We start from the raw sequence: 144,179 nt of genomic DNA, 5'->3' as shown, positions 1-144,179 counted from the left end.
ATATATATATATACAAATAGTAAAACAATTACAATATATAAAGGCACAGAAATGTCATATTCAGGTAACAAAATGAGGAAAAAAATTTATAGTACAATAGATGGAAATAGAAGGATATGCATTTCCGGCGTTACATACTGTCTCTTTTACTGTCGGTAGTTCCGCGAAGGGATCTACACTGATAATAATGTTGTTCCTCCATTTCTGCACTTCTGTCTTCAACATTTAGACGCTCCTCAAAATATTCCCTCCAAATATCCATACCTTCGGATCTTTCCAGAACTGTATTGCCACTTTTATTTTTAAGGCCATTCATCCGTGGTATTTTCTGAAAAATCTGACTGATTTGTAAAAATCTCTTTTATTACCTGCCCTTTTATTCTCCTCTGCTCCTTTGATTAAACTACCCACATTTTCTCTCTTTTTCCTTCAGAAGATTTTTAGTTTCTCTATTAACATTTTCATATACTTCTTTCCTTTCGTTAGAATCCTCTTCTAGGTATTTTGCCTTCGCTTCTCGTCTTACTTTCACTTTTTGCTCACATTCTTCTGAAAACCATGGATTTTTCTTCATTTTTCTTTTTCCGCATACTTCTAGTGCCGCTTCTTTCAAATTTATATTTATTATTTTTGAGTGGTCTTCAATGTCAAGGTTGTCTGCCATTGTTAGAACATCAAATTTGTTTTGTCTATGTCAATGTTATGGTCTTTTAAGCTCTTTCACCCCCCCCCCCCTTTGGCTTTTCTATGGCTATTCTTTGGCGTATCTCTGGTACGACTAGATAATGGTCAAGACATCTTCGCCTGATAAAGGACTGAATTTCTTTCCATTATATGCTATAGTTACGTGCTGCATCAAAATAAGTAAAGCGTTGCGCAAAATTTTAAAGATTTTGCAGAGGTAAAAACGCATTGTGTAAACTTTGAGTGTGGTTAGCTTTAGCTCATACAATGCAGTCAATGAAACACAGGTGAGATACCAAAATTTTATTCAAAATTGAGAGCAGAAGAATATTTCATTTCGTTTCCGAGTTATTGAGTATTTGTCCGATGGATATAATAATTACCATATTTTATAAGCTATTCAACATGCCGAAAAGACATTTTTTGCAAATGATTGCACGAAATGAGGCACGTATGTTGTATGGCGAGTACTCCACACTTTTATATTCACTGGGATAGGGAAACAACTCGCCCGCGGCAGTGAGTTCGGCAGCTCAGGACCCATTCAGACGTCCACGACGTAGGAAAACCCAAGGGGCGCGCATGTACAAGTCCACAACAACCGGGGAACGGGGTAGCAGGACGTGTATATATGCTCATATCAGCGAAAGGGCTAACTGCAGTTGTGGAACTGAATCGGATGCACGCCTATCAAATCGCACGCAAAATCACTCGCATTTTAAAGTCACGTCACTCTTCCGTTTGTCAGCACATACACACATTTTTATCTTGGGAACATAAAATTACTGCCGGCTGGTGTGGCCGAGCGGTTCTAGGCGCTACAGTTTGGAACCGTGGCACCGCTACGGTCACAGGTTCGAATCCTGCCTCGGGCATATACGTGTGCGATGTCCTTAGGTTAGTTAGGTTTAAGTAGTTCTACGTTGTAGCGGACTGATGACCTCAGAAGTTAAGTCCTCTAGTGCTCAGAGCCATACTGTGGGTATATCAAAAGGTTAGATACTGCACTGAATCCGATGGCTCTACATGTCAAAGATCGTGCGTTCTGCACGGTTTCAATAGCATTTACTGTGTTAACTAGAGCATCTATCGCTTCTTATAGCTGCAGGTATTAAGTCTTCACCACTGCGGTGATAACTTCCGACGTTTTCTGATACGTCGTAAATGGTGCAATCGTTCTTGAAGCTGGAGAGACAATTGCCGTTTCTTCTGGTGAATTGCAATTCGCATATTGTACGGAGTGGTTGTAATTACACTTCCGCTATTTGAGCCAGTGTAGACCCAAAACTGTGTAGTGTATGAGTACCCAATTTAAAATTAATGATGTTAAGACTGTGCGCTTCGGAATTTGAATTGTTAGTAGTGTCAGTAGTGTTCTAGTGTCATGACTTGCCGTTAGACGCCGGTATTAGCGTGGCGACGTGGGTTAGAACATAAGCATCGGTGTGAATTACAGTTGCAGTCAACATGGGTCTCGACAAGGTGATAACGGCTTTACTCTTAAAACCGATTTATCTCTTCGAGAGTATCGACGAGTTAAGGGAATACGGAGAGATCCTCTTACCGCACCGGGGGTTGAAGACCATGATTCAGAAGGTCGAATTAACTAACTGTTTGGGAATGCTCCTGTGGGAAGTTACAGTTGCCATGGCTGAAAATGCTGGACGCTATGTGCGATTTTCAGGCAGTTCACGAGGTGTGTCACGACAGCTGAACATTCCATGGTACACAGTTCGATAAGTGCTGCGAACAACTGTGAAATGGTATCTCCGGTGCGATTCCAGCTGTAGTGGATGCAGGTAGTCGTCACAGTGAACAAGGTTTGTAAGCACCATACGCCATTAACAGATGTTACACTCAGGTGGAAATTAAAATGTGTTTCATTCAATGGTTTATTTCTCTTCGGCATATCCTTACAAATGCATTCCCGAAGTTTCATTGTTCATCGGTCACTCGTTTTTCATGAGGGCCCTTTCAAGTAGCGATAGTTTAACTATAGCCAACCTGTACGTGATGTTGTCTGAAGGCGAGGATCCAGGGTTCGGTTCGGGTGAGAGAGGTCGTAGTTCGTTACTGTCTCAGCTCCAAATGTAACCTGCCGTCATCTCCGCTTTTAAAATGCAACAGATGCCCGGGATTATTTAAGGGGACCACACCGAAGTTCAGGTCGAAAAAATCGATTTTCGGTTTTCATCGTATTTCGATAGATTAAGCTTTTATTTAAGTACTCTGAAAAGGGTTTTGCTAAAAAAAAATTTAGAGCTTTTAAAGAGCATTTTCCTACCACGTGTGTTTATGTGCCACGCCCACTTTTCTGCATATATTTTAGATATTTATATCCCCTACATTGCACTTTTTTTTTAAACTCCCGAGTGTGTTGGCTATCCTTGGAATTCAAAGGTCGGTATTCTTTTGTTTCTGATGTTTGTAAACAACACGCTTTCAAACACGCGGTTAGTTTTGTTCAAGTGTGATTGCGAGTAGTTGTTATACTTACGTCTGTAGTGCTTGTTTACGTGTGTTTTTTTTGTGTTTATAGAAGATGACAAAACGTAAAGGCATTTTCAAGAAACGACGATTTAGAGGAAACAAGTTTTCTGCAAAAAAACTTAATATTTTTTGTTGATAAATTTAAAAAAGTATTTCTTAAAAACTATAAAATGGATAAAGTAGATTTTATTACAGTTGACTATTAGCATCATGTAACATACAGTAAAAATATTAAGATCCTATTTTGTCTAAAACTGACATGGTGAGACCGTGGCTATGTACAATTAATGTAGGTGGCTGGTTGCTGTTTTCTTTGTAAGAATTAACCTACATTAATTAAGACCCTGCATCAAATAGTTTTTTTCAGAAATGGGTCAAATACTTGCCTAAATTAACATGGGTTAGATAGGCAGGATGTGGTCCCCTTAATGATAGTAACAAAATACGTATTGTCTTAATATAATTTATTTGTTTATATCAGTTCACAGTCCATCTCTTCAGTATTACTTCGAAGACATTTCTCCTTTTCGTTTCGTTTACACCGTTTAGTTACTGGCTCTACTATTCTCAAGTTTTGGCAAATTTACTTTTATTTAATATCGCGGTAGGGTGCCGTTTTTGTCGCTGCAGCAGTTAACTACCTGAGGGAGGGAATTCGTGTGCACCACCTGTCCGTGTAAGGTAGAGATTTGTGTGTGAGATTGTATTTCAGCTGTTAAGTACCATACTCTGTGAGACGAAAAGTGGGGACCATCCCAGCATTTGCCTATACCAGCGTGGGAAACCGCCTGAAAAATCACACGCAGGCTCTCTGACGCACCAGCGACTCTCCTAATCCGCCGTGCGGATTCGAGCGGGGTCTGGCCTGCCTGCCTCTGTCACAAGGCAGCGTGTTGCACACACGCTATACGAGCAGGTAACTTCCACCACATCACAGTTCAGAAAAATACATTTGAAACGTACGTGTACGAAAATTTGAGATATACAGTGTTGTATGTGGTTGATTTAACAGCTGTAATAGCAACGAACTCGAGCAGTTGAGACTACGTCATAATTCACAAGAAATCTGGAAGTGCACTCACCATTTTTGTCAGTATTTCTCTTAGTACTGTGGGGCTCTGAATACGGGTCTGCCGACTGTGGCTACTGCAACATGTAACTCAAGCGACATGCTCCTTTTCTCTGCCAGTTTCGTTTCTGCTCCAAAAATTTATTGTCATTTTAAGACTTCCGTATCTCAATCGGTAAAAATTCAGCCCTTATAGGATCACTTTGTTGTCCGCCTGTCTATATGTCTCTGTTAAGTCTCGTTTCTCTGAACGTGTGGAGGCATCAAGTTGAAATTTGTGTCAGGTTCAAAATGGTTCAAATGGCTCTGAGCACTATGGGACTCAACTGCTGAGGTCATTAGTCCCCTAGAACTTAGAACTAGTTAAACCTAACTAACCTAAGGACATCACAAACATCCATGCCCGAGGCAGGATTCGAACCTGCGACCGTAGCGGTCTTGCGGTTCCAGACTGCAGCGCCTTTAACCGCACGGCCACTTCGGCCGGCAGTCAGTGCAGTCAAACGATACTGCGATATACCTCACTTATTTTTATACTCACAAACTCACCCATCAAAACCTATAGATGAACTGTCTACAGAGTACATACATGTCGAACCTGGTGGTCAGCGTGTTCGGTCAGAGAGTTCGCTGTACTCTGGAATTTAAAACAAAAAAGAAAAAAGTGAAGTAGCCAACGATCAACTTGAAGAGGTGTCGTGTGGCGTCCGCCCAGACCAAATGATGCGAACAGTGAGGAAGAAAATGAATAAAAACTGGTAAAACGCCTGCCTGGAAACTAAAGGGTCGCGGGATCAAATCTTTTTCGTATAATGTATTTTTCTGCCTTTAACTGGGGTAGGTCAGGGACATGCAAGTCGCGAAATGGCCTTGCATCAAGCCATTGAACCACACGAAATTATTATTCTCTGTACACATCATTAAGTTATAAAGTTTGTACGGAACCCTCATAGCGCGTGTCCTACTCGTATTTGTCCGGGTTTTCTTAGTTAAGGGTCATCAGACAAACAGAAGCTAAACGAAGTCAAAGTTAGCGTAAGGAGGGCTATGCGTGAAGCTTTCAGTGAATTCGAAAGTAAAATTCTATGTACCGATTCGACAGAAAATCCTAGGAAGTTCTGGTCTTACGTTAAATCAGTAAGTGGATGGAAACAGCATATCCAGACACACTGGGATGACGGCACTGAAACAGAGGATGACACGCGTAAAGCTGAAATACTAAACACCTTTTTCCAAAGCTGTTTCACAGAGGAAGACCGCACTGCAGTTCCTTCTCTAAATCCTCGTACGAACGAAAAACTGGCTGACATCGAAATAAGTGTCCAAGGAATAGAAAAGCAACTGAAATCACTCAACAGAGGAAAGTCCACTTGACCTGACGGGATACCAATTCGATTCTACACAGAGTACGCGAAAGAACTTGCCCCCCTTCTAACAGCCGTGTACCGCAAGTCTCTAGAGGAACTGAAGGTTCCAAATGATTGGTAAAGAGCACAGGTAGTCCCAGTCTTCAAGAAGGGTCGTCGAGCAGATGCGCAAAACTATAGACCTATATCTCTGACATCGATCTGTTGTAGAATATTAGAACATGTTTTTTGCTCGCGTATCATGTCATTTCTGGAAACCCAGAATCTGCTCTGTAGGAATAAACATGGCTTCCGGAAATAGCGATCGTATGAGACCCAACTCGCTTTATTTGTTCATGAGACCCAGAAAATATTAGATACAGGCTCCCAGGTAGATGTCTTTTTCCTTGAGTTGCGGAAGGCGTTCGATACAGTTCCGCACTGTCTGCTGATAAAGTAAGAGCCTACGGAATATCAGACCATCTGTGTGGCTGGATTGAAGAGTTTTTAGCAAACAGACCACAGCATGTTGTTCTCAATGGAGAGACATCTACAGACGTTAAAGTAACCTCTGGCGTGCCACAGGGGAGTGTTATGGGACCATTGCTTTTCACAATATATATAAATGACCTAGTAGATAGTGTCAAGTTCCACGCGGCTTTTCGCGGATGATGCTGTAGTATACAGAGAAGTTGCAGCATTAGAAGATTGCAGCGAAATGCATGAAGATCTGCAGCGGATAGGCACTTGGTGCAGGGAGTGGCAACTGACACTTAACATAGACAAATGTAATGTATTGCGAATACATAGAAAGAAGGATCCTTTATTGTATGATTATATGATAGCGGAACAAACACTGGTAGCAGTTACTTCTGTACAATATCAGAGAGTATGCGTACGGAACGGTTTGAAGTGGAATGATCATATAAAATTAATTGTTGGTAACGCGGGTACCAGGTTGAGATTCATTGGGAGAGTCTTTAGAAAATGTAGTCCATCAACAAAGGAGGTGGCTTACAAAACACTCGTTCGACCTACGCTGGAGTATTGCTCATCAGTGTGGTATCCGTACCAGGTCGGGTTGACAGAGGAGATAGATAGGATACAAAGAAGAGCTGCGCGTTTCGTCACATGGTTATTTGGTAAGCGTGATAGCGTTACGGAAATGTTTAGCAAACTCAAGTGGCAAACTCTGCAAGAGAGGCGCACTGCATCGCGATGTAGCTTGCTGTCCAGGTTTCGAGAGGGTGCGTTTCTGGATGAGGTATCGAATATAGTGCTTGCCCCTACTTATACCTCCCGAGGAGATCACGAACCATACGCGACTGGAACAGGAAAGGGAGGTAATGACTGTGGCATGTAAAGTGCCCTCCGCCACACACTGTGGGTGGCTTGCGGAGTATAAATGTAGATGTAACTTTCTTTCTTGCCATACTCACGAACCGTATTGGTTTTTTGTCGGCCTGTGACTGGGCGGATACGTCTGGTTCGAACGTCTTCTGTTGCAAAACAGGCCGCAAACCCATCTACGTAGGCTACCACACAGCCATCCACTGAAATGTTAAACTTGCTTCTAGTTTCCGGAATTCCTCGTCACTTTATGACCGAGCGAGGCAGCACACTGAACTCGCTTTCGGGAGGACGACGGTTCAAACCCGCTACCAGCCATCCTGATTTAGGTTTTCCGTGATTTCCCTAAATCGCTTCAGGCAAATCCCGCGATGGTTCCTCTGAAAGGGCACGACCGACTTCCTCCCCCACCCTTCCCCAATCCGATGGGATGGATGACGTCGCTGTTTGGTCGGTCCGTCCGTCCGTCCGTCCGTCCGTCCGTCCGTCCGTCCGTCCGTCCCCCCCCCCCCCCCCCCATCAAATCATCTAACCTTGTCACTTTCGAGAGTCTTCACGTGCATGCTATTTTATCCTCTGAAAGCTGACAGAAATTTGTAAATCGATACATTTAAAAATATGGACGCTAATAGCAAAATATTCTACAGAGAGAGAGAGGAGTCGTGGGAGAGGAGGCGGAGGTCATGACCTCCATGCTATTCCCGCACTTGGATCTGCACCTGATTACATGTATCATTTGTAATACAAATGGCGACACCGCAGTTCGATTCTTTTGACCTATTTTATCCGTCATGGATAGATTTATACGTGGTTATGTGTTCACAGGGAATAGACAAAAACCCACTTTTAGCCTCGAATAACAGTGTTTTACTACATTGAATGATGTCTTTTGACACAGCAGGTCCATCTTCCTCTGCAGATTGAGCTGTGCACCGTTAGTAATATTGAGGCTTTAAGTGCAATGACCTCTGCAATGTTTTGTAGGGATGACATGAAGAATAATTAATTTCTTCATTATCACTTACAAATGACTTGACGATCAGAATTATCCGCTGGATGCGAATTTGATGACATCGTCTGCAATGGATATCGATGTATTACCCTGTTGTGACGTTAGAACATTCGTGGTGGACCGGGACGCCAACCTAGATTTCCCGCTTTACGCGAGCGCTAGTCTTTACCTTTTTTTTCATTTTCTTCGTCACTGTTCTTGTCATTTGGTCTGGACAGAGGTCACAAGTCGATCGTTGAATACTTATATAGATATTATTAATTATCTGATCTGTATTCTCATCCTCACGTACAGAAGCAATAATATTATTATATATTATTATTTATACCGTTCTTCCGCTCGCAATCCGTGCCTTCTCGGCCTTGCTTCGACGCCGTTTTCTTAATTTGTGATGAACTTATATTACTGGTAGTGCGGTAAGTAGAACGTATCTCTCTTCGTTTCTCGGCCTTGTCCAGATGACCATCACTGCACGCGCAAACAGTCGCGATTCAGTGGGGCTTCAAAGTTCCTCTTCGCGGAGAACTGTTTACCAGTTTACAATCTATTCGTGATTCATCCGGACACAGTCCGTTCGTGATTCACCCGGAGAATCGGTTTCCCTAGGTTTCTTTGCTGAAATCTGAGTACGCCACTCGCCGAAAGTTGAAATCTGAGCACGCCACTCGCCGAAAGCCCCGTACCATCTCTGCTGCTCCAGAGGACGATGAATATGGCGTAGAACAGTACAAATTAAGTTAATAGGGTATTATGGTTGATGTAAGAGTTTGCAGAATTAAAAATAAGAAAAGAAAAAATGTAGACGACTTCTGTCGTGAGTGCAAAGTTTTTCTCTAACAAAGCTTCAAAACAAAATTAAAGGTCTTCTGATCTGAGTATTTCATAGGTAATGTCTGTTTCCTTTCCAGACGCCATAAAAAATAGATGTGTAATAAGAAATAACTCAATAAAGGTTCTCTATTTAGGTCTGGTGTTTCGATCTTATGGCTACTAAGTTTCACATAACATTACTTTTAAAAAGTTGGCAAAGTGTTTCTTACAATCTTTTGTCTTCATCATGTTGTGGTGCTGAAGGCCAAGATATAGCTGAAACTGTTCTCTGCTTTTGAAACTGTTCTCTGCTTTTGTTTTCTTCGGTCAGAAGGTAATGTGCTTCAAAAAAATGGCTCTGAGCACTATGGGAGTTAACATCTGAGGTCATCAGTCCCCTAGAACTTAGAACTACTTAAACCTAACCAACCTAAGGACATCACACACATCCATGCCCGAGGCAGGACTCGAACCTGCGACCCTAGCAGTCGCGCGTTTCCGGACTGCGCGCCTAGAACCACTAGACCACCGCGGCCGGCGGTAATGTGCTGTTCCGCCTTTTAGCCAGTTTGAAGCATTCCTTTTAATGTATGGATAGAGCACGTTACTGGGATTCAAAAAAAATGTACAGTCATGATATTGTTGGGTGATGTCCGGTTTATCCTGGTTAACATTTGCATGATGTTTTGGCAGATTTCCTTCACTGTGGTGCACACATATCTATGTTTTTCGCTGTCTGTTACGCCACAAGACTCACACGTTGGCAAATCCGCTACATGGATGGCGTGAACTTTCGGTTTGGTTGCAACATTCCTGTTTATTGCATTGTACCGTGAAGCTTTCGCATTTGTTGGTGAGTTACTGGCACTGATATTTTGCCAAATTACTTTCGAGTCATAATGAGGGCATTTCTCTCTAATCGCATTTCTGCTTTTAACTTCCATTAGTTTTTCTTGTATTTCTTTTACTTTTGCTATTGTCGTTGCACCGACTCTGGTCTGAATATATCCAAGTCCTATTAAAATTGTTTAAAAAAATTGTTTAAAATTGTTTAAAAAGAATTGTTTAAAAAGAATTGTTTAAAATTGTTTAAAATTGTTTAAAATTGTTTAAAATTGTTTAAAATTGTTTAAAATTGTTTAAAATTATAAAAGCCATTAGGAACGTGCCGCACATCTATAGGCGGATGCAAAGCAGCTGGAATAATTTCTTCTAGCGAGTGGGACATTAAACTGTGTTTTATCTTCTTTCACAGTTTACATGTAGTGCACGCGAATAAAGCTCGTGACTTTATGCTAACGTCAGTAAATTTTAGTCACTCGTTTTCGGCGGTGAGGGTGAACTTTGAAAATGTTATAACAATTTACGAAATGTCCCAAAGTCGACAGAATACTTGGTGCTGTTTCACGTGATATGGGTAAGACATGTACCACGTAATTGATTTTAAAAATCATGTAAGCTAAGGCTGCCTTTTGGATTTCATCAAGTTTTCTCTGGCAGTGTTTTTGACACCAGCGCACACGCTTGCGAGGGTTTACCTGGAGTTTGCAGCTGCAGTGTGCTCTATATTGGAGCTGTCATTGGTGCCTAGATTTTGCATACGGGTGGCCGCATTTAACTGTTATATGTTACACGCCCTGTATGCATGCTGCTCGAATTAGTTTTGTTTAACTTCGCGCCTGATGCGAGTTCGTATTTGCTGATTACCGACAGTGCCTCGTCAATGTCACTTTCGCTTGTAATCACGAGACCTACCACAGCTGCGGGTGCTTTACAAGTGATATTCTGACTGTGTATGCATTATCGTGTGCCTTGCAAGTTCCCAAAACAAAATACCGGACTTCTTGCAGTAAAATTTCTGTGAAGATTGATTTATGGTTCTCTTATGCTAGGACTTTATAATTTTCCATCAGATTGGACACAAACCTCTGCAATGTCGCTGCCGCTTACACCACTGTCAAAACTAGATTAGATTAATACTAGTTCCATGGATCATGAATACGATATTTCGTAATGATGTGGAACGAGTCGAATTTTCCAATACATGACATAATTAGGTTAATTTAACAACATACTTAAGTTAATATAACAACTTTATTTTATTGTGTTTTTTGTTTTTCTTTATTCTTTATTTTTATTTTTATTTTTTTAATTTTTTTAATATTTTTTTTCTTAATTTATATCTAAAAATTCCTCTATGGAGTAGAAGGAGTTGTCATTCAGAAATTCTTTTAATTTCTTCTTAAATACTTGTTGGTTATCTGTCAGACTTTTGATACTATTTGGTAAGTGACCAAAGACTTTAGTGCCAGTATAATTCACCCCTTTCTGTGCCAAAGTTAGATTTAATCTTGAATAGTGAAGATCTTCCTTTCTCCTAGTATTGTAGTTATGCACACTGCTATTACTTTTGAATTGGGTTTGGTTGTTAATAACAAATTTCATAAGAGAGTATATATACTGAGAAGCTACTGTGAATATCCCTAGATCCTTAAATAAATGTCTGCAGGATGATCTTGGGTGGACTCCAGCTATTATTCTGATTACACGCTTTTGTGCAATAAATACTTTATTCCTCAGTGATGAATTACCCCAAAATATGATGCCATATGAAAGCAATGAGTGAAAATAGGCGTAGTAAGCTAATTTACTAAGATGTTTATCACCAAAATTTGCAATGACCCTTATTGCATAAGTAGCTGAACTCAAACGTTTCAGCAGGTCATCAACGTGTTTCTTCCAATTTAATCTCTCATCAATGGACACACCTAAAAATTTGCAATATTCTACCTTAGCTATATGCTTCTGATTAAGGTCTATATTTATTAATGGCGTCATACCATTCACTGTACGGAACTGTATGTACTGTGTCTTATCAAAATTCAGTGAGAGTCCGTTTACAAGGAACCATTTAGTAACTTTCTGAAAGACAGTATTGACAATTTCATCAGTTAATTCTTGTTTGTCAGGTGTGATTACTATACTTGTATCATCAGCAAAGAGAACTAACTTTGCCTCTTCATGAATATAGAATGGCAAGTCATTAATATATAATAAGAACAACAAAGGACCCAAGACTGACCCTTGTGGAACCCCATTCTTGATAGTTCCCCAGTTTGAGGAATGTGCTGATCTTTGCATGTTACGAGAACTACTTATTTCAACTTTCTGCACTCTTCCAGTTAGGTACGAATTAAACCATTTGTGCACTGTCCCACTCATGCCACAATACTTGAGCTTGTCTAGCAGAATTTCATGATTTACACAATCAAAAGCCTTTGAGAGATCACAAAAAATCCCAATGGGTGGTGTTCGGTTATTCAGATCATTCAAAATGTGACTGGTGAAAGCATATATGGCATTTTCTGTTGAAAAACCTTTCTGGAAACCAAACTGACATTTTGTTAGTACTTCATTTTTACAGATATGTGAAGCTACTCTTGAATACATTACTTTCTCAAAAATTTTGGATAAAGCTGTTAGAAGGGAGATTGGACGGTAATTGTTGACATCAGATCTATCCCCTTTTTATGCAAAGGTATAACAATAGCATATTTCAGTCTATCAGGGAAAATGCCCTGTTCCAGAGAGCTATTACACAGGTGGCTGAGAATCTTACTTATCTGTTGAGAACAAGCTTTTAGTATTTTGCTGTAAATGCCATCAATTCCATGTGAGTTTTTGCTTTTAAGCAAGTTTATTAAAATGAAAAAAAAAAAATACATAGGGATTAATGAAATATATATTCAAGAACTCACAGATGCACATAAACTACGAGTAGAAAGTTACATATAAATAATAACTGTTGCCTGGCAGTATATTTACATAAATGTGTTCGTCGATGCGCCTGTTTAAATCTGCCTATGTTCGGTATGTAACAAAATGTCTGGAGTTACGGAGCAATGACAAAATGCGTCCGTACGGAAACAAATTATCTCACCACTCTAAATAGTGCGAGAGGAGTCAGAGTTCAAGTACAATACTAAAACAATTTCAGTTTTTTCACCACAATTACATGCTGTTTATCGATAGAGTTTCATATCATGTCTTTGACAGCGCGAAAAAAATTATATTATCGCTTTCGCATGCAGGTGAGCCCTTAAAACGGGCAGAAGGTGAGGAAGGAGGCCCGACTTTACTAATTAAAAAAAAATAGCCAAGTGCAAGTAGCACCCGCCCTCTGAGGGTTCCGCACAAACTTAATTACTATATACATACTTCATCCATCCATGGAACCGAGAATCCCGATGATTTTTGCCTGTTATCGATATCTATACCGGCAAGATAGTGGTTCCGGTAATTCCAAGACCATATCAGAACCTCTACTGTACTTCCTGAGACTAGCCTGGGCATAGAAGAAGAAGCAAACAGGCGACTTCAGTATAAAGATTTAGAGAGAAAGAGGGAAGGAAGAAAATGTTCAAATGTGTGAAGTCTCATGGGACTTAACTGCTTAGGTCATCAGTCCCTAAGCTTACACACTACTTAACCTAAATGATCCTAAGGACAAACACACCCATGCCCGAGGGAGGACTCGAACCTCCGCCGGGTCCAGCCACACGGTCCATGACCGCAGCGCCTAAGACCGCTCGACTAATCCCGCGCGGCAGAGGGAAGGAAGGAAGGAAGGAAGATAGGCTTAACGTCCCGTCCACACCGAGGTTCTTAGAGACGGACCACAAACTCGGATTGTGTCAGGGACGGGGAAAGAAATACGCCGTGCGCTTTCAGAGGAACCATACCGGCATTGACCTGGAGCGATATAGGGAAATAATGGGAAATATAACAGTGGATGGCCGGACCCGGGTTGAGCCGTCGTCCTCCCGAAGGCGAGTCCAGTGTGCTAACTAACCATTGCGCCACCTCGCTAGGTAGAAAGAGAAAATCTAATAAAATGTAGTTTATTCTCTTACTGCAACTTGACTATAGCTCGTAACCTCCCCGTGAGAAATTTAGAAAGTCTATGGTTACAGAAATGGGTGCCAAATGTTTTCTTCCCACAAAAGTGAATAATAAAAATGAGCCTAGCGTAACCTCCTTGCAAAATTAAAGAATAATAATGGCCCAAATGTAACCTCCCCACAGGAAATTGATAAATGCAAATTGACCAAAAAACCCACACAATAATATTAATTAAATAATGAACCATGAACTGAATGTAACATGTCAACACAAATAATTAACCTGATAAATTTTATAAGGGCAGCTGCGCTGACCTTCGCCCTGTGAAATAATTAAATCTGATAAATTCTTACCTCAGTAACACTGCATCTATATCTGCTCTTATTTTTCGGCACAGCTCCGTGCAATGCTGGCCTATATTTAATTTTAATTCTTGGAGGAAATGCATAAGAAATATTATTTAACTTAAAATGAATCTTTTTCTTTAAAAAAGTTACTTTATAGAAAAATTATTATTGGGGCATTTTTTTGAATAGATTAATTACAATTAACATACGTTATTAGCTGAGCGCAATACTGCTTCATTACCTTCTACAATAATATACATATCGTCCACCACATTCCTGACCAGACTCGTGGGCAGAGCACACCGCGGACGCATGCCGACTCGCCACACACAACTGTATCCGACTTCTACTACAGACAGAGTGCAGCTCGCAACTGCTCCTGCCGACTCAGTACACGCAACTGAACTCTCGCGCGGTCAAGCGCAGACTAGCAACGATAAATTACTCTCTGGTCAGAGATTCTGTCATGCCTCGCCATCGCTGGTAATGAATACATACGTGTTTCAAAGTTTCCTACCGATTTCTCATACACAAACAGCAGTTGACCGGCGTTGCCTAGTGAAACGTTGTTCAAATAGTTCAAATGGCTATGAGCGCTATGGGACTTAACATCTTAGGTCATCAGTCCCCTAGAACTTAGAACTACTTAAACCTAACTAACCTAATGACATCACACACATCCATGCCCCAGGCAGGATTCGAACCTGCGACCGTAGCGTCGCGCGGTTCCAGACTGAAGGCTGAAACATCGTTGTGATGCCTCGTGTAAGAAGGAGAAATGCGTACCATCACGTTTCCGACTTTGATAAAGGTCGGATTGTGGCCTATCGCTATTGCGGTTTATCGTATCGCGACATTGCTGCTCGCGTTGGTCGAGATCCAATGACTGTTAGCAGTATATGGAATTTGGTGGGTTCAGGAGGAAAGTACGGAACGCCGTGCTGGATCCCAACGACCTCGTATCACAAGCAGCCGAGATGACAGGCATCTTATCCGCATGGCTGTAACAGATCGTGCAGCCACGTCTCGATCCCTGAGTCAACAGATGGGGACGTTTGCAAGACAACAGCCATCTGCACTAACAGTTCGACGGCGTTTGCAGCAGCATGGACTATCAGCTCGGATACCATGGCTGCGGTTACCCTTGACGCTGCATCACAGACAGGCGCGCCTGCGATGGTGTACTCTACGACGAACCTGGGTGAACGAATGGCAAAACATTTTTTAGAACGAATCCAGGTTCTGTTTACAGCATCATGATGGTCGCATCCGTGTTTGGCGTCATCACAGTGAACCCACATTGGAAGCGTGTATTCGTCATCGCCATACTGACGTATCTCCCGGCATAATGGTATGGGGTGCCATAGGTTACACGTCTCGGTCACCTCTTGTTCGCATTGACAGCACTTTGAACAGTGGACGCTACGATCCGTGGCTCTACACTTCATTCGATCCCTGTGAAATTCTACATTTCAGCAGGATAATGAACGAGCGCATGTTGCAGGTCGTGTACTGGCCTTTCTCGATACAGAAAATGTTCGACTGCTGCCCTGGCCAGCACATTCTCCAGATCTCTCACCAACTGAAAACGTCTGGTCAATGGTGGCCGAGCAACTGGCTCGTCACAATACGCCAGTCACTACTCTTGATGAACTGTGGTATCGTGTTGAAGCTGCATGGGCAGCTGTACCTGTACACGCCATCCAAGCTCTGTTTGACTCAATGCCCAGGTGTATCAAGGTCGTTATTATGGCCAGAGGTGGTTGTTCTAGGTACTGATTTCTCAGGATCTATGCACCCAAATTCCGTGAAAATGTAATCACATGTCAGTTCTAGTATAATATATTTGTCCAATGAATAGCCGTTTATCAGCTGCATTTCTTATTGGTGAAGTAATTGTAATTGCCAGTAGCATATATCCTAACTCACTAAAAATGTGTGTAAGTTTCATATGAGGTTCATATAGGTTGGATATATACTGTACAACACTGTTAAGAGAATCATGTCCATTTCACCTAATAATACACTTTGTTAAAGTCGAACGTCTCACGAGAATTACTAGTTGCTTAAAGATGTTGCTAGCTTCTTTTATGGTGTGTCGATGACTATTCTGTTAAACAGCAGATTCAATAGGAGAACATATTGCATTTTATTTTCGAGGTAAACGTGGTTTTTGCATTTACGGTATCTCAAAATAGTAAATGAAAATTAGCTGCGTCGTTGTTTGACACATGCGGATGTCTGCGTCCTAGTGTACTGGAAATAACTTAAAATTCTGTCCATAACTGCTTGAATTTCTCACATTTCACTTCTCTTGATAAGTGAAGACAGTTTTTAACGAATATGTGGGCGCCGCGCCCAGCTTTAGGTGAATTTAGAGAATGTTGCAGCAATTAACGAACATCTACCACCCTGAAACTGGCAATAACTGGGAGGAAACTTGTTTTACATACATATTAACATTAAATAAAATTTGTTTTTTTATGTTAACGAACAATAATTATATTCTGAAATAACGAACAGAAATTATCGCATCACAGACCTTTCCATCCATGTAATAAAATGTTAGCATTCAAGTTTGCGTCTTATTCTTCCAAGGACTCGAACAGAAGTAAATTTTACCAGTATCACAATCTTTACATAATTAGTGTTAACAATGAACGTCGTATTTTCTTTGATTTTGTTCCAAATTCATGATATGCCTGTACGCTGGGCTTGGCTAGGAATGAAAGTGATGGAAGGGGGAGCTTCACATGCCCAAGCGCTTATGAAAAAGAGCGTTTTCAGAGCTTGTCGGGCAAACCGTGAACCGTTTATGTTGCCGTAATTTCCAGGCAGCGACAGGCGCAGCAGAAAGAGTACATGTACAGGGGAGAAAGGCGTGGGGGGTGGGGGGGGGGGGAGGAGGGGTTTAAATCTGAAGATTGTGGGTTCAAGTCCCTGCGCAACAACCTTTTTTCAATTGTTACGGTAATTATACTGCAAATAAACCAAGATAATGCTCAATATATTGTATTTGATGAGATAAAACCACATGTGTAGGAGAACATTTCTTTTTTTAACTGACTCGTGGGGAGGAGAATCTAATTCACAATTATAAGACGAGATTTCTCACGATGAATAAGGATTGCCATCGTGCGATTCCCACATCAAAGGCATTCCTCTAGTACAATTTAATCATCAGCTAAATAATTTGATCAAAAAGCTTCAAAACTGCTCATACCTCGTCGAGAGAGAAATCGAAAATCCCGAGAAGAGTGTATCAGAACACTTTCCATTTTACATCACCAGCTATCCTCGCCAATATCGGGCGAAATGCGTTTGGCGCGATTAGCTGTGGAACTGTGCGCTGAAGACAGCACCTTTTAGGAATGGAAACCAAGTTATTTTCTATAAAACTTGAAAACAACCATGAAATTGTGAAAATGCGTCGTTTTTAACGTGTGAAAGACGTCGAGAAAATTACTGCTTTTCTTGTTTTCACGATGAGTGTTACCCCAGCGAATGCAAATTAGCAATTGTAAAATAACAGAAGTACCTAATTTTATGTAAGGGTACGAAGTCTCGTGTACGCCTTGGAATCCCTTCCTGGAAATTTATTTGCAACCCTAAATTTCGTTTCATGAAAATATTAATACACTACTGGCCATTAAAATTGCTACACCAAGAAGAAATGCAGATGATAAACGGGTATTCATTGGACAAATCTATTATACTAGAACTGACATGTGATTACATTTTCACGCAATTTGGGTGCATAGATCCTGAGAAATCAGTACCCAGAACAACCACCTCTGGCCGTAATAACGGTCTTTATACGCCTGGGCATTGAGTCAAACAGAGCTTGGATGGCGTGTACAGGTACAGCTGCCCATGCAGCTTCAACACGATACCACAGTTCATCAAGAGTAGTGACTGGCGTATTGTGACGAGCCAGTTGCTCGGCCACCATTGACCAGACGTTTCCAGTTGGTGAGAGATCTGGAGAATGTGCTGGCCAGGGCAGCAGTCGAACATTTTCTGTACCGAGAAAGGCCCGTACAGGACCTGCAACATGTGGTCGTGCATTATCCTGCTGAAATGTAGGGTTTCGCAGGGATCGAATGAAAGGTAGAGCCACGGGTTGTAACACATCTGAAATGTAACGTCCACTGTTCAAAGTGCTGTCAGTGCGAACAAGAAGTGACCGAGACGTGTAACCAATGTCACCCCATACCATCACGCTGGGTGATACGCCAGTATTACCAAACAACGCCGGTCAACTGCTGTTTGTGTAGGAGAAATCGATTTGAAACTTTCCTCATGTCAGCATGTTGTAGGTGTCGCCACCGGCGCCAACCTTGTGTGAATGCTCTGAAAAGCTAGTAATTTGCATATCACAGCATCTTCTTCCTGTCGGTTCAATTTCACGTCTGTAGCACGTCATCTTCGTGGTGTAGCAATTTTAATGGCCAGTAGTGTAAGTAGAATATGTTAAACATTATTAAATTTATAGTGAAAATATTACCGCAGAGGTGCTAAAACGCAAGACTAGCGTGTTACTGGTCGGTCTTCTTTCCATTGTGCCAACCGCTGACTGGAAATTACGCTAACATAAACGGGCCATGAGTCACCCGACCCGCGATAATAACGCTATTTCTTCTGAACACTTAGCCATCCAGAGCACCCATTTCTGTCACTCATTTCTGCTGAGTCCTGCATATAGGGCTGAACAAAATGGTGAGGATGAGCAGACGCTGCCCCTTTGTGATTTGAAACTAAAACATCATGCTATACCAAAAAGTGACACATCTACAGCTTGTGGTTCTGTGGTCAGCTTTGCTGTCTTCGTATCAGGTGGTCACAGGTTTGATTCTGATCTGGGTTGGAGATTTTATCCACTCAGGGACTGGGTGTTGTGCTCATCGTCATTTCATCATCATTATTGACGTGCAAGTCGCTGAAGTGGCATCAAATAGAGTTGCACTAGGCGACCGAACAACCCCAGATGGCGTCTCCAGTAGTGGGACTACCTTCATTCTGTTCCACTCTGCATTGTTGCCAAATTTATTCAAGATGGCGGCGATGACATCCAAGACGGCGGTTTGTAGACTTGGCAACAGTACATGACGTCATCCAAGATGGCGTATTTTGGCGGGAAAATACGCCAATTGTGCTACCTCCACTGACCTAACCCCCAGAAAAATGGCTGGAAATTTGAATTTTGGCGGGAAAATAGGCCAATTGGGCTATGCCCACTAACCGAACCCTCCAGAAAAAATTGGCTCGAAATTCAAATTCCAACATGATAATTGTGGCAAAACCGTACTTGTCTTTTTTATTATTTATTATCATTCATTATCATTTATTATCATTTATTATCATTTACTATCATTTATTATTATTTATTATTATTATTTATATATTGCACCTGTGTTCGCAGTCCAACTCGCTTAGTTCATATCTCCTCCAACAGAGGTCGTTATCCAAGATGGCTGCAATTTTTTTTTCCTCTACTCGCATGACTCCAGTCGCTCCTGCACATTCAGTCTTTGCTGAGCTGTCGTCGTCAGACCATCGCCATGTGTCCGATCATCGAGATGAACGTTCTTGATAGAGCAACTTTCAATAGCTGCATTACACAAACTTTCGAGTGAGGACTGTAGCCACATGAGCTATGGAAGAGTGTGATAATGGAGGAGTGTCGGCGGAATAAGTACAAGAATTCTGTTCAGCAGATTTCAGCAATGCATACGGATGGAGCCAGGATGCGTCTCGTAACCAGTACATACTCTTGCACATGCGCAAACTGCAGAGATATTCACCATCAAGCATTCACTCTCCCAAAACGCAAGAGACGTCCAGTTGATGCCAATTCGCTTCGATGTAAGCATATGGGTATACTCGATATACACCATTAAAGACCATCCTCCTACTCATGCTAAATGTCTTCTATCGACGAGTTATTGGTGTTTGACCACAATCAGTTTAACAGCTGCGTAGTTTGCAAGCATACAGTCGAGGACTGCCCCCATAGCATCCTACATTTGGAATGGAAGCGCTCATTAATGCTCGAACGTATGATGAAAAATACTGTTCTCCAAATAAATTTTTTGCGGCGAGATGCTATAAAAATTAATTACCCATCTCATGGAAACATCTGCTACTGCTGGAACTGCTTGCCTTTTCTAAAGCCTACATGTAAGCTCACAGTCCACAAGAGACGACTGCCTCCCATCCAGCAGAGCGAAGAACTGATCTAAATCATGAGTTTGCCACTAGAGGACACTGCAATATGTCATGTGGTCACATCATACAGCCAAAAGGAACACAGCATCATTATGACACAAGCAGGTTGTATATGAGGAGGACCCAGCAGCTCCTCGATCTCTGTTCCAGTCAGTCAAGATGAAGCATCAGTCACCACAGCAGAATAGGAGGAGGAAGCAGCAGAAAAGTAAGTCCCAATTATTATTATTATTATTATTTCTGTGCCAACAACATATGATGCTTATGAATATTCGTCTTTGTCCTATAGCTGCAACCGTGACGTCAGCATCAGCAGGTTCCAACCTGTCCTGGTCCTGTCCTGTAGCTGCACCTGTGACATCAGCATCAGTAGGTTCCAATCTGTCCTGGTCCACACACGTGAAGACCTCGCACTCGTCCACGCACGATCCTGTAGCGCAGCTGCTCAGCATGCTGGAGCAGGATAGCGAGGTGTTAATGTCGGTGCCGGAGGCTACGCTTGACACAGCTTCACATTACTGGGCTCCTTCGTACGCACCATCCATTGATCATCGCCCAAGAGACTTGCCGCCATCAGCGCAAGAACAGCAGGCTAACAGCACTGATGTGGATGTCGTCGATGGGAAGATACCTACCGCCAGTGCACCTCAACCTTTACTATTCGCCTCAAGCTATGTGTAAATAGTTACTGCTTCAAAACATCATCATCTAGGACTTGAAGTTTCACAATACGGTAGCCTGTCAACTGTTTTAGTGCTGGAAAATGTGCTCAAAAATATTAAAGTGAAATTTTCTGACTACGAGTGGCATGAACTACGTGGTGTAAAAACACAGATCAAGAAAAATATGACTGCCGAATATTATCCATCCTAATCCTGGCAGGACATGTACTGTGGCACTCTAACTGTGAGTATTCTATCAATGTATGATGATGCTACACTAAGAATTAAAAGTGCGGACGGTTATAGTATTTTCATGCAGCACCCGACTGTTGATAACTTGTTCAATGTAGACATGGCTGTAACTAGTGCGATAGAGAGACTAAATAGATGGTGTCCATATGTTCAAGCAGTATACAGTGATACCATTAACTGGCTTCACACATGTAGCATCCACATAGAAGATATAGAACATTGTTTTAGTACCTGTATAACACCAGTGCCCAAGTCTTGTGCTATTCCTCGAATAGGTGTTGAAAATGTTGAGGTCAAATTTACTGATGGAATACCAGACTATTGCAGTGCACCAATAACATTACGGTATATACGTGCTGAATTTGAAGCGTACAAAAAGCAGCTATTTTCCAAATATTGTACTTTTGCTGCACCGTTTAAAGAAGAATCAAGTCATTTTTTCTCATGCTGATCATATTTGTAAATATTTTAATAAATAAATATATTTTTAATATTAAATTTGTGTTTGTGTTTTTATTTGTCAAGACAAAATGTCACCTACGTTAATCTATATGACACCCTTCACTTTAAATATACCACTTGGAGTTCATTCTATCGTGTAGCCGTTTTAGCTCAGTTGATAAGGTGACTGCACTATAGTGGCTACACACACACACATTGTTTATCATATAAAAGCCTAATGCACGGCAGGACCTAGCACAGTATGTATCATGGCAGGTTTTGTTTATCATATAAAAGCCTAATGCACGGCAGGACCTAGCACAGTATGTATCATGGCAGGCTGGGTGAAACAACCTCGCCGCAGCAACTTCATTGTAGGTGACTGTGAAAGGTCTCTGTTGGATTCCTTTCATGTTAATTTCTTAAATCTGTTGTCATTTACGGCATAAATTCCTCTTCTAAATTTACTGTGGTGTTTCTGACTATCTGGGAGGAGACTGAGCAGTGGAACATGTTACTTTTACACATAATCAAGAACGATCTGTCACACTACTACACTTTAAAACACAGTTTATATGTAATTCATGTCACACAGTCTCATACGGAACCTACACCCACTTTCTTTTATATACTGTATATGATAAGATACTGTCATCCCCCTTCCCTTCTGTGTGAGAGGATGAATGAGCAAATGTATTTCTAGTTGCATGCTTCTTGATGGTAGCAGACAAGCCTGTCTGCTAGAGAACAGGAGGACCAACATCGGAACAGGTAGCTACGCAATCTAAAAGCAGAGATGTTTCTATTCTTAGTATGGTCCTGTCCATCCCTTGTCATGTTGGTATAGGAAGCTGCCTCTCTGGTCACTTTCGTTTGTATCTGTTAAGCACCCTCGGTAGGAGCCCAGGCAGTCGGTCCGCGGCGAGCGTCTGAAGTGGTAAGATCTCCGGCTAAGCGCGTCTCTGCTAAGTCCATAGGACAATGGATTTCTTAAGTTCAGCCTAACTGAAAATTTAATCACCTTTATTTCAAGTTTAGATCTAAAATATCTTATGTTATCTTAAATTGCAACGCAGTGTAATTCGAGTGAGAAGTTAAGAATATCTTCCAATAGTTGCTTTATCACTACTTTGTGAGTAAAGTGGAACTACGTGTTGATGATACGTAACTAACTAACATCACCAATTTTAAATGCGAATGTGCGTGCGATTATAACGTCTCCTCTTGACAACATTTTTCAATATAGCAACTTTTCTTTATGTTCAACCCCCGTGTGGTGTACTTTGTGAGACCAGTACCACGTGCTTATACAATTGTTTGATCCATCAGGTTAATAGTAAGACGACAGTAACCAGTTCGAGGTTTTTCTTTTGTAAATTGCGTTTCTATGTAATTTATTTTAATTGTCAAAATTACTGTGGAGTTACACTCTTCGCGTAAACCAAGTTGACCACGTGAAGCATGTGCTGTAATCATCAAAGTAGCCCTCAGCAATTCTTTTCGGGAAGATTTCACAGATAGTTAGTATGAATTTAGTATACAAGTGTGCGGTAATTGCATGACGGACAGTATTGCGCTACGAACGTAACTTCTTTGGGTGAAAATTGAATCGGTTGGTTGTGGTTGTGGTTGTGGTTGTGGTTAATTTCCTCTTGCATATGTTTCAACGTTCTTCGTGTGTTATTTTATGAATGCAGTGTTGTATGCAGTCTCCCAATCTTGGCTCCATATTTGATGTGTTCCGTAAGATTACAAACTCACATTTTCACAGTCCTAAATAAGGCACCAGTTTAGTTATGAGTCAAGTGTAACATGCTGAAATTTTAACGGAACAATGGTCAATGTTAAAGTAAATGTCCAAATGTAAACTTATTTATTTCTTTTCATTTAAATTCTCTTTATACATATATATCACCGGTTATCGTAAGATGACTATTAAAAGATTATAATTAATGTTAGTCTGGTTGGAAATTTGGTAAGCTAGACTGGATACCTGGTGAAACAGTTACTCAGTAATGCAAGGTTAACTTCCCCAGATAGCTCACGGCTTTTAACCCGCTTTTAGTGTCTTGAATATCAGCACCGCTTTCAGAACAAATTAATGCATCAACATTACAACTGGTCCTGTGATGATGACCAAGACCAGAAGACCAATAAGAATGGACCACTCCTTCCTGACAGCATACGAGCGATAATTGTAGGTCCTTCCAACTGTGGTAAGACAAATGTCGTCATGGCTCTGTTAACGCACATAGACGGAGTCCGCTTCGAGCACCTTTTCCTCTTCTCCAAAACACTCTTTCAGCCCAAGTACCAGTTACTGAAGAAACTACTAGATGGTGTAGATGGTGTAACGTGCAGAACATTCAGTGAAAGCGACGATATCCCCCCCACCTGAAGAGGTAAAGCCTAACACTGTCTTCATATTTGACGATGCCGCTGTTGAAAAGCAAGATCAAATCCGTAAATATTTCTGCTTTGGTCGTCATATGGGTGTTGATGTATTTTATCTGAGTCAGACGTATTCCAGGATACCAAAACAGTTGGTGAGGGATAGCGCCAACCTCATTATAGCATTCGAACAATACAATCTCAATTTAAAGCACATTTACCATGCTCATGTCATAGAATGAATTTGTAAAGATATGCGCTGATTGTTGGAACCACTCTCAATACTGGTTTCTCGTTATTGATAAAACTCGCAAACTGAATGACGGTAGATATAGCCGGAACTTCCAAGACATTCTCCATATATAAACGTGCAAAATAGATTAGTGCGTCAGTTGACACTACAGCATGGACAAATTCGCACGCATGGCGCACGCTCAGTCTGAGAGGTTAGGTGTGCAGAGACAGAATGCTCGCATGTACACCGATGTCAAATTTAACAATCTTGAGGCGAGACTCGTTAAGGTTGTAAGTGAATTAAAGGACACTCAGAAACTTCTTGCGATTAACCAAAACCGGATAGAGAACAGAATTAGCGCAATTGAGCGGCAGATAGAAGCCGAGGCTGTTGTTATTGAAGAAGGTAGTGTAGGAAACAAGAAAAAGAACAAAAGCATATATAAAACCACATGATATTCAAAGCTCTGATTAGTATCCTTCGAGATGTCGACAAAGCATAAAGTCATTCAGGCGCGTAAAGCAGTTCGACATAAATTACGTTTACTTAAGTTGGGACATGCCGATCGCGAACAAACACTAAAAGAAACTTTTAAACCTGTTACCGAATCTATCACCAAGATGGCTTCGCGTGATAATGATCCAATCGCAGAATTCACCAACCAGTATCCACCCGTTAAGATAGATAGAACATTTGGTGTCAGCAGGGAGAGACCGTACATGCTAGGCTCTCAAACTATAAGTTTATCCGATAGCACAATACGCATCGGGAATACAGAGTTTAAAAGAAAGAATGGCTTAGTGAACCTAATCTTCCTAAGGCCATCAAAAAAACTTAAAATACTCTGCCGATGATCGCAAAGCCTATCGTGAAATACTTCACTTGACTGATCTGTATAAAAATCCTGACGGAACACTGAGAAAACCGAAAACTCTAAATACACGGCCATTATAAACCTTTACTGAACGAACAACATAAAAGCATCGGTGAGGGTGTGGACTTCCAGCATAAAGGAGTGAACAATCAAGTCCCGCAGTATATATATTACGACTGTTGATGGCTTCGGCTGCTGCGGGCAATACAGCTTATTCGAATGAGGTTGTTTCGATAATCTCTGAGCTTCGAGATAGAGGTATCATCGAATAAATATGGAGACAGTAGTTCGAGAACTGCACAAGCCAGCACGCAAAACATACCCTCGCAGGCATTGTATGATTAAAGGGCTGGATGACTTGTGGCAAGCTGATCTTGTAAATATGAGTCAATATTCACGTGAGAATAATGGATTCGAATACATTTTAATGGTTAGTGATACATACTCTCAGAAAACTAAAGCTGGTAGAGATGTTGCTTCGGTGTTTGAGCGTTTGCTGCAGACAGGAACGAATCGATGCCCGGACAATCTTCAACCGATCACGGTGGCGAGTTTTACAATGAACATTTCAAGACTGCTGTGTAGCGGTACGGGATATATCACTACTCTACGTTTACCCACCTGAAAGCTGGCATCGTGGAGCGTTTGAACAGAACAGTCAAAGCTCAAATGTGGATGCGGTTTAATCTTCAGGGTTCGTACAAGTGGCTAGATATCCTCCCACAGATAATTGCACGGTATATTCGAAACAAACATAGTACAATAAAAACGAGACCGATCGATGTTCGCGATAATTCACTTATGGACACAGTATATTTTCGCATTCAAATGCTGAACCCTCGCAAACAGAGATTCAATGTAGGCGACTTAGTACGTATTTCAAAACAGAAGACAGTGTTCGAGAAATCGTACTTACCGAACTGGTCCTCTGAGATATTCACAGTATCCAAAGTGCAGAGAACGAAGCCTAGGCCATATATCTTAAAGGACGGCAAGGGTGAAGAAATTGCAGGATGCTTTTACACGGAGGAATTGCAGATGAGGTCTGAACCAGATGTATTTCTCATCGAACGCGTGATAAGACGTCACGGGAATAGAGCGCTAGTTAAATGGTTAGGATTTCCATCATCAGAAAACGGATTGACGACGACAAGTTAGTATATAACAGGGAGCCTAGACCTCTATCTCCCCAACAGCGTACTGTGCAAGATGGAAGGCACATCATAATAAGAAGTGGGGGTGGTGTTCTCGACAAATTGCCTGTTGAATTACGCATCCCTAGATAAAACTTCTGTGGGCCTGGAACAAAACTTTAGAAACGCCTGACACGTGGTGATAATGGTATTAACATACTAGACGAAGCCTTCCTTGATCTCTGCCTCGTGATGGCTGGGTGTTGTGTGATGTCCTTAGGTTAGTTAGATTTAAGTAGTTCTAAGTTCTAGGGGACTGATGACCTCAGATGTTAAGTCCCATAGTGCTCAGAGCCATTTGAACCAAGCCTTCCTTGAGCACGACCTCGCATACGCTGCAAATAAGGATCTCTCAGCACGCCGCGTAGCAGATAAAGCCAGAAAAATAAGGCGAAGAAAAGATCTCTGAATAGGCCAACGCGTTGCTGCATTCGTAGTTAATAAAACAATGCGTGGAAAAATTAAGTCGGGCTTGGGCGTGATGAATTTCAAACGAATTATGAAAGCAGCGCGAACAGCTTTGAGGGCGAAGAACAATAAGAACAAACCCGGTTGTTTGAAAAACTGTATTCTCACTTCGATGTGTGCAGCTAAACGTGTGTTGAACGGTGGGACAAGAAGAAGAACAAGGCTTCAATTAAACCACTACAAAAGACTTCAGGTGGAATTATCCCGTTCCTCGTTCCAGCCCTTACAGCCCTGTTCGCTGTAGGTTCGCTTACAGGCGAGGCCGCAACTGTCGCCAAAACGGTGAAAAACGCGCAGAATGCACAGGCCCAACTAGAGGAAGCCAAAAGACATAATCGAGGCAGCGGCCATCGGAAAAGGTCTCTACTTGAAACCATACAGGAAAGGACTAGGTCTTTTCATAAATAAAAAAAAAGTCCGTTAGTTAACCTACCTGACCGAGCGCTCACGGATAAAGATCTAATTAAAATTGTTGAAGAAAAACTTGACATTCCCGCATTCCGAGGGGTCTTTATGGGCGATACATTACCGAAGACCATGTGGCGGACTAATGAGCGCGGAATTGTAGATTTAGATGTTGCTGGTGGTCCAGGGACCCATTGGGTGGCGTATGTTAAGAAAAAAGAAAATACAGTGCAGTATTTCGTTTCATTCGGTGATTTACAGCCACCTGAAGAATTACAACGCTACTTCATCAGCAAAAGAAGCGTCTTCTACAATTTCCGGCGATATCAGGACTTTAACACATACCTGTGTGGGCACCTCTGCGTTATGTTCCTCATTAGTGACGGCGAACCCCCGGAATGCGCGCTATATTTAGACCAGGAAGTCCCGAATGTGCGCTTTCTCCTGTCCTCGTCAGAGCAGGTGTGTTATATAAAAGAGCTGTCTATGAACGGATGACCATCATTTGACGTTTAGATGCATTGTCGTACACTCTGACTTTAAAAGAGCGAGGATCAGTATTACGTGCAAATTACTTTCCACGGATTGATTTAAGTGCAGGGGTGTGGATTGCGCTAATTGTTCTAGAGACGTATAACAGCATTCCAAATATCACAAAGAGCAACAATAAACATCTTGAAACTGACGGCCGGAAGGCGATTCTACAAATACAACCTGGTGCCTACGATATTGATGATTTAAACGAAGTCTTAAAACAGTCAGGAAAAGGTATTGAACTACAGGCAAACATTAACACCCTTGAATCTGAAATACGGACAGAGAGTGCTACGACTGCATTTACACAGAAAGATTCAATAGGTCCACTGCTAGGTTTTGCAAAGGATCGTGTTTTGGTGAAGGACGCCAGTGAATTTTACGCATCGGATCAAGCAGTAGATATACTTCCAGTGAGCACAATCCACGATGAGTCTTATATTGCCACAAATTCATACTTGAACGATAAGTTGATTCACTCAATTTACGGATTCTTTCCTACAGTCGGTACAGGGTATAAAATAGTTCAAGCCCCCACAAACGCTATATTTCGCCCGGTGACAGTTCAGACACTGGACTACCTAGAACTGCGTATTGTGGACCAGAATAATCAACTTGTTAAATTTAGAGGAGAAGAGATCATTGTGCACTTGCATCCAAGGCGAGATGGGACTAAGGTATAAAGCTAGCACACCGAGCTCACAATCCGTCAGAGCATCGCGAAAGGGCAAGGTGATAAAACGCCGTAATTACGAATTCCTCATTTCATATAAGAAAAGGGGTTCGCAACGCTTTCAAATATCTAGTTTCAACTACTTTTCAAGAACACCCAACAGCTCACTTCTGTCACTTCTGCATCCGAAATACAGCGACATAGATCGATGTATGTAGGAAATGTCTTAGGATTTTTGGTAGGTTAGCGAATAAGGCAAGCAAATATCCGCTTACAAAATATTTATTAACTTTTGCATATACATTTACACACAGAAAACAACTCTTTCTTTATTTTTGTTAGGTGTAGCTTTAATAATGTCCAATTTAATTTTTAACTTATAACTTAAATCCACATCTGAGTCTCCTATTTCTTTCTCCAACCAGTAATACGACAAATACAGAGAAAGCATATTCTCGAATTCTATTCTGTATAGAACTTTAAGTTTACAATTTTTGCAAACGAATGGCCATTAAATGTAGTTATTCCATCAGTTTTAAACTCGGCAAATGGCTGTTCTGTTGCTAGGTGGACAACATCCAGCTCGCACAACTTAGATAGAATATAACCGTCCTTTTTAAGCCGATCCAAATGGGAATAGAGATGAATAAACATTTTTCGTGTATCCCTTAATATAAAAACGTTCTCAATTCCACTGATTTCGGCCAGTACTCCAACACGTGACCAGTTTCCAAGGCTGTTTACTGTAAATGCCAATATTTTGTATTCCCCTTCGTAGTCAGATTTTTCCATACAGAATGTTTAAATCCGTACGTAAAGCTTGCCTGCTCAACGGCAATAGCTTCTTCCTTTTCCAATTTCAGCTTATATTCTTGCTTTATAGCAGTTGTCTTCTCCATATACTCCAGTCTCCTTTCTTTACTTCGAGTTTTTCCATTTCCAGTTTTCGTTTCCGTACATTTAATACATTAACTGCACTTAAAGGAGTAATTTCTTTAATGGGGAATGGTTTAAGTCTGTTTGATACATTGGTCCATTTTCTTAAGACATGGAGTATAACATTATTTGTAGGAACCAATCCCCATTCGGCGATATCTGTATCGTGCGGTATTGTGGAGAACAGGGTTCTAAACCGAGAAAAATAAGTTTCTCCTGCTTTAACATAACACTTCTGCGTAGTACTTGTATTGTCTTTGTTTGAGTCAGAGTTAAGAATCTCCACGTAGTTCACAGGTAAATAATTAAAACTGTATGCAGAGAGAGCATAATTTATAAGCTTTTCTCGGTCTTGAGAGTCCGGCAGACTTACTTGCACACGAGTCAATTTTCGGGTGTTCTTATTACCCCAGTACACAAATTGTAGAACGTTGTTAAACACCACACAGAAACTGTTCTGTAAATTATTAGTTAGCTGACACCACATGGATGCAATTGGCACAGAGTAAAGTGGAGCACATTGTAAATACTGCCTGTTGGTATCTAATACACGTTAACAGCTTTTCACTGTGTCGAACACACGATCCATTCGGTAGTTGTATACTGTGGCCTCCAGCCTGGTAATGCCATGCTCCTTACCCAAAGAAGACCTAAAAGTTTCCTGTAGTCAAGTGTCTTGGCACTTTATAAAATCTATAAAATGGTTACCTATAACTGTTTACTCCTGCACTTGTGATTTGACATAAATTTGTTATACACCTTTACCCTACAATTGGAGCTCATCCACGTTAAACAGTCTATACCAGCTGTTTATCGTTGTCCACAATCACATTGCTGCGTCCCTGATTGTCTCCTTCCATGCAGAAGTCGTGGGTTGATATTAGATAGTCGCACATCTCCATTGTGTAAAAAATTCTGGCAAAGTCTTGCGTTATGTCTAAATCCAAAAGGTAATAATCGTCTACAAGTAGCTGCTGCAATATTCCGCGCAACTCCTCCATTAGAACATCCAATTTAACGTCCGCTAATTGCACTTTATATGGTATAGCCACAGGATTTTTATATTTCTTCGAAATCGTCTCCAGTGCTTCCTTGCCGATTTTGTCCAATATTTCTCTTGCTGTCACACTGTCGCCTCCATGTAGGAGATATGGGAGCTTCGCCTTGACACCACGTCTCGCCAGTGACTAACTTGGAGAATTTACTACGTAGGTAATAGTTAAATGAGCCACACATCTTTTTTTTAACATCACAGATCGTCCCTTCTCTAGATGCTCCTGACAGTCCTTTTGATCACAGATTTTAACTACCATAATGTTATCGCAAAAGGGTTCTGTAATAGGACTAAGCACATTTAAATTCTTCTTGCTAAGGAGCGTATCATTTTCTGTGTAATTTATGTAACAATTGTCAGAAACATGATTGTCCAGGTTCTCCATTAGTAACCATAAGCATTGGCGGCCGAAGACTTCCGGCATAAGAAGTCAGCCTCATTCTGCCAACGGCCTTGTCAAAGAGGGCGGAGGAGCGGATAGAGGTTCAGGGCACTCTTGTCCTAGGGGTGGGAAATTGCCCCTAAAGGCGGAAGAATCAGCAATGATCAACGACATGAGGATGCAGAAGGCAATGGAAACCACTGCATTAAAGACACGTAACGTGTATCCACAGGACATTTGGCCTGTAATTGAAGAAGTATCATGATCTCTCCATTGGCAAAAGATTCCGGAATAGTCCCCTGGAGGGGACTGCCAAGGGGGAGGTTACCATGAGAAAAAGATTGAATAATCAACGAAAGGATAACGTTCTACGAGTCGGGGCGTGGAATGTCAGAAGCTTGAACGTGGTAGGGAAACGAAAAAATCTGAAAAAGGAAATGCAAAGGCTCAATCTAGATATAGTAGGGGTCAGTGAAGTGAAGTGGAAGGAAGACAAGGATTTCTGGTCAGATGAGTATCGGGTAATAACAGCAGCAGAAAATTGTATAACAGGTGTAGGATTCGTTATGAATAGGAAGGTAGGGCAGAGGGTGTGTTACTGTGAACAGTTCAGTGACCGGGTTGTTCTAATCAGAATCGACAGCAGACCAACACAGACAACGACAGTTCAGGTATACATGCCGACATCGCAAGCTGAAGATGAACAGATAGAGAAAGTGTATGAGGATATTGAAAGGGTAATGCAGTATGTAAAGGGGGACGAAAATCTAATAGTCATGGGCGACTGGAATGCAGTTGTAGGGGAAGGAGTAGAAGAAAAGGTTACAGGAGAATATGGGCTTGGGACAGGGAATGAAAGAGGAGAAAGACTAATTGAGTTCTGTAACAAGTTTCAGCTAGTAATAGCTAATACCCTGTTCAAGAATCACAAGAGGAGGAGATATACTTGGAAAAGGCCGGGAGATACGGGAAGATTTCAATTAGATTACATCATGGTCAGACAGATTCCGAAATCAGATATTGGATTGTAAGGCGTACCCAGGAGCAGATATACTCAGATCACAATATAGTAGTGATGAAGAGTAGGCTGAAGTTCAAGACATTAGTCAGGAAGAATCAATACGCAAAGAAGTGGGATACGGAAGTACTACGGAATGACGAGATACGTTTGAAGTTCTCTAACGCTATAGATACAGAAATAAGGAATAGCGCAGTAGGCAGTACAGTTGAAGAGGAATGGACATCTCTAAAAAGGGCCATCACAGAAGTTGGGAAGGAAAACATAGGTACAAAGAAGGTAGCTGCGAAGAAACCATGGGTAACAGAAGAAATACTTCAATTGGTTGATGAAAGGAGGAAGTACAAACATGTTCCGGGAAAATCAGGAATACAGAAATACAAGTCGCTGAGGAATGAAATAAATAGGTAGTGCAGGGAAGCTAAGACGAAATGGCTGCAGGAAAAATGTGAAGACATCGAAAAAGATATGATTGTCGGAAGGACAGACTCAGCATACAGGAAAGTCAAAACAACCTTTGGTGACATTAAAAGTAACGGTGGTAACATTAAGAGTGCAACGGGAATTCCACTATTAAATGCAGAGGAGAGAGCAGATAGGTGGAAAGAATACATTGAAGGCCTCTATGAGGGTGAAGATTTGTCTGATGTGATAGAAGAAGTAACAGGAGTCGATTTAGAAGAGAATCTGAATTTAAAAGAGCTTTGGAGGACTTACGGTCAAATAAGGCAGAAGGGATAGATAACATTCCATCAGAATTTCTAAAATCATTGGGGGAAGTGGCAACAAAACGACTATTCACGTTGGTGTGTAGAATATATGAGTCTGGCGACATACCATCTGACTTTCGGAAAAGCATCATCCACACAATTCCGAAGACGGCAAGAGCTGACAAGTGCGAGAATTGTCGCACAATCAGCTTAACAGCTCCTGCATCGAAGCTGCTGACAAGAATAAATACAGAAGAATGGAAAAGAAAATTGAGAATGCGCTAGGTGACGATTAGTTTGGCTTCAGGAAAAGTAAAGGGACGAGAGAGGCAATTCTGACGTTACGTCTAGTAATGGAAGCAAGGCTAAAGAAAAATCAAGACACTTTCATAGGATTTGTCGACCCGGAAAAAGCGTTCGACAATATAAAATGGTGCAAGCTGTTCGAGATTCTGAAAAAAGTAGGGGTAAGCTATTGGTAGAGACGGGTCATATACAATATGTACAACAACCAAGAGGGAATAATAAGAGTGGACGATCAAGAACGAAGTGCTCGTATTAAGAAGGGTGTAAGACAAGGCTGTAGCCTTTCGCCCCTACTCTTCAATCTTTATATCGAGGAAGCAATGATGGAAATAAAAGAAAGGTTCAGGAGTGGAATTAAAATATAAGGTGAAAGGATATCAATGATACGATTCGCTGATGACATTGCTATCCTGAGTGAAAGTGAAGAATTAAATGATCTGCTGAACGGAAAGAACAGTCTAATGAGTACACAGTATGGTTTGAGAGTAAGTCGGAGAAAGACGAAGGTAATGAGAAGTAGTAGAAATGAGAACAGCGAGAAACTTATCAGGATTGATGGTCACGAAGTCAATGAAGTTAAGGAATTCTGCTACCTAGGCAGTAAAATAACCAATGACGGACGGAGCAAGGAGGACATCAAAAGCAGGCTCGCTATGGCAAAAAAGGCATTTCTGGCCAAGAGAAGTCTACTAATATCAAATACCGGCCTTAATTTGAGGAAGAAATTTCTGAGGATGTACGTCTGGAGTACAGCATTGTATGGTAGTGAAATATGGATTGTGGGAAAATCGGAACAGAAGAGAATCTAAGCATTTGAGATGTGGTGCTATAGACGAATGTTGAAAATTAGGTGGACTGATAAGGTAAGGAATGAGGAGGTTCTACGCAGAATCGGAGAGGAAAGGAATATGTGGAAAACACTGATAAGGAGAAGGGACAGGATGATAGGACATCTGCTAAGACATGAGGGAATGACTTCCATGGTACTAGAGGGAGCTGTAGAGGGCAAAAACTGTAGAGGAAGACAGAGATTGGAATACGTCAAGCAAATAATTGAGGACGTAGGTTGCAAGTGCTACTCTGAGATGAAGAGGTTAGCACAGGAAAGGAATTTGTGGTGGGACGCATCAAACCAGTCAGTAGACTGATGACAAAAAAAAAAGACCACAAACCAAAGCGTTCGTCAGTTGTTCTTGTCCTCTTCCCTAATAGTTGAGGCATGTTAAGCACTTTGGAGGAATCCATGTTGACACTTTCAACTGCCACAGAAGACTGATTAGATGCGGTTGTCATGCATCCTTTTATACTATACAAATCCGAGATGATTGCACTTCCGATCAAGTGATTTCCGATCATACACACTGCTTAGATTCTAGCTCAATTGCGCTATTTTGTATGCAAGGTGTCCGTGGGAGGGAAGGTGCCTGCACCCCGTGAGTACATGAACGCGTTTTTGGACGGTATAGTGTTGCGCAATGTCCATGCAGTAGAGTCTGCGGCTGTACGTGAATTCCGTTTCGGACGGACTGGTACAGCACAGTATTCGTACAGTAGAGTATAGCACTGTTCCCGGACATGGTTTCGGAGGGATGGTCCAGCGCAATAGCTGGTCGGACTAGTGTACCGTAGTATCCGAGCGTGCTAGCGGTATTATGCGGTGCGGGATGGGTGGTACTCGCGAGCGTAATAGCGGTATTGTACGATGGGGGATAGGGTGGTACTCATGGGGGGGGGGGGGGGCAGGTGCCTTCCCTCCCACGGACACCTTGCGTACAAAATAGGGAGGAGGACGAGACCAACTGACGAACGCTTTGGTTTATGGTTACTACTGGAGAATCATGTTTCTGACAATTGTAACAAATTACACAGAAAATGGTACGCTCCTTAGCAAGAAGAATTTAAATGTGCTTAGTCCTATTACAGAACCCTTTTGCGATAACATTATGGTACTTAAAATCTGATCAAAAGGACTGTCAGGAGCATCTAGAGAAGGGACGATCTGTGATGTTAAAAAAAAGGAGATGTGCGGCTCATTTAACTATTACCTACGTAGTAAATTCTCCAAGTTAGTCACTGGCGAGACGTGGTGTCAAGGCGAAGCTCCCATTTCTCCTACATGGAGGCGACAGTGTGACAGCAAGAGAAATATTGGACAAAATCGGCAAGGAAGCACTGGAGACGATTTCGAAGAAATATAAAAATCCTGTGGCTATACCATATAAAGTGCAATTAGCGGACGTTAAATTGGATGTTCTAATGGAGGAGTTGCGCGGAATATTGCAGCAGCTACTTGTAGACGATTATTACCTTTTGGATTTAGACATAACGCAAGACTTTGCCAGAATTTTTTACACAATGGAGATGTGCGACTACCTAATATCAACCCACGACTTCTGCATGGAAGGAGACCATCAGGGAAGCAGCAATGTGGTTGTGGACAACGATAAACAGCTGGTATAGACTGTTTAACGTGGATGAGCTCCAATTGTAGGGTAAAGGTATATGACAAATTTATATGTCAAATCACAAGCCAGGAGTAAAAGTTATAGGTAACCATTTTATAGATTTTATAAAGTGCCAAGACACTTGACTACGGGAAACTTTTAGGTCTTCTTTGGCTAAGGAGCATGGCATTACCAGGCTGGAGGCCACAGTATACAACTTCCGAATGGATCGTGTGTTCGACACAGTGAAAAGCTGTTAACGTGTATTAGATACCAACAGGCAGTATTTACAATGTGCTCCACTTTACTCTGTGCCAATTGCATCCATGTGGTGTCAGCTAACTAATAATTTACAGAACAGTTTCTGTGTGGTGTTTAACAACGTTCTACAATTTGTGTACTGGGGTAATAAGAACACCCGAAAATTGACTCATGTGCAAGTAAGTCTGCCGGACTCTCAAGACCGAGGAAAGCTCATAAATTATGCTCTCTCTGAATACAGTTTTAATTATCTACCAGTGAACTACGTGGAGATTCTTAACTCTGACTCAAACAAAGACAATATAAGTACTACGTAGAAGTGTTACGTTAATGCACGGGAAACTTATTTTTCTCGGTTTAGAACCCTGTTCTCCACAGTACCGTCCGATATAGATATCGCCGAATTGGGACTGGTTCCTACAAATAATGTTATACTCCAAGTCTTAAGAAAAAGTACCAATGTATCAAACAGTCTTACATCATTCCACATTAAAGAAATTACTTCTTTAAGTATTAGTTAATGTATTAAGTGTACGGAAACGAAAACTGGAAATGGAGGAACTCTAAGTAAAGAAAGGAGACTGGAGTATATGGAGAAGACAACTGCTATAAAGCAAGAATATAAGCTGAAATTGGAAAAGGAAGAAGCTATTGCCGATGTGCAGGCCAGGTTTACGTAAGGATTTAAACATTCTGTATGAAAAAATCTGACTACGAAGGGGGAATACAAAATATTGGCATTTACAGTAAACAGCCATGGAAACTGGTCACGTGTTGGATTACTGGCCGAAATCAGTGGAATCGAGAACGTTTGTTATATTAAGTGATACACATAAAATGGCTCCGGGCGGGGACTACTCAAGAGGATGTCGTTATGAGGAGAAAAAACTGGCGTTCTACGGATCGGAGCGTGGAATGTCAGGTCCCTTAATCGGGCAGGTAGGTTAGAAAATTTAAAAAGGGAAATGGATAGGTTAAAGTTAGATATAGTGGGAATTAGTGAAGTTCGGTGGCAGGAGGAACAAGACTTCTGGTCAGGTGACCACAGGGTTATAAACACAAAGTCAAATAGGGGTAATGCAGGAGTAGGTTTAATAATGAATAGGAAAATAAGAATGCGGGTAAGCTACTACAAACAGCATAGTGAACGCATTATTGTGGCCAAGATAGATACGAAGCCCACACCTACTACAGTATTACAAATTTATATGCCAACTAGCTCTGCAGATGAAGAATTTGAAGAAATGTATGATGAAATAAAATAAATTATTCAGATTGTGAAGGGAGACGAAAATTTAATAGTCATGGGTGACTGGAATTCGTCGGTAGGAAAAGGGAGAGAAGGAAACATAGTAGGTGAATATGGATTGGGGCTAAGAAATGAAAGAGGAAGCCGCCTGGTAGAATTTTGCACAGAGCACAACCTAATCATAGCTAACACTTGGTTTAAGAATCATGAAAGAAGGTTGTATACATGGAAGAACCCTGGAGATACTAAAAGGTATCAGATAGATTATATAATGGTAAGACAGAGATTTAGGAACCAGGTTTTAAATTGTAAGACATTTCCAGGGGCAGATGTGGACTCTGACCACAATCTATTGGTTATGACCTGTAGATTAAAACTGAAGAAACTGCAAAAAGGTGGGAATTTAAGGAGATGGGACCTGGATAAACTGAAAGAACCAGAGGTTGTACAGAGTTTCAGGGAGAGCATAAGGGAACAATTGACAGGAATGGGGGAAAGAACTACAGTAGAAGAAGAATGGGTAGCTTTGAGGGATGAAGTAGCGAAGGCAGCAGAGGATCAAGTAGGTAAAAAGACGAGGGCTAGTAGAAATCCTTGGGTAACAGAAGAAATATTGAATTTAATTGATGAAAGGAGAAAATATAAAAATGCAGTAAATGAAGCAGGCAAAAAGGAATACAAACGTCTGAAAAACGAGATCGACAGGAAGTGCAAAATGGCTAAGCAGGGATGGCTAGAGTACAAATGTAAGGATGTAGAGGCCTATCTCACTAGGGGTAAGATAGATACTGCCTACAGGAAAATTAAAGAGACCTTTGGAGAAAAGAGAATCATTTGTGTGAATATCAAGAGCTCAGACGGAAACCCAGTTCAAAGCGAAGAAGGGAAAGCAGAAAGGTGGAAGGAGTATATAGAGGGTCTATACAAGGGCGATGTACTTTAGGACAATTTTATGGAAATGGAAGAGGATGTAGATGAAGATGAAATGGGAGATATGATACTCCGTGAAGAGTTTGACAGAGCACTGAAAGACCTGAGTCGAAACAAGGCCCCCGGAGTAGACAACATTCCATTGGAACTACTGACGGCCTTGGGAGAGCCAGTCCTGACAAAACTCTACTATCTGGTGAGCAAGATGTATGAAACAGGCGAAATACCCACAGACTTCAAGAAGAATATAATAATTCCAATCCCAAAGAAAGCAGGTGTTTACAGATGTGAAAATTACCGAACTATCAGTTTAATAAGTCACAGCTGCAAAATACTAACGCGAATTCTTTACAGACGAATGGAAAAACTAGTAGAAGCCGACCTCGGGGAAGATCAGTTTGGATTCCGTAGAAATATTGGAACACGTGAGGCAATACTGACCTTACGACTTATCTTAGAAGAAAGATTAAGGAAAGGCAAACCTACGTTTCTAGCATTTGTAGACTTACAGAAAGCTTCTGAAAATGTTGACTGGAATACTCTCTTTCAAATTCTAAAGGTGGCAGGGGTTAAATACAGGGAGCGAAAGGCTATTTACAATTTGTACAGAAACCAGATGGCAGTTATAAGAGTCGAGGGGTATGAACGGGAAGCAGTGGTTGGGAAGGCAATGAGACAGGGTTGTAGCCTATCCCCGATGTTATTCAATCTGTATATTGAGCAAGCAGTAAAGGAAACAAAAGAAAAATTCGGAGTAGGTATTAAAATTCATGGAGAAGAAATCAAAACTTTGAGGTTCGCCGATGACTTCGTAATTCTGTCAGAGACAGCAACGGACTTTGAAGAGCAGCTAAATGGAATGGACAGTGTCTTGAAAGGAGGATATAAGATGAACATCAACAAAAGCAAAACAGGATAATGGAATGTAGTCTAATTAAGTCGGGTGATGCTGAGGGAATTAGATTAGGTAATGAGACATTTAAAGTAGTAAAGGAGTTTTGCTATTTGGGGAGCAAAATAACTGCTGATGGTCGAAGTAGAGAGGATATAAAATGTAGACTGGCAGTGGCAAGGAAAGCGTTTCTGAAGAAGAGAAATTTGTTAACATCGAGTATAGATTTAAGTGTCAGGAAGTCATTTCTGAAAGTATTTGTATGGAGTGTAGCCATGTATGGAAGTGAAAATTGGACGATAAATAGTTTAGACAAGAAGAGAATAGAAGCTTTCGAAATGTGGTGCTACAGAAGAATGCTGAAGATTAGATGGGTAGATCATATAACTAATGAGGAGGTACTGAATAGGATTGGGGAGAAGAGGAGTTTGTGGCACAACTTGACCAGAAGAAGGGATCGGTTGGTAGGACATGTTCTGAGGCAACAAGGGATCACCAATTTAGTATTGGAGGGCAGCGTGGAGGGTAAAAATCGTAGAGGGAGACCAAACAGATTCAGAAGGATGTAGGTTGCAGTAGGTACTGGGAGATGAAAAAGCTTGCACAGGATAGAGTAGCATGGAGAGCTGCATCAAACCAGTCTCAGGACTGAAGACCACAACAACACACAAAATGTGTTTATTAATCTCTATCCCATTTGGATCGGCTTAAAAAAGGACGGTTATATTCTATCTAAGTTGTGCGAGCTGGATGTTGTCCACCTAGCAACAGAACAGCCATTTGCCGAGCTTAAAACTGATGGAATAACTACATTTAATGGCCATTCGTTTGAAAAAATTGTAAGCTTAAAGTTCTCTGCAGAAGTCCCACAAGAATGTGGAGTAGAAGAGTTGCCGACATACAAACAGGAGGTCATGGAACGCTTTAACAGCCGTGTCATGGAGGAGATACGAGGAAAAATTAAAATCTCCGAATGCTCTCGCCTAAGAGAACTGCAGGAAGGAACATAGCTAATAGTTAAAGCCATAATACAAGTATTTTATAGGAAGAAAATTAGATATGTATTAGAATTCGAGAATATACCTTCTCTGTATTTGTCGAATTAGTGGTTGGAGAAAGAAATAGGAGACTCAGATGTGGATTTAAGTTATAAGTTAAAAATTAAATTGGACATTATTAAAGCTACACCTAACAAAAATAAGGACAGAGTTGTTTTCTGTATGTAAATGTATATGCAAAAGTTAATAAATATTTTGTAAGCGGATATTTAGCTATCGTATTCGCTAACCTACCAACAATCGTAAGACATTTCCTACATACCTCGACCTATGTGGCTGTATTTCGGATGCAGAAGTGAGCGGTTGGGTGTTCTTGAAAAGTAGTTGAAACTAGATATTTGAAAAGTAGCAAACACTTTTTCTCACCTATATGAATGAGAGGTGCGTGATCAATTAACTTAGCGAGGGGTCTAGTGTGGAACAAACGTGTTGTACAGTCATGGAAGTTTCCAGTCTCAAGGAAACAACTTTGGCGCCAAAAGTGTGGCAGGACGTTCTTTGTCCACCGCATGCTGGACCGAACGGCCGACCATTGTGTGATGTGGGCGAAGATTCCGCTCCCAGGCAAACAGTTTCGGCGCGAAACGTGTGGAGGTGATGAATACACGTGGTGAGCGGACAACGGACCCTTGTCACTTCAGCATGGGCAAGTTCGAACGAGCAAAACATGTATAGTGGCCCGAGCGTAGGGTGACCATACGTCCCGATTAATCGGGGTTGTCCCGTTTTTTTGAGGCTCAAAAATTTGTCCCGACTTTTTTTTTTAACAAGCAATTTGTCCAGGTTTTCGAGGATTATTTTCAGACATTTACAAAGTGGTTAAAATATTTTCTGAGTGTCGATTTTATAAACTATCAATTGAAACTGACATTCCGTACGTTGGTACCCCCTGATAATGTACAGCTTAAGCACTATAATTGTTGCGTACTCTTATTTTCTTTGCTTTGCTTGCCATTGTTGTCAGCACTCTCTATCAGTTTCGTTAAGTGCTAGCACGTCGTGGCGATGCCGAAACGAAAATCAAAGTTTTCGGAAGAGCGTCAGAGGTAATTTCCTTGCTTCACTGCTACAGACAATGACTGTTCAGCAAAATGTAACGTATGTAACTGTGCTGTATCCGTGTCTCATGGTGGTGCTGCAGATCTCAAGCATCATATGGAATCAGAGAAACACAGGAAGAACCTTTGATCGGCAGGTTCCTCGCAAAAAATGAGATATTTTGTAACTTCAAATACACAGGAACAGAAAAACGTAGCTGTAGCAGAAGGAACCCTATCATTCGATGTTGTTAAACACCACCAAAGCTATCGTTCGAATGACTGCAGTGTTCAAATAAACAAAAAAAATTTCCTGGTTCTAAGATTGCAGAAAATGTTTCGTGTGGAAGAACAAAGTGTGAAGCAATTAACAATGTTATAGCTCCGCATTCCCAGAAACAGGTAATAGCTGCTGTAAACAGTGCAAAATACTTTTCAATATATACTGATGCTAGCAACCATGGGCATCAGAACATTTTTCCTGTGATAGTTCAGTAATTTTCTTTAAGTGAGGGTGGACTGCAGACGAAATTGCTTGATCTTGATGAACTGCAGAACGAAAAATCCGAAACAATTTCCAACTATCTTTCTCGTGTTATACTGTCATTCAGTATTATCTCAAAGTGTGTTGCATTTGGTGCAGACAATACTAATTGTAATTTTGGGGGGTTAATGAAGAAAGAGGGTAATAATGTTTTCACACATCTGAAAGAAAAATTAAAAAACTCTAACATTGTTGGCATAGGTTGTCCAGCACATGTTGTTCATAAACACACTTGAAAGTGCTTGTGATGTTTTACCTGTTGACATTGACTGCATTGTCATGAAGTTGTACAACCATTTTCATATTTTTTCTATTCGTGTTGCAGATCTCACTGAATTATGTGAATTTGTTGGTGTCACAAAAATTTACTTTCCTCTTCCAAAACAAGGTGGCTTTCATTGTTGCCAGTCATAGAAAGGATCTTGAAAATGTATGAACCTTTGAAATCTTACTTTTTGTCACGGTCTAACTCAAAGTGCCTTGCAATCTTAAAGAGTTTTTTCAGTGATCCTGTGAATGAATGTTATTTACTTTTTGTACATTCACAAATGGGTGTTTTCCAACAATCCATTCTGAGCATTGAGAAACAGAATAATTCCATATGTGAAGTATTAGCAGTCTTAAATAAAGCTTTGACAAGTCTAAATTCAAGGAAACGAACATTTTGCACCACTAAGTGTAAAAAAACTGCTGAATGATTGTGATGACCAGTCTTAAGAAATTTGACATAGCAGTAGCAACGTTTTATGATGCTTCAGTAGACTATTTATCCTCATGGTTACAGGGAATAGCTGAGTTTTCTGTATTCTCATGGATGATGCTCACAGGACCACCAGAATGGTCAGTAGTTGAAAATAATTCAATATGGCTAAATGAAAAGGGCATTCTAGTAAATGACAGTCTCTTATTTGATGAAATAGTTCATATACAGTCATTTGTAAAACAACAAGTGGAAACAGACAGTGAACAATAGAATCAGTTGAGGGCACATGAAAAATGGTGTAGGTTTTTCAGATCTTGCCAGTGTAATGAACAGTTCAGAGAATCGCTTAATATAGCGCAGTACTTCTTTTCACTCCCTGCCCACAATGCAAATGTTGAAAGAGTTTTCAGCTTACTATCGTTACAGTGGCCAGATGAGAGGAATATTTTTACAGTGAGGAGCGTTAAGTGTATTCTACTGACCTGTTTAAACTTCAGTAAATACATTTGCACTGACTTCTATTCATACCTATTAAGCAAACCTGAGTTGCTGAATAAAATTTCATCTTCCAAGAAATATGGTTGAAGTGTGGAATCCACAAAACCATAAATTCCTTGTGTTCACTAAGAACTTTTTTGTAGTGATTGTTACTGTATGTCTGTCTACATTCTGTGTTATAAATGTTGTTGTTGTTGTTGTTGTTCTTGTGGTCTTCAGTCCTGAGACTGGTTTAATGCAGCTCTCCATGCTACTCTATCCTGTGCAAGCTTCATCTCTCAGTACTTACTGCAGCCTACATCCTTCTGAATCTGCTTAGTGTATTTATCTCTTGGTCTCCCTCTACGATTTTTACCCTCCACACTGCCCTCCAGTACTAAATTGGTGATCTCTTGATGCCTCAGAACATATCATACCAACCGATCCCTTCTTCTGGTCAAGTTGTGCCACAAACTCCTCTTCTCCCGAATTCTATTTGATACCTCCTCATTAGTTATATGATCTACCCATCTAATCTTCAGCATTCTTCTTAGCACCACATTTCGAAATCTTCTATTCTCTTCTTGTCCAAACTATTTATCGTCCATGTTTCACTTCCATACATGGCTACACTCCATACAAATACTTTCAGAAACGACTTCCTGACACTTAAATCTATACTCGATGTTAACAAATTCCTCTTCAGAAACGCTTTCCTTGCCATTGCCAGTCTACATTTTATATCCTCTCTACTTCGACCATCATCAGTTATCTTGCTCCACATATAGCAAAACTCCTTTACTAGTTTATGTGTCTCATTTCCTAATCTAATACCCTCAGCATCACCCAACTTAATTCGACTACATTCCATTATCCTCGTTTTGCTTTTGTTGATGTCCATCTTATACCCTCCTTTCAAGACACTGTCCATTCCGTTCAACTGCTCTTCCAAGTCCTTTGCTGTCTCTGACAGAGTTACAATATCATCGGCGTACCTCAAAGTTTTTATTTCTTCTCCTTGGATTTTAATACCTACTCCGAACTTTTCTTTTGTTTCCTTTACTGCTTGCTCAATATACAGATTGAATAGCATCAGGGAGAGGCTACAACCATGTCTCACTCCCTTCCCAAGCACTGCTTCCCTTTCATTAAGTCTACAAATGCTAGAAACGTAGGTTTGCCTTTCCTTAATCTTTCTTCTAAGATAAGTCGTAAGGTCAGTATTGCCTCACGTGTTCCAGTATTTCTACGGAATCCAAACTGATCTTCCCCGAGGTCGGCTTCTACCAGTTTTTCCATTCGTCTGTAAAAAATTCGCGTTAGTATTTTGCAGCCGTGAGTTATTAAACTGATGGTTCGGTAATTTTCACATCTGTCAACACCTGCTTTCTTTGGGATTGGAATTATTATATTCTTCTTGAAGTCTGAGGGAATTTCGCCTGTCTCACACATCTTGCTCACCAGATGGTAGAGTTTTGTCAGGACTGGCTCTCCCAAGGCTGTCAGTAGTTCTAATGGAATGTTGTCTACTCCTGGGGCCTTGTTTCGACATTTCTTAATAAGTAAATTTCTGAAAACTTGAAATGTACTTCTTTCCTGTCTTTCCATTCTGTGTTTGGTTTTGTACACACACACACACACACACACACACACACACACACACAAATATCAGTGAAGGCTATATTTGCAGAGGAAAAAGAAATGTTAGCATTAAAAGTGATATTTAACGAGAAATAAAAATTGTCCCACTTTTTGGCCAAGAAAAAGTACGAAAGTCCCTCTTTTGTCCGAAGAAAATATGGTCACCCTATCCGAGCGGCCGACCGACCGTCGTGAGGGAGCCTGTCCAGCAAAACAAATTTGGCGCCAAAAGTGTGGCAGTGCGTTCTATGTCGACCACGAGGTGGATCGCGAATGGACGGGCGGTTGTGTGACGTCAGCATCGGCGGGTTCCAACGTGTCCGGCGAAAACATGTTTACAGGGTCCAGCGGCTTGCGCGCGCCGGCGCCTGCGGGCCGGGGATCTGACACGGACGGGCGCTGGAGCAGGGTAGTGCGCGGCACCGGCCGACACACAAACAATTCGACCCCAGCCGGCCAGGGGCAGCTGTGCGGGCTAGCGGTGACCGGTGGCGCCTGGAGGCAGCCTACTCTACTGGCGACCGTGTGAATTCATGCACTTGGAGTGGAGGCCTCGTGGCGACTGCACTGAGTGTTGCTGCGATCTCGAAGAGGTGTACTGATTGTGTTGGAGAACAAGTGATGACCGTACTGCTCGAAATGAAGACTTAAGTCCTTTCTGCCCCCCCCCCCCCTGCAAAATCAATGGATCTGACTTAGGTTACTATAAGTGCATTTCATTATTTGACGCGATTCTGATAGGTTAGCAGTGAAACAAACATGAGTGACTGCGAAAGTTCGTATGATTTGGACTATTTCGTACGTGTGATCGATTATGGTGTTGGAATTTGAACTTGAGAGATTTTTGTTACGGATGTAACGAAAGTGGCTTTCTCGCCGCGAAAATCGGACATCTTGAATAAATAATAATAAATGATATCTTCAACTTTTGTGGTCCTGTCTTCCTCAGTTGCGTGTAATATTACGGTATATTGATAATTTTTACTTATGGACCGTCTGACAGCAACTAAATAAAACAATTTTAATGCCATACGCGTTTCGCCTTTATTTTCTGGAAGACATCATCAGTGGCCTGGAATATGTACAAATGTTAGCTATTTAATTTACATTTTTGTCACTGTGCCTATAGGTTATAAACAGTTCTGCTGGTTGCTATTTCCTATTAAATAGTAATGTTTTGAACTGTACTTACAGGCTGCGTGGACGATTTAATACATATTACGCTCCTGTTGCATTTTTGGTGTTGTTCTTCTGCTTATGAATGCCAATTTGCGGTTTTTTCAAATGGTTCATATGGCTCTGAGCACTATACGACTTAACTTCTGAGGTCATCAGTCGCCTAGAACTTAGAACTAATTAAACCTAACTAACCTAAGGACATCACACACATCCATGCCCGAGGCAGGATTCGAACCTGCGACCATAGAGGTCGCTCGGTTCCAGACTGTAGTGACTAGAACCGGCGGTTTTTCCCCACATTCCACAGCACTATGAACTGAACACTTGTTTCAATGCAATGTTTGGTTTCTATTGCCGACTCAAATGTTTTTGCCAAAGATCGAATGTTATTGCCAAACTTTCGAGTGTAATTATTGAAGTATTTGTGATCTGTTCGTGTATGCATTTGTGTGTGCGTTTGTGTATGTGTTTTGGTGTGATATAATATTTTTTGTTTTTTATTATTTTTTTTTGTGCTGTGTGTGTGTGTGTGTGTGTGATGGTGTGGGGAAGAGTTTTTTGTTTTATGTTATTTCCTTTATTAAGTGTAGTAGGGAGCCTGTGCTGATGTGTGTTTGTTCATTTATCACATGTTTGTTTTCTGCTATGGCTTTCTGGATGTGGGCGCTACAGTCTGGAGCCGAGCGACAAATAGGCACAAACAATTTCTGAGGTTGGAATCGAGTATGAACGATATTTGACTACTTGTTGAGGAAGCACACAGTGTCTTAAAGGGGTGGCAATACACAAGATTTGCTGAATAGAAATCCTGTTGAGATGGTACGAAATCTCGCTTTTCGAGGGAACAGAAAGGCAGGCTTCTTGTTTCCATCCATGCTGGAAAGATACTACGTAGTCCCAAACGGATACTTTGGACTAAGGCACCGTTGTGGCCGCGCGTCAGGGATTAACTCTTGGAAACCGCAGCTTCAGAACACGCCGAGCAGGGGCTCTGGCAACCTCATCAGGATGCCGCACAATTCGAGATTAGCTTCTCTGATGCCGCTCCCCAACGAACGTATGATGTTCAGGTGTAACAATTGTAAATTGGTGTAGCTATGTTGGGAAAGTACTAGAGCTCCAAAAGCTAATAGAAACCACTGATGCTCGAATTTTTATAGGCTCTAAAAACTGGCTAAAGCCGGAGATAAGTTCAGCTGAAATTTTTGCGAAGAACTTAACGGTATTCCGAAAGGATAGGTCACCACAGTTGGCGGTGGCGTGTTTATTCTTGTTAGAAATAGTTTATCTTGTCGCGAAATTGATATAGATAGTGCCTGTGAGTTAGTATGGGCAGAGGACACTCTTGGGAACCTGAGTAAAATAATAATTGGATCCTTTTACCGACCTTCCAACTCAGATGATACAGTTGCTGAAAGGCTCAAAGGTAACTTGAGTTTAGTTTCAAACATGTACCTGACTCAGAGTTATAGTAGGTGGTAATTTTAATTTATCCTCGATATGTTGAGGAAAATACATGTTTCAATCCGGAGGTACGCATAAAACACCGGCATTCTCTGAAAATTATTTCGTGCAGTTGGCTCATGAGCCCACTCTAAGAGTGAACGGTTGTGAAAACACTCTTTACCTCTTAGCAGCAAAAAATTCCTGAGCTAATAACGAACATCAAAAAGGATACAGGGATTAGTGAACAGTGTTGTCGTAGCGAGATTGAATATTGTAATTCCCAAATCCTTCATAAGTAAACGAAAAATACAACTACTCAGAAAAGCATATAAAAATTCACTTGCCTTCTTGAGAGAATTTCCACTCCTTCCAAATTAATTTATTGCAAGTCTAGACCAGATATAGCTTAAATTCAAAGAAATAGTGTCGACAGCAATTGAGAGATTTATACCAAATAAAGTAACAAACGACGGAGCTGATCCCTCTTGGTGCACAGAACTGGTCAGAACACTGTTGCAGAAGCAACGAAAAAAGTGTGCCAAATTTAAACGAACGCAAAATCTACAAGACTGGCAATCTTTTACAGAAGAAGAAAAGAGATTCTAGTCGTATGTAAAGTATGCTAACGGCAAGACACAATCAATGCCTTCTCTGCGCGGTAGCAATGGAAACACAATCTAAGACAGTGCTACCAATGCTGAGTTACTAAACACAGCTTTCCGAAGTTCCTTTGCAAAAGATGAAGTGAATATTCCAGAACTCTAATCAAGAACAGCTGCCAACATAACATAGAAGTAGATAACCTCGGAGTAGTGAAGCAAGTCCTCCGACCCAGACCGTATACCAATTAGGCTCATTTCAGAGTGTGCTGACGGAATATTTCCATACTTAACTATCAATACAACCGATCGCTCGACGAAAGGTGCGTACCCGAAGACTGGAAAGTTGAACAGGTCACACCAGTATTCGAGAAATGTAGTAGGAGTAATCCACTAAATTACAGGCCCATATCATTAACGTCGATTTGCAGCAGGGTTTTGGAGCATATATTGTGTTCGAACATTATGAATTACCTCTAAGAGAACTGTCTATTGACTGACAGTCAACACGGATTTAGAAAACATCGTTCTTGTGAAACGCAACCAGCTCTTTGCTAGTGCTAGTCTTCAGTGCTATTGACAAAGGATTTCAAATTGATTCCGTATTTCTAGAATTTCAGACGGCTTTTGAGACAGTGCAACACTAGCGAGTTGTAGTGAAATTGCGTGCTTATGGAATGTCGTTTCAGTTATGTGACTGGATTCGTGATTTTCTGTCAGTAGTAACTGGCGGAAACTCTTCTAGTAAAACAAGTTATTTCTGGCGTTCCGCAAGATAGTTTTATAGGCCCTCTGCTGTTCATTATCTATATAAACGATTTAGGAGACAATCTTACCAGCCGTCTTAGGTTGTTTGCAGACGATGCTGTTGTTCATCGTCTAGTAAAGTCATCAGAATGTAAAAACAAATTGCAAAACAATTTAGAGAAGATATCTATCTATATGGGGCAAAAATTGGCAACTGACCCTCAATAACGAAAAGTGTGAGGTCATCCACATGAGTTCTAAAAGGAATCCGTTAAACTTCGGTTACACGATAAATCAGTCATATCTAAAGGCCGTAAATTCAACTAAATACCTAGGAATGCAAACAACTTAAATTGGAAAGAACACAGAAAAGTTGAGAGAAAGGCTAAACAAAGACTGCGTATTATTGACAGGACACATAGGAAATATAACAGATTTACTAAAGAGACTACCTCCACTATGCTTGTCCGTCCTCTTTTAGAGGTACCGCTGCACCTTGTGGGATCCTTAGATAGGATTAACGGAGTACATGGAGAAAGTTCAAAGAAAGGCAGCGCGTTGCGTACTGTGGCGAAATAGTAAAGTGTCACTAAGACGATGCAGGATTTGGGATGGACATAATTAAAACAAGGGCGTGTGTAGTTGCGGTGGAATCTTCTCACGAAATTTCAATCACTAACTTTCTCCTCCGAATGCGAAAATATTTTGTTGATGCCGATTTACATAGGCAGAAACGATCGTCGTAATAAAATAAGGGAAATCAAGAGTTCGCACGGAAAGATATAGGTCTCCGTGTTTTCCTGTCACTGTTCGAGATTGGAATTATAGAGAATTATTGTGAAGGTGGTTCGATGAAGCCTCTGCCAGGTACTTAAGTGTGATTTGCAGAGTATCCACGTATATGTAGATGTAGACTCCGAAACTTCGCGTGAGAATTTCAACAACCACACAACAGTTAGTACTGTCTGATGTTTTTAAAAAATAAAATGTAACTGAGCTGATACAGGATCGAGAAGTGATCTTTACCAGTCATTTTACAATTTTTTGGTTGAGCTACCGAGTAGTTACCATGACCACATAGCCACATCACACTATTCCTGCCGAATTTCTGTCCCTGTAAACGGGAAGGCAGAACTCTACGATCTACTACCTCTGGCTTTAAGTTCCTCACTTCGTACAATCGGCCACTACTATGAACGTCAAACGTTACACAAACATGCAATCCTGATGTGTTGGTCGAACAGAGCTCCTACGGTAAAATCTCATAGGTTGTTCAGGGATATTTTCTGAGTATTTTGCAATAAAGGACAGACACCGAAACGTACAACAAAAACAGAAACTAAAAGTCGAGTCATACTTGACAGAACGTAACAACGTCAAAAGAGTGCATAACGCATTTAAAATGGCGGCATTCACACAGGTCGCCACGGCACGGGACATCTGTGTCAAGGGTTCTCGGGGAAAAAGTTTTGACTGACTTGGCGGGTTGACGGTGACTTCATCTGTATACGTCAGAAGTTAACCTATTCTCGCCACTATCTCTATATTAATGGGAATTTCTTGCTTTTGTGTATTTTTAGCCTTTAATTTGTTGTCTGTTTTGTTTTCGTTACACATTGCAAATGTTCCAGAACAATTTGAATGTACTTTCTATAAGTATTCTACAAAAAAGGCCGCCTGTCAAACCCAAAAATTGGTTTAGTTTTCTCTATACCTGGATGGAGAAAATACTAACACTATGCATAAATAAGAACATGCTGAAACAATTGTTATTAAATAACCTTTCCTTGACAGTGAAAATGTCAGCTCAGTCGAAGAAGAAACTTATTTCGTACTTAGAAAAAATATCACATTGGATAACAAAAACTTTCTACGTACTGCTTCTCTAGCAAATTACTGTGAGTGTTTTCGAAGAGCTTGCACGAAAGTTCTCGTATTGCCTCACTTCTCAGTAGCTTACCATATAACTTTGTCTATCTATTTTGAAATTTACTGTGGTCAATAACAAACTATCATTACTAGATCGTTAATTTTGACATTATAACGTTAATTATGACATTATAACCGACTGTTTTGTCACGAATGTTAGATTAAAATTAAGATTGTGTGAAATCTTATGGGACTTAACTACTAAGGTCATCAGTCCATAAGTTTACACGCTACTTAACCTAAATTATCCTAAGGACAAACACACATCCATGCCCGAGGGAGGACTCTCACCTCCGCCGGGACCAGCCGCACAGTCCATGACCGCAGCGACTTAGACCGCTTGTCACGAATGTTCTACAGCTTCAGTTTCACCATGTTATATTGGAGTAACCGTAGTGACGTTGTGTCGACGTTCCCTCCAACGTGCACACACCTCTATTTGAGGGTGAGGTCGCTTCCCTTCCGTTGCAACAGGTCTACTAAAGAGACTGCCTGCACTACGCTTGTCGTCCCTGTGCTACAGTACTGCTGTACGGTACGGGATCATTAACGGATGAGATTGACGGAGGACATCGAGGAAGTTCAAAGAAGGGCAGCTCGTTTTGTATTATCGCGAAATAGGGGAGAGAGTGTCGGGATATGATAAGCGAGTTGGGTGCCAATCATTAAAACAAAATGCGTTTTTCGTTAGGACGAGATCTTTTCACGAAATATCAATAAGCAAGCTTCTCCTCCGAATGCGAAACTATTTTTTGTCACCCACCTACCCGGGAAATGGTCATCGTAACAAAATAAGAGAAATCAGAGTTCGCACGGAACGATTTAAGTGTTCGTTTTTCCTACAAGCCGTTAGAGATTGGAAAGGTAGTGATATATTCTGAAGATGGTTCGAAGGACCCTCTGCCTGGCACTTAAGTGTGAATTGCAGAGTAGTCACGTAGACGTAGATGTTCCGATGACGCCCAGTGTGAATCGGCCTGAATACAACATACCTCAGAAGAAAATACATGTTTTTATCATAGTGCGTCCAGTCTGTTCCGTCAGTGTAAAGTACAGTACGTAATAAATTCCGAACTGTTTCCTTACAGGTATTCTTGAAAATGTCGACAACCGTGGTCACGGCCGAGTGTACAGGGACACACCATCGACTATCTTACAAGCTCAAGAATCCCGAAACAAACGTGCTACTCCTGTGGCTGCAGCAATCCAAGCTATAAGATTCACATGTCCCAGGAAGGAGAAATTCGTTGGATCATGTCTGATGACAGGTCTGGTCATGGAACAGGTCCACCCGGAGTAATCTAAGGTCATCCAAAGGAAATGCTGTTAACATACATTTAGCCACTGGAGATTATGGATCTCATACCAAAGTAGAAAATCTCTAAAAATGCTGTTAACCTACAGCTAGCCACTGGAGATCATGGATCTCTCATACCAAAGTAGAAAATATCTCTAACCTGTAGTGTGTGCCTCACTGCTTTTTTTTTTAAACTAATTTGTGCCTGATTTTATTCTGAGAAGCTCAGTAATATATGTGAATACCGTAAATGTAAATGTGAATCAAAAAGTACTTAAAGTGAAGTGAAGCGAAGCGCAGCTGGACAGCAAGAAACTCTTTAGCGCGCAATCCCCGCAACGATAGTAGTAGTGAATCTTTGACTATGGACTCTAGAAAAAAGACAATTGATTTATTTAAAAAGAAAAAAAAAGAGGACTGTTAATCTGTATCTTGTGGAAAGAGGACGTGTTGCTAGGCCGTCGCTCAGAAGATATTGTTACATTTAATGAAAATTGATATTTTAATGATAAAACCGAGTAAAGTATGTGTAAGAGTTGCCAAACATTTATATATACAAATTTTCTGGAAGTGAAAAATAGAAATATCTTGTCCAAAATTTTGTCGGTGGGGTTCGCGATTACCTTCCACACGCGCTCATTACACTGTAACTGCTGTACTACTGTGTCTATGTGAGCGCTATTTTAGATGCATATCTTATTTATTTTTTGCTCAAGTGATCATTTAAAGGACAGGAAGTAGGCAACCAACAGCTGACACCTCTCCTGACGTCCCCTTTTCAACGAACATACAGAGGCGCCCATCTAACGCTCCAACCCCTGTAGAAATCCGATGCCAATGCCAGTTCGGAAGTGGCTGATCCACACCAATGGAATCGGCTACGTAAGCGCGGCTGTTCTTTATGTCTGATTAACTTTTCTAAATTAGTATTTTAAACATAGCTGCACAACAGCAACGGTTCTACGTAATAAAATTATAAACAGCCGACCAGTTGCAATGGATAAAGAATTCTTTACCTAGGTTTCAACAAATTTAAATTTGTCTTCTTCAGAAGGTGGCCTAAGGACAATGAACATCATAGCTTACATTAGAAAGGTATGAAACTTAAGTCAAGAATAGATTTTAACACAAATTAGAGAGCTGTTGCATTACAGAAATATGAGAACGACGACTGGTACTTACAATTTTACATTAGTATGGACTGATGTATATTCGCCGTTTTTACAAAGGTCGGCATAAGTCCATTTGTCAAAATTAAAATATAGTCCTAGAAATAGGGTTTGTCATGTAAATATAAATTAGTACATGGATGTTGCAGAGCTCACAACCGACTGAGTGTAATCGGCCAGCGTAGTTACTCTGCGGCCAGGGCAGGTGGCGCTCATGGCGCGAACTATGTGCCGATTGGCGTACAAAAGCAACGTGTAAATTATCAGTATTGATAACGTCCTTAGATAAAGTAACAATAAAAAGAAGGAAAGCGTTTAACACTCCCGTTATAACAGTATGGGAGCCTTGGTACAATTAATGTAGTTATACGTCAAAAAGGCAGGTGGCGCTTACGTCGAGAGAGTTACGCACAGTGGCATATACAGCCAGAATATAAAAAATTACATTACTATATTAGTGAAGCCCACACATGGTATATATGTCAGAACTTTAAAATTGACAATAATGACTCTTAAGACAGAATTACGAACCCTGGTCCACAATCCAGTTAATACACATTCGCAGGGAACCAACGTTTTAGAGCCAGACAAAATCACATAAGGGCCGATGTAGTGGCAGCCATACCTCGTGAGAAAACCACATTACATAAAGGGTAGTGAGCTTAAAGATTTGAAAGTGCATCATATCTTCTTGAGAAAATAGACCACTGAGGTTATCAGCATTAATGTTATACCATAAACAGTACAGGTTTAAAGCCTTCGAAAAATTGTCTACAAGCAAGGTTCAACTGGTCGTTCAGTATATTACCGTCTTTGAGCTCAAGATGTTTAAAAATTTGTAACTCTTCCCACAGATCTAGTCTACGCCCTTTGACTTGTCTGTGTAGGATAACCGTGTCTTCTAACTGTTTAGGCGTATGGCCGGCTATCAAGAGGTGTTCAGCAAAAGTAGAGCTGTGTATATTCGCTCCTTTTTTTTTACCTAATAGGTGTTCTTTATATCTTGTTTTCACAGCTCTGCCTGTTTGGCCAATATAATATGAAGGGCAGTTATTACAGGTTAGTTTGTAAACACCTGAATTGGAAAACCAATCGCTGGCAATCTCTACTGAATGTACAAGATTTCTTTTTAAACTGTTATCTGTAGAGAAGGAGACGTTACAGTTATATTTTTTCTTTAGAAGACGTTTAATCCTATACGATATATTACCCAAGAAAGGAATGGAAATATTTTTTTTTTTTTCTAAATTAGTACTACGCTCTTCTATTCGCGTAAAAAATGTTCCGAGTCTTCCATTTCTTGTGGTCTCTGATTATCTCGTCCAAATTAAAGGTATCTAGTAGAGCCTCTCCTGCGAGGCGGCTTGTTGAATTCAGGGCATTCCAGTGTTAATGACTTGACAGTTACTTGCAACGGCATCGCTTCGTCCACGGCGCCATCGTCAAAGTGACAGCTGACGGCGGCCTTCATATACGTATGGTGGTCAGTCGCTTTCTCTGATATGACATAATCACTGTGACGTCACAACCGGCACACACCGAGCGAGGTGGCGCAGTGGTTAGCACACTGGACTCGCATTCGGGAGGACGACGGTTCAATCCCGTCTCCGGCCATCCTGATTTCGGTTTTCCGTGATTTCCCTAAATCGTGTCAGCCAAATGCCGGGATGGTTCCTTTGAAAGGGCACGGCCGATTTCCTTCCACATCCTTCCGTAACCCGAGCTTGCGCTCCGTCTCTAATGACCTCGTTGTCGACGGGACGTTAAACACTAATCACCACCACAACCGGCACACGACCACACAGGAAACTGAACGTGTCTCTGCAGTTCTCTTTGATGTGGTTCACCGCTGTGTATCGTCGGGCTATCTGGTTAATGCAGTCTCAATTAAAATATCTTTTGGCGACAACTAGCTGGAATCGCTAAGTTCGAGTTTATTAACGTGACCTCCGAGCACTCATTACTTCCGACATTGCAGCGAGAGATGCCCTCAAGTATTGCTTACGACTGTGTTAACAGCCACATAAAGATAAGGAAATTAATTACAGAAAGAGAACCTATTGGAAACATGCCTTATTTATCTGCAGATTGCGGCAACATTGTCGATATGTGGGATTGCGATTGCGTTGCAGAAATAGTTGGTGTCGTCGTTGAAAATGCGAATAGGAAGACATCAAGAGGACAGCGAAAAAGGTCTTCGTTGTTTGAAGCAAATGCAAGGACCAAATTGCAGGCCAAGAGAAGTCTGCTAGTATCAAACATTGGCCTTAATCAAGGGAAGAAATTTCTTAGAATGTACCTTTGTGGCACAACATTATATGGTAGTGGATCAGGGACTGTGGGACGACCGAAAAAGAAGAGAACCGAAACATTTGAGACGTGATGCTATAGAAGTCTACTGAAAATTACGTGGACCTATAAGAAGTGAAGAGGTTCTCCAAAGAATCACTGAAGAAAGAAACATATAGAAAACACTGACAAAAATATTGGCAAGATGACAGGAGATGTTAAGACATCAGGGAATAACGTCCATGGTGTAAGTCCTCAGGTTTTCCCAGCGAGGCGTTGTCAGCTTGGAAAATCGGGTTTTCGGCCGGTAATCCGCGGAGTGCTTGCCTGAGAGAGCACCTTATGAAGATTGCGAGTTACGCGATCGAAATATCGTGCAGGTACAATGCGGATTACCGACAAAAAAAAAAAACCTTTTTTCCAAGATGACAACTTCCATGGTACTTGAGGGAACAGTAGAGTAAAAAAACCCTAGAGGGGGGCAGAAACTGGAATGGATCCGAAGAGGCTGGCGGGCTGCATCAAACCGGTCAGAAGAGTGACGACCCCGATTAAAAAGAAATATTTCTGCCATTTTAAATACTAGCGTCCAAAATGATTTGATGTCACTAACACAAGTGGGCAAAAGTTTCGTCTGCCAGAGTATACGAATACCGTCTGCCGATATTTTCATTGTACTACTGGTTCCCAACCCGCCAAGTCCGGAAGAAAAAAAAATTGCATACCGTCATTCATAAAGTACTCACAGTGTTCTATTTCCAGTACATCCTAGCTGGCAGAGACTTCTGGGACTTAGTGGTATGGTCCACAAGAAAAGGTTTTGTCCCAACGATATTGGCAAACTGGATTTACAGATACCCTGCAACGCTCATTACTCTCCAGAACACACTGTTGCCTCAGTGCAAAGCAGAATGATAAGGTGGTGTAAAGTCTGCATATCAGGTGAAAACTGGAATGTTTGTGTTACATCTGAAGCAACTATTTTATACCGGATGATCAAAAAGTCAGTATGAATTTGAAAACTTAATAAACCACGGAATAATGTAGATAGAGAGGTAAAAATTGACACACATGCTTGGAATGACATGGGGTTTTATTAGAACCACCCCATATTGCTAGACGCGTGATAGATCTCTTGCGCGCGTCGTTTGGTGATGATCGTGTGCTCAGCCGCCACTTTCGTCATGCTTGGCCTCCCTGGTCCCCAGACCTCAGTCCGTGCGATTATTGGCTTTGGGCTTACCTGAAGTTTCAAGTGTATCGTGATCGACCGACATCTCTTGGGATGCTGAAAGACAACATTCGACGCCAATGCCTCACCATAACTCCGGACAGGCTTTATAGTGCTGTTCACAGCATTATTCCTCGACTACAGCTATTGTTGAGGAATGATGGTGGTCATATTGAGCATTTCCTGTAAAGAACATCATCGTTGCTTTGTCTTACTTAGTTATGTTAATTATTGCTATTCTAATCAGATGAAGCGCCATCTGTCGGACATTTTTTGAACTTTTGTATTTTTTTGATTCTAATAAAACCCCATGTCACCGAGCGAGGTGGCGCAGTGGTTAGACACTGGACTCGCATTCGGGAGGACGACGGTTCAATCCCGCGTCCGGCCATCCTGATTTAGGTTTTCCGTGATTTCCCTAAATCGCTCCAGGCAAATGCCGGGATGGTTCTTTTCAAAGGGCACGGCCGACTTCCTTCCCCATCCTTCCCTAATCCGATGAGACCGATGACCTCGCTGTCTGGTCTCCTTCCCCAAACCAACCAACCAACCAACCCCATGTCATTCCAAGCATGCGTGTCAATTTGTACCTCTCTATCTATATTATTCCGTGATTTATTCAGTTTTCAAATTTATACTGACTTTTTGATCACCCGGTACTTTCTGCACAAAATAGAAAGTACTTCAAAGGCAGGTTATTAGAAAAATGGGTGTCATGCAAGTAACAGGTAACTGGAAAATGAGAAGTAATGAGGAGATACAGCGGAGCATGCAGAAAGTTTCGGAACTAGTAACAGAGGGATGGCAACTGTTCTTTGGAAACCTCTACTAAGTGAAAGATAACTGGCTAAGGAGGCAAATATATAAAAAGAAGTCAAGAATTGCATTGATTATGGAAATAAGAAAAGAAGCAGAAACAAACAATATTAAAGAATGGGAAGGAAACGTTTTAAGAATAAAGTACTAAGTTGTTTAAGGCAGAATAATATGAAAGCGGGAACAACAAGGACGAAAGAAAGGGAAACACGAAATAGAGATAAGGTAATAAAGAACTGAAAAAGCAGGAATCAACGAAGAAAGAAGAGGGACTGAAGCAGTGGCTTGTCCTCGGTTAGTCAATACGAAGATTTAAATACAAATATTTGCCGCCGTATAATCAGCATGTGGCAGTATTGTCGAACTACTCCCGACAAAGGACGAAAAAGTTGTTTTCTTGTTACATGACAGAAAGGCCGCCGACATTTATGACGGCAGGAATACTGCCTGACAGCCCGTGGCCACACTACCGGGAACTGGGTTCGGCCTCTCTTTGTCGGCAGACGGCCGCTTGCCGCCTGCGAAAGCCAGCCAACTTGCAGCGAGTCGATGCGCACGCTCCGTCGTGGCCTTGAGGACCCCTTTCTCAGAAGCGTGCACGCACCTATATCCAACAGAAAAACCGGGCCTCGGAATGAACAGCGCTTCCCGGATCATTTATTTCTTCGAGGGCCGATTTTAACAGTGTGTGCAAACATATTCATACTAATACACTACTGGGCATTAAAATTGCTACACCACGAAGATGACCTGCTACAGACGTGAAATTTAACCGACAGGAAGAAGATGCTGTGATTTGCAAATGATTAGCTTCTCAGAGCATTCCCACAAGGTTGGCGCCGGTGGCGACACCTACAACGTACTGACATGAGGAAAGTTTCCAACCGATTTCTCATACACAAACAGCAGTTGAACGGCGTTGCCTGGTGAAACGTTGTTGTGATGCCTCGTGTAAGGAGGAGAAATGCGTACCATCACGTTTCCAACTTTGATAAAGGTCGGATGTTAGCCTATCGCGATTCAGGTTTATCGTATCGCGACATTGCTGCTCGCGTTGGTCGAGATCCAATGACTGTTAGCAGAATATGGAATCGGTGGGTTCAGGAGGGTGATACGGAACGCCGTGCTGGATCCCAACGGCCTCGTATCACTAGCAGCCGAGATGACAGGCATCTTATCTGCATGGCTGTAACGGATCGTGCAGCCACGTCTCGATCCCTGAGTCAACAGATGGGGACGTTTGCAAGACAACAACCATCTGCACGAACAGTTCGACCACCTTTGCAGCACCATGAACTATCAGCTCGGAGACCATGGCTGCGATTACCCTTGACGCTGCATCACAGACAGGAGCGTCTGCGATGGTGTACTCGACGACGAACCTGGGTGCACGAATGGCAAAACGTCATTTTCTCGGATGAATCCAGGTTCTGTTTACAGCATCATGATGGTCGCATCCGTGTTTGGCGACATCGCGGTGAACGCACATTGGAAGCGTGTATTCGTCATCGCCATACTGGCGTATCACCCGACTTAATGGTATGGGGTGCCACTGGTTACACGACTCGGTCACCTCTTGTTTGCATTGACGGCACTTTGAACAGTGGACGTTACATTTCAGATGTGTTACGACCCGTGGCTCTACCCTTCATTCGATTTCTGCGAAACCCAACATTTCAGCAGGATAATGCACGACCGCATGTTGCATGTCCTGTACGAGCCTTTCTGGATACAGAAAATGTTCGACTGCTGCCCTGGCCAGCACATTCTCCAGATCTCTCACCAACCGAAAATGTCTGGTCAATTGTGGCCGAGGAACTGGCTCGTCACAATACGCCAGTCACTACTCTTGATGAACTGTGGTATCGTGTTGAAGCTGCATGGGCAGCTGTACCTGTACACGCCATCCAAGCTCCGTTTGACTCAATGCCAAGGCGTATCAAGGCCGTTATTACGGCCAGAGGTGGTTGTTCTTCTCAGGATCTATGCACCCAAATTGCGTGAAAATGTAATCACATGTCAGTTCTAGTATAATATATTTGCCCAGTGAATACGCATTTATAGTCCGCAGCTCGTGGTCGTGCGGTAGCGTTCTCGCTTCCCACGCCCGGGATCCCGGGTTCGATTCCCGGCGGGGTCAGGGATTTTCTCTGCCTCGTGGTGACTGGGTGTTGTGTGCTGTCCTTAGGTTAGTTAGGTTTAAGTAGTTCTAAGTTCTAGGGGACTGATGATCATAGATGTTAAGTCCCATAGTGCTCAGCGCCAATACGCATTTATCATCTGCATTTCTTCTTGGTGTAGCAATTTTAATGGCCAATAGTGTATTATAAATACGAAAGGAACTCTGTCCGTTACGCTTGCACGACTGAACCGCTGAATCGATTTTGATGACATCTGAGGTGGAGATAGCTTGAACGCTCAGGAAGAACATAGGCTACTTTAAAAATTATTTAGTAAAACATACGTATTGATTTGAAGAGTATAACGCGAAATAAGGAACAACAGTTACTCTTTGAAAGCGATTTATTCTTTGACTTCCGAAATTTTATCACGTTTGTTAATATGTTAATGTCTGATATGTACCACATCATACGATTCAACGTTATGGATAGGAAATTTATAACGTTCTCAACGCGTTTAATTCATGTTCTATACTACTATCAGTCACAAGCCAGTCGCATTTTAGCCGCTGAGCGTCACGTGTCTGTAACAGCTTCCAAGACGCTTAGTGACTCGTAACAACGACGACGAGCTTTATTTAAATGCTGTATGACAAACAGGGAAAGGTTGCGCCTTTACGTGTAGAACGCCGGAGACCCGCTAGTGAGGCTGCGCAGCCGTGGGTAATAGGCAGAAATGTAATGACAATTGACATTAATGCACTTAACAAACGCTACAAAATTTGCGCTGCGCCGACCTACAAATTGTTTATTTTCTTTCTTCATCAGTTTAACGCTATTTAATAATTTTAGGAAGTCCCCATTTTGGTTTAGTACCGTCACTGTCACTTATCATGACAAAAGTAGTGTTAACCCTCTACATACCGCTTGCGTCACAGTCTCATGAGATACTGCGCGCCGAACTGTGTGGCGCGTTTCCAAAATGGTATCATCCGTACATTTTTATAACTATTATTATTTGTATAATGTCAGTACAGTATATGGACATTAAACGTCACAGAAAAGTAATATTTATTTTAACGTCGGTGCCAGTTTAGGTGATAAAGATAAAACGATACGTTACTATGCTTTATAGTAACATTGCGATACTTTTGCTTTCAACAACGTATAATATTGAATAATTACAGTATAAATCGTACATATGTATTTCATGTAAACTGAAACTAATGATTCCAGAATGAGATTTTCACTCTGCAGCGAAGTGTACGCTGATATGAAACTTCCTGGCAGATTAAAACTGTGTGCCGGACCGAGACTCGAACTCGGAACCTTTGCCTTTCGCGGGCCGAGTTCGAGTCTCGGTCCGGCACACAGTTTTAATCTGCCAGGAAGTTTGAAACTACTGATATTTCAAATTACAACATACATAAATAAGAAAACAAATATCAATCGCTCTGCTCTATCATTTCCTCATCTTGTACTCGACAACAATCGCAAATTACTTGGCGTGTTGGGTGATTCTTACATACAAAACGTCTGCACTTCGAACAACGTGTAGTAGGCTTGTTATTGGTGTGTGGGCCACATTCCTGGCACGGACCTACTCTTGTTTTATTGGATTGTCTCATCGATTCAGTATTAGTTTGGTTCTCGGTGGTCTTTTATATATATATATATATATATATATACATATATATATATATATATATATATATATATATATATATATATATATATATATATATACTTATCGCGAATGGACCCAGAAGGATCACGCAAAGCTTTCTGACGTCGTTTCTTCCATACTTCTTTCATTCGTTCTCCATGTTTTCTTTTTCTTTCTTCTGTCCATTTTGTTCCTGGTCTCTTTAGTGCTTCCTTCTCCGACAATACATTCCACTTTTCCACCTTATTTCTAAAAGTTTTTCTATCTTTGACATCTTTAAGTTCAATATTTGCTTTTTGTAAATCTAATTTTACTTGGCTAATCCATGGTGTTGTTGATTTGACTTTTTCTATGTAAGTGAGAATTCTGTTGGTGAGTCGTGTGGGGGGAAGTCTAGTGACATGTCCATAAAATTTTAATCTTCGCCTTCTTATGTCTGCTGCCAGGTTTGATATAGTTTCTGTGGTTCTTCTTGATTGTATCCGGTATCCTTCTTCTGTTAATTTTGGACCTAAAATCTTTCTCATAATTTTTCGTTCTTCTTTTAGTATTTTTTCTAAATCACATTTTGTGTGGAGTGTGAGCGTTTCACTAGCATATAGTGCTGCTGGCTTAATTACTGCGCAGTAGTGTCTGATTTTTGTGTTCGAGGAGATGCATTTTTTATTGTATATTTCATGTGTCATACCATATGCTCTCTTCATTTTCTGTTGTCTGATCTTCTGTGCAACTTTCTCTCCTCCGGTTGGCTCCAAAATTTCACCTAGGTATTTAAAATGTTTTACTCTATTTATTTTTCCATATTTTGTGTTCAAACTGTGTATATGGAATTTCGTACAGAAAAATTCTGTCTTTTGAAACGAAATTTGTAAACCTACTTTATCCGCGCATTCCTTAAGGATCTCTATTTGTTTGGTGGCGATTTCTTCATCATCTGCAAGTATGGCCAAGTCGTCCGCGAATGCTAAACAAGATATCTCCACGTTGTCTTTGGTTCTACCAAGATGGATTGGTTTCCAGCAGGATTGATTTTTTAATTCTTTTTCCCATTCCTTAATGACTTTATCCAGGACTATATTAAACAAAAGTGGAGATAGCCCGTCACCTTGACGTACTCCAGTTTTTATGAGAAAAGGTTCAGAGATTTCTCCCCTGAATTTAACTTTAGATACAGTGTCTGTCAGTGATTCTTTGATAAGCCTTAGTGTTTTGGAGTCAAGTCCAAGTTCCTCTAAAATGTTAAACAAAGATTGCCGGTCAATTGAGTCATAGGCTTTCTTAAAATCTACAAATGTACAAATTATGGGGGCATTTCTAATTGCTTTGTGTTTTAATATTGTCTTTAAATTCAATATTTGTTCTATGCATGAGCGACCGGGGCGGAAGCCTGCTTGATAATCACCAATTTGGCATTCCAGCTGCTCTTGTGTTCTTTTCAGCAGGCATGTTGAGAGAATTTTGTAGGTGACTTGTAAAAGTGAGATTCCCCTGTAGTTATTGACATTTGTTCTGTCTCCTTTTTTATGTAACGGGTGAATAAGGGCACATTTCCACTCCTCTGGTAATTTTTCTGTTTCCCATATTTTTGTTATTATTTTTGTGAGCTCTTGCAACGTCTTTGGTCCTAGGTTTTTTAATAGCTCTGCAACAATGCCATCTTCGCCAGATGTTCTATTATTTTTTAAGTTTTTAATGTGACATTTGATTTCTTCCTGTGTTGGTGGTAATGAATCCGGTTGAGCGTTGGCACAGATTTCTTTGGGAAACCTTAAACTAGGTTCTGGGCAATTTAGTAGGTTAGTAAAATATTGAGCCAATACTTGACAGTTTTCCTGGTTTGTTAGGGCTAATTTACCATCTGGTTTTCTGAAACATAAATTTTGAGGGATATATCCTCGTATTTTATCTGCGAAAGTTCTGTAGAAGTCTCTTGTATTATAGTTTTGGAAATTTTCTTCTATGGCATCCAGTTGTGCCTTTGTGTACTCCCTTTTTGCTTGCCTAATAGATTTTGAAACCTGTTTTCTAACCTCGTTAAATAAATGTAGACTTTCTTGTGATTTTTTACTGTTATATTCTTGAAATGCCTTTTTTCTCCTTTCCAATGCATTTTCACAGTCTGAATCCCACCAAGGGTGTTTGAATATCTTTTTCAAGGGAATAGTTTCCTTAGCTATTCGCGTGATTTTAGAATGAAATTCTTCCCATGTGTTTGCCTTTTCCTTCTCCCATTCTTCTTTTACTTTAGATTCTTTAATCTTCTTGGTGTCATATTTCTGTATTTCTGTTTTCTTCTGATGACTTCTTCGTGCTGTAAACTTGATTTTAATTCTAGTTAGGTAATGGTCTGAATCAATGTTTGGTCCTCTGCGTACTTGGACGTCGTAAATTTCTTTTTGTACTGGGTATGAAATCGCCACATGATCTATTTGAAACTCGCCAATTTGTTGTATAGGAGATCTCCATGTCTTTTGTTTTCTTGGACATTTTCTTAGAGATGTTGACATTATCTTCAGGTTATTCTGCTTACATAGTTCGACGAGCCTTGTACCATTTTTATTGGTAAATTTATGTGCAGGATATTTGCCTACGGTTTTTTGGTGGATTTTCTCTCTACCAATTTGGGCATTAAAATCGCCGAGTAGAACTTTTGTATCATCTTTTGGAATCTTGGCCATTATATTCTCCAAATTTTCCCAGAACTTTTCTGTTTCTATGGGGTTTTTCTTGTTGTCTTCGTTTGTGGGAGCATGAACATTAACCATTGTGTATGTTTTGTTGGCACATTGTAAGCGCATCGTCATTATCCTATTATTTACGGGAGTAACTTCCTTGATGGAGCTGAGCACGCTCTTGTGTATGATAAACGCCATCCCGAGATGGGGGGCTCCTCTTCCGATTCGTTTATCCGTCTTGCTCTTAAAGATGCGATAGTTGCCATAATCTGATGTTTCTTCATCTGTAAAACGTGTCTCCTGTAAAGCTAGTATTACTATCTTTTGCTTTTCAAGTTCTGTTGTAAGGTTTAGAAGTTTTCCTGGTTGGATTAATGTATTTATGTTAAAGGTTCCAATGTATGTAGGTGTTTTAAGTGGAAGTTTGCCAGAGAGCTCCGACTTTCTCTGATGTAATCGTGTAAGTCCAGGTTCCCCAGAATCCGAATTCCTGGTTGCCATCTGTTGATGGGTGGATTGGTTACCACCTGGGGTAATGTTGTTATTACTTGCACGAGTCATACTTGCTTGTAATCAAGTTGGTCCAGTGTTTCCACTGGGTGTTTAGAACCAGGGATTGTTAGTTCCTGGAGCATTATGACCAGCCGCACATTGTGTGAACAGACGCTGACCAGGATGCCGATGGTTCCCACTTCAGACGCGTCCTGGATTTGTGTGTTGACGGTGCTTATTGTAATGGCGGCACTTACTCGCCATGACACAGCAACGTCTTCGGGTTCTGTGGTTTTTGAATGAGTGTGACCCTTGCCAAAAGTCACACTCCCACACCCTCGTGATGCTGCCGCCTCGGTCCGGGACTGCTTATTTGGGTTTCCCCTTATTCGCAGCTGTCCACCATATCTGATGGATCGTTCGCTATCCGCCACCTGCGACCCGCCCTGTACCTGAGGCTCGGATAGGGTATATATATATATATATATATATATATATATATATATATATATATATATATATATATATATCCTCTGGCGAATTCGTAGGTGTTCTCCAAGAAGCCCGAAAGCCATATTTTCCAGAAGGTCTTGTCTACTACCTGTTTGGTCTATATTATTCCACATCCACAATAATCGTGCATTTATTCCTGCCTTGTTGAAAAATTTGAAGAAATTTGTCAGTGGCTAACTTTTTGTTTTTACTGAAGTCGAATAAAGCGACTTTTGGTCAACTGTATTCACGCCCCCCTTTGTATGCTTATAGTCCTTTATTGGGGTTCGTTTTCCCTTGTCTGCGTCTATTTCCTCTCACTCGTACATTGTAGATAACAGGAGGATACATTTTTTCTTCTCTGGTATATAGGGTACCACGGTGCAATCGCCCTGGAGTCCAAATAGTGAAGAGCCCCTTTCTTGGGATTTCAGATCCAGAAAGTCTGAGGGAATTTATTTTTTATTATTTTTCATTCTACGAAGAAATGTTACAGCGTTCTCCAGAAGAAACTGCACCAATGGATAGCTAGTGTAGTAGTTTTCGATGGTCACATTTCTGTCGGAACCTTAGATGGCTGAACCAGTCGATTGACTATGCAGAGCGGTTTGTTCGATGTAAAGTAAGGAGCTTCCCCTTGTTTGGAGCAGTGTATCTCAAAGCTGTGCACATAAAATGTTCTACTGTCGCACATGACATACAATTTCAGGCCGTACGTCACCGGCCTGGCAGGCGTGTGTTGGATGTAACTACAACGACCTCGAAAGGGAGGCAGTATTTCATCAATCGTCACAAATTCTGATAGGGAGTAATTGTTTTTACATTTACTTTCAAAGTGCCTGAGTATCTCCCTAATGGCTGCTAATTTACCATACTTTTCTCGCATTTCCCTGGTCGCCCTCTCATTAAATCTGACGCTTCTCAGTAGGAACGTAAATCTGTTATAGGAAAACGCAGCTAAGCAAGCCATCGTCCTTGTATCATTACGTTTGCAAGCTCTACAAGGGTTGGCTCGACTACTTCTGTTGAGAGCGATAAAGAACAGAACTTCACAAAAAGCTTTCATTTCAGAAAAACCTTGAATCTCTTTCCCTCGTTTATTGAATTGTACATCTCCGTTCCGAAATGTATAGGTTTATGTAACCAACAATTTTGTCAATCATATTTGTAGGAATGCATCTCGTTAACGCGTCCTATTCCGAGGAAATATTTCCGCCCATGCGGATCGGGCCTGGCAATACTTTTATAATGTTTTTTTTTATTTCGTTTTATTCGACAGAGATAAGGAATTGCTTTCCCAAAGTGTTTCTCCATCTTTTCCGACATAAAAACGGTAATCATTGCCTCGAACGTCATCTAAGGTATTGGAATGTTCGTCCAAGAATTGTTCTGAGTCAATACTGTGGCAATCTACGTTCTCACTTTCTTCCTCCCCTTCACTTTCATCGGTGAAATCGCATTGGGCTTCTTCGTCTCGGAAAGCCCACAAAGTATTTGAGGTATAACTTTACCATGTGTATTGTCCCTATTCCTACAAAAGCGAAGGGGGGCAAAGACGTAATTATGTGCATTGCATTTATCGCAAAACGCAGCAGCAGTACAAACAACGGTAAAAAAAAAAATGGTTCAAATGGCTCTGAGCACTATGGGACTTAACTGTTGAGGTCACCAGTCCCCTAGAACTTAGAACTACTTAAACCTAACTAACCTAAGGACATCACACACATCCATGCCTGAGGCAGGATTCGAACCTGAGACCGTAGCGATCGCGCGGTTGCAGACTGTAGCGCCTAGAACTGCTCGGCCACCCCGATTGGTAAATCATGGTTCCAAAACTTTCGTCACTGGAAGAGAAAAAAAGTTTGTTTTAATTATATCTGCCTCCGGACACAGAATATCTGAGTAGCATTTAGAAATCGTCCTACAACATTAACACTTATAATCAGGAATTATTCCTGCAGATCGCTGTAACGATATCCACCTCAAAATCATTCGCATTCGCAAGAAAAATAGTTTACCTAATCGTATTTACAGGGCTGACGAATCCTGACATTCGTAGTCATAGTTGGCTTCATTTCCAAAGCTGTGGAAAATGCACGGCGTGAGCAACTTCTGACCAAGAAACGTAATGTTGAGCTATAGCGGTCGGCTAAATGCGCCTGAGCTATGACGTCACGCTGCGAGCCTGCTCTCCGACGACCCCCTGCGACCGCCAGACACAGCAGCGGTGAAAAATGCTTCGCGCTGCTGATAAAAGCGTTGCTGCCGGTTCTGAAGACGCAGAGGGAAGGAAGCAAGATTAGGCTTCAACGTCCGTTCGACGGCGCGGTCATTAGAGACGATGCAAAAGCTCCGGTGTGGCTATGATAGAAAAATCAGCAGAGCCCCTCCAAAGAAACACTCATGACATTCACCTTAACGATGTTAAGGAAATCACAGAAAAGCTAAATCTGATGGCTGGACGGGGATTTCAACCGTCGCCATCTTGAATACGAGGCCACTGCTACCTCGTTCGGTAATAGGTGTTACGTAATGTTACTGGGATATCCTACATAATGTAGGTACTGCTACTTCATAAACACTGCAAGACAGTTATTACTGAACTGTATGCTTAACGTCTTAACTTTTTTGTGCGTTAAAGTTCTCAGTTGTTGTTGCTGTTGTTGTGGTCTTGACTCCTGAGACTGGTTTGATGCAGCTCTCCATGCTACTCTATCCTGTGCAAGCTTCTTCATCTCCCAGTACCTACTGCAACCTACATCCTTCTGAATCTGCTTGGTGTATTCATCTCTTGGTCTCCATCTACGATTTTTACCCTCCACGCTGCCCTCCAATACTAAATTGGTGATCCCTTGATGCCTCAGAACATGTCCTACCAACCTGTCCCTTCTCCTAGTCAAGTTGTGCCACAAACTTCTCTTCTCCCAAATCCTATTCAACACCTCCTCATTAGTTATGTGATCTGCCCATCTAATCTTCAGCATTCTTCTGTAGCAACACATTTCGAAAGCGTCTATTCTCTTCTTGTCCAAACTATTTATCGTCCAATTTTCACTTACATACATGGCTATACTCCATACAAAAACTTTCAGAAACGACTTTCTGACACTTAAATCTATACTCGATGTTAACAAATTTCTCTTCTTCAGAAACGCTTTCCTTCCCATTGCCAGTCTACATTTTATATCCTCTCTACTTCGACCATCATCGGTTATTTTGCTCCCCAAATAGCAAAACTCCTTTACTACTTTAAGTATCTCATTTCCTAATCTAATACCCTCAGCATCACCGGACTTAATTCGACTACATTCCATTATCCTCGTTTTGCTTTTGTTGATGTTCATCTTATATCCTCCTTTCAAGACACTATCCATTCCGTTCAACTGCTCTTCCAAGTCCTTTGTTGTCTCTGACAGAATTACAATGTCATCGGCGAACCTCAAAGTTTTTACTTCTTCTCCATGGATTTTAATACCTACTCCAAATTTTTCTTTTGTTTCCTTCACTGCTTGCTCAATATACAGATTGAATAACATCGGGGAGAGGCTACAACCCTGTCTCACTCCCTTCCCAACCACTGCTTCCCTTTCATGCCCCTCAACTCTTATAACTGCCATTTGGTTTCTATACAAATTGTAAATAGCCTTTCGCTCCCTATATTTTACCCCTGCCACCTTCAGAACTTGAAAGAGAGTATTCCAGTCAACATTGTAAAAAGCTTTCTCTAAGTCTACAAATGCTAGAAACGTAGGTTTGCCTTTCCTTAATCTAGCTTCTAAGATAAGTCGTAGGGTCAGTATTACCTCACGTGTTCCAATATTTCTACGGAATCCAAACTGATCTTCCCCAAGGTCGGCTTCTACCAGTTTTTCCATTCGTCTGTAAAGAATTCGCGTTAGTATTTTGCAGCCGTGAGTTATTAAACTGATAGTTCGGTAATTTTCACATCTGTCAACACCTGCTTTATTTGGGATTGGAATTATTATATTCTTATTGAAGTCTGAGGATATTTCGCCTGTCTCATACATCTTGCTCACCAGATGGTAGAGTTTTGTCAGGACTGGCTCTCCCAAGGCCGTCAGTAGTTCTAATGGAATGTTGTCTACTCCCAGGGCCTTGTTTCGACACAGGTCTTTCATTTCTCTGTCAAACTCTTCACGCAGTATCATATCTCCCATTTCATCTTCATCTACATCCTCTTCCATTTCCATAATACTGGCCTCAAGTACATCGCCCTTGTATAGACCCTCTATATACTCCTTCCATCTTTCTGCTTTCCCTTCTTTGCTTAGAACTGGGTTTCCATCTGAGCTCTTGATATTCACACAAATGATTCTCTTTTCTCCAAAGGTCTCTTTAATTTTCCTGTAGGCAGTATCTATCTTACGCCTAGTGAGATAAGCCTCTACATCCTTACATTTATCCTCTAGTCATCCCTGCTTAGCCATTTTGCACTTCCTGTCGATCTCATTTTTCAGACGTTTGTATTCCTTTTTACCTGCTTCATTTACTGCATTTTTATATTTTCTCCTTTCATCAATTAAATTCAATATTTCTTCTGTTACCCAAGGATTTCTACTAGCCCTCGTCTTTTTACCTACTTGATCCTCTGCTGCCTTCACTACTTCATCCCTCAAAGCTACCCATTCTCCTTCTACTGTATTTCTTTCCCCCATTCCTGCCATTTGTTCCCTTACGCTCTCCCTGAAACTCTGTACAACCTCTGGTTTAGTCAGTTTATCCAGGTCCCATCTCCTTAAATTCCCACCTTTTGGAGTTTCTTCAGTTTTAATCTACAGTTCATAACCAATAGATTGTGGTCAGAATCCACATCTGCCCCTGGAAATGTCTTGCAATTTAAAACCTGGTTCCTAAATCTCTGTCTTACCATTATATAATCTATCTGATACCTTTTAGTATCTCCAGGATTCTTCCATGTATACAACCTTCTTTTATGATTCTTGAACCAAGTGTTAGCTACGATTAAGTTGTGCTCTGTGCAAAATTCTACGAGGCGGCTTCCTCTTTCATTTCTTACCCCCAATCCATATTCACCTACTACGTTTCCTTCTCTCCCTTTTCCTATTACCGAATTCCAGTCACCCATGAGTATTAAATTTTCGTCTCCCTTCACTATCTGAATAATTTCTTTTATTTCACCATACATTTCTTCAATTTCTTCGTCATCTGCAGAGCTAGTTGGCATATAAACTTGTACTACTGTAGTAGGCGTGGGCTTCGTGTCTATCTTGGCCACAATAATGCGTTCACTATGCTGTTTGTAGTAGCTTACCCGCATTCCTATTTTTTTATTCATTATTAAACCTACTCCTGCATTACCACTATTTTACTTTGTATTTATAACTCTGTATTCGCCTGACCAAAAGTCTTGTTCCTCCTGCCACCGAACTTCACTAATTCCCACTATATCTAACTTTAACCTATCCATTTCCCTTTTTAAATTTTCTAACCCACCTTCCCGATTAAGGGATCTGACATTCCACGCTACGATCCGTAGAACGCGTTTTCTTTCTCCTAATAACGGCGTCCTCCTGAGTAGTCCCCGCCCGGAGATCCGAATGGGGGACTATTTTACCTCCGGAATATTTTACCCAAGAGGACGCCATCATCATTAACCATACAGTAAAGCTGCATGCCCTCGGGAAAAATTACGGCTGTAGTTTCCCCTTGCTTTCTCAGTTGCTCCTTTTCAATAAAATTAAGTACGGTATCCAGAAAACTCTAGAAGAATGTATCGAAATGTTAAAACTGAAACATTTCTCAAAAGTAACCTGGCGAGGCACTAAACGCGAAGATCAAATTGCTAGAGTAATGCAGTTGCACCTCTGTTCACTCGATAACGTTGAACAATGGCGCTGATGCTGTGCTGTACCGGTTACTGTCGGACCCACACTTCGCACAAAAAAAATGGTTCAAATGGCTCTGAGCACTATGCAACTTAACTTCTGAGGTCATTAGTCGCCTAGAACTTAGAACTAATTAAATCTAACTAACCTAAGGACATCACACACATCCATGCCCGAGGCAGGATTCGAACCTGCGACCGTAGCGGTCGCTCGGTTCCAGACTGTAGCGCCTAGAACCGCACGGCCACACACACTTAGCACAGTTCCTGTTTATTTGAGACACACATTTCACTGCAGATATTAAAAGCAGTTATATCACAGCACTCATCTTTTATATGGCTATAGAATGCCATTAACAATAATGTCTCACTTCATTTAAAATGATCATAGATGCTCAACTATATCTGTAGATATCTAACTCCAAAAGTCAGGTAATGATCTATTTCTTAATATAACAATTCCATCTGTCCCTGTTTTGTATGTTCGCTTTACTCTAACGTATCTGAGTACCCTAGGCCTTTGAGTACCCTAGACTAGACCTTTACCGTTTCACAAAGCCTGCAGGTAGGACGGGGTATAAAATACTACCAGACCTCAAATCTCAGTTTCGTATTTTTATTTTCTACTGTTGTTATTACAATTATTATTACACACATCAGAAAAAGGTTTGCACCACCTCGGTTCCGAGGGTTCCGGAATCTGTGCAGAAAATTGGAACAGAGATCAACATAAACATCATTTCCGCCCTTTTTATTGCTCATGAAAACCATACATTGCATATTGTACCACCATACAGCGAGGCCTTCAGAGGTGATGGTCCAGACTGATGTACACACCGGTACCTCTAATACCCAGTAGCATGTCCTCTTGCATTAATGCATGCCTGTATTCGTCGTGGCATACTGTCCACAAGTTCATCAAGGCACTGTTGGTCGAGATTGTCCCACTCCTCAACGGCGATTCGGCATAGATCCCTCAGAGTGGTTGGAGTGGGTCACGTCGTCCATAAACAGTCTTTTTCAATCTACCCAGGCATGTTCGATAGGGTTCATGGCTGGAGAACATGGTGGCCACTCTAGCCGAGAGATGTCGTTGTCCTGAAGGAAGTCATTCACAAGATGTGCACGATGGGGGCGCGAATTGTCGTCCATGAAGACGAATGCCTCGCCAATATGCTGCCGATATGGTTGTACTATGGGTCGGAGGATGGCATTCACGTATCGTACAGCCGTCATGGCACCTTCCATGACCACCAACGGCGTACGTCGGCCCCACATAATGCCACCCCAAAACAGCAGGAAACCTCCACCTTGCTGCACTCGCTGGACAGTGTGTCTAAGGCGTTCAGACTCACCGGGTTGCCTCGAAACACGTCTCCGTCGATAGTCTGGTTTAAGGCATCTGCGACACTCATCGGTGAGAGAACGTGATGCCAATTCTGAGCGCTCCACTCGGCATGTTTTTGGGCCCATCTGCACCGCGTTGCATGGTTTTAAAGGTGGACTTCGCCATGGACGTCAGGAGTGAAGTTGCGCATAATGCATCCTATTGTGCACAGTTTGAGTCGTAACACGATGTCCTGTGGCTGCACGAAAAGCATTATTCAACATGGTGGCGTTGCTGTCAGGGTTCCTCCGAGCCATAATCCATAGGTAGCGGTCATCCACTGCAGTAGTAGCCCTTGGGCGGTCTGAGCGAGGCATGCCATCGACAGTTCCTGTCTCTCTGTATCTCCTCCATGTCCGAACAACATCGCTTTGGTTCACTCCGAGACGCCTGGACACTTCCATCATTGAGAGCCCTTCCTGGCAGAAAGTAACAATGCGGACGCGATCTAACCGTGGTATTGACCGTCTAGGCATGCTTAAACTACAGACAACACGAGCCGTGTACTTCCTTCCTGGTGGGATGACTGGAACTGATCGGATGTCGGACGTCCTCCGTCTAACAGACGCTGCTCATGCTCGGTTGTTTACATCTTTGGGCGGGTTTAGTGAGGCCTCGGAGTGAACCAAAGCGATGTTGTTCGGGCATGGAGGAGATACAGAGAAACAGGAACTGTCGATGGCATGCCTCGCTCAGACCGCCCAAGGGCTACTACTGCAGTGGATGACCGCTACCTATGGATTATGGCTCGGAGGAACCCTGACAGCAACGCCACCATGTTGAATAATGCTTTCTTGCAGCCACAGGACGTCGTGTTACGACTCAAACTGAGCGCTATAGGCTGCATGATGCGCAGCTTCACTCCTAACGTCCATGGCGAAGTCCATCTTTGCAACCACGACACCATTCAGCGCGGTACAAATGGGCCTAACAACATGCCGAATGGACCGCTCAGGATTAGCATCACGTTCTCTTCACCGATGAGTCGCATATGTGGTACAACATGCAATGAGTGGTTTTAATGAGCAGTAAAAAGGGCAGAAATGATGTTTATGTTGATCTCTGTTCCAATTTTCTGTACAGGTTCCGGAACTCTTGGAACCGAGGTGATGCAAAACTTTTTTTGATGTGTGTATATTTGTCATCTGCATATGTGAGCAAAGCCACTCGTGAAAGGCTCATCCTAAACCTCTGAAACTGTCTCAAAGAAATTTGGTACACATGTTAGTTAGAATCTGTAAAGAAATAGTGTAGGGGTAAGAAGCACCAGCCTCCTCTTGGGGTGAGTGTGATAACGTGGAGAGAGAAGGGAGGACGAGGAGATGGATAGAACAAGGGGTAAGGAGAAGACAGGCTCAGGTAGGAGGAGGAGGAGAGAGATATAGGGCAGGAGAAGATTAAAAGAGAGAGAGAGCAGGAGGAGACTGACAAAGAGAGGCGGAGGCGGAGGAGATGGAATTAGAGGGAAGAGGATGAGACAGATAGAGAGAAGGGGCGGATGGACAAAGGGTGCAGGGGCAGAGTGACATAGAGAGGGGGGAGAAGGAGATAAGCTCAGATAGGAAAAGGTGGAGATGGAGAAAGGTAGGGGGGAAGAGGAGATGGACAGAGAGCGGGGTTGTTTGAGATGAACAGAGAGAGAGAGAGAGAGAGAGGGAAGGAGGAGACGAGCTAATAGAAGACTGGAATAAAGATATACCCGGGCAACGCTGGGTACTCAGCTAGTTACTGAATAAATATTAAACATGTAATCAAACTGCTCCCCTGAACATACTTGAGTAGATGATTCATTACATCTGTCCTCCTTGTGTATTCATATGGCGTCGCTTTATCAGTTGTTTACATGAACCCACATCACGAAGTCTCGGCAGGAACTGTCGTGGGCTGCACACTATCACCTTTGCATGGTACAATATATTGTGCGAGCCTGCAGTCTCCTTTAGTACTTCGCGTAAATCGTCAATACCGCTCTCAGACGGTCAGTATTATTGTGCAATTCGCAGTAAATATGCCAAGAGCAGGAATGTCGCCGTTATTACTATTAGTTCCTAGCCGATACCGTCATTTCAAATGGCCTTGCTTTCAGGGTGTCCTACGAGGAATGGTCAGTTTTCAGAGATATGATAGGAACTACCATTCGAAGCAAAAAGTATAGTAAACTGGGCTCTAAAACGCACGCCTTAAGAGCTATGAGTACCTCTTCAACTTCGACATTTTGAAACAAATCTGTTCTATTGAAAGCTCTTCGCTTTCCATATTATGGGAGGAATTAGTACAGATCAAACAAGAAAAAAAAGTTTAGTCAACATGGTCCCTAAAATGCATAAGTAAAGAGGTACGAGCACTTGATTAGTAGAAGATGCAGCAAAGATGAACAAGTACTTACAGGTCTTCAGGTATGCACTTTAGAGCCTATTCTTACTGGACATTTGTTTCTTGTTCTGGTCCATAATACCACCTATCAAAATATGGAAAGCAGAGAACTTATAGAAGAAGAAATTTGTTTCAAAGTATCGAAGACGAAGAAGTGCTCATAACACAGGTATGCATCTTAGAGCCCATGTTTACTCGACATTTTTCCTGCGAATGATCGTTCCTGTCATATCCCTCTTGGGTCACCCTGATGTGTAGACAGTCCAATTTCCATTATTGCCGTTATTATTATTCATAACATTATAATTATTATTGTTATTTAATCGAACAGTGATTCAAAAAGATTTGTTTGAAACATGAATATTTTGTTTGCCTTGTGACCTGCCTGTGATTTAGGCAGCAGACGCTACGGTTCCAGAATTCAAGGAGCAATTTTTGGTGAGTTACCAGATAGCTGAAATTTACTAACGGGTTAAAATTTTATGCCGAACTAGAACATACACCCAGATCCATTCACGTCACGGATAATGATGTTAGCAACCAAGCTAAATAAGCATGCTTAATGACCCAATTCAAAGCTTCAGTTTACCGATAGCTCTGTCCCATCTTTTAGATTCCACACAGGTCGTTCTGCATATACCTGGAGAAGAGCACATGGCAGAGAATGAGGCACAGCTACAACCTAAATGTTGTTTCCGGTGTCATCCTACACCCTGGAAACAGTGTGCGATTTAAAAAATTTCTTAACAGATCAAAATTGTTTTTCTGACCACACTTCAAACCGAGATTAATTGAATCATCCGTGCATCCTTCCCGGTTCGAACTGAATTTACAGTCTTTCAGTGCCTCTGCCTTATTTCCCATACTTTTCAGAGACAATCCTATGTAGGTGTTTGAAGTGGCATCCGTTTTCAAGTAAGTCATTCAAGTGTCAGCTTCTCTGGCTTCTGGGTGGACCACTAGCCATTTCGCTTCAGTTATGGCACGATACACCCCACTGTACCAGTCTGTCTTGTTAGCTGCCAAAGTACGAGGGTGATTTGATGAGTGTGGTAAAAAAGCAAGAAAAAATGTTTGTTCCGTAAACAACTCACCTTACTTCTCGACATAGTCTCCTTTAGTGGATATACAGTTGGTCCAGCTATACTTCAGCACTTTCATCCGACGGGAAAAATAGGTTTTGTCAAACTCTGCAAAATACTCTTTGACTGCAACTCTCTTTTCCTCTTTTGATGTAAATTCCCACAAGCCAAAGTATCAAGTTTGGGAACAGTAAGAAGTCAGCTGGGGCTAAGACTGTTGAATAGAGCGTATGAGGAACCAATTCAAAGACCAATTCACGCACGTTCGTCATTGTTATCGCTGATGTGTGCGTAGGTGCATTTATCGTGGTGAAAAAGCACTTTTTGCCTGCTAACCTTGGTCTTTTTTCAGTCAACGAAAGTTTCGAACGATCCAACAATGAAACATAACAGGGTCCAATTATTGTTCTATCTTTTTCGAAGTAAATCTCAAAACCAGTGACCATCACCTTACCAGCTTTCCTTCTTCAGTGCTCTTTCACCAGGCTTTGTCCATTGTTTTGACTGCCATTTTGACTTTGGTGTGTAATGATGGATCCAGATTTCATCAACAGTCCCAAATAGGCTCAGAAAGTCTTGCAGATTGCGATTAAACATCGCCAGACATTGTTTTGAAATGCACTTTTGGTTTGGATTTTGTCAATGGTTTACTTGGTGGTGACCTCAATCGGTTTCGTGGTGATCTCAGTTGGATGACCAGAGCGTGCTTCGTCTTCTATGCTTGTCCGACCACGTTTAAAATCATTAATCCATAAGTAAATGGTCTTCAGTGATAGGGTAGAGTTCGCGTAACTTCATCTAATTCTGTATTGATTTGTGCTGGAGTCCAACCCTTCAAATGAAAATGTTTTAAACAGCATGAAACTCGGTTTTCTCCATTTTCAATCGCAGTCGATACACTGACCAATTCGGTCGGCTGTCAACAATGGGCTGTACATTGTTGAAATTCTTTATACGATCCTTCGAATAATCAAGCTAACCAAACATGAAGACTCAACAAAAATGCTCCATTCTTTCATGGAAATTTACCAGACTTATCAAGCTCGTACGTTGTAGCCAGGACGCACTCATGGCTTGTGTCACTTGGTTTGACCATGCCGACTGGCATGCCGATGGAAATCCTACGAGTGTCAGTCGGTCGGTCAGCATCAAAGGAAGTCACATTGGTTCGGCGGAGAAAATGGGGGGGGGGGGGGGGCGGGAGAATCTTCCTCCAGCCCCTGTTCACACATGACGCTATACTAACTACAAGCAGTCTTGCCCCTAGTCATTAGCACCCTCCCCAGTCTGAATTTAACCCATAGATTTCTGATTTCATTGACAGCCTGCTAGTGAAACTTAATGAACATGAATATGCTGCAAAACCAGCTAGACGAATCATAAGCTAAACCGAGCAAATCAGGAAAAACGTGGACAGCATATTTTCTACGAGATAAACTCTTCTATTTTTTAAAAATTGGGAAAAAACTCTTTCTTCAAGTGTAGAAATGTCTATAATCGCAGATTGACTGTCTCTTTAATATTCTGAGATAAAATTTCCGTATAGTAGGTTTTGCAACCGTACGACAATTTTAGCAGATTCTGCAAAACCGTTCTCGTTTGCAAATTCTTGTAACACTGCTTTTATTTGTGCTCTAGTACTGTAGCTATGCAAATGTTTTAAATAAAATAAATAAATAATTAAATAAATAGGTGAATAAGTAATCAAAGAAATAGTAAAGGTTAAATAAGTAATATTTTTAGCGAAGCTCAGTACTAAATGTAAAAAAGGTCCAATAAAAGCACCAAACATTAACTCGAAATCTCTTCCTCTCTTTCGTTAGGTACTTGTACTTCTTCTTGACCTTGAAAGACTAAAACATAAAATTCAAGATTTTCATGTTGATCCCAGTTATCACCATAATGCTTACGTAACAAAGCTTTTATATTCTTGAAAATGGTGCAAATGGTTCTAAACACTATAGGACTTAACATCTGAGATCATCAGTCCCCTAGACTTAGAACTACTTAAACCTAACTAGCCTAAGGACATCACAAACATCCATGCCCGAGGCAGGATTCGAACCTGCGACCGTAACAGCAGCGTGGTTCCGGACTGAAGCGCCTAGAACCGCTCGGCCACGGCGGCCGGCTTTACATTCTTTATTTTAGCAGTTTTCAATACTGCACCTTTCAGGACAAGAGCAGGCCTTTCAGTAATTTTCAACGACTTCCCATTTCTGAGGATGCTTTTTAGTTAGTGGTTCAAATGGCTCTGAGCACTATGGGACTTAACAGCTGAGATCATCAGTCCCCTAGAACTTAGAACTACTTAAACCTAACTAACCTAAGGACATCACACACATCCATGCCCGAGGCAGGATTCGAACCTGCGACTGTAGCGGTCGCGCGGTTCCAGACTGAAGCGCCTAGAACCGCTCGGCCACAATGGCCGGCTTTTAGTTAGCGACTTTCAACTTATAAAACCGTTGCCCTTGTACAAAACTAATCTTTTTGTTCTTGATTTTGGTTACGCATATCATTTTAATATTTTGAAATGCGAAATGCCATTTATCTGTTTCTTTAAGCGCATGATCTGCCATTGCTTTTGAGTCCCTTACAGCGCAAATCGTCTTCTAAGCGAACAATCTTCTCGTTTTTTCTCATGATTTCAAGATACCCGTCAGGGTTTTCGGTAACATCCAGTTTTCTGCAATTTTTTCCAAAATTCCGAACACTGTAGCGGGGGACAGAAAAACATGGCCTACAATGGGGAACAACATTTCAATCTTTTGCACAGCAGGAGGCGTCCTGTTTAAAAACCAGCGCATTATCATTGCGATCATGGATTTGCTCTTGTTATGATCTCCACAGCCGTCAGCGAACAAAGGAACCTTTTGAATACTGTCGACATTTAATTCGCACAATGTGTTGTGCACACCAGCTGCCATCTGGTTTGACTCCTTCGCTTAGTCGCTCTCAAGCCACACATAAGAGAAGACATTTTGCGGAGTCTGTGGACCACGAAAAATGCCGATGCAAACTGTGAAGTTACACAGATACATCTGCCTTGAGAAATAAGTGGCTTGATCAGGCAATTTTGGAAGAGGCGCGTTCTTTTGGCAATCATAGCTTATAGTGAATACCCCGTCTTCTTCTAACCTTCCATAAAAAGACAGCGGCTCCTTTTTTTGTGAACGACGAGCTCCGCTACTAGTTTCTTCTTTTCATTCGGATCCTTTTCTCCAAACTCGCACACGTAGAACACTTGTCTACAGCAGGTGAACCAAATCCAATGTTAAAATGTTTGCTGAAAATGCTTCTGTAAAAGACGTAGTGTACCTGCGTTTCTGTTGTACGTCTCCCACATTTTCTTGATTAACAGGTCCTAGTTCAGATATCCACGACCACAATTCTTTGCCCTGGAGTAGTGTTTTTCCAGGGGTTTAAAACGTTTAATGTCATTGATCACCTTTTCATTTCTATCAGCGTATTTTTCGGCTTGTCTTTCGCCGTCTGTTGTTTCTTTTGGGCTCACCGGAGTGTTTAGTGATTTCATACATAATCAATGTACCCTGACTCTTCCAACTTGCAGAATACCCAGAAACACATCACGGCAAACTAGAATTTTTTCTACGTTGCCTTCTCTTCTTTTTTGTAGAAAGAACTTAATTCAAAATGTTATTTTACTTCCTGCCCCTTGGCGTTTTGAGGATGATGCCTTCATGTGTTGAAGGACGAAATTGTTCTGGCAATCTTCTTATACAAAAGCTAGTGATTTCGCCCGAAACCTTGAAAATTCAGCTCCGAGCACTTAAAGGCCTTTCCGTTTTTCATGTGGGAGCAAGTCGGCCTAGACGGAAACCCTTTTGGCGAGGACGTGAAACAGAAGTACGTTTTAGGTTGTGTATAGGGTATGTTGCTGAAAATACGCTTTATGAAAGACGGTTTTTACCATTTTTCTTTCAGTTGCAATAACTCACCTCGCTTCTTTTTTCTCAACATTTCGTTTGCAATCTTGAGGCTTTACCTTCCATTTGTGACCTCGATCAGACACATTAAGACCATCTGAGGTAGGGTTGTTACGAGGACCAATTACGTACGGCGGGGTCAGGGATTTTCTCTGCCTCGTGATGTCCTTAGGTTAGTTAGGTTTAAGTAGTTCTAAGTTCTAGGGGACTGATGACCATAGATGTTAAGTCCCATAGTGCTCAGAGGCATTTGTACCATTTTTTGAACCAATTACGTCGGCGTTGATGATCTGAATAGCCACAGCCTCTCGTTCTCTGTTTTCATTGTCCTCTCCCAAGCTATTTTCACTGACATCCATTATGAAAATATCCTAAAATCACACAAAACAGTACTACTCCCCACAACAACTTCTGTAACGTTTCGGCTTCCTAAAGGAAACAAAACAAACCTCTCAGAAGTCTCGACAAGGCAGTAAAAAGACATGGTGCCAATCTTTGTATATAACCACCTACTCCAAGAGTATTAAAAAGATTAATTTCGCTTGTTATTTACTTTCAATGACATCGTTGGTAACTGATAACACATAATAGCAGGTAATCAGCCGCACACCGGAGCGCCCATGTTGCTAGTGTATTATAGCAGGTCTAGCAACCGTTTGACATTTTAGGAGATTTTTCATCCGTAGGTTCTTTGCGTTTAGCAGGTTTTGCAATCGTAGCTAACTTTTTAGTGTCGTTTTGAAGCAATTATAGCGGATTTTGCAACTTGATGTATTCATATTCTTATAGTGGGATTTGAGACCTTTCATTTGATGTATCTAACACGAACTTAGAATTCTTTGCGTTTAGCAGTTTTTGCAACTGAACGACTCATATAGTAGGCCAATTTTGAGACGGTGTACGAGGGTCGTTCCGAAAGTAATGCCTCCTATATTTTTGTGGTGACTTTGGATGTCCGCGCCAAATGTCACTGGTGTAGTGTTAATACTTGAACCTTCCTCTTTCGTTTGCTGGTGGTTCCGTTGTCCTGCGGTAGTTGACGCCAGCAGAGGAGTGTTCCAAAATGGAGTCTGATATAGAGGGGCGTGTAAAACAGCGAAATGTGATTGGATTCCTCATTGCTGAAGAAATTGCGCCGACTGAAATGCTTCGATGCTTGATAAACGTGTATGGAGACGATAAAATAGACGTGAGGAATGTGAGGCGATGAGTGAGGCATTTTCAAGCTGGTGAAAAGTATGCGTATGACAAGCCGCGGCCCGGTCGACTCTGCATACCTCGCAATGAGGAAAGTCTTGATCAACTCATGCGTGCTGATTGGCGGTTAACGACCAGAGAATTGTATGCAAAGCTGAATGTTTGCTGTAATACCTTGGAAACAATGTTTGAACATCTTGGTTATCGCAAAGAGTGTGAGAGATGAATACTGCGGTTGCTTACAGAAGAACAAAAAACTCATAGATTGAAAATTTGCCGATACCTGCTGGACCAATATGAAGCTGAAGAAGACAATTTTCTGAATAGCATCGTCACCAGACATGAGACGTGGTGTCACTACTAGGAACCGAAATCCAAAAGACAGTCCATGGAATGGCGATATGTGAATTCTCCGTCAACGAAGAAATTCATGACATAGCTGCCTGCAGGCAAAGTGATGTGCACGGTCTTCTGGGTTAGCCAGGATGTGGTGCTTTTGGATTTCCTGGAGCCTGAAGAAAATGTCAATTCAGCACGCTGCAAGACTACCCTGACTGAACTGAAAGTCTGAAATTCCAGCGTAAGGCCAGAGAAGAAGACCAGCTTTCACCTGCAACATAATAACGCCAGGCCCCACACCAGTTTTGCGACCATACAACGCATTGCAAAATTCGGCTGGACTGTCTTTAACACATTCACCATACAGTCCCGATTTAGCACGTTCAGACTTCCATCTCTTTGGGCCTCTGAAAGATGGACTACGTGGCGAACATTTTCAAGACTCGGATGTCGTTGTCAGGGCTATAAGAAAGTTGTTAGCCTCAGCTGGTTCCGATTTTTACAAGCGCGATATGCAGACTCTGGTTCATCGTTGACAAAAGTGCGTAACGAATGGTGGTGACTGTGGAAAAATGACAGTCTGTAGCTGAAATATTGCTCTATTTAGCTGTGTTGTTCTGATTTATGTATCTCCTGTAGTTACCATGAACAAAAATAGGAGGCATTACTTTCGAAATGGCCCTCGTATTTAAAACATTTAAAGAAACAATTCGATTGGCTCTATGGCAGTAGATAGAGGTACATATATATTTTTTGACATTAAAAAGAAATAAAAAGGCTCAGCTTTACATAAAGTGCCAACCTGCAGATTGAAATGTCTTGAATTCGATCCCGAGGTGGTCCTAAGCTTTTTGTCTCTCACTTATTACTTTTTCTACCTCCGGCAAGAGGTGAAAAACGCCGTGTTGCAACGAGGCTCGGAGTCTACGTTGAACTGTGGGTCCTCTCTGTAAATGGCCAGATAAGTAAGTTCAACTGCTATGCTCAAATGTTGGGGGAAAGCTACAGCATACCACCTCCAACAGGACCATGCCTAATGAAGCACTGTGAGGTTCAAAACAAACTTTAGGTTAAAACAGATTCTTTCCTAAAAAATATTGTTTCAAAGTCAGTTGAACAATTCATATTTTATATACAGCATCTAAATCATTAACTTTTCTTAGCTTATTACAATTCTTTAGTGAGTCATATAGAGCATCACAAACTTTTGAAATAAGTTGTTTTATACATCCCGGATCTTGTTGACCTATGTGGCTGTTATTCATTGATGATTCCTAAGAGGCACGGCAGTCAGCTACAAATATTTTTTCTCTAGTGTTTCAGTAAATACTTGCAATTTCGTTTTTGCAACGTGTTGCTGGAGTCAGCGCAAACTAATGCTGATCGTCACGTCTTTCACATGACGCCCATCGTCGACTGAAAGCGTTGGTTTGCCCTCCAAACAAATTGATTTTTAAAGAGAAATTTTACGTGTTAATGCCATAGAGCGGTCGAAAATTAGTGTGGTGCGTTATTCTTTTTATTGACATGCATTAACAGGAACAACAAAAGTCGAAGAATAATCAGTACACCAGCAGGGACAGCATCGCCCTGGCCCTCGCTGACATCGCTGCATGTCAATAAAACGAATAACGCACTACACTAATTTCAGACCGCTCTATGGCATGAACACGTAAAATTTCACTTTAAAATTCATTTAGTTAGTAACAAGAAACAAATTGACGCTTTCAATCGACGTTGGGTGTCGCATGAAAGACGTGATGAGCAGTATTTGTGTGGGCTGACTTCAGCTACAGGTTGCAAAAAAAGAAATTGCAAATACCTGCCAAAACAACAGAGAAAATGCTCCTGACAACTCTTAGGAGAGACGCGCTGTATGTGCTGCTGATAATATTGACAGTGCAAATAAATAAATGTACCATTTGAAAATTGTCATAATGATCCGAAGTCGAACATGGCATCGAAATAAACTTTAAAAAAAATTGCGGCTAGTTGCCATTTCTCTCAACAGTTTAATTCGAAATTGCCTCTGATATTTTAAACAAGTAGACTAATTGTGTGTATGAATCGCCTCTGGACAAAAAGCTTAAGTGTAACAACTAGATGCTCATTGAGTGGGTGAAATGGAAATTAGAAGAAATCGTCAGGGTGCATCAACGACTCATCAGTTCATATCTGTGAGAATCCCTTGCGCACTCCTTTCTAAATAATACAGAAACCTTTCTCGGCTCCTCTGTTAGATATCTCAGTGCAACACTGGATAAGTATTTAAACTAAAGTATATTTTTCATGCTTTTTGATGCGGGCCTAAAAATAAAAAGGTTTCAGGGACTAGTTTTGCCCATCTTCAATTATAGTGACGCCTTACAATCTACATCTACATCTACATTCATACTATGCAAGCCACCTGACGATGTGTGGCGGAGGGTACTTTCGAGTACCTCTATCGGTTCTCCCTTCTATTCCAGTCTCGTATTGTTCGTGGAAAGAAGGATTGACAAACTGTCTATTGGCTTCTGTCTCGGGTTCTTCGGCCGACGTTCATCTAATGACTTTTCTGACGTTTCGCCAGCACGAGTGGCTGGCATTGTCAAAGCTTCACCCTCCATTGCCGGTGGTGAACTGGAGCCGAGCTCGCGGCCGCAGACTATACAGGATGTTACAAAAAGGTACGGCCAAACTTTCAGGAAACATTCCTCACACACAAAGAAAGAAAATATGTTATGTGGACATGTGTCCGGAAACGCTTACTTTCCATGCTAGAGCTCATTTTATTACTTCTCTTCAAATCACATTAATCATGGAATGGAAACACACAGCAACAGAACGTACCAGCGTGACTTCAAACACTTTGTTACAGGAAATGTTCAAAATGTCCTCCGTTAGCGAGGATACATGCATCCACCCTCCGTGGCATGGAATCCCTGATGCGCTGATGCAGCCCTGGAGAATGGCGTATTGTATCACAGCCGTCCACAATACGAGCACGAAAGGTCTCTACATTTGGTACCGGGGTTGCGTAGACAAGAGCTTTGAAATGCTCCCATAAATGAAAGTCAATAGGGTTGAGGTCAGGAGAGCGTGGAGGCCATGGAATTGTTCCGCCTCTACCAATCCACCGGTCACCGAATCTGTTGTTGAGAAGCGTACAAACACTTCTACTGAAATGTGCAGGAGCTCCATCGTGCATGAACCACATGTTGTGTCGTACTTGTAAAGGCACATGTTCTAGCGGCACAGGTAGAGTATCCCGTATGAAATCATGACAACGTGCTCCATTGAGCGTAGGTGGAAGAACAAACTAAAATGAACTCTAACATGGAAATAAAGCGTTTCAGGACACATGTCCACATAACATCTTTTCTTTATTTGTGTGTGAGGAATGTTTCCTGAAAGTTTGGCCGTACCTTTTTGTAACACCCTGTATGTACACTTGACAGCAAAAAAAGTGGGTCACTGCTGAATACAACCAACATAACGTAGCTGTGTTGCAGGTCCTCTAAACACCAAAACCCTGTGGGGTACAGTCGTTTGACTACCCACAATGGGTACCGCAGGAGACTACTAAGAGACCAAAGGTCTTTATGGCAATCAGTCTAAGTGTCAACTAATATCGTCATACAAAACATATTAGAAAACACGTTCTTAGCGATGAGACACCCCATAACACTCATAAACTAACCTTAATTACAACAAGTGCCATTCCAAAAGTTCTGAGAAAACGGATTATTTTACATATATCGTACAGTAATCCTTAGTCAAAATTAAATACTTGAGACAATATATGGAGTTACAAAGCTGTATGGCAATAGGAAAAAAAGTTTTTCGCTCTCTAAAAGGTTTTCCATCCACGTGCTGAAGGTCGCTCAATGGCGAGTGGCTCTGGAAACTGGATATTGGACAAACCAGTAGAAAAATGCGGTGAACGGCAACAAGAACTCTAAGGAAATCTCAACATTAACAGCGAATCACCAGTAATATCATTGTTCTCGTAACACATCAACAGCTACGTGTACACAAATTTGAACTTTAAATGACATGACCAACGTCATCATTCTGGACCTGGATGCAAACCCAGCATCTATAGCCATTGCTAACTAAGCTAAGCTTTGTTTGTGCCTTATTGAGACCGGATCACTAGGCATAAAGAGACGTGATGTATAGACGTTTGCACCAGTATCAGTTATCATTTCAGATCCTGAAAATAAATGACGAAAATGTTTGTACAGAACTGGGAATCCTGTCATAACAGTTACCGTCCTGGGAATTACCCCCAACGACGTTTAATATGGTGTCATTCACAAGGAACAAGGTATGGTCATGTTTAAAATTGAAATGCCATCATATAAAGCTTGTGACAAGGATGCGAACCCAGCACCTAAGGAAATTTTTAACGAAGTACAGTCATGCTCAAAAGTATCCGAACGACCTGGATTGCATTTCGCCTGATTCTCACGCAACCCATATAACGCAGCTGTCTAGCAGGTCCTCTAATCGCTCCTTGATACAGTCGTTTAACTGCTGAAAATGGTTTCAACACGTCACCACTAAAAAACACTGCTCTGTATCGCAATAACTCAGGATGTAAAGTAATACCACGATACTAAAAATATCAGGGAACATCTCATCACAGATAAGACTGTCCTTAAGGCTTGTAAGCTCGCATTTATTGCAATAACTGACATACCTGAAATGTTAGCACTCTCATTATTACGTCAGATAGGTAATGCGCGTAGTAAGTTCGTCGTATTCATGATTTTCTCTTCAAAGTAACATACCATACTTCTTATTTAACACAAAATGTCCTTAAAAATTTACGTTATTCACGAGCAGCTAGTTGAGAATATGTATGAACTTCAAATGACACGACGAACCGCATATGGATTCAAGCCCAGGTCATGCAAACTAAGATTTCGTGACTGACGGAAATTAACAGTCATTCCTGACTAGGCATAAAGAGAGTGATATACCTCGATTTTAGACAGTATCAGTTAACAAATATCAACTTTAAATTACACAATGTAAACATTTTTAACGTTCGCGAATTCCTACCCGGCATCTATTGTCCCTCTTAACGAACTACGAGAGATGTTCAGTACTGCTTCTTCACAAGTAACTTACTTGAAATGCAGTGAGGTAAAGCTTTGTGTTGGACAGGGATTCGAACCCAGAACCTAATCGGATGTTATCGAAGCACAATCAACTTTGACATATCGGATTTTCTCGGCAGTAGCTAGATGTATTAACTGAAATGACGAGACGAAACATTAATTTTTTCCTTCCCAGGACTCCAACCCGGCACGTATCGCAGTTATATTCTAGAGAAAAGGAACGTTAAGTATGGGTTTGTTACACCAGCAGCGACATGTGAGCATGTTTGAACTAGAAATAATATCACAAAGGGTTCAGTGCTTACTGAGAATCGAACCCCACACATATCGTTGTTGACTACACACAAAGAGACGTCAGCTACCGAATTTTTCTCCACCAGCAGCTTGGAATAACATCCTTCAACTTACAGTGATCTCGCAAATAGTTCTGTGTCTCACTGGGAGTCAAAATCGTCAGATTCGTTGGTGTTGACAACGAATGAAAATGCATTAAAAATAAAAATTATTATCCACCAGCAGATAGGTGTTCTCATGCTAGAGCTTGATAATACATAGTGAAAAGTTTAGTGCTGGGCCAGGATTCCAACCCATTCATGCGCAATATGTGGAGATGTTGAGGAATCTGCAGTTTTGAACAAACAACAAGTTGTAGTCGAGCTGTATTGTCACGAAGGGATCAAATTCCGCGTTAAGGGCGGTCTGAGTTGCATTCCCAGTTCAGAACCAATTTTATCGACATACGGAAGCTCAAATAAAAGACTGAATAAGTGTCCTGTGACCATACACAGGGTTTGTTTCGTCGCTAGAAATAAATAACTAGTACAAGAAAGGTTACTGGTGATGGAGTTCCCACATTTTGCCACTATTGACTTTATTGTGGTTCAACCAAACGTCTACTTGGTAGAGAACGAATATCATGTTTAAAGTGATTTTCAGACCACAATGCCATTATACCTTCTTCATTTGGCGTAGCCAGAAGAGAATAGAAGCTGCCCCTTACTATCAAAACACATCGGTAGAAGTTGGAATCGAACCCAGACTATCAGCATGGCAAACTACCATCAGTCCAACACACCACCAACGCTCTTCTCTACGACTCATTCCTCTAGCATAACACCGCTGCGGCACACAAGATGAGAATTCTGACACACAGGATCTCTGTCGTGGTTTGCAGGATGTTCAGTACATTCATTTACTTGGTTGACCGAATCGCCATGAACTAGCTGCCTTGGCTACCCAGTGCATACATTCGACTCTATTTTGTAATCACCGAAATAAAATAACGTAACTGCCACCTACACAGAACTGCCAACAGTGTACTATGCCGAAATTTAAATAGGAAGTGTTCCTTTCCATTTGAGCTACTCTATTGCGTTATCTGTTTGTTGAAACCATCGTGCAGTGCAAAAGAAATGCTGTAACTGTCTGTCTCTCAGAAGTCTAGATCCGGCCATATGCATTATCTCACAGCACTGTGGAATGCCGAAGTTCAGGAGGAAGTGTTTTTCACTTCCAGAGGTGCTGTAGCTACGTCACAGCTAGTAGTGTAACGGTAAGCGTCGCGCACTGTTTATAAAACGTCGCGTGTTCTATTACATTCGCTACTACATTTTTTTAAAACGCAATTCTGCTGTCTGCTGAAGTTATCACTTTAATGGAACTTTGAACATATTTCTCTTCACTTCTCAACCCAAAATAGTCGCATGTGAAAAAAAGGCTAACTTCTGTGTCATTTTGTTCTTTTCAGATTAAATAGACGGCCAGGCAGCAGATGCGTCTAGAAGCTTTTGTGTTATGTATGGGGAGAGCACATCGTGCCAAAATAGTCAGAAAAGTATTTTCTACATTAGCTGTTGTCTGGTAGTGGCATTTTATTCTTCTTCAAACCTTGTTTGACAGCTTTAACTCAGAACAAGTTTTCTACATGCATGTAATCAATAAAATGCATGTGCATTGTCAGACTGTTATAGATAACATCAGAGAATTCGCATATATCGTTGATGATTAATTTCTCTCTCATGTTTAGTATTGTTTTAACAATACTAAAAGAAACCTTACGAAAACTGTGCACTGTATTGTAAGAAATGAAATAAAACTACCCACGATGACCTTACGGCGAAAGTAAGTCTGTTTTAACAAAACTGAGTATCTGTACACAAGCGTGCCTCCATCTGCACGAATTAGTAAAATACTACTCACTTATATTTCGATAGGATCTGTGTTTAAATGGTATGCTGTGTCATACTCAACAGGTATGCAAACGTGGCATTTCATAAATAAAGTTACGTATTCCTAGAAACCCAAAATTTGCTTGTCAGCAGCGGAAAGAGGCGTTACCTGTTGTGCAGCATTGTAAGTTTTTCACCATTGCACTTTGAGCTGAACGCATTTTCTTACGATTTGCTTATCGACGTTTGATCTGACTGCGTGCAGCTCTTACACAGAAGGGATAAAAACGTTACAGTCTGCGAGGCTGGAACCGCGAACCATAGCAGTCGCGTTTCCACAGGTCAGCACATCAACACAGAGCTAGCGGATAGATACGGTTTGCGCCTTCCCCTTACGAGGATAATAGTGGCTAGAACTCGTAAACCGCTATTTACAGGACGAGATTAGTTGCGATTGCCACGTTCAATGACTTTGCTGGGCTGAAAACCGTAAATTTACAATCTTCTGTTACACCTCAAGCGATAACAACTCAGGTTATTCAATGGAAATGACACGAGAAATCAAGTGAACGTTGACGCTTAATTCCGTGCACACCAGGAAGTAACTCGTCGATCACAGAGTTGCCAGACGTACCTTGCGTTGTTGCCAAATCTCAGTTACATTACCAGCAGGAAGAAGACAACCGATGTGATCCTACAGCGGGCTGGGAAGTGACCATAGCTGGCGCCTCAAAGACGCGGCTGCTACGGCCTGGAATACGTAATGCGTCTGATTCGCATTTCTGTAACTAGGTTTAGGGACTGGAGCTTAGTTACTAATAATACTCAGAACTGACTGCTACTAAGCATCATAAATCAGTAACTCTCATAGTTGTTTTTATATTTCTTTCGTAACTGAACTCAAAACTGAGAAAGTCATTCACGGACGTTTTCGTGCCTCGCCGATAGTCGAGCACAACAAACAAATAAAAATAAAAAGACAGTGTGTGTGTGTGTGTGTGAGAGAGAGAGAGAGAGAGAGAGAGAGAGAGAGAGAGAGAGAGAGGGGGGGAGAGAGAGAGAGAGAGAGAGAGAGGGTACAAAATTGTTGTAAAGAAATTGAATACTGGTATGTAAAGAAATCTTTCATTAAAATGACTCGTTCCACATCATTACGAAATGTCGTATTCATGATCTATGGAACAAGTACTAATCTAATCTAACCTAATCATATCATATTGCTGACTATCCATGAAGAGTCATGAAGTACCGAAATTTTCGCCTGTATCAGTAATCAAATCTTAACTTGAAAATAAAAGACGACAGTTTTTGTAATAAACCGGGATTCCTATTAAGACCCTTTCATATCTGTTAACTAACCATGAAAGATGTCTGATATACCTCAATTCAGAAGTAACGAAGTGTGTATGAATTTAAAGATGAAGCGCATGATGTGAAGTTCTGCGACCGAGATACGAACCCAAGAAGTAATCGGATTGTTAACTAAGTAAAATAAAATGTTAGGTATTGGTTTTTCTTGCCAGCTGCTAGTTGTTTAATCTAAAATAAGGACACAAATTTTTGTGCCTGAGCGACACTCGAACCGCACTCATGTCGTTCCTCTTTATTGTCCACGAATATTGGTTAAGTATCAATTGCTTACTCGCCAACAGTAAGATGTGTGCGTGTTTGTCCATAAATTGTTGGCAACATGAACAGACATTAAAAATGCACGTTAATTTTCACTAGCAGGCCGGTGTGCATGTGAGAGGGCTTGAAATGAATATTTTTGTACTGATCAGGTTTCGGACCCACATATTTACCTTTGGAGGAGACCTAGAGAAGACTGCAGTCTTGGGAAAAGGAATGAAATGATTGAACTATACTGTTCCGAGAGATTCAGATCCTCGAAAGAGGAGATACGAATTCGAATCACAGTCCAGCACCAAATTTTTCAATGTCTCTAGTTCAATCAAGTACAAGTAAAATAACAGCTGTGTTCCTTTAGACGGCTACCAGTTCATCAAATAAAATAAAATTTTCTAATGAAAGTAAGTTTACTGGTGACTGTATTTCTGTTTACCCTGACCCCCACCTATGTGATTTTCCAACGTAATCCGGCTCTGTCCAGTTTGGAATGAAGGAACGTGATGTTTAATGCGGATTCTGGATTATAACAGCTTTCTCTTGAGGTTACCAGAGGTAAAGTAAATCTGTTTGTGCCTCTTAAAAGTAAATGCCTCAACCCACGCATTGCACTTGCGATAGTTCGTTCCACCAGACCATTGTGGCCACATTTCCCAGCCCCAGGAGTGTGCTGTAATGGATGATGTTCTTAGCTTACTAAGCTAGTCACGGTGGAAAAAAAACGCGAGTCTATTAAATGGTTAAGTAGAAGCAAGCTTCTGACGTGGAGATTATGCTATTCTCATGTCATCAGGATGTAAAGACTCTTCTAGGCGTCATAGCCTCGATTTGAAGCCATTTTGAAATTTTCACTAATTCAGGAAATTTCTTAGTTCGAGAAAATCCACTGTGAAGTGTGAACTTACTGGATAATTCGATTATCACCGTCATTATTACTATCATTTTCTTCATACCGCTGCTGGAACACATGTGCTTGAAGATCATTTAAATCCTTTTGGTCATTATAGAAGTAGCTGCCCAAGAACAAGTTCTTTCCCTGTCCACGGATTCCTTTTCATGTTAATATCAAACATCAGCAATTACTCGTAGATCACATTAAAACTAAAGTAATTGATGAAGACGTTACTTGATAACGAAAACGCGCTGCCTTTCTTCATTTACTTGCGCCTAGAAATGGCTGTCGAATACTGCCAAACCAAAAGCCAAGGGATCTTACTGCCTTCCAATATACGTCGCTGTCGGTTCTTCCATATAATTTGGTCGACGTGACCTGTTTCAAGTTGTGTATGACACAGAATGTTTTAGAAAATCAATTGTTTTCCTTTGCAGTAAACAGAAAGATTTTCATTCTAAGCTATCCAAGTCCAAAATTTTCGCAATATTAGTTCAAATTTAATATTCGCTTCCATAACGCAAGGAAAGTATTTCACAGTTGCAAAACCCGCATCCGACTCACTGTCCTTACACTTAGTTGCTGGCCATAAATTCTAGCTCCAAGTGACGCCAGTTTAAGTAACCTAATGTAGCGAAGACTGTTTGCCAGTGCTCTTTCTCACCGGAAAATATGCAGTTCACTCATTGGGCTCCATAAGTACACTGTAACAGTAATTTCTGTGTGTACGCATTGCATACGGATTGTAGAATTTAGTGGTGCTCTCTCTTCCACTTCTGTGTACAATATGCCTGACCTAAACGGGCCGTTTATCATTACAGGCCCTGGGCGGTGCAACATCATATTGACAACAGTAATGTGCTTATACTGACAACCTCATTGTTCATTTAAGTAAAACAACATGACCTTCGAGTGATAGACATTTCGACCCCCTTTTCCTTCTGTGAAATTTGTCAGTAAACTTTTTGCCTTCGAACCAGCGAAATGCGGCAGAGTACGGCTGGTAAACGATTTACAAACCACGATTTAGTGCCATTAACACGACTTCTTTAAACATTGGCGTAGCTGAAGGAATTTAGTTTCTTCTTAAATCGTCTTATGCAGCAACGTTCACAGATATCTCAAATAGGAAAAGCTCTTTATCCAGGTACGAAGGTTGTAAAACAAACTTCCCACAGTTTGTGTCAGGTTGATCTTTTCGTCTGATAGCACTGCGTAAGTATTTTGTGTAAGACGTATAAAAGTAGTGTTCCTGTAGCTGTGGGAATCATTGGTAGAAAACGAGTTTCACACCAATGGGTACAGTACTGATAAACATTCAAAGTGATTATCAACCTAAGTCTGCGTTGATCCACAAACTGAGGCGTATTTATAATATTGAAGCTAGACTAGGTATCCTTGTCTTCCTTAAGTGGGCATTGGAAGGCGTTTACACACACGTATACGAGGGTAATCCCAAAGGTAAGGTCTCCTAAGGGACACGCAAGTGCCAACGCAGGCACAAACGAGAGATCCTTAATTTTAATGGCAAGCAGAAAGCACAGTGTTGGCTGCATGGTGGCAAGGTGGTAAAGAGCAAGACTATGGATGCGAAGGTCTCAGGTTCGATGCCTCACCTGTCCCACGATTTTTATGTGCCGTTTTACACATATTTCCCCTGGGGCAGTGTTTGTTGATGTGAAACATGCCGAGTTGCACTGTGGTCCGAAAGCCACGTAAAATTGTAGGTTCACCTATTAACTGGCTAGGTAAGTCAACTCAAAGGTCGGAGAAAGCAACAGCATACCACCTCCAAGTCCGTGCCTATTAAAGCACTGTGGTGTTCAAATCACTCTTGCGACTGATGACTGCTTTACTTTCTATGGGTTCCAAAACTAATGATCTTCGGGTTATTAACATTTTTGTGGTTTCATGCTGTAGCTTTGAAACCAGTAGACGTAAGTAACCGGCCGAGCACTGTCACCGTTCGAGTTGTCAAGGTGGTAGACGACGATACTGTCGACCCCAGTTACAATTTTGGTCATGACTATGTTTCAGTCGAATACCTCTATGGGCCTTTCTGCGTATTTCAAGATATACTTTTATACACTTGTTACTCTTCCAAATTGATATCTGATAGAGCTGTATTTAGCAACATGAACCAGATATGTTTTCCGTGCAATATATCGGACAACTCGTCAGTGCAGCGAGATTTCGTTTATGTGTTGCGCATGGTGCAAGAAATATTTGTGTTTTGCTTGTTTCTGTGATAGATTTCACCCCACAGAATGCGAGCAAGCTCTTGAATAGACTGTCAATAACTGGAATTACGCAATAACACACTTAAAATTTGTATTTTTGCATTATGTATCCCGATGAAAATAACTGTAAACAGGTTATATGCCTACTTGCTTATTACCGCGCTTCTCGATGCTTTCCTCAAAACATTAAAACAAAAATAAAAAGAGAGAGAGAGAGAAAGCAGAAATGTATTTCAAATATCAGCTCAGTGACGCCATGCTCGTCTCGTGATGTAAAGCAAGGATAGTTGATAGGTAATATCTCGTTGTACTATGCAAACAACTAGAACAGAATTCAGTATCAAAGTGGTAAGAACACCTACTCAGTGCGCCAATTAAACACTCAGCCATTCTTGGTTATTTTGTTAATCGTCTGTAATGCAGTAAACATCCTTGATTATTGATTTGTAATTACTACCATTGTTATTATTATTCGTCACCCCACAACAGCTTTCCTATCACCCATTGCCGCCGATGCACGTAACGAATGGATCAGGATGAATGGAATGTGGGATGTTTCGTCACGGAGAATATACACATTTATCTCGGCGTCTTGTATCAGGGTAATATGAAAATCTCAATAAGAAAAGACGACAATAACACCCAACTATTTCTGTCCACATAACACTATGACGACAGACAAATTGGCGTCTCACTGTATTTTGATTATAATTCGTTAGCCTTTTCGCGACCTCATTTTAATACCTCGTGGGAGCAGGCATAATATTTTGCTTTTTGAACACCGAACAATAACACACAAAGATAGTAGATGGAAGGATACAACGAAAAAATCAGACTCATGGGTGTGGATCCAGTTCATCATAAGAAGACTAAACAAGAGGGAAACTTTACGAAAGTAATGAATACACTTGTTAGTATACATTATTTGCATAGATCTGAAGATGAAAAAGCGCAGATCTGCACAGTGCCCGCATCTGCACTTTAGTTTCTGTCTTAATGGGCATAATTTTTAGTTTCTTCTCTTCTGAATTGTCAAATGAATTGATTATTGCGTGGTACAGAATAATTCGGTAACTGTGTTTCTTACAGCTTCCATTCGCACCAACATTATTCTACATTCTCGTGCAATTCATAAAATTCTACTTGTATGATTACAAGACTGCACATAGATGCAATCGATTTCGAGGTGCAAAGCGTTTGTTATCTTACTTTTCGTGACAGGTTGGCAAAGTTGATTTCTAAAGACTTTTTATTGTACTGAAATAATCTTTTGTAACAAAGTAACAAGGTAAGTGTTTTATTCGTACATATTTTGTGGGAAACTGTAATCGTGATGGAAGATTACACACCTGAATGTTTGACACAGCTGGTAGGAGAAAACGCTGCATATTAACCAAAACCCGCACCTCCTCTCCGTATCCTCCTATGACACGAACACAGGATTCTCCTCCTATAACGCTACAGAGCTGTTCCTAGCATAGCTGAAACTTGGCAACATCGTCACAAACATTTAGCAACACTGTGACAGTGCAATCATTTCCGCGTATGGTACTGAACTGACTCGCTAAATTCCATTTGAATGACTCGTGGTATATAATCCTCACGTAAACAAAGACACTGAGACCGAAATTTCAATTTTTTGGCTAAAGAAATGCTGTTGTTGTTGTGGTCTTCAGTCCTGAGACTGGTTTGATGCAGCTCTCCATGCTACTCTATCCTGTGCAAGCTTCTTCATCTCCCAGTACCTACTGCAACCTACATCCTTCTGAATCTGCTTAGTGTATTCATCTCTTGGTCTCCCTCTACGATTTTTACCCTCCACGCTGCCCTCCAATGCTAAATTTGTGATCCCATGATGCCTCAAAACATGTCCTACCAACCGATCCCTCCTTCTAGTCAAGTTGTGCCACAAACTTCTCTTCTCCCCAATCCTATTCAGTACCTCCTCATTAGTTACGTGATCTACCCACCTTATCTTCAGCATTCTTCTGTAGCACCACATTTCGAAAGCTTCTATTCTCTTCTTGTCCAAACTAGTTATCGTCCATGTTTCACTTCCATACATGGCTACACTCCATACAAATACTTTCAGAAACGACTTCCTGACACTTAAATCTATACTCGATGTTAACAAATTTCTCTTCTTGAGAAACGCTTTCCTTGCCATTGCCAGTCTACATTTTATATCCTCTCTACTTCGACCATCATCGGTTATTTTACTCCCTAAATAGCAAAACTCCTTTACTACTTTAAGTGTCTCATTTCCTAATCTAATTCCCTCAGCATCACCCGACTTAATTCGACCACATTCCATTATCCTTGTTTTGCTTTTGTTGATGTTCATCTTATATCCTCCTTTCAAGACACTGTCCATTCCGTTCAACTGCTCTTCCAAGTCCTTTGCTGTCTCTGACAGAATTACAATGTCATCGGCGAACCTCAAAGTTTTTACTTCTTCTCCATGAATTTTAATACCTACTCCGAATTTTTCTTTTGTTTCCTTTACTGCTTGCTCAATATACAGATTGAATAACATCGGGGAGAGGCTACAACCCTGTCTCACTCCTTTCCCAACCACTGCTTCCCTTTCATGCCCCTCGACTCTTATAACTGCCATCTGGTTTCTGTACAAATTGTAAATAGCCTTTCGCTCCCTGTATTTTACCCCTGCCACCTTCAGAATTTGAAAGAGAGTATTCCAGTCAACATTGTCAAAAGCTTTCTCTAAGTCTACAAATGCTAGAAACATAGGTTTGCCTTTTCTTAATCTTTCTTCCAAGATAAGTCGTAAGGTCAGTATTGCCTCACGTGTTCCAACATTTCTACAGAATCCAAACTGATCTTCCCCGAGGTCCGCTTCTACCAGTTTTTCCATTCGTCTGTAAAGAATTCGCGTTAGTATTTTGCAGCTGTGACTTATTAAACTGATAGTTCGGTAATTTTCACATCTGTCAACACCTGCTTTCTTTGGGATTGGAATTATTATATTCTTCTTGAAGTCTGAGGGTATTTCGCCTGTCTCATACATCGTGCTCACCAGATGGTAGAGTTTTGTCATGACTGGCTCTCCCGAGGCTATCAGTAGTTCTAATGGAATGTTGTCTACTCCCAGGGCCTTGTTTCGACTCAGGTCTTTCAGTGCTCTGTCAAACTCTTCACGCAGTATCATATCTCCCATTTCATCTTCATCTACATCCTCTTCCATTTCCATAATATTGTCCTCAAGTACATCGCCCTTGTATAAACCCTCTATATACTCCTTCCACCTTTCTGCCTTCCCTTCTTTGCTTAGAACTGGGCTGCCATCTGAGCTCTTGATATTCATACAAGTGGTTCTCTTCTCTCCAAAGGTCTCTTTAATTTTCCTGTAGGCAGTATCTATCTTACCCCTAGTGAGACAAGCCTCTACATCCTTACATTTGTCCTCTAGCCATCCCTGCTTAGCCATTTTGCACTTCCTGTCGATTTCATTTTTGAGACGTTTGTATTCCCTTTTGCCTGCTTCATTTACTGCATTTTTATATTTTCTCCTTTCATCAATTAAATTCAATATTTCTTCTGTTACCCAAGGATTTCTACTAGCCCTCGTCTTTTTACCTACTTGATCATCTGCTGCCTTCACCACTTCATCCCTCAGAGCTACCCATTCTTCTTCTACTGTATTTCTTTCCCCCATTCCTGTCAATTGTTCCCTTATGCTCTCCCTGAAACTCTCTACAACCTCTGGTTCTTTCAGTTTATCCAGGTCCCATCTCCTTAAATTCCCACCTTTTTGCAGTTTCTTCAGTTTCAATCTGAAGTTCATAACCAATAGATTGTGGTCAGAATCCACATCTGCCCCTGGAAATGTCGTACAATTTAAAACCTGGTACCTAAATCTCTGTCTTACCATTATATAATCTATCTGATACCTCTTAGTATCTCCAGGATTCTTCCAGGTATACAACCTTCTTTTATGATTCTTGAACCAAGTGTTAGCTATGATTAAGTCATGCTCTGTGCAAAATTCTACAAGGCGGCTTCCTCTTTCATTTCTTCCCCGCAATCCATATTCACCTACTACGTTTCCTTCTCTCCCTTTTCCTACTAACGAATTCCAGTCACCCATGACTATTAAATTTTCGTCTCCCTTCACTACCTGAATAATTTCTTTTATCTCGTCATACATTTCATCTATTTCTTCATCATCTGCAGAGCTAGTTGGCATATAAACTTGTACTACTGTAGTAGGCATGGGCTTTGTGTCTATCTTGGCCACAATAATGCGTTGACTATGGTGTTTGTAGTAGCTAACGCGCACTCCTATTTTCTTATTCATTATTAAACCTACTCCTGCATTACCCCTAATTGACTTTGTATTTATAATCCTGTATTCGCCTGACCAAAGGTCTTGTTCCTCCTGCCACCGAACTTCACTAATTCCCACTATATCTAACTTTAACCTATCCATTTCCCTTTTTAAATTTTCTAACCTACCTGCCCGATTAAGGGATCTGACATTCCACGCTCCGATCCGTAGAACACCTGTTTTCTTTCTCCTGATAACGACGTCCTCGAGTAGTCCCCGCCCGGAGATCCGAATGGGGGACTATTTTACCTCCGGAATATTTTACCCAAGAGGACGCCATTATCATTTAATCATACAGTAAAGCTGCATTTCCTCGGGAAAAATTACGGCTGTAGTTTCCCCTTGCTTTCAGCCGTTCGCAGTACCAGCACAGCAAGGCCGTTTTGGTTAATGTTACAAGGCCAGATCAGTCAATCATCCAGACTGTTGCCCCTGCAACTACTGAAAAGGCTGCTGCCCCTCTTCAGGAACCACATGTTTGTCTGGCCTCTCAACAGATACCCCTCCGTTGTGGTTGCACCTACGGTACGGCCATCTGTATCGCTGAGGCACGCAAGCCTCCCCACCAACGGCAAGGTCCATGGTTCATGGGGGGGAAAGAAATGCTATTCTTCACATAAGTGACAACTTTTAATATCTCTCACGATGCGTTATGAGGCTAAGTAACCAATATCAAGACGAGAGTGGCGTGCTGGCAGCAGTGTGTCCGTAGCCCCGTGGTACCGCCCGTGTCTCGTGTTCCGACGGTTAAGTGAATCGTCAGTTTTAACTGTGGTAGGGGCAGCGCGTGCGAGTATTTCTTGTGTATTATTTCATGGAGCTGTGAATTCCCAGAAAAAATTCTGTAGCAAAATCAGAAGAAAACTTTTACACATCAAATCCTCTTGGCAGCTCGATTGAGTAAGTTGTGTTAAAGATCGCAGATCTCGGCTTTCTGACTGCCAAGCTGCTATACAATACAAGCGTCCTTGAAGAAATTCGAATCGACCGCCAACAATACGAAATTCAATAATGTTCTTCACTTAAGACTCCCATGCTAGGGTGATAAGTACGAAGGAAATAAATTGATTAGCAAATCGCAAGAAAATACTTTCAGCTCAAAGTACAATGGTGAAAAACTTACAATGCTGCACAACAGGTAACGCCTCTTTCCGCTGCTGACAAGCAAATTTTGGGTTTCTAGGAATACGTAACTTTATTTATGAAATGCCACGTTTGCATACCTGTTGAGTATGACACAGCATACCATTCAAACACAGACCCTATCGAAATCTAAGTGAGTAGTATTTTACTAATTCGTGCAGATAGAGGCACGCTTGTGTACAGATACTCAGTTTTGTTAAAACAGACTTACTTTCGTCGTAAGGTTATCATGGGTAGTTTCATTTCATTTCTTACAATACAGTGCACAGTTTTCGTAAGGTTTCTTTTAGTGTTGTTAAAACAATACTAAACATGAGAGAGAAATTAATCATCAACGATATATGCGAAATCTCTGATGTTATCTATAACAGTCTGACAATGCACATGCGGTTTATTGATTACATGCATGTAGAAAACTTGTTCTAAGTTAAAGCTGTCAAACAAGGTTTGAAGAAGAATAAAATGCCACTACCAGACGACAGCTAATGTAGAAAATACTTTTCTGACTATTTTGGCACGATGCACTCTCCCCATACATAATACAAAAGCTTCTAGACGCATCTGCTGCCTGGCCGTCTATTAAACCTGAAAAGAACAAAATGAAGCAGAAGTTAGTCTTTTTTCCATATGCGACTATTTTGGGTTGAGAAGTGAAGAGAATTATGTTCAAAGTTGCATTAAATTGATAACTTCAGCAGACAGCAGAATTGCGTTTTTAAAAAATGTAGTAGCGAATGTAATAGAACAAGCGACGTCTTATCAACAGTGCGCGACGCTTACCGTTACGCTACTAGCTGTGACGTAGATACAGCATCTCTGGAAGTGAGAAACACTTCCTCCAGAACTTTGGCATTCCACAGTGCTGTGAGATAATGCATATGGCCGGATCTAGACTTCTGAGAGACAGACAGTTACAGCATTTCTTTTGCACTGCACGATGGTTTCAACAAACAGATAACGCAATAGAGTAGCTCAAATGGAAAGGAACACTTCCTATTTAAATTTCGGCAGTTCTGTGTAGGTGGCAGTTACGTTATTTTATTTCGGTGATTACAAAATAGAGTCGAATGTATGCACTGGGTAGCCAAGGCAGCTAGTTCATGGCGATTCGGTCAACCAAGTAAATGAATGTACTGAACATCCTGCAAACCACGACAGAGATCCTGTGTGTCAGAATTCTCATCTTGTGTGCCGCAACGGTGTTATGCTAGAGGAATGAGTCGTAGAGAAGAGCGTTGGTGGTGTGTTGGACTGATGGTAGTTTGCCATGCTGATAGTCTGGGTTCGATTCCAACTTCTACCGATGTGTTTTGATAGTAAGGGGCAGCTTCTATTCTCTTCTGGCTACGCCAAATGAAGAAGGTATAATGGCATTGTGGTCTGAAAATCACTTTAAACATGATATTCGTTAGACGTTAGACGTTAGTTTGAACCACAATAAAGTCAATAGTGGCAAAATGTGGGAACTCCATCACCAGTAACCTTTCTTGTACTAGTTATTTATTTCTAGCGACGAAACAAACCCTGTGTATGGTCACAGGACACTTATTCTGTCTTTTATTTGAGCTTCCATATGTCGATAAAATTGGTTCTGAACTGGGAATGCAACTCAGACCGCCCTTAACGCGGAATTTGATCCCTTCGTGACAATACAGCTCGACTACAACTTGTTGTTTGTTCAAAACTGCAGATTCCTCAACATCTCCACATATTGCGCATGAATGGGTTGGAATCCTGGCCCAGCACTAAACTTTTCACTATGTATTATCAAGCTCTAGCGTGTGAACACCTATCTGCTGGTGGATAATAATTTTTATTTTTAATGCATTTTCATTCGTTGTCAACACCAACGATATCTGACGTTTTTGACTCACAGTGAGACACAGAACTATTTGCGAGATCACTGTAAGTTGAAGGATGTTATTCCAAGCTGCTGGTGGAGAAAAATGCGGTAAGTGTCGGCTCTTTGTGTGTAGTCAACAACGATATGTTTGGGGTTTGATTCTCAGTTAGCGCTGAACACTTCGTCATATTATTTCTAGTTCAAACATGCTCACATGTCGCTGCTGGTGTAACAAACCCATACTTAACGTTCCTTTTCTCTAGAATATAACAGCGATACGTGCCGGGCTGGAGTCATGGGAAGGAGAAATTAATGTTTTGTCTCGTCATGTCATTTAATACTGCCGAGAAAATCCGATATGTTAAAGTTGATTGTGCTTCGATAACAATCCGATTAGGTTCTGGGTTTGAATCCCTGTCCAACACAAAGCTTTACCTCACTGCATTTCAAGTAAGTTACTTGTGAAGTAGCAATATCTGATATCTCTCGTAGTTCTTTAACAGGGACAATGGATGCCGGGTAGGAATTCGCGTCCTTTAAAATTGTTACGTTATGTTATTTAAAGTTGATATTTGCTAACTGATACTGTCCAAAAATGAGGTATATCACTTTCTTTATGCCTAGTCAGGAATGACTGTTAATTTCCGTCACCCACAAAATCTTAGCCTGCATGATTGGTTGAAATGGCTCTGAGCACTATGGGACTCAACATCTGAGGTCATCTGTCTCCTAGAACCTAGAACTACTTAAACCTAACTAACCTAAGGACATCACACACATCCATGCCCGAGGCAGGATTCGAACCTGCGACCGGAGCAGTCACGCGGTTCCGGACCGAAGTGCCTAGAACTGCACGGCCACCGCGGCCTAGCCTGCATGACCTGGGTTTGGATCCATATGCAGAACGAGGCGGTTCGTCGTGTCATTTGAAGTTCATACATATTCGCAACTAGCTGCTCGTGAATAACGTAAATTTTAATGACATTTTGTGTTAAATAGTAAGTATGGTATGTTACTTTGAAGAGGATATCATGAGTACGACGAACTTACTACGTGTATTATCTATCTGACGTAATAGTGAGAGTGCTAACATTTCAGGTATGTCATTTATTGCAATAAATGTGAGCTTACAAGCCTTAAGGACAGTCTTATCTGTGATGAGGTGTTCCCTGATATTTGTAGTATCGTGATATTACTTTACATCTTGAGTTATTGCGATACAGAGCAGTGTTTTCTAGCTAGTTGTGATATGTTGGAACCAATAGTCAAACGACTGTACCAAGGAGCGATTAGAGGACCTGCTAGACAGCTGCGTTATGTAGGCCGCATGGGAATCAGGTGAAATGCAATTCAGGTCGTTCCGATACTTTTGAGCACGACTGTACACAAAATCAGAAGTTAAATATCAAATGTTTTCACTAATAGCGAAATGCTGGAACCTTAATTGACGATAGAATTGTTTTTGCCTGACTGGGATTCGAACCCAGCATCTAGCACCGTCGTTTTCTAGCCAGGAACAGACGATAAATAGCTATTGTTGGTTCACCAGTAGCGAGATGGGCCCATGTTTAGCTAGACATCAGGCGACGAAAATTTCTGTGCTGAATGGAATTCAAACCTCGCACACGTTGTCATGAAGAAACTTTAACTATCAAATTCTTTTCCAATAATAGCTAGGAATGGCATGTTTGTACTTTCAATGATGTGATGGAAAATACTCTGCTGGCTAGAAGTTGAAGGAAACGTTTGATCTTGTAATGTTGTGATAAAAAGCTCATCATGTGGCTGTGAGTTGAAACGAACACGTTACAGATGACAACGCACGAAGAGACTTTGAAATTCAACTATATTTCACCAGTAGTTCGGAGTGCATGTGCTAGGGCTTGAAATGAAAGAATGAATATTTAGTGCTGTTCAGGATTCGAAACCAGATAGATGCCTTTCGAGGACACCTAGAAGAGTTTGCAATCTTCGGGAACACAGTGAAATCGAATTCTAATCCCAGTCCAGCACCACAATTTTCAACGTCTCAGTTTCAAATAAAGTAAGAGCCTTGTGAACTTACATGGCCATTGGTTCATTAAATGAAATACATTTTCTAATTGACGACGGCTTGCTGGTGACAGAGTCTTTGCCTTAAGGGGTTTCTCCATCTGTCACAGCTCAAACGAATGCCCAGTCGGCAGCGAAGGGATGTTATCTTTACTGTGGATATTGAACTACGAAGCTTACTGGCGTTCTGCACTTGGCGTTACTAGGGGTGAAGGAGAGCTACTTGTGTGTGTTAAATATTTACGCCTGACGTGAGATGTGAACCTACACGTTTTACACATCAATACAAGATTAATCCACCAGACCACAGAACCCCCTACCAAGCACATAATTATGAATTGCAGAGTATTCATTTAGATGTAGATGCAGACGTCCAGGGACGCGTAACAGGAAGGAGGCGGGATCTGGGAATGGATAGAAGTGCAGAATGCAAAATATAAGCGTGAAATGCTTGCAATGTATTGCTTACTTAGATGTGTTCCACAGTTCGTTTTATCTTAGGACCGAGAGATAAGGAAGGACTGTTCTGAGAACGAAGATAGGTTATAGGGAAGGGGAGATCAAAGAATACGGTTTCATAGGTGGTGAGAGGAATGATAGAGAGTAAAGACTGCAGCAATTAAAAGAGAAAATGTAGTGTCATTGTAAACCGCTAGATTTGTTTACAAAGTTTTGGGGGAGTGTAATAGAAGGGCACTTGCGGCGATAGTGTCAGAGAGAGACAGTGTGTGAGAGAATAGAAGAGATATTAACAACGAGTAAAAATAAATGTTCAGATGCGTGTGAAATCTTATGGAACTTAACTGCTAAAGTCTTCAGTCCCTAATCTTACACACTACTTAACCTAAATTATCCTAAGGACAAACATACACACCCTTGCCGAGGGAGGTCTCGAACCTCCGCCGGGACCAGCCTCACAGTCCATGACTGCAGCGCCTTAGACCGCTTTTTTTTTTTTTTTTTTTTTTTTTTTTTTTTTTTTTTTTTTTACTGTGTGCCCGACCGAGACTCGAACTCGGGACCTTTGCCTTTCGCGGGCAAGTGCTCTACCAACTTTTTTTTTTTTTTTTTTTTTTACAAACACTAAATGAAATGCCATCGTCTGCCAAAAAGAAAGAAAACAAAAGATTTTAAAACAAATCACAAATTGAAAGGAACAGGGATGTTGTTTTTATTTATTTATTTTCAATAAGGATCACTCTGTTAAAAGGAACATATAGACCATTTCATCGTATAGTATGTGCATTACATAGTGAGTGGTGAGAGAAGCGTGAGGTTCATCATCAGCCGTCAAATGTGCACACCGACTGCACCCGGCACATTCCAACTGCGTGGGGGGTCGAGGAAGACTGCCTGAAGATAGTTGGCAAAGGTTTTCCGATAGTGTGACCATCTATGAACCTCATTGTGGGCTTGCTGCAAGAAATACCAAAAGTCAAGTCGCGACGTGGCAGTATCCCCATAGAGGTACGCGATCGTCCAACCTTTGATCCAGATGATCGACTGTGATTTAGTCGCCGGAAAGTAGTCACTCTCCGGATGTAAGAAGGAAGCAGGTGTAATATGTTGCGGGGTCACACGGAGGTAGCAAGCCACCATCTGTCTTCCTAGGAGCCAGACGTCCTCCACCGCGATACAAGTTAAGCGGTGATGGTCGTCATCCACTTGGTGACATTTCGGGCATAGTGGAGTGTCCACTAGTCCAATTGCATGGAGCCGTTGGTGGGTGTTGAACTTGCCACAGGCGACAGAGAACCACAGTGCCCGAACGAAGGTAGGAAAGAATTTTTGGTGCACATGTCTCCAAATCTACGGCCAATGCAACCTGGGGTGTTTCAGTTCCATTACATTACAACTTATCCGTCGTAGCAGCCAAACATAAAAATCCTTCGCGCATGGCGGTCTCGTGCGCGGAAGCTCGTCTCTGATATAACTAAGTTCCACGATAAATGTTGAGACATGCGCAAAATGTGGCGTAATGTTGCCCACCGCCACCGGAGGTGTGAGGGACGCTGGAACCAGGAGATCCAGTAGGCGGGATGTAAGGGAATCACGCCCGCTACGCCATTGCTTATACATTGTGGCTAGAAGGAGCGCCGTCGTACGGCAGTGAACATTCGTAAGTCCGAGTCCCCCCTTGTCCGTAGGGAGAGTGAGCGTTTCGTATCGCACCTTGAGGGGCGATCCAATCATCACGAAATAGCCTAGTGCTGATTGAAGTCGACGTCCGAGCGTGAGTGGTAGGGGCAGGATCTGCGAAATATGCACCATTCGAGAAACCACATAAGTGTTCAGGTACTCGACTCGCTGCAAAGGATCAAGGCGCCGTAGGAGATGTTGTCGGACCATGGTACGTGTTGTCTGTAAAATACGTCGGTAGTTAACTGCTGCAGTATGTTTTACAGATGAGGTAAAGTCGATGCCGAGGTAGCGGAATCGTTGCACATAAGGAAACGGACTGATTTCTTCCGGCGTAAGGCCCCTTCCCACCGGCATTGCCGCCGATTTGTTCGTGTTCACTGCACTACCCGCCGTCACACTGTGGTCCAACAACAGTTCAAGGACCGTCTTCACCTCTTCCTCAGAACGAACGAGCAGCAGGAGGTCGTCCGCATAGGCACGACATTTGAAGGTGTAGCCCCGTAGTTCCATCCCAGAAAGAGAATTGGTGAGCCTCCCAATTAATGGTTCCAACGCTATCGCGAACAGCAGCATCGAAAGAGGGCAGCCCTGGCGAATGGATCGTCGAATTTGAATGGGCCCTGCTATACGCCCATTAACCTGTACCAAGGATTGTGCGCCCCCGTAAATCCTTCTAATGAGACCAGTAAAACGGTCTGGAAAACCCATTTGTTCCAGTACAGCATACAGATAGTTGTGGCGCACCTTATCAAAAGCACTGTCAAAATCAACCGCCACCATCGCCGCTTTAAGCCGGCACTCCTCCGCCAGCGCTATCAGATCACGGCATTCGCCAGTAGCTGTTTGCACATTCACCGATCCACCCGGTGTCGTCTGTTCCGGAGAGAGAACGCTACGAATTAACGTACGACATCGGGACGCTAGCAACCGTGCAATGATCTTATAGTCGGCATTAAGCAGGGTGATGGGGCGATAATGTGTGACCGTAATTCCTGGCTTCAGTTTATGTACTGGCACCAGGAGGCCTTCCATAAAAGCCGGTGGAATAGGCGCATCCGAATTTAACATCTCGTTGTACATTTCCGTCCATCGCGGTGCCATTTCGTTGCGAAATTCGCGATAGAATTCAGCAGGAAGCCCATCAATGCCTGGGGACCGATTCAACGCACCTAGTGCGATCGCATCATGTACTTCCTCACAGCTAAAGGCTTCCAGTAAGGTTCCCGCGGCTTCCACCGTCAGTGTACGGGAGACGGACGTGGCTATACGGTCGAGGTCATCGAAAGAGGCTGCTTCTTCCCGATAGATGTGTTGGTAATGGTCGACGAATGCAGAGACAACTTCCGCTTGACGCGTCACTCTTCGGTCTTCGCGGGTGATTAACTCCCGTACCAAAACGCGTCGTCGGTGCTTTCGTTCATTCACGACGTGGTGCATGGAAGGAATCTCGTGCCTTATCGTATCGTGACATCTGGCGCGCACCATGGTTCCCTGAAGATGTTTCCGAGCTAAAGCCACTAGTTTAGCTTTTATCCTTTTGCGTTCGATCCAGATGTCCTGTCCCGGCGGGCCATCATCCAGGTCGCGCAGTGCTGCAAAATAAAAGTCGGTGGTACGGCGGCGCCATTCTGCCATTTCCCTGCTATATGAGATGAACGTACGGCGAAGCGCCGGTTTAGCACAAGTCAGCCACCAATCAAGCTTCGTCGCATACCTTCCAACCCTTCGCTCGCACAACGTCCATGTCTCAAGGATCCGTTGACGGCATTCAGGATCATGGTGATGTTGGATGTTTAGTTTCCACGGGGCCTTACTGTTCCACACCTCTCTACGGGGAAGAAGCACCGTACAGATGTAAGCGCTGTGATCGGAAAATGCCAATGGCCAGCGTTCCGCGTCCTGGACATCATTTGCATGAGCCCGTGAGATATAAATGCGATCTAATCTGCTCGCCGAATGACTTGTCACATAGGTGTATCCCGGTGCAGCTCCATGTCGTAATTCCCACGTGTCACTAAGTACAAGGTCGTTGACAACGATTCGCAACTCCTGGCTGATGTTTGCTTGCGGCCATTGGTCTTTCTGGCTGAGAACACAGTTGAAATCTCCACCAATTATTACACATTCAGAACGTCCATGGAATAGTGGAGCAATGTCTTCTGCATAAAATCGCGCCCTTTCCCGCCGCCGATTGTTTCCCGACGGTGCATAAAGATTGATGATGCGTGTCCCAAACGTCGTGAAAGCCATTCCCCTGGCCGACGGAAGATAACACACGTTTTCCACTGGGAAGCTATCTCGCACGTAAACTGCCACCCCACTCCCATTGTGATCTCCATGTGACGAATAGGATTGGTAGCCTGCGATGTATGGGAGTGCAGCTATGTGGACTTCCTGCAGCAAAGCAATATCCACATCCGATGCCCAAATCGTTTCCTTCAGTAGGTGTATTTTGGCCGGTGAACGCACGTCATTTATATTTAATGTCGCAATACGGTTCGCATGGCGTTGAATCCCACTCTGTCGAGGCGCAACAACATCTCCCTGCACCGGCGCCGGGGGCTGAGTTAGAAGACGTTCTCTCGCCCCTCTCCCTTCACCTTCAGCAACTATTAGTCCGTCTTCGTGAGTGCCGGCTGCCTCTGTATGACGTCCGGCGCCTCCTCAATATCCTCATACCACATCTTTTCAGGCTGTGATATATTCGTGTGCATAGCCACAGTATCTGCGTCTGGAGAGCCAACAGGCTGTGATTTCTCTTCAGCATCACCACTTCCCGGTACCGTCAATGTGACAGACCGCTGTGGGTCGGATCGAACAGTTCCCAGTGCCTCATCCTGTTTCGTAGAGGCTGTTGTGTCGTCTTGGTCCACAGGCACATCGTCGTCGGGGCAAGGGGAGTCATCCCGAGGAGATGTCGTGCGACGCCGCCGTTTCCTCCTTTTCGGGGAACGCTGTTTGCGTAATCTTCCGTCCGTGTCCTCAGATTGCAGGGAATCACGGCTGCCCGACAGAAAAGCATCCGTAGGAACTGGAAGTGTTTCGAGTCCCATCGTTGAACTTGGCGGGAGTTCGGTCGAAACTAATGATGTCGTCTCAGAGTGAGTTTCAGACGGAACAGCATCCGTAGTGGCTGGAACTGCTTCTTGTACTATCGGTGTGCTTGGTGGGAGTTCGGTCTCATCTGATGTTGTCGCCGTAGATTGTATGCTCGACGGAGCAGCATGCTCTGTCATCCCGACGTCTGCGACAAGGTTTCGGAGAGTGCCATCTTGATCTTCCACCGGGGCTGTGTCCTTTCGGTCATCAGCGGACGCAGTGAGGGCTTTGGCATAGGTGATCGGTAGTACTGTCATCGCCGGCGACGGCTCCCGGACATTTGAAGGCAGTTGCGTAATCCGCCGTTGCATACAGTTCGACCTGAGGTGTCCCTCCTGGCCACAGCCAGAACATGTACGTGGTTGACCATCGTAAATCACCACCGCCCGACAACCACCAATTGTCAGATAGGACGGTACATGCTTCTGAAGATCAATATTGATCTGTCGCACTCCGTTAAGAACGGGGTACGTGGCGAATTGTGTCCAGCGTTCTGCTGTGTGACCATGTACCGTGCCGTATGGCTTAAAAGCCTCGATAACTTCGTCAACCGGGAGCTCAAATGGCAGCTCAAAAACACGTATTGTCCGTACACCCAGACCAGCATGTTCTACAGTTACCGTGCCGACATTCCCGTCACTATGGCAAAATCGGAGACCAGCTTTTGTCGCCTGTAGAATTCTCTCACACGCCGCGTCATTTACCATCTTAACATACACCGTGGGACTAACGATGGACAGGTGAATTCCGACAATATCGTTTGGCGGTATCTTGACGTCCTCTCGAATGAATCGTTCCACTGCTAAGGCCTTTGGTCGTTCGTAGTCTTTGCAGAAATTGAATCGTAATGTAGTTTTCCTGTACTTGTTCCCCATGATCGTTGTTACTAGCCCGCGCGCAGACTCAGTCCACAAGTAAACAAACACCCGCTCACGCCGCACAGGCGGAAGTATCGGACCTCCGCTTCGCACGGCCGCTAGCGCCGAACTGTCCGCTCGGCTAATCCCGCGGGGCGAGTAAACATAATATGAAATCGTTGGCGTATTGTGTGGAGGACGGAGGATGTATTCATGGATGGAGGGGAAGAGAGAGATGTATTTGAAATAACAAAAGCTACTGTGACAGAGTCCATCTTCGCTGATTAGTTTGTAAGTATGTAGACAGGGTGTAAGAGGTATGCGATGTATGCGCTGCCTGCAACAGGCAAGACTTAGGAGAGTCTCTGACCAGAGAGCAGTATGTAGTTAGTTGTTGCTTGTCGCTAGTCGGCATCAGTCTGCAGTAGTCTTGAGTTGTCTGCGTGAGTCGGCAGTAGTCGGCAGGAGTCGGCGCGTGTCTGCGCTTGTGTGCAGTCTGCTCTGGTCGGGACTCTGGAGGATGAGTATTATTGTAGAAGGTAAAGAAGCAGCCTTGCGCATATCTAATAATGTATGTCAACTGTCATTCAATTTCTTTTAAAAAATGCCCCAATAATAATTTTTATAATATAAAGTAATTTTTTTAAAGAAAAAGCATTCATTTCAATTTAAAGATTTTTTTTAATGGATTATCTTTCCTTTCATGAATCACAAAGCATAGGCCAGCATTGCACGGAGCTGTGCCGAAAATTTTTTATGTAAGAACAGATATATTTGCAGTTTTTATTGAGGTAAAAAATTTTTGCTTTTTTTTTTCAGAATACAGGGCCGTGGCGCAGCGCTGCTGTCGTCATAAAATTTACCAGGTTACTGAATTTTATAAATGGGAGCCAATTTTGTTCAGAGGTTACAATATTTAAAATTCATTTAATTAATAATTCTTTGGGGAGGTTACACTTTGCGACCCTGCCAGGCTCGTATTTCATTGTGAATCTTCTGAGAAGTAGTCATATATCTGCTCTTATTTACTGAAACGTAGTTTGCATATGGAGCAACGCATTTACTAATTTGTCACTCTTGCTTTCACAGATCATCGGCAATTTGTTGCTCTCTGTTGTAATTGTGTTTGTTGCATTTTTGCATTGTCCTTGTTTCATTTGTGCTTAATTTTGTTTTGTGAAAAATGCCGCGAAAAACTGTTAACAGTACACCGCGATGTGCAATGAGTGAAATAGCCGACTCGAATAATTTGACCGATAATATTTGCGACACTCAGTGTAATGATGACAATCCTCCATTTACAGACCATCAGTGCGTACCGACCGCTAGTAATGATTTTGATCCTAATGATGAACAAATAAATTCAATTGTGTCGTCTGTTAATTTAACGACAATTGATGACGCGGGACGTTCTGTTACAATCAACGCTGCCCAGTTTAACACACCCGATTTGCAAAATTTGAATTGTGAACAGATAAATTTTTATAACGAAAATGAACAGTGTACTCAAAGTACGACCGATTTATTTGATTCCGATTTTGTGACCAACAGTGCACATTCGATTGGCAAACCTTTTCAAGAATTACAGAATGACCAAATGGTTACAGAAAACGTGACAATTGCAGGTATGCCATCAAACAGCACAGAGAATAGAGTAGGTAATATTAGCTTGGATCAAATTATGGCAGTATTGCTACAGTCTAAGAAAGAACAGGACAACAATTATGAACAAATTAATTGAAAGTCTTAAACAGTCGAAAAAAGAACAAGACAACAATCACAAACAACTTAGTGAAAATCTCAAACAACAACTTAATGAAATATAATGAAAATCTCAAACAACTTAATGAAAAATTAGACAACAATTCTAGACAGCTTAGTGAACAGATTACAGCCGTTGCCGCGCAATGTCATGATACTAAAGAACAATTACGTGCGGAAATTAAGGCTTGTGCTAGGAAAAGTAGTGAAGAAATTAGATCTGTTGCTCAAGAATTAAGGAATACGCAAGCAGCTACAACAGAATCACTTAGAGACGAAATTAGTGCAGTCGGTAAACAAAATGCTCTGAAAACGCAACACAGTTACGCGACGAGTTTAAATTAATGTCAGCAGAACTTTCGCGCACACTGGATGCAAAAGTAGACGCGAAATTCGACCAACAGAACAGTCAAATTGACGAACGTTTTAATCACCACCTACAAAACAGTGAAACGCGTTACCATAAATTCATACAGGAACAAAATAAAGTAAAATGACAAGTCATGGAAACAATTACCGCACAGAGACAGGAAGATAAACGTAAATTGTTTACGAAAGCAAAAACATACATAGACAACAATATTGCTACAGTATCAGACGAAACATATATATGCAAAGCAAATAGTCTAGGATGAGCGATTTGTGAGCAGTCTCTTTTGTAGACTGAATTTCTCTGGTGAAATGAAATGTCGTGTGGCTAGGGTCTCCAGTCGGGTAGACCGGTCGCCTGGTACAAGTCTTTTTAGTTTACGCCACTTCGGCGAGTTGCTTGGGGATGAGATGATGATGATGATGATGAGGACAATACAACACGCAGTCCCAGTCGCGCTCCTGTCTGCGATACAGCGTCAAGGGTAACGGCAGCCATGGTCTCCGAGCTGATAGTCCATGCTGCTGCAAACGTCGTCGAACTGTTCGTGCAGCAATCTCGCGATACGATAAACCGCAATCGCGATAGGCTACAACCCGACCTATCAAAGTCGGAAACGTGATGGTACGCATTTCTCCTCCTTACACGAGGCATCACAACAACGTGTCACCAGGCAACGCCGGTCAACTGCTGTTTGTATATGAGAAATCGGTTGGAAACTTACCTCATGTCAGCATGTTGTAGGTGTCGCCACCGGCGCCAACCTTGTGTGAATGCTCTGAAAAGCTAATCATTAGCATATCACAGCATCTTCTTCCTGTAAGTTAAATTTCGCGTCTGTAGCACGTCATTTTCGTGGTGTAGCAATTTTAATGGCCAGTAGTGTATCAATAACTCATACTGTAAATATCCCCCCCATGAACCATGGACCTTGCCGTTGGTGGGGAGGCTTGCGTGCCTCAGCGATACAGATGGCCGTACCGTAGGTGCAACCACAACGGAGGGGTATCTGTTGAGAGGCCAGACAAACATGTGGTTCCTGAAGAGGGGCAGCAGCCTTTTCAGTAGTTGCAGGGGCAACAGTCTGGATGATTGACTGATCTGGCTTTGTAACAATAACCAAAACGGCCTTGCTGTGCTGGTACTGCGAACGGCTGAAAGCAAGGGGAAACTAAAGCCGTAATTTTTCCCGAGGGCATGCAGCTTTACTGTATGATTAAATGATGATGGCGTCCTCTTGGGCAAAATATTCCGGAGGTAAAATAGTCCCCCATTCGGATCTCCGGGCGGGGACTACTCAAGAGGACGTCGTTATCAGGAGAAAGAAAACTACTGTTCTACGGATCGGAGCGTGGAATGTCAGATCCCTTAATCGGGCAGGTGGGTTAGAAAATTTAAAAAGGGAAATGGATCGGTTAAAGTTAGATATAGTGGGAATTAGTGAAGTTCGGTGGCAGGAGGAACAAGACTTTTGGTCAGGTGATTACAGATTTATAAATACAAAATCAAATAGGGGTAATGCAGGAGTAGGTTTAATAATGAATAAAAAAAATAGGAGTGCGGGTTAGCTACTACAAAGAGCATAGTGAATGCATTATTGTGGCCAAGATAGACACAAAGCCCATGCCTACTACAGTAGTACGAGTTTATATGCCAACTAGCTCTGCAGATGATGAAGAAATTGATGAAATGTATGACGACATAAAAGAAATTATTCAGGTAGTGAAGGGAGACGAAAATTTAATAGTCATGGGTGACTGGAATTCGTCAGTAGGAAAAGGGAGAGAAGGAAACATAGTAGGTGAATATGGATTGGGGGAAAGAAATGAAAGAGGAAGCCGCCTTGTAGAATTTTGCACAGAGCATAACCTAATCATAGCTAACACTTGGTCCAAGAATCATAAAAGAGGGTTGTATACATGGAAGAATCCTGGAGATACTAAAAGGTATCAGATAGATTATATAATGGTAAGACAGAGATTTAGGAACCAGATTTTAAATTGTAAGACATTTCCAGGGGCAGATGTGGATTCTGACCACAATCTATTGGTTATGAACTGCAGATTGAAACTGAAGAAACTGCAAAAAGGTGGGAATTTAAGGAGATGGGACCTGGATAAACTGAAAGAACCAGAGGTTGTAGAGAGTTTCAGGGAGAGCATAAGGGAACAATTAACAGGAATGGGGGAAAGAAATACAGTAGAAGAAGAATGGGTAGCTCTGAGGGATGAAGTAGTGAAGGCAGCAGAGGATCAAGTAGGTAAAAAGACGAAGGCTAATAGAAATCCTTGGGTAAAAGAAGAAATATTGAATTTAATTGATGAAAGGAGAAAATATAAAAATGCAGTAAATGAAGCAGGCAAAAGGGAATACAAACGTCTCAAAAATGAGATCGACATGAAGTGCAAAATGGCTAAGCAGGGATGGCTAGAGGACAAATGTAAGGATGTAGAGGCCTATCTCACTAGGGGTAAGATAGATACTGCCTACAGGAAAATTAAAGAGACCTTTGGAGACAAGAGAACCACTTGTATGAATATCAAGAGCTCAGATGGCAAACCAGTTCTAAGCAAAGAAGGGAAGGCAGAAAGGTGGAAGGAGTATATAGAGGGTCTATACAGGGGCGATGTTCTTGAGGACAATATTATGGAAATGGAAGAGGATGTAGATGAAGACGAAATGGGAGATAAGATACTGCGTGAAGAGTTTGACAGAGCACTGAAAGACCTGAGTCGAAACAAGGCCCCGGGAGTAGACAACATTCCATTAGAACTACTGACGGCCTTGGGAGAGCCAGTCATGACAAAACTCTACCATCTGGTGAGCAAGATGTCTGAGACAGGCGAAATACCCTCAGACTTCAGGAAGAATATAATAATTCCAATCCCAAATAAAGCAGGTGTTGACAGATGTGAAAATTACCGAACTATCAGTTTAATAAGTCACAGCTGCAAAATACTAACGCGAATTCTTTACAGACGAATGGAAAAACTGGTAGAAGCGGACCTCGGGGAAGATCAGTTTGGATTCCGTAGAAGTGTTGGAACACGTGAGGCAATACTAACCTTACGACTTATCTTAGAAGAAAGATTAAGAAAAGGCAAACCTACGTTTCTAGCATTTGTAGACTTAGAGAAAGCTTTTGACAATGTTAACTAGAATACTCCCTTTCAAATTCTGAAGGTGGCAGGGGTAAAATACAGGGAGCGAAAGGCCATTTACAATTTGTACAGAAAGCAGATGGCAGTTATAAGAGTCGAGGGGTATGAAAGGAAAGCAGTGGTTGGGAAAGGAGTGAGACAGGGTTGTAGCCTCTCCGCGATGCTATTCAATCTGTATATTGAGCAAGCAGTAAAGGAAACAAAAGAAAGATTCAAAGTAGGTATTAAAATCCATGGAGAAGAAATAAAAACTTTGAGGTTCGCCGATGACATTGTAATTCTGTCAGAGACAGCAAAGGACTTGGAAGAGGAGTTGAACGGAATGGACAGTGTCTTGAAAGGAGGATATAAGATGAACATCAACAAAAGCAAAACAAGGATAAGGGAATGTAGTCGAATTAAATCTGGTGATGCTGAGGGAATTAGATTAGGAAATGAGACACTTAAAGTAGTAAAGGAGTTTTGCTATTTAGGGAGTAAAATAACTGATGATGGTCGAAGTAGAGAGGATATAAAATGTAGACTGGCAATGGCAAGGAAATCGTTTCTGAAGAAGAGAAATTTGTTAACATCGAGTATAGATTTAAGTGTCAGGAAGTCGTTTCTGAAAGTATTTGTATGGAGTGTAGCCATGTATGGAAGTGAAACATGGACGATAACTAGTTTGGACAAGAAGAGAATAGAAGCTTTCGAAATGTGGTGCTACAGAAGAATGCTGAAGATAAGGTGGGTAGATCACGTAACTAATGAGGAGGTATTGAGTAGGATTGGGGAGAAGAGAAGTTTGTGGCACAACTTGACTAGAAGGAGGGATCGGTTGGTAGGACATGTTTTGAGGCATCAACGGATCACAAATTTAGCATTGGAGGGCAGCGTGGAGGGTAAAAATCGTAGAGGGAGACCAAGAGATGAATACACTAAGCAGATTCAGAAGGATGTAGGTTGCAGTAGGTACTGGGAGATGAAGAAACTTGCACAGGATAGAGTAGCATGGAGAGCTGCATCAAACCAGTCTCAGGACTGAAGACCACAACAACAACAACTGTAAATATTCGAACCCTCACACGAAGTAAGTAATTCAATTATATTTCAAAGATTAATTATAATTCAGTTTGACAGAATAGTCATTTACAAAAATGTTGCTTCAAATTAAATTTTCAATAACGTGATAAATTTAAGAACTTTGCATTATTTTAATTTAACAAATGGTGCTCTATAATGAAGTATGCCCACCTGTTTTATTTTAAAATTTCGTATTTTTAACTTTAATTTGAACTGTTTACAGGTATATAAAGTATTTGTTGTACTAAACCTACTCATCTTCATTGTGTAGTAGGGATTTCACCAGTTGCTTCAGAAAGTATTCACCTAGTTTATTTCGTAAGCGATTTGCCTCGTTCAAATTGTTGCTTTGACTGAACGCACTGTTATCTGATAATGCTGGTATCACAGAACACATATTAAATTGTTGTGGAACATATGGTTGGCCTTCTCGTCTGCATATAAAATTATGAAGCACGCATGCTGCCTTAATAGTCTGCACAGCGTTACTTCTGTTGGTATAAATTGGTCGGTCAGATAGACAAAATTTTGAGGTTAGCATTCCAAAGTTGCATACAACACTTTTTCTGCCCCATGATAGTCGAAAATTGAATATTCTTTTGCATCATTTAAAACCCTTTTGGAAAGGGTCGCGTTATATTATGCTGGAGAGGGAATGCTTCATCTGCCACAGAGTAGAACCGAAAAGGACTGTCATTTGCCTCGCCTGGCAAGGGAGTTGCTTCGCGTATTCTCAGTTTATTATTGTGCAATAATTCTCCGAGAGTTGATTTGCGGAGCACAGCACCGTCACTACTCCGTCCGTAGTCACCCACCTCTATTCCGGTGAACATTCCATCTGGGTCAGACAAATCCATTAGAACAGTTGAAAAGAATCCTTTGTAATTAAAATATGTGGACCCAGTATTTGGGGAACACTGAATGTGGAAATGTTTGCCATCGAGAGAACCAATACAGTTAGGTAAATTTCATAACTCATAAGAACGTTTTGATATTTGCCTCCAACTTTCCTCCAATGGTTGTAGCGGTTGTAAGTGAGACCATATAGCAGCACAAGTCGAATGAACAATGTAACTGACAGTTGATTTACCTCTGTAAAATTGCAAGGAAAGATCCTGAAAACTGCTTCCAGTAGCTAGATATCTAAAAAAGTTACAAAAATTTTGTGTCTTCGTTTGCAACAAGTTTGACACAACAATAAAAACAAAATAATAATTATATCATGTATGTTAACTTAATTGAGGGTTTTAAATTGTAAATAGTTGCATAAATCTCATTGTGTTTTCATTTTCCTAAACAACATTTTTAAATAAATCCTATTGATGTGCACTTTTTAAAATCTTGTTTCAGGAAAGAATTGTCGAGAGAGATGGAAGAATATCAGAACAGCATATGTGCGTTCGCTGAGACCTCTAAAGTCTGGTGCCAGCCAGAATTCAAAGAAAACGTATTATTTAGCTTTTCTGCAACCGTATTTGAAAGGAGAAAATACGTCCGGCAATCTTCGCGTAGAAAATACAGCAGTGGAGGAGTCCAATATTAGTCAGAACGATGAAAGCGACACATTTGTTGAAGAGGAAATGCCTGACGAAGCTTCTTCCGTGCAATTTCTTGAAAAACCTTCTCGTAAAAGCTCAAGTGAAACACACAAAAAACGAGAGGGAAAAGACCAAGTCGACGATGCTTTTATAGAATGTATGAACATGAAAAAATCTACTAATAAAAGTGACCAAGATGCTGAACAGAATTTCCTTCTTTCTCCTTTACCCGATCTGAAAGACCTTAGCTTGCATTGGAGGGGGATTTTCAAAATACAAACAATGTCTCTTCTACATAAAGTTGTTGGAAGATGACGAACGAGAGAATGTGGAATCCAGTGTTTCAGTTGGTTCCAGTCCTTCTACTTGGAGTGTTCCAGTCCTTGTTCTTGGAGTTTGTATCCCATCATGACATCTTACAAAGTCATCTAACATGAGCAGTATTGCAACGACTTCGGGATTCAATCTGATTACCCCACTGCCGCAAGAAAATGAAACTAATTGGTAAAATTTGTAAAATATTATAAACCATTATAAAAATAAAACTGCTCAATTTTATTAATACTACTGTTTACATTTATTTCTGTTTACCTTATAGTAATCGGAAGTTTTTCATCTGGAGAAATAGCTTTCCTGAAGTGTGTATCTTTTTTTTCAAGGGTTTGTGACACTATGCGCTTCAGAAAATGGGGCCGGCCGGTTTGGCCGAGCGGTTCTAGGCGCTTCGGTCTGGAACCTCGCGACCGCTACGGTCGCAGGTTACAATCCTGCCTCGGGCATAGATGTGTGTGATGTCCTTAAGTGAGTTAGGTTTAAGTAACTCTAAGTTCTAGAAGACTGATGACCTCAGATGTTAAGTCCCATAGTGCTCAGAGCCATTTGAACCATTTCAGAAAATAGACGTTTTCGGGGTTCATTCAGTAAAACTACCTGAATTTTGATTCATGTTGAGACAGCTTTCGAGAAACAACAGCCGAACTGTGGTGCACGTTGGTAAGAATGTAGGGATGTACCCAGTATTTCCTTTTTCTCATTCTACACCTGAACCAATAGGCCACTACAACGTCTTCTTCACTTGAGCTCATATTTCTAACCGAAGTAGTGAGACCTGTGTTCACACCACATTTTTATCACCCGTGTCGCGCCGATTTATCGCCCGTTGTCATGAGCCTTTCTAGAAATATATTGCAGTAATACACTTATTACATATCGCTTATCGTATGTCATCTTAGTATGAACGGCGCCTTATAGTCTGTAAAATACGCTACCGATTGATGTGAAGAGAGAGTGACGTCTAGCGAGTGTCTAGAAAACTAAATATGTTTTGTTTGAACGAAAATATCGGAGATGGTGTTATTATCCATTGCAGAACGATTGACCCCTGACTCTGATCTCATATTCTGGTCATATCGCATGACGAATTCGGTGTGTTATGCATTGCCGGGATCGTGAAAATTTCTACTTTAATTTGGTGTATGAATGCATACGAAACAATGTTTAAGAGAAAGCGCACTTTTCCAAAATTTTTGGCGAGTGTCAAATTTGAGGAGTCATAGAAGTCAGATCGCAATTAGGAGAAAAATTTCCTTTGCACAGTTTAAAGATACAACCATACTCAACTTCCAGACGAGTAGTCGTTTTGCAATTAGTCGTTTTGCCCTAATGATGGTGGGCATAGATTGCTGCAATTCGCCTAATGGTGATACATACACTACTGGCAATTAAAATTGCTACACCAAGAAGGAAATCAGATGATAAACGGGTATTCATTGGACAAATATATTATACTAGAACTGACATGTGATTACATTTTCACGCAATTTGGGTGCATAGATCCTGAGAAATCAGTACCCAGAACAACCACCTCCGGCCGTAATAACGGCCTTGATACGCCTGGGCATTGAGTCAAACAGAGCTTGGATGGCGTGTACAGGTACAGCTGCCCATGCAGCTTCAACATGATACCACAGTTCATCAAGAGTAGTGACTGGCGTATTGTGACGAGCCAGTTGTTCGGCCACCATTGACCAGACGTTTTTAAATGGTGAGAGATCTGGAGAATGTGCTGGCCAGGGCAGCAGTCGAACATCCAGAAAGAACCCGTACAGGACCTGCAACATGCGGTCGTGCATTGTCCTGCTGAAATGTAGGGTTTCGCAGGGATCGAATGAAGGGTAGAGCCACGGGTCGTAACACATCTGAAAAGTAACGTCCACTGTTCAAAGTGCCGTCAATGCGAACAAGAGGTGACTGAGACGTGTAACCAATGGCACCCCATAGACTACCATCTCGCCGGGTGATACGCCAGTATGGCGATGACGAATAGACGCTTTCACCGCGATGTCGCAAACACGGATGTGACCATCATGATGATGTAAACAAAACCTGGATTCATCCGAAAAAATGACGTTTTGCCATAGGAGGCCGTTGGGATCCAGCACGGCGTACCGTATTACCCTCCTGAAGCCACCGATTCCATATTCTGCTAACAGCCATTGAATCTCGACCAACGCGAACAGCAACAAGATAAACCGCAATCGCGATAGGCTACAATCCGACCTTTATCAAAGTCGGAAACGTGATGGTACGCATTTCTCCTTCTTACACGAGGCATCATAACAACGTTTCACCAGGCAACGCCGGTCAACTGCTGTTTGTGTATGAGAAATCGGTTGGAAACTTTCCTCATGTCAGCATGGTGTAGGTGTCGCCACCGACGCCAAGGTTGTGTGAATGCTCTGAAAAGCTAATCATTAGCATATCACAGCATCTTCTTCCTGTAAGTTAAATTTCGCGTCTGTAGCACGTCATCTTTCTGGTGTAGCAATTTTAATGGCCAGTAGTGTATTATCAAGACGAAAGTTTAAATGCGAGCTCTGTTGTTGCCTTTCACAGCTGCTATTTTTTAAAGCAAGTAAAACTACACAAAGCGCTAATCTATAGGCAGTAAAGAGAGCTTGTGAATGTCTCGGTATTAATGAAAGTGCAGTGAAGCGAATTTCGAGAGAATATAGAAAAACTTCATGTCTTGCATCAACAAAAAAGAGTTGTGGCAGGCGACAGAAATTTGTATTGGACGAGTTTACACGGTGAGTCATAAGGTGATAAATGCAAGAATTCTATGTGGAAAAGCAGTTTCCAGCAGTGGCAGCCGTTTTGGAAAAGTTGAAGACTGAAATGGAGGATTTTCCTGATATGAGTGAAACAATCCTTTGGTGTGCTATTCGAAATTTAGGCTTCAGATACAAAAAGTTCAACAAAAAGCCTTTGTTGATGGAAAATAACCAAGTATCAGGAAGAAGAGACGAGTTCTTGCGCGAAATAAGACTATGAGAGTTGGTGTGGCGCAAACTCTTCCAGAAAGTTTGGTTGGCAGGAACAAAATATGCCTTATGGATCAGAAAATGTATACGATTGTCACAGAGAAAGTGTTCAAGAGTGGAATGCCTCGAAAGGAGGAATTCATATACAGTTCGGTTCTGGAAAAAAGGATTATAATGTGCCACATTGGGAACAAAGATGGCTTCGTGCAAAGTACCGGTTTATGTTTTATTGGGCGAAAAGGAAGTACAGATTATCATTCTGAAATGATTGCCAGATACTACGAAGAGTGGTTTAGAAGCGTTCTCGAAAAATTATCTAAAACAGATCTGTGATTGTTTTAGATTGGGCTCTGTATCACACGATGATAAATCCAGTACCACGAAATCCATCTGCGAAATGGAGAAAGGATTTTATTATTGAATGGATAGAAAGCAATAACGTTGCGCTTCCATCGAATGTCACATCATATGAGGAATTTACTGAAGCTGACCTACTGGAACACGCTCGATCGCGCTTCATGGCGCAGGAAGATCTTTTGGAAAGTATGCTGCTATTATTGGACAAGGAAATTAAACTTCTGTGGTTGCCTGTAGCGCACTGTGAACTGAACGCCATTGACGTTATTTTGGTATTTGTCGAAAACAACGTAGCAAAGGAGAACAAGAATTTTAAAATAAATGATACTTTTAGCGTTGTGTCGCTCCGCTCTGGAAAGTGTTCCCCAAAGTGTCTGGAAGAATTAAATGAGCCATGTACACAAATTTGAAAACAGTTCTGCACAAGGAACCCACTATCCTGACACAGCTATAGAACCTTTGCTGATCCAAGTAGACGACTGCCGTAGCAGCAGTGAAGACCGGTTCCCACTAGAGCGCGGCAGCGCAGCGTGCGGCAACGGCAGCGGCAAGCGTTTTCTGCTTGACGCGGCGTTCCCATCTGGAAGCGGCAGACGCTAGCGGTAGCCAATGACGGACAGCCACTGAGGTACGGGGTGGGACCCACCGAAACGACCGGTGTGTTCGAATAACTATAACTTACACCTACGTGAAGGAAAGACGAAGTTGGGTGAAGACATTCCAATTTTTCATTTTCTGTACAATGTACTCTTTCACATATTTCATTATTCGTGTTTTCTCATTTCAGCATAAACAGATTTCATGACTACCGTTCATGATTGTTCACTATCTCCGAACACATTGAAACAATGTACGATAAAAGAGATTATTCAGATAGTTAAGCGAGACAAAAATTTAAAATGTGATACGGTAGCGGGTACACGAAAACAGTAAGAACACAAAGGCTAGGTGGAAGGGATGAAAGTGGAAGCCACCTGATAGAATTTCCCACAGAGCATAGTAATCATCGCCAGCACCTTGCTTAAGAATCACAAAAGAATAATATATATTTGGAACAGAGTTTTCGAAACCAGATTTTAAATTGTAAGGCATTTCCTGGTGCAGACGCAAACCTGACTAAAGACAGTCAATAGCAAGAAAAGCGTTCTGAAAAAGAAAATTTGTTCACATCGAATATAAATTCTAATGGTTGGATACTATTTTACAAAGGTATTTGTGTGGAGTGCAGCCTTGTATGTAAGTGAAACGTGGACGATGAACAGTTCTGTCAAGAAGACAATGGACGCTTTCAAAACGTGGTGATCAATAAGAATGCTGAAGATTAGATAGGAGGATCGTGTGACTAAAGAAGAGGTACGGAATTAAATTCAGGAGGGAGAGGAAATTACGGCACAACTTTGACAACAATAGGGGTTACTTGACAGGACGTATTATGGGGCGTCAAAGAGTGAGGACAAAGGGGTTGGGTGATAGTATTCTGATAATAATCTGTTGAAATGCTATTCTACTATTTTATCTATTAATGTAAGCAGTGAATTTACTCTTCCATGCACTCCTCCACAAAACATTTAAACCAAAACTGAAATCAGCTGAACACCAAATATTTCAACCACTGTCTGACAACTACTGGATTCACTTTCAACTTTCTATAACTATCACTGGCTAGCCACACACACACACAGATATAAGGAGAACAAAAATAAACAAACATTAGTTTTCAGCAATAATTCTGCAGGTTGGCAACATGTACATAAACAAACCAGACAGGAAGGGACATGAGGTGAACAAACTGTGGTTACGACTTCAAATCAGAGTTTTCGGTAAAACGTCTACTGCTGGTGACAGAAGAAAAAATGAGCGAACATGAAAATGTGCTTATGTTCCATAATCAAAGTTTTAGTTCAACCTCCAGCATGTGACCAGGTGAGGGGAAACGTATATGTACGCCAAAAACTCGATTCACTGTAAGTAATCAGTCATTCACGTAAAAAAAGATGTGAACTGTTTTATAATCTGCAAGTATCACACTGCCGGCTGCGGTGGTCTCGCGGTTCTAGGCGCTCAGTCCGGAACCGCGCGACTGCTACGGTCGCAGGTTCGAATCCTGCCTCGGGTATGGATGTGTGTGACGTCCTTAGGTTAGTTAGGCTTAAGTAGTTCTAAATTCTAGGGGACTGATGACCATAGATGTTAAGTCCCATAGTGCTCAGAGCCATTTGAACCATTTTTGCAAGTATCACATATCAAAACAAAACTGAATCATTCTAGATTACACCGAAGATGCCTTAAATTAAAAGGCGAAACGCGTCTTGAATCAGTAAAGTACACTGGATAAAGAAAAAAAAGTTTGTTACTTACTAAAGGAAATAATCAATAGCTGTAGATATTTAGTAAATTACATCTTATGACATCCCAACAAATTAGTTTCGGTTTAACTTCTCATTCCACATGCTATTAAATGCTGTTTAAAAAAATTCATCTATCCCTTCCGAAAAACTGTAGTTACTTTCATATCTCGGTAGATAAACAGATTTAGGATATTTATCATGCGACGAAATACGTGACTTTTCACAAGTTATCGTTTGCAGAAAAACAAGTTTCGATTTCTTGAACCGTTTACGAAATTTGCGGTTGATACAACCACATGGTTTACAACGAGCAGGACGAAGTACCGGTCGCGTCGCGAGCAACCCGCGCGCGTCACGGCACAGCCCGTCCGCCGACTTATCATTCAATATCTCGAGAACGGTGATAGCTATCCATCTGCTCTCAGCTTTAAAAACAATTTCGAAATGTTGACTAAATTTCATACGCAATACTGTATTACCTAAAATGAACTGTACGCAAAGTCCTCGCAATGCGTTTTTACCTCTGCACACTCATTAAAATATCGCGTAAAGGTTTACGTAAATGCGATACAAGAAGTAACCACGACGAATAACGAAAAGAAATTCGGTAGTTTATCGAGAGAAGATATCGGGCTGTAACATGCCCAAGAATGAAATTTTTCTGCCGAATAGTTTTCTTGGAATCGGATGATAAGTATTTCATAGCTGCCGCCGCGTCCGCGCCAGCGGTTCGGCGAAAGTTCGTGTGGCCCGGGGTTCCGTACCTGACGTCACGCTCAGCGCGTTCTGTGATTGGCGGCGCGGACCTGGAGCGCGTCACGCGGCAGCGAAAGCGGTTCGACATGGGCAAACCGCGACGCAGGGCCCGCCGCGCCGTGCCGCTGACGCCGTTTCCATGGCAACCACGCCGCTGACGCGCGGTTTTGACGCGCGGCAGCCCTAGTGGGAACCGGCCTTGAGACCTCAAGCCAGCAGCGAACACGATTAAGTTAGGTTGTATTTCAGTCATCATTCTTGACTGCAGAATTTATTCGGGCCTATCGACTTTTCCATTTACTGTTGAAATGTGCTATACAAACGTTCATTTATTGTGGGCTGTTTGCATATCGAGCATTTATTTGCAATTTCCCATAATATTTCCCTCTACTCGCAACAAAAGCTGAATGCGGCAATGCTGTACTGGAATGCGACCGCGACGTTGTCGTTCTTCGCTGATGAACAGGCGCTTGTGGCGCATTAGAACAGCGGCGATGCTCTGGTGTGACAACTGCGTTGTTCCATCATAGCATCACATACACTGCAGCTACTAACACAAGTGCTTTACAGACTGTTAACAAACAAACACGAGGAGTATACGTTAGTAAAGATATATGATGTAACCAACAAAAGTTCAAGCATTGTTCGTCGTCATAGCTACAACTGTTAGCTCGGTCGCAGCGTCTTGCGTTTAGCAATATAGTGATCAAATGAATAATCATAAAATAACGAAAATCCGCGTGTAAATAGAACAAGGTTTTATCTTTAAACTGTGTAAAGAGAATTTTTCTCCTAATTACAGCCTGATTTTTATGCGCCCACTAAAGTTGACACTCGCCGAAAAAAAATAAAATAGAAAAAGCATGGTTTCTCTTAAATATTACAGCGGATGTCACTATCTATCATTCATACATTAAATAAAAGTAGGCATTTTCACGATTCCGGCAGGATACAACATATCGATGTTCGTAATGGAATGTGACCAGAATACGAGCTCAAAGTCAGGGGTGAATCGTTATGAAATGGACAAAGGAAAATTATCAGAGATGGCATCAGTACTAAAGCCAAGGAGATAAAATACCTCTCCAGTTTCAGCGATACAAAATTTTCTTTCCTAAAACTTTCGCCAACGTACCTGTTTCCCTGGAAGTTCCCCCTAAAAAATATTTTTCCCAAAAACTGCGAAAAAAAAACAATATGGAGTCGCTGCACAGAAGATACTATGATAATTTCAACTGCTGTTATTCTTATTAATTTTTGTGTCTTATCATCTGTTCTCGGTAAAACAGCATGCTTCTATCCACTTGCCATTGAGCAACTTTCTGTTGCGAAATGATCTGCATATTTAAGATCTGCGTCTCATTTACATGCAATTGAACTTACACCAGAAAATTGTAGGCTAATTGAAGCCTTTCCTCGTTGTAGATGGGAACTGAATGATGCTGGACAACTAACGAACTCATAAGTTCTCGTTCCACTAGACGCAGAAAAATACGACATTTAAATGTTGGATACGCGAAGTTCCGACTGTTTCAGTTTCTCGAATGTATTTTCCAGACTTATTCAAAACCATCTTCAAAAAACGATGTCATTTACACCAGACTGTTTGGTTAAATTAAGTACTGTATTTAGCACTAAAGGCCACTTTAGAGCTTTGCATCGACTTCAAGTGCACCAAACAGAACAGCGAAGTCGTGCGGAAACGAATAGAAATTGTAGTACGGTAAGCCGGTGACGTAGCTGCCGTGAAGGCACTTAGGAACATAAAGGTTGTTAAAGAAAGTGAGTTTTGGTCAAAAATAATAAATGTTTCTATAATAATGTGTCCGGGAGCCAGTACCCGTAAGATACGGGGCGCTTCACTTGTGATGAGTAATGCGTAGTGTTCGGTGATGTAGGTCGTGTTACTCGTCGAGGAGGTCCGGTAGCGTTGCCTGGCGTTTCACTGGACCTAAATCCGTTGGATTTCTGACTTTAGCGGTATTTAAAGCCGTTAGTGTTTGCGCAACACATCGCCAATGTGCAGACGTTCCAGACACGTGTGTCCGATGCATGTGACAGTTGGAGCCACGTGTATTTGAAAGAATGCATGATTCACTGCTAAGAACGGCTGAAGGATGTGTCAGGATGCGTGGTAACCACTTGCACCATTGCCTACAGTGTCTACCTCTACGTAAAGACAGATGGGAGTATGAGGACAGATTGGTTCATATTTCTAATGTCATACCAAAAACGCGCAGTTAAATACAAAAAATTGGGCCAGGTGCGAGCAGGACTCGCGCACTGAGGGTTCAGTACAGACTTACTTCCGGAACCAAGAATCTCGACGATTTTTGACTGTTATTGACATTGATACTCGCAAGATATCGGTCCCAGGGATCCCAATACTTCCGAGTACGTTTTAATTTCAACTTTGAAGTCGGATAACAAATGACAAATAATATTTTTCCTGTCATATAAATTAACAATTTCGCATTTTCCCGTTACTTGTACTGCGAAACCTTTCTTCTTGCCAAAGTTCATGATTCTAGGCCAAGGGAAAGTATCCTGTAGGTTTTGATGAGTGAGTTTGTGGGCATCAAACTATGTGCCATTAACGACCGTCTCTTTTGACCGCACTGACTTGATGCTGACGTTTGTTACAACGCAAGGGGATCGTAGACCTTAGTATGTGATATAAATTTCAACTTGATACGTTTACCCATTCTGAGAAACAAAAATGTTTAAATGTCTGTGAAATCTTAGTGGACTTAACTGCTAAGGTCATCAGTCCCTAAGCTTACACACTACTTAACCTAAATTATCCTAAGGACAAACACACACACCCATGCCCGAGGGAGGACTCGAACCTCCGCCGGGACCAGCCGCACAGTCCACGACTGCAGCGCCTAAGACCGCTCGGCTAATCCCGCGCGGCATTCTGAGAAAAAAAGAGGTCTTAAAGAGACGAACGGCCAGACAGTCTGATAACAAATGACAAAAATTTTTTGTCGTGTGATGTAATTACAAATTAACAATCTTCGGATTTTTTCTTTTGGTTATATTATGAAACCTGCTTCTTGGCAAATTTCATGATTCTAGGTCAACGCAAGGTACGCTGTAGGTTTTGATGAGTGAGTTTGCGCATATCAAAATTTATAAAATAAATGGTCGTATCTTTTGAGTGCATTTACTTAGAAGCTTCGCTTTTATACAGCACCAAGAGACCGTAGATCTTAACATACTTGATACGTCTGGCCGTTCCTCAGGAAAAGGGTTTTGAAAAGGCGGACGGGCGACGGGCGGACGGACGGACAACACAATGATACTTAAGGGTTCCTTTTTTTACCGGTGAGCTTATCACTGTGCGTAGGATGGGCAGTGAAAATTACAAGCCCAGATCACGTAAGATTCTTACGTGATCTGGGTTACAAGTTCTGGAATTTACTTACAAACGAGGAACATGACTCGTATCTATTCTTTCTTTATGTATAAGATAACATTTTTCTTGTTAAATTTGTAGGTGTTTCTCTGTAAGAGCAGCAGAGTGGATGATTTGTTGGAAAGTAGTGTACCACAAGTTGGTTGGGCATAGGGTGTGGCAACCTAGATTGCGGCGTTGTAACGGTGCCTGTTACCATCTGCCCTGCCATCTGTTGGTCAAGCTACGAACTAACGCACTTCAACGCTGCGAGTGTTCTTCGTGGCTGTGGTTGTCCGAGCATAGACTAGGTGGCTCTGTTGCGCAGTTGCTACTTCGATTGGATACGTATTTCATGCTTTTGCATCTTCTGTTACGCTGTGTGGCAGAGGGTTCATTTCTCCTCTTTTCTGTTCCATTGTCGAATGGTGCATGGGAATAATGACTGTCGGCAAGTCGCAGCATGAGCTCTAATGTGAATCAGCGTCGCGCTCATTTGGCGAGGTGTATGTGGGAGTAATGGAGTTGCCTGATCTTCCTGGACCGTAAGATCTAGGAATTTTAATAGTGAACTTGCCTCTGACACACAAAGCCTCTCTCTAGCTTCTGTCACTTGCGTTTGATAAGCATCTTTGTACAGGCGCATTTACACTGAGTTCTATAACAATGTTCACAACTTTGTTAGTGGCTAGTACTGGACTACTGATGGTCGCAACATATGGTGCGAACACAAAAATTGTTCCATGGCTTTGTCGGTACAAAGGGACGTTATTTGTGGCCTGGTAACACTAAATGCTGCTGTATATCGTTAGTGTTTGCTTATGGTCTGGCCCCTACATTGTGTAGTGTTGCGTATTGTATTGCATTAAATTGTCTGTCCCTTTTCGAAAATGTAATGGACAAGAAACAATATTTACTAATTTGTCACACTGTTTGAGGCAAAGGAGTGCCTCTGAAATGTTCGAATCCCAGTTACAAAAATACTACATTGAAGCGTGACTCAGTTGCTTGCCATCAGCAGCAATGATGTGGATAAAAAACTGAAGTCGCTCAAATCTTAGTATAGGTATGCGAAATGAATACTAAAGAATTGAAGATGGCGAGAAATCTGGAAGTGGGACAGATTCTTTGTATCAACCAGAATGGTTTGGTTTCAATTGTCTACGAAAGCAAGTGGATTCAGTGGATGAAGTGAACAAGGTTATGATTCTATTTATTTATTTGTATTCTGTACTACGCAACAGTATTCACCTATAATTATAAAATACTAGTGAATACTTTGCAAATTCGTCACGAATGTATTTGTGAGTGTCTGAAGTTCACTGCAGCGTATGTGGTAGTGTAGTAATAGACGTTTTAAAGATGGCGGCGAGTGTACACGTAGTTTCAAATCGCTCGGTAATTTGTGATAGTATTTCGTCAGTGAAGTGTACCATATGCCATAAAATTGTGTTAAATGGATTAAGAATCTGCGCGTTCAATCATAAGTGGTGCCATACCCATTGTTTCTCACGATCGGAAGTTCTAAATAAGTGCGACTGCGGTATAGAATGCAACGGGCGGGACAATGCCAGTGAAATGCACAGGGCAGGTTTGCAAGTGAATGTAGAGAACGAACTTAGGAAAGAACTCGATTATATTATAAAATACGCAAAAACGCTTGAAAACTTCGTAATAAGTGTGAGAAGTTCCTCAAAATCTAGCCTACAAGAGTTCTCAAATACCAGTCAAATAAGCAGCACACGACCAAAAACAAAAACAGCGGAACTTACTTTAAAACTAAGTAATAGGTTTAGTGTGCTTGAAAATAGCACAGAGGAGGAAGAACAATCAAATTGTACCATCATCCACACGGACAGTTCTGTAATCAACGCTAAATTGCGCTCACAAAGCAAAACAAATCGGCCTGCTATTTGTAAACAAAACAAAAAACACACGTTGGAAAATAGACATGAAATCCTTATTCTAGCAGACAGCCATGGAAGAGGTGTAGCCGACATTATGAGTTCTAAGAAAACAGGATTCAAGGTAACTGGCGTAATCAAACCAGGAGCGCCACTATGTGAAGTTTTAAATAGCTGTAATCAATCTATGAGGAATGGCAGCACATGTGTGATAATTGGGAAGCGCCAACGATGTATACCACAATGAAACTAGACGTGCTACAACAGTTTTAAAGCAAGTAATTTGTAAAATGCCTGAAGTGAAATTTTTTGTTGTCAGTATCCCTCATAGGTATGATCTCATGGAAAACTCTTGCGTGAATACTGAGATTATTACCGCCAACAGACTTTTCGCTAAGATATGTCGAGGTTATCCTAATGCTACATATGTTGGGATAAATAGTGATTGCAGAGAGCATTTTACAGAGCATGGACTTCACAGAAACATGAAAGGGAAAGAAGCCATGAGTGCTGAAATATCGAATGCTATTAAAGACTCTAAAGTAGAACGAAACACTATTACACTGTCTGAAAACGGCCTTATTAAAGTATCAACATTAGTGGAAATAGGAAGAGCTGATGTCCCACAATCATTGGTAGCAACAGAAGATTCTTTGACGTTGTTGTTGTTGTGGTCTTCAGTCCTGAGACTGGTTTGATGCAGCTCTCCATGCTACTCTATCCCGTGCAAGCTTCTTCATCTCCCAGTACCTACTGCAACCTACATCCTTCTGAATCTGCTTAGTGTATGCATCTCTTGGTCTCCCCCTACGATTTTTACCCTCCACGCTGCCCTCCAATACTAAATTGGTGATCCCTTGATGCCTCAGAACATGTCCTACCAACCGATCCCTTCTTCTGGTCAAGTTGTGCCACAAACTCCTCTTCTCCCCAATCCTATTCAGTACCTCCTCATTAGTTATGTGATCTACCCATCTAATCTTCAGCATTCTTCTGTAGCACCACATCTCGAAAGCTTCTATTCTCTTCTTGTCCAAACTATTTATCGTCCATGTTTCACTTCCATACATGGCTACACTCCATACAAATACTTTCAGAAAAGACTTCCTGACACTTAAATCTATACTCGATGTTAACAAATTTCTCTTCTTCAGAAACGCTTTCCTTGCCATTGCCAGTCTACATTTTATATCCTCTCTACTTCGTCCATCATCAGTTATTTTGCTCCCCAAATAGCAAAACTCCTTTACTACTTTAAGTGTCTCATTTCCTAATCTAATACCTTCAACATCACCCAATTTAATTCGACTACATTCCATTATCCTCGTTTTGCTTTTGTTGATGTTCATCTTATACCCTCCTTTCAAGACACTGTCCATTCCGTTCAACTGCTCTTCCAAGTCCTTTGCTGTCTCTGACAGAATTACAATGTCATCGGCGAACCTCAAAGTTTTTATTTCTTCTCCATGGATTTTAATACCTACTCCGAATTTTTCTTTTGTTTCCTTTACTGCTTGCTCAATATACAGATTGAATAACATCGGGGAGAGGCTACAACCCTGTCTTACTCCTTTCCCAACCACTGCTTCCCTTTCATGCCCCTCGACTCTTATAACCGCCATCTGGTTTCTGTACAAATTGTAAATAGCCTTTCGCTCCCTGTATTTTACCCCTGCCACCTTTAGAATTTGAAAGAGAGTATTCCAGTCAACATTGTCAAAAGCTTTCTCTAAGTCTACAAATGCTAGAAACGTAGGTTTGCCTTTCCTTAATCTTTCTTCTAAGATAAGTCGTAAGGTCAGTATTGCCTCACGTGTTCCAATATTCGTACGGAATCCAAACTGATCTTCCCCGAGGTCGGCTTCTACTAGTTTTTCCATTCGTCTGTAAAGAATTCGTGTTAGTATTTTGCAGCTGTGGCTTATTAAACTGATTGTCTGGTAATTCTCACATCTGTCAACACCTGCTTTCTTTGGAATTGGAATTATTATATTCTTCTTGAAGTCTGAGGGTATTTCGCCTGTTTCATACATCTTGCTTACCAGATGGTAGAGTTTCGTCAGGTTAGAAGAAGTAAAAAAATCTGAAGTGTCGTCCAGTACAGCAGCCACATCAGCCAAATTGTAAGTAGTGTCGAAATCATCAAAAACAGCTGAACCATTATCATCTGCAGCAGATGTACCACCCTCCCCAGCAGGTTCAAAATCAAGTCCAGAATCTGTGACTAGTCCATCAATCAGAAGAACAGAGGCAAGAACAGTGGTACAAAATGCCATTCAGATATCATCAACAGAAGAAAAATCAACACCATTGGAGCATCATTTATCAGCTTCATACGCAGCTTCAACGTCCACAGTAACGTCAGTGCCAACTGTAGTTCAAGATTTAAACGAAAATACAGTTTCAGCAAAAGGCCCAGTATCAATTGGAACATCACTTACAAAACCAGACTCAGCATCAAAACTGGCAGCATCTCCAACATCCACTGAATCATCAGCTTCAGAAACACCTCCAGCATCCACTGAAACAGCAGCTACAACTACAGATACAACAAGTATGGTGGCACGTCCAGGGGTAAGAAATACAAGGAGCAGGAAACATGTAATTCTTAAGGGTTTTTGGTACCCAGCCTCAGCAAGGAACAGCCGGTAACATTGGGAAGCATGAGTACAAACTCCTCTCAATCTAATTTCAATAATTTAAAAATAATGAGCCTTAACATACAATGCATTAAAAATAAAATATTAGAACTTGAGATTGCAGCCAGTGAAGCTAGTATAGATTGTATTTGCATTCAAGAACATTGGTTCATGAGTTATGAACTAGAAAATATTTGCATTTCCCCATACAAATTAGTAAGCCATTTTTGCAGGAAGGAAACAAGACATGGTGGTGTTTGCATTTATGTAAAACCTGGAGTAAAGGTTAAAAATATGACTGTAACTGAATCCTTGAATGCAGAAAAACATTTTGAGGCTGCAGCAATACAGTTGAATATGCAAAAGAGTAAATTAATAATAATGTCAGTGTACAGATCACCATGTGGTGATCCTGAAATTTTTAGAAATAAGTTAGAGGCATTGCTCAAAATATTACATCATAAAAAATCAACAAAAATTATAAGTGGAGATTTTAATGTCAACTTATTGACTGAAGGTGCATCCAAAGATCAGTTCCTGAATGTTTTACGTAGCTTCAATTTGTATCCACATATAACTAACCCTACAAGAATAACAAACTCTTCAAAAAGTCTCATAGATAATATCTTCACAAATATAGATGCCATAGATATAGATGTAATAAATGTTGACCTAGGAATATCTGATCACAATGCACTTATCCTTATATTTCCCATAGCCCCTGTGACCAAAAATAGTTCATACCAAATGTACAAAAGAACCTTCACCACAAATAGTTGCAGTCACTTCATAAATACACTGACTAACCAATCATGGGCAGAAGTACTGTTACAAACTAGCACAAACACTGCATATAATGTTTTTCTTCCCTGTTTATGTTGAATTTTGGAATGTGTTTTCCTAAGAAACTTGTCAAAACAAACACATATGGGCATACACATGCTAACTCCTGGATCACAACAGGTATTAGAAATTCCTCCAGGAACAATGAAAATGCTTAACTATAGACTGAAAAGTTGGACTGACCCCAAGTTTAAAGAATATGTAACAAATTACAAAAAAATATATAGAAAAGTAATTACAAAAGCAAAATTACTAAGTAATGATAAATTAATAAGAAAATCAGGCAATAAATCAAAAACTATTTGGGAAATTGTGAAAAGGGAAACAGGTAAGGGCCTCAAGGATCAGGAAATAGTACTCAAAAATAGTGAAAATATTGAATTAAAAGATGAAACTCTGGCAAATTACATTAATAATTACTTTTTAAGTGTACCAGTGTCATTAAGTAAAAACTTTACTAAACATGAGAAATTAACAGCCCCAAAAGTAGACAGTAGTATGTTGTTAACTCCCACAAATGATAATGAAATATTAAAGGTGATAAAGAGTCTAAAATCAAAAATGTCTGCAGGTGTTGATGAAGTGCCTGTGTCAATAATAAAAAAAGTTGCCCAACAAATTATAAAGCCCCTGGTACATATTGCCAATTTGTCTTTCAGCGAAGGTGTGTTTCCTGAGAGGTTGAAAATCTCTAAGGTTAGACCTCTGTTTAAAAAAGGAGATCCATACAAGGTAGAAAATTATAGACCAATATCCCTTCTCCAATCATTTTCAAAAATTCTAGAGAAATTAATGAAAACCAGACTCATAAATTACTTAGATGCTCACAAACTTCTAAACTGCAATCAACATGGCTTTCGCTCGGGCCACAGCACAGAATCAGCTATCCATGCCTATACCAAAGAGATTGTCAGGAGTCTCGACACTAAAAAATGTGTAGTGGGAATTAACTTAGATTTATCTAAAGCTTTTGATACAGTAAATCACAAAATTCTGTTAAACAAGATGGAGGTAATAGGTCTAAGGGGAGTTGTGAAGCAGTGGTTTGAATCTTACCTTCAAGATAGAACTCAGGTAGTAGAAATCATCGCAGAACATAAAAATCAGAAAATCAAGTGGGTCTCAGATGCAAAGAAATTGGAAATAGGTGTCCCACAGGGCAGTGTTCTTGGTCCCTTATTATTCTTGCTTTATATAAATGACATAAAAAATCCTAATATTTCTACCAAAATAATGTTGTTCGCAGATGACACTAGCATAATTATAAGTGATGATAAAAAATCATTAACCACCACAACTGATATAGTCCTGAAATATATTCAACATTGGTTTAATGCTAATGAGTTAACACTTAATCTAAGTAAAACAAATTATATACAGTATGGCAAAGCAACTCAAGATATGGACCTCCAGTTAAAACTAATAGATAAGAAGATAGAGAGTGTACAATCCGCAAAGTTTATGGGCATGCACATTGATCAAAACTTAAGCTGGAAAGACCCATCTCAAGTACTTATCCCAAAGGCTCAATTCGGCATGTTTTGCATTGAGGATATTATCTAGAGTATGCAGCACAGACTGTACTAGACTAGTGTATTTCGCTTACTTTCAGTCCATCGTGTCTTACAGCATAGTGTTCTGGGGTAAAACTAAATCAAGCTTAACAGATATCTTCAAATTTCAGAAAAGAGCTATACGAATCATAACACATAACTCTCCAAGAACTCATTGTAGGCCCCTTTTCAAAGAATTGCAAATACTCACAATACCATCACTGTATATTTTTAAAAGCATTCTGTGTACAAGAGCACATATGAAAAATCTACGTGCAAATGAGGACTGCCATAATTATAATACTAGAACTCGTAAGAATTTGTATGTAGAAAGGGTAAGGACAATACAAACCCAAAAGCATGTAAGTTATTTTGGAATAAAACTCTACAATGCTCTGCCAGTGTACATTGTAATATTATTGGTATTTCCGTCCTATGAAAGCTTTGAGTACCCTTGGAAAGGCATTCACCTATCTTTATTATAAATGATCAACTTATGAGATGAGACATATTCTTTGAAAGACATTTGTTTTATATAATTTACGAACTGTAAAGTTGCGCATCTAGCGCGGACGCTAATACATCGATTGCGCAGTCAAAGAAACATTTTAACAGAAGCTGAACTGACGTTCCGCTTCGATCTAAATAAAAGATGACAGTAACAAACTTTTGTAGATCTTCAGATTTTAATGTACTTCTGCTTGTAATGTGAAAACGTAAAGGTGGTCGATTTTTAAGCTATAAAAGTGAACGGTCTTGCCAGCGTGCAGACAACATTATTAATTAATAAAATTAAAGTAATTTATGTTCGAAACTGTAAATCGGCAAGTTATTGTTGTGAAGGTGTTGAACAGTGCAAGAATTGTCTTCAATGAAGGAGAAAAGTAATGACTGTAATTTGTGACAAAAACGTGAACCAAGGAGACAGCACAGGACAGGCTGAAATCTTATCGCACCATACAGTTAGAAAAGTACTTATGTAAGTTATATTGTTTATAAATAAGCCCTAATTTGCTAGTGAGAATTGTTTGAATATATTTAGTATTTACCAGATTTCTTATTCTGTTCTTTTCCTTTAAACTTTTTAACTTCCATGCCATATTATTTTTATAAATGTCAAACAGCCTTTACTACAGCAGAGAATACTGCGGCATCCTGGTCGTAGGCAGAAGGCCGCTCCTTGTCTTCTATGCAACTCATAGCTGCCCCATTTATTAATGATTTAATTTTTTTTTACTATTCATTGTTAAAGGTCCCTTAGGTAACTGTAAAATTCATACTGATTACGTAAAGAAATCCGGGTTGTTCTTTTCCAAATAATAGAAGTCTTTGCATAATCAAAAACTAGCCTCCTTCTGACAACGATCAGGAGCCGACCAGAAGACGGACGTCTTCGACCGCTTTCGTGTCTCCTGTGGCAAAGCTGTGCCAAACTAGGAACACGACATTCTAGTATGAAACACAGATTTAAATTGGAAGAATTGAAATATATTTAACCTAATAATAATAATAATTTTTTTATCATACTAGATGTGGCGCCCGAACAGGGACCTGATAAAAATGTTTTTAATCTGTTCTGTTATTGTTTCATGACATCATCCGGTGGACATCGGGAAGCCGTAAAGGAAGTACTGAACAAAACCGTGGAAGTATTAAAAAAAAATTCGAAAAATAACAGCAGTGCGCAAAACGACTGATGTAAGTACGGTTTTCATTACGCATAAAATCTCGCGTCTTGTATAAAAAAAAAAACTGATTTCCGAAATTTCTTTCCTTACTGCTTCATTTTATCCTATCGCTGTTATTTCCTTGCAGAGTTGCTTATTTACGTAGTTAGAATTCATTTCTGATCATCTCTTCATGCAAAGTTTATTTGTTAGTATTATGAGCATCTTCATTGTTGCTATGGTTAAGAACACAAGATGGATGCCATAATAGCAGGATTCAGTGTCTAGTAGGTGTCTGTCACTTATTTTCAAAGTTAGGTGCCATCTTGTCTTCTACCCGGTATAGCTCTGCAATTGTCACCTACCGCGGTGTGACGTTTGACTATCAGGAAGCGTCGCAGCGTGCGCATCTGAGAGTTCACGATCGGCGTGCTGCGAAATATTTCTTTGAGTAGTTACGTCACAAACTTGAAAATAAACATGTCAGATGACAGAGGCAAGCCGTCAAACAGTGTGGATGACGTTGATGACACTGTTGTCAAGTCACTACGTTCGCGAACGGGAACAGGCAGACCCGATTCGCGAATGGAGAGAACGGCAGACGATGATGATGTGCGTGACGTATCGTCACAGCAATCATCGTCACAGCAAGCGGGAGAAAATTCGATGGTTGAAATGATGAGAATTTTTTTTCAAGAAAGAGAACAGGAGAAACTGGAAAGGGAAGCTTATAAATTACAAAAACAACGAGATAGACAAGAAAGGGAACAAAAAGAAAGGGAAAAGGAACGGGAGACAGAGCGAAAATGGTTTGACCTGAATACCATGATTGGTACAATGAAAAATAGGTTAGATAATATTGATGCCAACTTAGAGGCAAGAATAAGGACAGTCACGGTGGAATATATCTCGGAATTAAGTACTAAAGTTAATGACAGGATAGAAAGTGTTCTGCAGAAGGTAGATGCATGTGAGAGCACAGTAGGTAACGTGCACAAAGACATCAAAGTACAAATCGAAAGTTGCCAGGCAGTTACAACGGAAGTTTCAAAAAAGTCCGCTGAGGTCGGAGCTAAAGTAAACAAGCTTGCAGACAATGTCATCACTCTGCAAGGCCAGGTCAATGACTTGACACAGGCGCTATCCGAAATTAACATTGAAAAGAAGGTGAATGATGCTGCAGCAAATGTACGTCCCACGATAGGAAAAGAATTTGTAGAAAGGGTCGAGACTAAGGAACAGTATATAGAAAACAAGGTTCAACACGACTTAAAAGAAGCCGTTAAGTCAGCCACAGTTGAAGTTTTAGCTGCTCCAGGTACATCAGGAGATACGATTCTCACTGAATTAGGAGAGATTCGTAGAGTTTTTCACCGAGATCTTCCCGAGTGGAAACGACACCTCACTGAGGAAATCGAGCAGTTGAAACAACAAGTCAATGATTTTCCTAATGACAATAGAAGTGAGCATTCACACTTGCTTGCTTCAGAACATGAATACAATAATAATCCCGTGTCTCGTGTAAAATTATCTCCAATTGTACATGGTCACAGCAGTAAGAACCCGACAGTACGCAACCAGAATGATCAAGTAACTCTTGTCGAGCTCATGAAAGAAGAAAGCGTTCTCAAGCACCGCGTGTTCCAGCCTTTTCTGCCAGAGAAACGCAACATCCACCCAATGGTTTTTCTGAAGTCATTTAATGGTGTTTTTCCTGAGAGCTGGGATGACAAGCAACGTATGCGCTTTATAGTAGGTTACATTCAAGGAGAGGGTTCTGTCTGGGGAACAGAAGTAATTGACAGATGCAATAATTACACTGACTTCGAAAAGCAATTTCTGAACAAATTCTGGAGTTCAGACATACAACAACGCCTTAGAAAGGAAGTATATAATGCTGAACCGTTTAACACGAGAAGTGCTGGTCTCCGTAGGTACTTCGAGAAATACCTGCGAAAAAAACAATATTGGGACACGCCCATTTCCACGAAGGACGTAATTATGATCCTTAAGTCAAAGCTACCGGTATCAATCAGGGAGAAGTTAGTAAATGTCAGTGACGACGACACGGAAGCTTTTCTGTCAGTACTTGACAACCTTGACATGATTCAAGAAGACGTGCGTGCTAGTGCGCGGAGTAATTGTAATCTTGGCCTGCACACTACACAGCCGCACGGTGTCGGCGCAGACTCAGGTATGTCATACCAACCCAACAACAGTGAAGGACACGACGTCCCGTGCGTTAATAACAACTACTATCGCCGTAACGGGAAGCAGGAACATAACTTCCAGGATCAAAACAGGTACCACCCCATATACCAGACAACACAACAGCAATACGGTAATTCACCAGTTAATTACAATGATCGCTATCACTACAATAACTATCGCCAAAATAATAATAATTTCAATGGAAAAGGACGTTGGATTAACACCAACAGTCAACAGCAGTATTGTAACCAGCCTAGATTCCAGCACTGTTCTCAAGGGAGAAATGCTCCAGATCCTTCCAAGCAATACAAACAACGGTATGCTCCAAACTTTAGGAATAGTCCTCCACCTTTTACTAACTATCAAAGTCAAAACCATGAACCTCAAAATCCTCGCATCTATTATGCCCGAGCAAACCCGCCAACACACACCATCTCGACTGAAATTCCGGCAAATAGCTCGCAACTTAGGTGGAATACGGAAGCAAACTTCGTACCGAGCGTACCGCCCGGTACTTCAAAGGTAATTGTGAGCGAAATTCAATGTAATGAACATGCGGAAAACTAAAACCACACTTCGACCTGTTTCACACCATCAGAAGTAATCTCCAGGCAAAAGGAAAGCAATGAATGGACTGATCCTATCCTCAAGATACCAGTTCCAGAAGTCAACCTAGATAATAAGTTAAGACAAGCCCTGATCCCTCTCACAACTCATGCCAATTCGAGAAAAAAGGCATTTGACAAGCATGTCAATAAAGTTCTGTCGTATCGCCTGAACGAGCGTGTTCTTCTGAGGACACACTTCAAACCATCTCTCATCTTACGTAAAAATCGTAAGTGGCAACACCTATACGAAGGACCGTTTGTTATAGTCAGGAAGCCACATATTGGTTGTTACGTGTTGGCAGATCCAGTTAGTGGACGAATAAAAGGACTTTACCACCATGTAGACCTAAAGAAGTACCATGAAAAACATTTAAAAAAATATCATTTATTATGTTAAGCTGCAACTTGAAACAAGAGTGTGATCTGTTTAGAAAGTATGTGCGTTAACAGCATGTACATGTATTCTGCAGGTGACGTAATCATTTGAGTGAGGTGGACACAAAGTAATAATGGAGCTTGAAAGATATGAAGTGATTGAAGAAGGTACTCTACGTATTTGGAAAATAAGATTTGCTTTAGTTTTAAGGTAGTTTTAAGTTTCTTGAGCAATAGAAGACTGCAGTCGTTGAATTGAGTAAGGGATGTGCCAAAGTGCCACCTGCTGCTTTAGTTTTAAGTTATGGCAAATCTCCTTTTTATCAAGTAGTAAAGGTTTTCTTTAAATCCCCCATTCAGACCAGAATGTCCGTATATGTGAAGTATTAACCTAAGTTAAGCTTTCAAAGGATTGATACTTTAAGTCGCTAGAACCATGTACGATGCAAAACTGATACATTGTAATCTGTAGATTACACCGAGTATAAGCAGCAACATATAGTTAATGTACAAAGAAATGAATAATGGTACTCGCAACTGGAGAGCAAGTTTTTACTATGAGTCAACCAGTCAAGAAATACGCATCTATAATGATAATTAGGTCCTGTATTGGAGAAACTTAGAGAGACTATTCCTATGTCATGAGTATCATGCAGAAACCTTCGATATTAAGATACCTAGTTGAGGACTGAGATAATCTGCTTACATTCTTCTGCTATGTCCGCATGCCGTGATTTTGAGATATATTTGAAGATGCTTTGGCAGCGGATTTGTGCGATATTTTAATACTGAACTCAAGTTATGCCGCGTGGATGACACTAAAAACGGTGGAGCCGAAGAATGAATTTGCTCAACTGATCATTTCACCTATTAACTATCTTCGTATCTTTCATTTCCTTGCACTATCCTATTGTAGTTTTCTTCTTTAGCATTCTTACCTTTCTACCCTACCCGGTAAGGGAAGAAATTTGGAAATTGGTTCAAAAGACTTGACGTGTGTATATTGTGTGTATTGGCGATCGTGGCTCGTTGCTTAATGCGTATCTGCAGTTACTTATCGAAACGTGATGTAAATCTGATTTGCTGTGAGCAAAAGCATCCTAGGAAATAGGAATAATTTTCCCGATTTCTGTTAGATGAAGTTTTGAACGTGAACTGTTCGGCACGCCAAAGTGGGTATATTTTACTGATTATTGATGTAACCGAATAAATGAACAAAGAAACCAAAAAAAGGGGCTGTTACAGAACAATAAGAAAAGGAAAAGAATCAGATTTAAATTACATATAAAATCTAATGTGCTTCAGAAGCACCATTCATAATAGCAAACACGTTTTCTCGTTACGTCTTGGACAGTAATTAAAAAAAAACTATGTATATTTTGTAAATGATCCTTTCATGATAAGTAATTTTAGCATTGCCTGTACTACTCTGTAGTATAAAGACACCTAAATGGACACGTATGGATTGCTGCGTGTGACTCAGTGACAAAATGATGGACACGTGTGTAAAATCGTAATTTGACACAGGTATGGACACGAAAACTAGTTATCTCTTGTGTGAATCAAAACTGTAATAAACTTATGGACACGAGTGATGTTTCGCGTGTGAAGCAGCATTACAAGTATTCTCACGTTGCAACGACGATACAGTGACTATCAGTCAAAGGATAGACAAGCTATTGTACTCACTGCAATAGGTGACAGTAGTCATTTTCATCGATGACTGTTCTTCGACGCTGGTGCAGTCAATTTACTGTCCAGGTTGACCATGTCACCTTGACGAGCTGCTCCAGTGCCCATGATTCAACAAAATGCGCAAGTTATAAAACGATTGGTAGCCACTGAACTATCTGCCTCGTGCAGGACGCGGACTGCCAACGCTGTTAAACCGCCAGTTCGTTACCACGTGACTGTGAAGCACTGTGGCAACATTCAATGACTGCTCGCCGGCCCGTACTCAACAATAAGCATTCCTCTCCATAACGGGCGCGAGCGTGTTCCAGATTTGAGATGAAAATGGACATAAAAATAATAAAACGTTGATAAACTACGCACGATTTTACTATATTTACATTAAAAGGACACTAATGATGACTTTTCCTTAACTATGAAAATTGCTACGGCAATATTGCTAAATACATTGCTTAAGAAAGACCTGTACAAGACGAAACGTGTTTTGCTAATATTTGCTAACGAAAGAATGTAAAACCTAGACACAAAATATGAATAATATATAATGTATATGTACATAGTCTATGTAGTAATTTTTATTGTCTTAAATTCTTACTCTATATTCCCTTAGATTAAGATGCTAGTTAATGAGCAAGTCCTAATACAGATTTTTTTTCTGTATTTTCATGTGCTGAAACATGAATTGGAATGAGATTAAGACAGCCACCAAACTGACTCATTCGTCATTGAACCAGTCATCAACTTTCCTGATTCCCGACATGACCCGATGGATCGTCGAGTCAAGAAATATCACTTCCCCCTTCACGTAGTGAAATTTCCAGTGTTTTACACCAGAATGTGAAAAGGTGATCCCTAGTTTTAGTGCAGTGAAAAGTGAAAGGTGATGAAAGAATTCCCCTGTGAAAATCATCCGACTTCATGGGAAATACTCCCAACTACAAAGTGAAGAGTGATGTCGCTACGAGAAAGACTGATAAAAGTTGTATGTTCTGTTCACAATTGGCGGAAATGCACCAATACTGTAATAGAATTTTTTTTCTTGTCAATATTTATGTATATAATTATCTGTATGTGTATTTGATTTGTACTTGTATCTATGTTAGTATTTCAATGTTTCTATTGATTGAATGAGAGTAATTCTAGAGAACACGCTAAAAAAGGAACCTATGTTAAATCCTTGAACACTTATGATGGCATCGTAACCAAGTTTGTTAATGATCAAGCAACTGTGAGAAGCTTTGACGACTTAGTGTGAAACGTATATAATTCTATATGCCTTACGTTATGTTTGTTTTGCTCTCTACAAGGAGAGATCCTTAAATACTCCATTCACTAAGTACGTGAATCCAATAATATTACGACTGCGCGTGAGTCTTAACGATCTTTCAGACTCATTACTCCTCACGCGGGAAGCGATGTAATATTATTGGTATTTCCGTCCTATGAAAGCTTTGAGTACCCTTGGAAAGGCATTCACCTATCTTTATTTTAAATGATCAACTTATGAGATGAGACCTATTCTTTGAAAGACATTTGTCTTATATAATTTACGAACTGTAAAGTTGCGCATCTAGCGCGGACGCTAATACATCGATTGCGCAGTCAAAGAAACATTTTAACAGAAGCTGAACTGACGTTCCGCTTCGATCTAAATAAAAGATGACAGTAACAAACTTTTGTAGATCTTCAGATTTTAATGTACTTCTGCTTGTAATGTGAAAACGTAAAGGTGGTCGATTTTTAAGCTATAAAAGTGAACGGTCTTGCCAGCGTGCAGACAACATTATTAATTAATAAAATTAAAGTAATTTATGTTCGAAACTGTAAATCGGCAAGTTATTGTTGTGAAGGTGTTGAACAGTGCAAGAATTGTCTTCAATGAAGGAGAAAAGTAATGACTGTAATTTGTGACAAAAACGTGAACCAAGGAGACAGCACAGGACAGGCTGAAATCTTATCGCACCATACAGTTAGAAAAGTACTTATGTAAGTTATATTGTTTATAAATAAGCCCTAATTTGCTAGTGAGAATTGTTTGAATATATTTAGTATTTACCAGATTTCTTATTCTGTTCTTTTCCTTTAAACTTTTTAACTTCCATGCCATATTATTTTTATAAATGTCAAACAGCCTTTACTACAGCAGAGAATACTGCGGCATCCTGGTCGTAGGCAGAAGGCCGCTCCTTGTCTTCTATGCAACTCATAGCTGCCCCATTTATTAATGATTTAATTTTTTTTTACTATTCATTGTTAAAGGTCCCTTAGGTAACTGTAAAATTCATACTGATTACGTAAAGAAATCCGGGTTGTTCTTTTCCAAATAATAGAAGTCTTTGCATAATCAAAAACTAGCCTCCTTCTGACAACGATCAGGAGCCGACCAGAAGACGGACGTCTTCGACCGCTTTCGTGTCTCCTGTGGCAAAGCTGTGCCAAACTAGGAACACGACATTCTAGTATGAAACACAGATTTAAATTGGAAGAATTTGAAATATATTTAACCTAATAATAATAATAATTTTTTTATCATACTAGAACATGAAGGCAATAACAAATGAAGTAAAATTTAAGACTGAGCTTAAAAATTACCTTTTAAGCAAAACTTTCTATGATGTAGATGAGTACTTTGATTGTGTGTAAATTTATTGCCAAAAATTTTAATTTATATGTCTAAATTTGTACTTTTAAAAAATGCCTTGAAAGTGATGTTCCATTATTATGTCTGTAGTACTTGTACTAGTATGATAACTTTGTTGTGACAATTCCTACATCATGTAAATGATATACAGGAAGATAATAAAATGAAATGAAATGAAGTGAAATGATGCAGCAGCATCTCGTCTCCATATCCGTGGAATCACTTCTCCTGACTGTAGGCAATAATAATCGAAGCTGCTTGTGCGCTGTAATAGCTCCTTGAATCGCTGTTTCTCCTTAAGAAATTATGAAGACACATTGCTGTCACATTGAGACAGGTTACAACACCAATGGCTTTCGGAGGACACGAAACAGAGTCCATAATACCGAACATATTTTCTGCAGCCATCCTTGCCATAAGCGGTCGGAGTTAAAACTTCTTTCTTTTGTGCCTTGTTTGTGCTTTCCTGGACATGGCTTCTATAACGGAAAAGCATTATCTGCCAGGGATACATAATATTGTAGCGGCTTCGTTCCTCCAGATAAATATTCACGCGATGTTGCTAGCTTTGGTGGAATAATGTTCCGAACCAAAACATGTTGTTAAATTCAGTGTAAACGCAGCTTAACTCTCTCACTCTTACTGCACCAATCTGTGGCGAAAAGAGCAGCTCGTCTTTGGAAAAGATCTCCAAAGTGACGAGAGCAGTAAAAAACAGATCGAACGAGTGTTTTGTAAGGCTCTCCTTTCGTGGATAATTATATTTCCTTAATTAAGATTGTCCCAATGAATCTCAACTGTGTATCTGTTTTAGCCCACAAATAGTTTTGTGTGGCCAGTCCTCTTTAGGTCGATTAGGTCGGTTATTTCTACGCGGGGCGTAACATAACGCAACACATTTTTTTTTCCGGCCAGTTTCGACTGGAAAAATGCGGAATTTGCTGTGAGAGATTGTGGAATAGTCCCGCTTCAGCTCCCAGCGTTTCATGGAGTTCTGATAGGTGGTGATGCTACACATAGCCTTCAAAATGGCGTCTGTAACAGAGGTGTGTATCAGGCAGAGTGCTGTTATTGAGTTTCTTTTGGCGGAAAACCAGAACGTCGCAGATATTCATAGGCGCTTGCAAAATGTTTACGGAGACCTGGCAGTGAACGAAAGCATGGTGAGTCATTGGGCGAGGCGCCTATCATTATAACAACAAAGTCGTGTAAATCTGTCCGATCTTCCACGTGCTGGCCGGCCTAATACAGCTGTGACTCCTGCAATGCTGGAACGTGCGGACAATCTCATTCGAGGTGATTGATGGATCGCAAGCAAGCAGCTCGCTGTACAACGGGACGTCTCTTTTTGTAGTGCTGACACACTCAACCACTAGTTGGGGTACTCAAAGGTGTGTCCCCTCTGGTTTCGTCGCCGCCTAACCCTAGATCCAGGATCTCGCACCTTCCATCTGTTCGACCCAATGAAGGATGCATTTCACGGGAAGCAGTACGTTGATGATGAGGGGATTATTGATGCTGCAAGACGTTGGCTCCGACGTTGACCAGTAGAGTGGTACCATGCGGGCATATAGGCACTCCTCCCAGTAAAGTGGCGTAAGGCCGTCGGACTGAACAGAGATTATGTTGAAAAATAGAGTTTTGTAGCCAAAAGAGTGGAGAATAATACAGTGTTGGAATTCTGAATAAATCGAACTTGCTTTGGGAAAAACAGGTTTGCATTACTCATTAAATGCGCCTCTTAGTATTTTATGGTTGTTACTCTTTCTAGTGGTTCATCTCCAACTGTCAATCGAATGGCAACAGATATCTCCGCCTTTTTAATGATATGTTTATTGACTTTGAAGGCCAGCTGCCAATACCTGAACGAATCGTCGGTCCTCTGCTATAGCTTCCTAGCGTTGCAACTTTCGGTAGACAAGACCAGTGTTCGAAAAGAGGCTCACGGAGCTTTCTACGTACCACGTCGATCATTTACATACGTTGCGAACAGTAACGACCGTGCAACACTTGCCTAGGGTCCTCAGGAAGTGACTTTAAAATCTGTCGATTTCGTCCCGTGAAGAATAACGTATTGAGTTCTTGTCTGTTTGGAAGTCC

The sequence above is a fragment of the Schistocerca nitens genome, chromosome 1, assembly GCF_023898315.1.
Source record: "Schistocerca nitens isolate TAMUIC-IGC-003100 chromosome 1, iqSchNite1.1, whole genome shotgun sequence".
Classification (NCBI taxonomy): Eukaryota; Metazoa; Arthropoda; class Insecta; order Orthoptera; family Acrididae; genus Schistocerca; species Schistocerca nitens.
The sequence above is the reverse complement of the archived record's forward strand: the minus strand, read 5'-3'. Positions refer to the sequence as shown.